Raw genomic sequence first — 144,179 nt, forward strand, 5'->3', positions numbered from 1 at the left:
TACAGTGATGCTAGTTAGAGAAAACAGGCAAAAGACGCTCAGAGCGGAAATCAAGTATTGGAATAAGCAGTGAGCGCCATCTAGTGAGAAAATTCTATTTAGCAGCAGCACTTTCACTTGTACTAAAGGTTTGTTTGCTGTGTGCAGTCAGCATGAGATTGCTGGTTTTCTACGGGAAGTTAAATTATAAAAGTTTAACATTTAGAGAGCAGTTTCATCAGATGAAAGCGCTTATCATGCTAGGTTATATTTACCCATGCTGCTGTTTCATCTCGGCAGTGTGAGCAGCTTTGAAGTCAGTGCTTCAATTTGAAAAGACATTTGTAGTGTATCCAGATGATATACAGATGTAGCAAAGTTTAACTTGACATTGACTTCTGCCTCAAATTTTTTTTTTACATTTCTACCACTCGGCATCCCATGGTGGAAAGCTGAAACAGAGCTTTACCCACTTATTAGACTCAGATGAATGAGCCTAATCCGCAGAGAGATTTGTCTCAAAGACATATGTACCGTTCTTGTGTAAGCAAGTTCACTTAGGCTCCATTCATATGGGGCAAGAGGGGGTGGATTTTGGCGCTGAATCCACGTCATAAGCCGCCCCCTCACAATAGAGGTCTATGTAGAGCGCTAGAGCTCTTTTTTCCATGAGCAGCATGTTGCCGCTCACGGAAAAAAGAGAGCTGTCCTTTCTTCAGGCGAATTCCGCGACTGATTCGGCCGCGGCGTCTGCCTCGCAAAAGCACCCCCTGGACTAGGCCCATTCATTTGGGGCTAATCTGGAGCGGAAAGCCACGATGGGATGCTGTGCACTGCACCAGCTTCCCGTCGCGGCAGAATATGCATCGCGGAATCCCCGTGTGAACTAGCCCTTAGGGTATGTTTACATGGCGTAAATAGAGGAGAAATTTGAGTCCGACTTTTGTCTCAAATTCTTCTTACATGTCCAGCCCATATCCAGCCCAGCGTAACTACTGGAGTAGCAACAGCAGCCGTTACCACACGATTTTTTCTTCTTTTTTTTTTTTTTTCAATAGGCTGTTACCTTCTGGAGTAACTCCAGTAGGTAACGGGCCCTATTTACTTACCGACCCTGGCTCCTGCTCACAGCCACCAATGCTTCCTCTTCTGCAGAGACGGCTGTAAGCAGGGATAGGTAAGTGATGCCGCGAGCCCACAAACACTGCTATCATTATACTCGGTAGTGTCAGTCGGGGGGGCAAACTCCATGTAAAATGTTCATCTTGGGTTTCTGCCATCCTAGTTATGCTACTGATCCAGCAAGTGATGTAAGTGCCGCAATAGCAGCCGTAGTGGCTGCCACAGCGCCCACAACCTGCTGCTTTTAAATAGGCTGGTACCTGCTGAAGTATTCCCAGCAGGTAATGTGCCCTATTTGCTTGCTAATCCCCATTCCTGCTCACTGCCGCCTCCACTTCCTCTTGTGCCCTACAGTGGGCCCCATGTGTCTCATATCACATTGCTGGTGCCCCCTGAATGGAAGAAGAGAAAGCAGAGGCGCCCGGGAGCAGGAGTGGGGATTGGTAATTAAGGCTGCAGGCCTGCAGAAGGAGTATTTGTTGGGCAAACTACAACAAATACTGCTATTATTATACTCTGGGGTCTCTTCAGGCCCAGGGGAGGTGAAAACAACAAGGAGTCGTACTGGAGACTTTGCTAGTTATGTCCATTTATCCACTCCTTGATAACCCATGGTAGAAAGCCAAGGCAGAGCCTCGACTTTCTGTGGCGGCTTCACCCACTGACTAGGCTCAGTGCTGACAGTGCTAGACCATGGGCCTGAAAACCTGTTTAAGTATACATTTGGTAAGTTACCACCAGCATCACCGTATCAAGTTTTAACTTTGATTGCTGTAATTATAAGTGCCGTACAGACATTTTCTAATGATAAAGTGCACTCAGTTGTCTGCAGTAAGTATTCCACAACCCTTAGGAGCAAACGTAGCAAAATGGCGTGGATACCGTGCATATTATGGCGCTTTCCCATGCGGTATCTGTGCGGGATCCGTGCCAGAGACCGCACGGTAAAAAAAAACTCCCCATAACTGCTTCCAAACTTTATTTAAGAGCTGTGTACACCTTTGGATTTATTTATTACATTGTACTATTAGTGGCCCAAAACTATTTTCCAGCTAAGGCCCCACAGCCATAGCAAAAAAGCACTTCAGGAAAAAATGTGGCGTAAGCACATTGTGGTTTTACCCACAGTGGTTTTCACAGATGCTTTTATACATATAGGATATCCACCAGCATTTCTGTAGGTATAATAGACATGCTGAGATTTCGAAAACCACACCAGTTCTGGATATTGCATCATTTCTGTTGCACATATTTTTCTGTACAGTGACTGTAAAATGTTGCATTTCTTGCCACAACGCTTCTGCCATGGCCAACCTGAGACATTTTCCACCACGTGGTACTCCGACCTCTAATAGGTTTTCATTTCAGAATTTGCTAAGATATAATGTGGATCTGCCATAAATGTCTTTAGCTGAAAACCTGTTACCACATTTGCCTTCAGATCTACTGGTGTGTATGGAAGAGTATGGGCTCATAGTATAGATCAAAATCGTCTCCCTACTTGAATGGGTGTATTCTTTGCCCACTTTTCCATTTAGGCAACACTTTAGCATATGTACTAGTAGGATGTATAAAAGTACAAAAGTAGTGCTTGAACTACTTTTCTCTGCATTACTCGTGTGGACACCATGCGGAAAACACACAGACCCCATTAAAGTCTATGGGGTCCATGTGTTTTCATTGCTCACCACTTTTTAATGCGTTCTGTACTGTAATGCAGATGTGTACCGAGCCTAAAAATAGTCACACAACACCCATGAAAAATGGCTGTGTTGATCTACGGAAGCGCGTTGAAAGGGCTTATTCATATGACATTGAATAAAAACAACGGCCATCAAACGTTTGCTTTAAAACTCATGAATGTCTATCAGTCTATTCACATGGCTCTATTTACATATGTCAATGCAGACAAAGATGAAACATGTCAGTTTTTTTACAGCAGTGAAAAAACTGTCAATCAAAAAACAGGCTTGCGAATAAACCCATAAACCCTCATGGTTTTAACAACTCGTGAAATACAATCCTTGAGTGTCAGATTTCCAAGCCTGAACACCATTTTGGGAGAGGAACACCTAGCATTATAGTTAACTATGATGCTAGGAGTCCCTGCCTTCTAGTGACATACTGTCATGTACTGTAATCTCCATGGGACCGTATGCCACTGGAAAGTAGGGACTCCTAGTATCATAGATAACTATACTACTAGGATTCCCTCCCCTGGTATTCTGTTCAGGCCAGGAAACCCAGCACTCGCGCAGATCAACTTTCACGGGTGAAACTCAGTCATGTGAATCTACCCTTAGGAAGGCAATATTGCTCTTCAGACTTTGGGCAGTTTTCTGGATCCTTAAATTCCACTACACCATTCCCCTCGATGAATAGATTTACGGCTAAAACAAATGAATGTATCCATATTATTTATGTGCCTTGTTGTAGTCTGATTTATGAAAGTCATTGGAGGTTCTCCTGTAGGAACCAGCGGTGACATGGTGGCCAAGTCTCTTCTCTGGAAAGTTTACGTATATAAATCATTCTCTATCTTCCCCAAGAGATTTTGTAATTTCACTTGCAAATTGCCTTAAAAGATCAAAGAACATTTATCAAAGGTTTAGATGAGTTGTTGAATTTGTTTTATAAGGGAAATATTTTTTCTTGGTATCTTTAAAAAATGCTTTAAAATTGCTTACACTGATCTGATAAAAAATAGAAGCCTTCAGCAATTTTGTCTACAGGAATTGTGATAGAATGTAAAGTATCTGTAGAAAATGAAGTAAACTAACAAAGTGCTGTACTGAAATGTTAAAGCAGATGCAGGTACAGTGTAAGCTCCAGGCATACCAGGGAAAACGCCAGGGCATAGGGCATATTGTGCTTGGGAACCCATGACTACCTGGGTGAAGGAGATGTAGTTCTGTTTGTCACCCAAGGGTCCACATTCAACTTTAGCCTTTAAAAGGGTTGTCAACAAAAATAGGGCAATGATAAGAAAGTGTATAAAATAATATAAGAATCAATACTTCTTATTAAAAACCCTGGGGATTCAGCACCAGCGCTCTGGTGCGCACATTGATGTATTTTACTGCTCGTGCCAAATATGGCCTGAGCAGAAGACCAGTGGTCATGTGTGTCATTGTGACATGACTGGCTATCAATGCACTGGGCAGCAGTGGTCACGTATGTCATTGTGAGTTTGGAGGGGAGCTCTGGTGTAGCACTGCTTCTTTTATTCTTTCACAATTTCCCATCATTGCTAAAAAAAAATGTTGGTCCCATGAAACATCTGTGAAGTGGTCACCAATGAGGGCTATGATTGGCTGCTGATGTCAACTGAGGGCCCTGTACACACCAGCTGCTGCTGAAAACAAAGGACTGGGATGAGGTGAGTACATATTTTTTTATTTTACGAGTCCTATCTACAGCACCTAGAAACTTTAACAAAAGGCTCCGGACAGCCCCTTTATGCTGCCAAAGACAAGTCAGTAAGACAGACACGCATGGCTACAATGTCTTCTGCACTATAAACCAGAGACATAGCAATCCCAGTATCTCATCAGAAAATGTATAATCTGGAGAATATAAAATTAAATGGTTTTCTAGATCTCTGCTTGCTGTCATTCATTATGCTTACTTCCAGTGGATAAAAATCAGTCCATGGTCATGTCATATACAGTCCATGGTCTTGTGATATACCATCCATTGTCATATTATATACAGTGCAATGTTCACTACAAAACAAATGTCTGATTACTGAGCTGTGACTATAAGGAGCTGTGCACCTGTGTGTTCATCACATGACCATGGACTGTATATCTCATGACCATGGACTGTATAGCACATGACCATGAACTGTATATGACATGACCATGGACTGTATATGACATGACCATGGACTGTATAGCACATGACCATGGACTGTATATGACATGACCATGGACTGTATAGCACATGACCATGGACTGTATAGCACATGACCATGGACTGTATAGCACATGACCATGGACTGTATAGCACATGACCATGGACTGTATATCACATGACCATGGACTGTATATCACATGACCATGGACTGTATATCTCATGACCATGGACTGTATAGCACATGACCATGGACTGTATAGCACATGACCATGGACTGTATATCACATGACCATGGACTGTATATCACATGACCATGGACTGTATATCTCATGACCATGGACTGTATAGCACATGACCATGAACTGTATATGACATGACCATGAACTGTATATGACATGACCATGGACTGTATATGACATGACCATGGACTGTATATGACATGACCATGGACTGTATAGCACATGACCATGGACTGTATAGCACATGACCATGGACTGTATAGCACATGACCATGGACTGTATAGCACATGACCATGGACTGTATAGCACATGACCATGGACTGTATATCTCATGACCATGGACTGTATAGCACATGACCATGGACTGTATAGCACATGACCATGGACTGTATATCACATGACCATGGACTGTATATCACATGACCATGGACTGTATAGCACATGACCATGAACTGTATATGACATGACCATGGACTGTATATGACATGACCATGGACTGTATAGCACATGACCATGGACTGTATAGCACATGACCATGGACTGTATAGCACATGACCATGGACTGTATAGCACATGACCATGGACTGTATAGCACATGACCATGGACTGTATAGCACATGACCATGGACTGTATAGCACATGACCATGGACTGTATATCACATGACCATGGACTGATTTTTATCCACTAGAAGTAAATGAAGAATGAATGACAGCAAGCAGAGATCTAGAAAACAGAGAAGAATTGATAGTGTATTGGCAAATTGTATAACTTTTCATTATAAAAATATGTGCAGAAACTGGAAACCCCTTTAATCGTTGTACTACAAAGTTCAATTGTCAATGTTCACTCATATCTATATATACTAAAGAACCATCTTGTTATTTCAAGTGCGAATAAAGCAAATAATAGGCAAAAAACAGTCATTTAGACAGTGTCATATATACCACAGAGGGCGGGCATGAGACTGCCATGGAGCCTTTGATGTGACAAGACAGTGTACATAACCATTTGCTACTGTAATAGCATCTACCTATAGATCCCACTATAAGAAGCTTGATGACATACAGTACAGTCTAATATAGCTTGGGTACAAGCTTTAGAAATCCGTATGCATTTAGCGCTCCCACATGGTGGTGGAATGCAAATAGAATGATGTCATATATCTTTTCAGAAACAGGGCTCAACTATACAGAGGTATTATAGAATCAAACTGTGCAAAATTTTACACCTAAAAAAGAATGATCTCAAAAGGGAGCTTTGCAATAGAGCCCTATAATTTCTATGTATGCCTCAATGAGACCCTGACCATCACAACAGCGCCTCCCTCATCAAGGCATCAATGAGAGCAGCTCCTAGAAATATCATGACCTTGCATTATTCTGTACCTTCTACCATGACTGTACCTATCAGAAAATGCAATCCTCCAAGTTACTCTGTGCATGATAGGTACAATTATAGAAGACTTACAGTAAGATATCATGTAATGCAAACATAAACTCAAGGGATATAACAACTCCAGATATAATTCCTTGTCTTTAAAAATAAAAGTGATCTGTAATATTTCTCCCGTCAATATCACATTCAGTGAGAATATAAAACAATATTGGAATCTTCGGAGATTTCAGGAGAATTACAGAAAGTCCTCTATATATTACACGTGCTCAGTAGGGAATTACCTTCTAGAAATGAGGCAATTATAGACAACATTTAACTTCTGGAGGAACATGAAGCCAGAATCAATATTTCAGAAGTTAAACAGTCAGACTTACCTGTGTTCAATTAATGTGATAAGGTATCTAGCAGAATTAAGCGCAGAGGGCATTACATTATACCGGATAGAGCTGCTTTTGATAGAAACAGTATTTTTACATTAGTGGTTTAGAGATTGAGTTGAACTTGTAGTCACAGAAGGACCTTCAAAAGCAAAAGAAAAAAAAAATCATAAAAATCCAATTTTTTTTCTCTATCTAATTTCAAAGTGGTTCTTTCAATTAATAATTTTTGCTACAATCATTTTTTTAAAAAATTTGTGATTTAACCATAAAATTAAAGGGCATATCTGGGTTAAGCTACAAATCATAAAAATCCTTAGCAACAAACAACCAACTATCAGAAGTGGAGCTAGAATACATGGGTATGTGTCAGGTTACTAGTCACATCACCAGCAATATGCTAATGTAGAGTGTATTGAGGGTATTTGGGCATACAACACAAGAGTAACTAGATGTAGCCAGGATGGTAACAGGGACCAGTCAGGACTGTTATGCCAAATTCAAGTTCATAAAGTAGCACATAAAGCACAAGGCAAAACGGAACAAATACTTATAGCTGGTACATACAGTAATTTAAAAGGGTTGTCCCATCACAAGGATCCTATCTATACTGCTTGTTAATGTGGATGTAAGACTTTTCCTAAATACATTGCTTCAGCAAAACTGCTTTGTTTGTCCATTATCTTAATTTATTCTTTTTTTTTTTACACATCCCTTGACTTATCTGGTCATAAGTCAAGTGATGTATCTGCTGCTCTGAGGGGGGAGGGAGGAGGGGCTAAGTGCATGGGAACGAGCATGGAGGGGGGTAGTTTACACTTTGGGGGGAGGGAAGGGGCCACCAATACAGACCCGGCATCCGCTGTAATAGAGAGGCGGATGCCGGGGAGTGTAGACGCCGGCACAGGTGAAGCCAGCAGCGGCAGGAGCGATGCTGCTATTCTGAAGGGGGGGGCGGAGGAGCAGAATAGCAGCATCGCTCCTGCCGCTGCTGGTTTCACCTGTGCCGACGTCTACACTCCCCGGCATCCGCCTCTCTATTACAGCGGATGTCGGGTCTGTATTACATTGTGAAGGCTGTACGTCCGATGCCTAGTGCATCGGCAGCACACACGCAGGGCCAGCGGCATAGAAGCGACGATTCTCGCTACTGGCTTTGCATATGTAACCCCGCCCACCAATGACGCAACAAAGCCGGAAGACAGAAGAATTTACTGCAGCGAAGACTAGCGAGTATGCGACGTGGGACAACCCCTTTAAAGATTCTTTACATTTCTGCATGATAGCCATATTGACCACCTGGCATCCCTAAACAATCTGGCAAGTGGAAGATAACACCAAGACATTTGAGTTCATTACACTTAGATACATAAAGGGTTCACCATGGGAAGGACATTGGTAAGGGCTTATTATAATGAAAGAGCAGTTTGTATAGGATATAAAGTTAAATATTATTCCGAATGTTCCAGTTTCTGTTTCCGCACATTCTTGTACAAGGGTCTCTGTATAGGGCAGAATGTTTGCACTTACCACTATTTCATTTACCACTCAGATTTAATTTTAAAGCTAGAGAATGCATCATTCAACGCATCATATATTTTAGCAATTCTGACTGGAAGTGAAGCCCTAAAGGCATCATTTCCATTGGGTGAAAACTCATTTTAAATTGTAAGGGCTGTTACTATAAAATAAATGGATTGCTTGGATGCCATTAAAAAGACTTCCCAAGTTTCATATAGACCCCTTTCATCCCCTTTGCTTTAGAAGGGTACATAAGAATTGGAAGCTCTTAAACAATAAAGTGCGGGATCCCTAGTTTGGGGGTCATAACCAAATTCTATCACAGCAATAGATAGAAAAGATAGAAATAGTGCATTATGCAACCCAATATATCCAACACAAGTAAAGAAAACAGACTCTTTGCTGCACATTTGATAATCCCCTATTCTCTTGCTGCTCCCATCTGGACATGAAATCCTTTCAAAAAAACTGTGTGAAATAGGGGGCAACACAGTGGCTCAGTGGTTAGCACTGAAGCCTTGCAGCGCTGGAGTCCTGGGTTTGAATCCCGCCAGGAATAACATCTGTAAGGAGTTTGTATGTTCTCCCTGTTATTGCGTGCATTTCCTCCCATTCTACAAAAGACATACTGATAGGGAAAAAAATTTACATTGTGATCCCTATATGGGGCTCACAATTTACATTAAGAAAAAACAAAAAAACTGTGTGAAATCACCCTTAGCCCAGGCACCATGTTGCAAAAATGCAGAGTTTGGGCTGCAGCAAAAACACAGTGGTAAAAAAGACTGTCTTCTACAGTACCTACAAAATGGATGGGATTCTGGCTACTCTCATCCACACTTTGCAGAAAAAATTTGGCATCAGAAATGTCACATTTTTAAAGACATGTCATTTATACCTATGGAAACCCTGGTGTTTTCCGCAGAGGTATAATAGGGACAGAAAGTCCACAGAGGAAAACTCTGTGGACTTTCTGTGAAAAATGCTGCAGAAAATATATGATGCATTTTAGCTGAGCATTTACAGGGTCACTGAACTTCACAGTGATAAATTCTAGTAACCAACCTATACAATAAGATCTTGGGGGTATCAAAAGTTCTAGTAGGTGTGCATGTGAGTGCTTTTATTTATCCTAAACACATACACATATGCCCAGGTGAAAACACACACAAAGAGCAAACATACATAGATAAAGAAATGCTCACATAGATCTAAAGAGCAGCTCCAACCTGGGCCTTTGTGCAGAGTTACATAACTTACTCATTGCAAAACTTGTCAGCTCCTTGCTATGACTGTCTGTCACGGCAAGGCAGTCAATTCACATTCAATATACCAATCATCTCTCCTGTCTCCAAGAAAGGTTCTGATTGATCAACTAATGGGTTATCTCTACCAGCATCGCTCTCCCTGACAAATAGCAAGATGATTGGTATGAATGAATGTGAATGAATGTCAACTGATGATCCTTCTGCCGCTTTAAGAGCCAAGTGGCCAGACTCCTTGACTGCCCCTTACTTCCTTAGATTGTGTGGACCTTATAAAAGCCACAATAGCCTCTTCGGTGGTACTTCTGCCTCTATTGTCAGTTCTCCTTTTAAGATGAGATGAGATACCCCTGCCCCTCATACACTGAAACTCTTGACAGCTTTGATGCTGAGCTGCAATATCGAAGAAGACCTCTTTGCGCTCTATTGCCGCCTGATTTGTGTCTCACATTTTGCGAAGGTAAAACAAAGGGAAAGCGATTTGGTTAACTAAAATGTATACCTAGGTGATGACAATTGTCAGAGGCACATTTAGTAGTTACTCTCCTGACACTTACTTCGGTAAATCCAATTTGTATTTAGAGGACACATTTACTGCTTACACCATCCTGTTGCTAAATTAGAAAATGGTTTGAAAAAGTCAGCGGCGAGAACTCGAGAGAGCCTTCTCCATGTTGTCATTGCCATGGAAACCACTTCCATCTGTTCAGCTTCCCTGTCTCAATTTGTCTTTTAAGCATCACAAAAGCGCCATAATTCCATAATAGAAGAATATTAAAATAAAATTGACATCCCACACCCAGTGATTTACAGATCCATTAACCATATTGTTTTTATCCTTTATTTGTCTGCTGTACATAATATAATGTGATAGTATTAAATATTCATGCTCTAGTTCTTCACAAAGCTTTAACCACAAAGTTACTACAGCATGTATGCGCAGAACTTCTAGTTACATAGTGGCGGTTTTGGTTTGTTTATTACTCTTTTTTTCCCCTGCTAATTATCACATTTAAAGTTTTTTTATTTGGTACTTTTACCATATGTAGAGGTAAAGGCAGAGCGTCTATGAAGGCACTTTCTCGTCTGTGAAGACAGCAATTCTTTCCTATCTCAGGGCTGTATATGGCTGCTTCAGGGCTATAGATAACTTCTTCTCCATCAGGGGCTGCAGAGGACACACTTAAAGGGGTATTCCCATGACGCTTGTTCACTAACCTGCAGGCTGTTGTGCTCTCTTCACTTCCTGCTGTGCTCGGTACATAGGTGGGCGAAGTTTCACTTGCACGGGATTGGTTGTAAATGAATTACCACAGTGTGAAGCTGATGTAGCAGTGCTGGATTTGAGTCAGTTTGCATTACATACAGAGGTAACGGACTCCCTATCTCAGCCCTTCTCAGCCAAATTCAATTAAACAGACTGATAAGAGCTCAGAAATCCTAGAGCTCTCTGAGAAGCTCCGCTACTTAAAAGCCACAAACAGCTCAGAGCTGCTCCCAGCCCCTCCCTGCCCCCTGAGAGCAGGCAGCTACATCACTTGACAAATGAGCAGATAATCCCAAGGGCCAAAGAAACAGAGTGTAAACAATGAAGTGAATAAATTAAGATAGAGGTCAAACAAAGCAGTTTTGATAAAGCAATGCATTTAGGAAAAGTCTTAAATCCACATAAACTAGCAGTATAGATAGGATCCTTGTGATGGGACAACCTCTTTAAAGGCTGTCTCGGTTGATGGCACTCTACTAACTGACCCAGAGCTAACCACCCTTGAAGATTTGTAGTCTCTATCACCAACCCAGTGTCCAGTGATTGCCCAGGGCTGTTCCAAGTCTTTTAAGAGAGACACAGGACATAGCCACTATAGATAAAAATGCAGCATTACAAGTGGACATATTAAATTAGTAGCAGTCCATGCAACACAGTATATTTTACCACAACTTCTTAGTTGCTCTCTGCTCCAGTTCATGAGGACGCCCTATATGATATCAATATGGTCTAATAGGACATTTGAAAGTGGTTAAAGAGTTTTACAAATAGTCTTGAGTAGCAGTATCCTTCTATGTATTCTAAAATGGATATATTTATCTTAGATATATATATATATATATATATATATAAGCATTTATATGAGATATGCCTCAAAATAAGTATCAAATTCAGCTCTCAATCTGCCATTGTTTTCTAAGGAAAGCAGTTATTGAAACAGCACGCCGAAAACATAAGTCTCCTACTTGATCTTTCTGTTGATTCTATGGCTTTTTCAGCCTCAGAGTCTGCATTGTGAGCTACTCCACTGATTAGCCAGAAGTGGAAAAGGAATTCAGAAGGAAATCAGCCTCAATTTCTCTTCCATTTCCTCTGTGTACATCTTGCTGTTTTCAGAAGACCCATGAAAGTGGCCAGAGAAAGCAGTGTGTCTGTGACCATTACTCTGTTCATCACGGCTGTGGCATTAGTAAGAATTTAAGGTTAGAGGAACCCATTTTTGGAAATAGGTACAGGTTCCAGATGGAACTCGCATCTATCAGATGTCACGTCGTGTAGTTAATGCATAAATGTCTGGAATGAAATGGCTCCTTTAAGTGTATTAGCTGTTGCTCTATGGTTATAGACCGCATATAAACCTGTGTATTTCTTTTTTTATGCTGAGTCATCAATATTTTCTGGCTTATTGTGCCAGCTTAATTTTACTGTACTAGTAACTCTTAAGCTGAACGCAGACATTAGAAGTATATTAACCAAACCCATCCATTTTGGTGAGACCTGCCAATTATCTTAAGTTAATGGGAGGAGCCTCCCAACTATGCCCCCAATGCCGGATGTTACGGGAAATAAAGTTGGGGTGGTTGTTAATCCCTTTCTTCTCTGTTTGGTCACATACACCACTCAGTTCAGCCAAGTATGCATGGGTATGGGAAAGTTGAGCTAGATAGCTTTTGAAGAAATGAGCATTTGTTCAACAGCTGTCCAAAGTGCATGGCTACAGTGTATATCTTGTCTAATCCAAAGAAACAAGCACATTAAGGCTTAGGCTGAGGGCCTACATTGCAATAACGAAGCTTTTTTTGTTGCAGGTTTTTGAACCAAAGTCAAGAGTGGCTTGAAAAGGAATGAGAAATATAAATGAACTACTTATACTTATCTCTTCTGTTAAATACACTCCAGGATTTGGCTCTAAAAAATGTAGTAAAATCTGCAAAAAAAAAAAAAATTCTGCAATATGAGGCCTTACCCTTTCCAGGCACATTGGAAAAACTAGGGGGAGAGGGCTACAGTTAAATGCAAAAAGAATCAATACGAACGTAACCAAATTCCATCTTGTGTGGGTGCTAGCTATGCTGGAAGTGATGCAGCTCAGGTGATCGCTGTGGCCAGGTCACATGTTAAGTACCGGTGACATATTAGCAGTGACATCACCAGTACCCAATATGTAACCACTGAGGACAGTGATTGACCAACTTCACTTCTATAGAAGATGCAAAACAAAAACAAAGACACCGAGCGCTCAAAGTGTGTTAACCCTTATGGAGGGAGAATAAAACTTGTCTTATGAAAATAAATTACCAAAATAGCCTCTCACCTGAGGGGGTTGTGGAATTATCACAACACCTGAGATCTGTATACACAGGATGGATGGACCGGGTGAGAGTGGCAGCGGTTCCGTGGGAAACACCAGAGGACCGGGAAAGGCACAAGAAGTGGATATAGTCAAGGATCCGCACTCAAAGGTCATACGAAGAAATGATAGGTTCGAAAACCATTTGGTTAAAACGGAAGGTTTTTAATGTGGATAAAACAGTAGGCACAACGCGTTTCGGATTACTAAAATCCTTTTTCAAGTGCAAGAAATCACTGTATAATAAAACAAACAGAAACAAAAATACATATAAAAAGAATAAAAAAAGAAGAGTACCCCTAATGGATAGGGCATACTCTAACATCACGCCCCTTATAGATCTTAAAATAAAACGGCCTGAAAAAGCCTAAAATTAAATTGGTATTGAGAACAAACAATAAATTAAACATATCCGTTGTGTATATAAGGATATGTTGGTGGTTCACAATAAAAAGTTCAAATTTGTGTGAAATATGCATTTACATACATGACCTGTTATAGGATGGCTATGGAGTGGGGTTAGAATAGATGGATTTGACCCAATTTGTAACATGTTAGCTCAGGGTGAGAGCCTTGATTTGTTCTATAATGTGCTGTTTCTTTCCTTTTATAATACATGTATCCATCTTTAGCACATTATAGAACCAATCAAGGCTCTCACCCTGAGCTAACATGTTACAAATTGGGTCAAATCCATCTATTCTGACCCCACTCCATAGCCATCCTATAGCAGGTCATGTATGTAAATGCATATTTCACACAAATTTGAACTTTCTATTGTGAACCACCAACATATCCTTATATACACAACGGATATGTTTAATTTATTCTTTGTTCTCAATACCAATTTAATTTTAGGCTTTTTCAGGCCGTTTTATTTTAAGATCTATAAGGGGCGTGATGTTAGAGTATGCCCTATCCATTAGGGGTACTCTTCTTTTTTGATTCTTTTTATATGTAGTTTTGTTTCTGTTTGTTTTATTATACAGTGATTTCTTGCACTTGAAAAAGGATTTTAGTAATCCGAAACGCATTGTGCCTACTGTTTTATCCACATTAAAAACCTTCCGTTTTAACCAAATGGTTTTCGAACCTATCATTTCTTCGTATGACCTTTGAGCGCGGATCCTTGACTATATCCACTTCTATAGAAGATGGACCAGGGACCCAAAGCCATTACAGATACTGCAGTTAGATGAGTATGGCTTTTTATTTTACCCCAACCCAGACCCACTTAGTCTGGAAAATCCTTTTAAAGGGGTTCTATAACTGGATTTTTGCTATTTTAGATAAACATATGCCTGAATAGCCTTCAAAAAAGCTATTCAAGGGGGCAACACGGTGGCTCAGTGGTTAGCCTTGCAGTGATGGAGTCCTGGGTTCGAATCCTGCCAGGAACAAGATCTGCAAGGAGTTTGTATGTTCTCCCCGTGTTTGTGTGGATTTCCTCCCATACTACAAAGCCATACTGATAGTGAAAGAAAAAAAAAGTATATTGTGAGCCCTATATGAGGCTCACAATCTAAAAAAAAAAAATCAATTCAAGTCCTGCTAATCGTTTGTTAAAAGACCTCCCGTTTTACTGAATTACCTTTTAAACATATATGTAAATTAGCCGTCCGTGCACTGTGGGCGTTCCCATGCACCCCTCTGTTCACGCCCTCTTCTGTGGTTCTTCTATGTAAGTCCCTCCTCCTACTTTCGATTCACCAGCTCCAACTATCTCTTCCCTGCTTCTGCAAAAGGACCTGTGATGATGTCACTACTGCTCTGTGATTGGCTTGTCCCTATGATGATGTCACTACAAGGTCCTTCGTCTTCTAAGTAGTGATCTATACAAAGCAGGGGCTGCAGCGCCCTGTGTCTATCATAGATCTCCATGTGCACAGTAGATCTATGCTAAAATAGACAAAGGGAGCTGCAGCCCTTGCAGTGTATAGATCACTACTTAGACGACAAAGAACCTTATAGTGACGTCATCACGGGAACAAGCCAATAACAGAGCAGTAGTGACATCATCACAGGTCCGTTTGCAGAAGCAGGGAAGACAGTTGGAGCTGGTGAATTGAAAGCAGGAGGAGGGATTTACATAGAAGAACCACAGAGGAGGGCGTGAACAGAGAGGTGCACAGGAACACCCACAGTGCACCCTCTGGTGGGGTCTTTTAACAAACGATTAGCAGGACCTGAATATCTCTTTTAAAGGCTATTCAGCATATGTTTATCTAAAATAGCGAAAATTCAGTGATAGAGCCGCTTTAAGAATTAGTTATGGTTCTGAATTTCTGCACCGATTTATTATTACTGTCTTTGTTCCGTGTTCACACCGTCTGTTTATCAGGCATGTCTGGATGTATTTGCAATGATAAGATGGGAATAAATGTGTTTCTTATTTACATTGGACCAGTGTTAAATAAAGTGTAAAAACTTGCAATCTAAATATTTGGAAATAAATATTTGCCTCATTATTTTGACGTGTTGACATTGAAATGTCTCCTGCCAGATTAGTTTATAGTTAGAGATGAGCGAACACTAAAATGTTCGAGGTTCGAAATTCGATTCGAACAGCCGCTCAATGTTCGTGTGTTCGAACGGGTTTCGAACCCCATTATAGTCTATGGGGAACAGATACTCGTTAAGGCGGAAACCCAAATCCGTGTCTGGAGGGTCACCAAGTCCACTATGACACCCCAGGAAATGATGCCAACACCTCTGGAATGACACTGGGACAGCAGGGGAAGCATGTCTGGGGGCATCTAACACACCAAAGACCCTCTATTACCCCAACATCACAGCCTAACAACTACACACTTTACACACTCAATACCACCTCTCTGACAGTAGGAAAACACCTTGAAACATGTGTATTTGGCACTTGCAGTGAGGAGAGCTTGTCACCAGCAGTGAATTTGGCCCTTGTAGTAAGTTGAGGTTGGCACCAACATTTGTTTTGAAAATCAGGGTGGATTGAGCCTCTAACCTGCAGAGTTTGGGCAAATTCATGGTGGAGGGAGCCTCTAAAAACCCCAGTTTGGACCAATTCATGGTGGAGGGAGCCTCTAACCAGCCCAGTTTGGGCAAATTCATGGTGGAGGGAGCCTCTAAAAAACCCAGTTTGGACCAATTCATGGTGGAGGGAGCCTCTAACCAGCCCAGTTTGGGCAAATTCATGGTGGAGGGAGCCTCTAACCAGCCCAGTTTGGACCAATTAATGGTGGAGGGAGCCTCTAACCAGCCCAGTTTGGACCAATTAATGGTGGAGGGAGCCTCTAACCACCCCAGTTTGGACCAATTCATGGTGGAGGGAGCCTCTAAACAGCCCAGTTTGGGCAAATTCATGGTGGAGGGAGCCTCTAAAAAACCCAGTTTGGACCAATTCATGGTGGAGGGAGCCTCTAACCAGCCCAGTTTGGACCAATTAATGGTGGAGGGAGCCTCTAAACAGCCAAGTTTGGACCAATTCATGGTGGAGGGAGCCTCTAAAAACCCCAGTTTGGACCAATTCATGGTGGAGGGAGCCTCTAACCAGCCCAGTTTGGGCAAATTCATGGTGGAGGGAGCCTCTAAACAGCCCAGTTTGGGCAAATTCATGGTGGAGGGAGCCTCTAACCAGCCCAGTTTGGACCAATTAATGGTGGAGGGAGCCTCTAACCAGCCCAGTTTGGACCAATTAATGGTGGAGGGAGCCTCTAACCAGCCCAGTTTGGACCAATTAATGGTGGAGGGAGCCTCTAACCAGCCCAGTTTGGACCAATTAATGGTGGAGGGAGCCTCTAACCACCCCAGTTTGGACCAATTCATGGTGGAGGGAGCCTCTAACCAGCCCAGTTTGGACCAATTCATGGTGGAGGGAGCCTCTAAAAAACCCAGTTTGGACCAATTCATGGTGGAGGGAGCCTCTAAACAGCCCAGTTTGGGCAAATTCATGGTGGAGGGAGCCTCTAAAAAACCCAGTTTGGACCAATTCATGGTGGAGGGAGCCTCTAACCAGCCCAGTTTGGACCAATTAATGGTGGAGGGAGCCTCTAAACAGCCAAGTTTGGACCAATTCATGGTGGAGGGAGCCTCTAAAAACCCCAGTTTGGACCAATTCATGGTGGAGGGAGCCTCTAACCAGCCCAGTTTGGACCAATTAATGGTGGAGGGAGCCTCTAACCAGCCCAGTTTGGACCAATTAATGGTGGAGGGAGCCTCTAACCACCCCAGTTTGGACCAATTCATGGTGGAGGGAGCCTCTAAACAGCCAAGTTTGGACCAATTCATGGTGAAGGGAGCCTCTAAAAACCCGTTTGGACCAATTCATGGTGGAGGGAGCCTCTAACCAGCCCAGTTTGGGCAAATTCATGGTGGAGGGAGCCTCTAAACAGCCCAGTTTGGGCAAATTCATGGTGGAGGGAGCCTCTAACCAGCCCAGTTTGGACCAATTAATGGTGGAAGGAGCCTCTAACCAGCCCAGTTTGGACCAATTAATGGTGGAGGGAGCCTCTAACCACCCCAGTTTGGACCAATTCATGGTGGAGGGAGCCTCTAAACAGCCAAGTTTGGACCAATTCATGGTGGAGGGAGCCTCTAAAAACCCCAGTTTGGACCAATTCATGGTGGAGGGAGCCTCTAACCAGCCCAGTTTGGACCAATTAATGGTGGAGGGAGCCTCTAAACAGCCAAGTTTTGGGAAATTCATGGTGGAGGGAGCCTCTAACCAGCCCAGTTTGGACCAATTCATGGTGGAGGGAGCCTCTAAACAGCCCAGTTTGGGAAAATTCATGGTGGAGGGAGCCTCTAAAAAACCCAGTTTGGACCAATTCATGGTGGAGGGAGCCTCTAACCAGCCCAGTTTGGACCAATTAATGGTGGAGGGAGCCTCTAACCAGCCCAGTTTGGACCAATTAATGGTGGAGGGAGCCTCTAACCACCCCAGTTTGGACCAATTCATGGTGGAGGGAGCCTCTAAACAGCCAAGTTTGGACCAATTCATGGTGGAGGGAGCCTCTAAAAACCCCAGTTTGGACCAATTCATGGTGGAGGGAGCCTCTAACCAGCCCAGTTTGGGCAAATTCATGGTGGAGGGAGCCTCTAAACAGCCCAGTTTGGGCAAATTCATGGTGGAGGGAGCCTCTAAAAAACCCAGTTTGGACCAATTCATGGTGGAGGGAGCCTCTAAACAGCCAAGTTTGGACCAATTCATGGTGAAGGGAGCCTCTAAAAACCCGTTTGGACCAATTCATGGTGGAGGGAGCCTCTAACCAGCCCAGTTTGGGCAAATTCATGGTGGAGGGAGCCTCTAAACAGCCCAGTTTGGGCAAATTCATGGTGGAGGGAGCCTCTAACCAGCCCAGTTTGGACCAATTAATGGTGGAGGGAGCCTCTAACCAGCCCAGTTTGGACCAATTAATGGTGGAGGGAGCCTCTAACCACCCCAGTTTGGACCAATTCATGGTGGAGGGAGCCTCTAAACAGCCAAGTTTGGACCAATTCATGGTGGAGGGAGCCTCTAAAAACCCCAGTTTGGACCAATTCATGGTGGAGGGAGCCTCTAACCAGCCCAGTTTGGACCAATTAATGGTGGAGGGAGCCTCTAAACAGCCAAGTTTTGGGAAATTCATGGTGGAGGGAGCCTCTAACCAGCCCAGTTTGGACCAATTCATGGTGGAGGGAGCCTCTAAACAGCCCAGTTTGGGCAAATTCATGGTGGAGGGAGCCTCTAAAAAACCCAGTTTGGACCAATTCATGGTGGAGGGAGCCTCTAACCAGCCCAGTTTGGACCAATTAATGGTGGAGGGAGCCTCTAACCAGCCCAGTTTGGACCAATTAATGGTGGAGGGAGCCTCTAACCACCCCAGTTTGGACCAATTCATGGTGGAGGGAGCCTCTAAACAGCCAAGTTTGGACCAATTCATGGTGGAGGGAGCCTCTAAAAACCCCAGTTTGGACCAATTCATGGTGGAGGGAGCCTCTAACCAGCCCAGTTTGGGCAAATTCATGGTGGAGGGAGCCTCTAAACAGCCCAGTTTGGGCAAATTCATGGTGGAGGGAGCCTCTAAAAAACCCAGTTTGGACCAATTCATGGTGGAGGGAGCCTCTAACCAGCCCAGTTTGGACCAATTAATGGTGGAGGGAGCCTCTAAACAGCCAAGTTTGGACCAATTCATGGTGGAGGGAGCCTCTAAAAACCCCAGTTTGGACCAATTCATGGTGGAGGGAGCCTCTAACCAGCCCAGTTTGGGCAAATTCATGGTGGAGGGAGCCTCTAAACAGCCCAGTTTGGGCAAATTCATGGTGGAGGGAGCCTCTAACCAGCCCAGTTTGGACCAATTAATGGTGGAGGGAGCCTCTAACCAGCCCAGTTTGGACCAATTAATGGTGGAGGGAGCCTCTAACCAGCCCAGTTTGGACCAATTAATGGTGGAGGGAGCCTCTAACCAGCCCAGTTTGGACCAATTAATGGTGGAGGGAGCCTCTAACCAGCCCAGTTTGGACCAATTAATGGTGGAGGGAGCCTCTAACCACCCCAGTTTGGACCAATTCATGGTGGAGGGAGCCTCTAACCAGCCCAGTTTGGACCAATTCATGGTGGAGGGAGCCTCTAAAAAACCCAGTTTGGACCAAATCATGGTGGAGGGAGCCTCTAAACAGCCCAGTTTGGGCAAATTCATGGTGGAGGGAGCCTCTAAAAAACCCAGTTTGGACCAATTCATGGTGGAGGGAGCCTCTAACCAGCCCAGTTTGGACCAATTAATGGTGGAGGGAGCCTCTAACCACCCCAGTTTGGACCAATTCATGGTGGAGGGAGCCTCTAAAAAACCCAGTTTGGACCAATTCATGGTGGAGGGAGCCTCTAAACAGCCCAGTTTGGGCAAATTCATGGTGGAGGGAGCCTCTAAACAGCCCAGTTTGGGCAAATTCATGGTGGAGGGAGCCTCTAACCAGCCCAGTTTGGACCAATTAATGGTGGAGGGAGCCTCTAACCAGCCCAGTTTGGACCAATTAATGGTGGAGGGAGCCTCTAACCACCCCAGTTTGGACCAATTCATGGTGGAGGGAGCCTCTAACCAGCCCAGTTTGGACCAATTCATGGTGGAGGGAGCCTCTAAAAAACCCAGTTTGGACCAATTCATGGTGGAGGGAGCCTCTAAACAGCCCAGTTTGGGCAAATTCATGGTGGAGGGAGCCTCTAAAAAACCCAGTTTGGACCAATTCATGGTGGAGGGAGCCTCTAACCAGCCCAGTTTGGACCAATTAATGGTGGAGGGAGCCTCTAAACAGCCAAGTTTGGACCAATTCATGGTGGAGGGAGCCTCTAAAAACCCCAGTTTGGACCAATTCATGGTGGAGGGAGCCTCTAACCAGCCCAGTTTGGACCAATTAATGGTGGAGGGAGCCTCTAACCAGCCCAGTTTGGACCAATTAATGGTGGAGGGAGCCTCTAACCACCCCAGTTTGGACCAATTCATGGTGGAGGGAGCCTCTAAACAGCCAAGTTTGGACCAATTCATGGTGAAGGGAGCCTCTAAAAACCCGTTTGGACCAATTCATGGTGGAGGGAGCCTCTAACCAGCCCAGTTTGGGCAAATTCATGGTGGAGGGAGCCTCTAAACAGCCCAGTTTGGGCAAATTCATGGTGGAGGGAGCCTCTAACCAGCCCAGTTTGGACCAATTAATGGTGGAAGGAGCCTCTAACCAGCCCAGTTTGGACCAATTAATGGTGGAGGGAGCCTCTAACCACCCCAGTTTGGACCAATTCATGGTGGAGGGAGCCTCTAAACAGCCAAGTTTGGACCAATTCATGGTGGAGGGAGCCTCTAAAAACCCCAGTTTGGACCAATTCATGGTGGAGGGAGCCTCTAACCAGCCCAGTTTGGACCAATTAATGGTGGAGGGAGCCTCTAAACAGCCAAGTTTTGGGAAATTCATGGTGGAGGGAGCCTCTAACCAGCCCAGTTTGGACCAATTCATGGTGGAGGGAGCCTCTAAACAGCCCAGTTTGGGAAAATTCATGGTGGAGGGAGCCTCTAAAAAACCCAGTTTGGACCAATTCATGGTGGAGGGAGCCTCTAACCAGCCCAGTTTGGACCAATTAATGGTGGAGGGAGCCTCTAACCAGCCCAGTTTGGACCAATTAATGGTGGAGGGAGCCTCTAACCACCCCAGTTTGGACCAATTCATGGTGGAGGGAGCCTCTAAACAGCCAAGTTTGGACCAATTCATGGTGGAGGGAGCCTCTAAAAACCCCAGTTTGGACCAATTCATGGTGGAGGGAGCCTCTAACCAGCCCAGTTTGGGCAAATTCATGGTGGAGGGAGCCTCTAAACAGCCCAGTTTGGGCAAATTCATGGTGGAGGGAGCCTCTAAAAAACCCAGTTTGGACCAATTCATGGTGGAGGGAGCCTCTAAACAGCCAAGTTTGGACCAATTCATGGTGAAGGGAGCCTCTAAAAACCCGTTTGGACCAATTCATGGTGGAGGGAGCCTCTAACCAGCCCAGTTTGGGCAAATTCATGGTGGAGGGAGCCTCTAAACAGCCCAGTTTGGGCAAATTCATGGTGGAGGGAGCCTCTAACCAGCCCAGTTTGGACCAATTAATGGTGGAGGGAGCCTCTAACCAGCCCAGTTTGGACCAATTAATGGTGGAGGGAGCCTCTAACCACCCCAGTTTGGACCAATTCATGGTGGAGGGAGCCTCTAAACAGCCAAGTTTGGACCAATTCATGGTGGAGGGAGCCTCTAAAAACCCCAGTTTGGACCAATTCATGGTGGAGGGAGCCTCTAACCAGCCCAGTTTGGACCAATTAATGGTGGAGGGAGCCTCTAAACAGCCAAGTTTTGGGAAATTCATGGTGGAGGGAGCCTCTAACCAGCCCAGTTTGGACCAATTCATGGTGGAGGGAGCCTCTAAACAGCCCAGTTTGGGCAAATTCATGGTGGAGGGAGCCTCTAAAAAACCCAGTTTGGACCAATTCATGGTGGAGGGAGCCTCTAACCAGCCCAGTTTGGACCAATTAATGGTGGAGGGAGCCTCTAACCAGCCCAGTTTGGACCAATTAATGGTGGAGGGAGCCTCTAACCACCCCAGTTTGGACCAATTCATGGTGGAGGGAGCCTCTAAACAGCCAAGTTTGGACCAATTCATGGTGGAGGGAGCCTCTAAAAACCCCAGTTTGGACCAATTCATGGTGGAGGGAGCCTCTAACCAGCCCAGTTTGGGCAAATTCATGGTGGAGGGAGCCTCTAAACAGCCCAGTTTGGGCAAATTCATGGTGGAGGGAGCCTCTAAAAAACCCAGTTTGGACCAATTCATGGTGGAGGGAGCCTCTAACCAGCCCAGTTTGGACCAATTAATGGTGGAGGGAGCCTCTAAACAGCCAAGTTTGGACCAATTCATGGTGGAGGGAGCCTCTAAAAACCCCAGTTTGGACCAATTCATGGTGGAGGGAGCCTCTAACCAGCCCAGTTTGGGCAAATTCATGGTGGAGGGAGCCTCTAAACAGCCCAGTTTGGGCAAATTCATGGTGGAGGGAGCCTCTAACCAGCCCAGTTTGGACCAATTAATGGTGGAGGGAGCCTCTAACCAGCCCAGTTTGGACCAATTAATGGTGGAGGGAGCCTCTAACCAGCCCAGTTTGGACCAATTAATGGTGGAGGGAGCCTCTAACCAGCCCAGTTTGGACCAATTAATGGTGGAGGGAGCCTCTAACCAGCCCAGTTTGGACCAATTAATGGTGGAGGGAGCCTCTAACCACCCCAGTTTGGACCAATTCATGGTGGAGGGAGCCTCTAACCAGCCCAGTTTGGACCAATTCATGGTGGAGGGAGCCTCTAAAAAACCCAGTTTGGACCAAATCATGGTGGAGGGAGCCTCTAAACAGCCCAGTTTGGGCAAATTCATGGTGGAGGGAGCCTCTAAAAAACCCAGTTTGGACCAATTCATGGTGGAGGGAGCCTCTAACCAGCCCAGTTTGGACCAATTAATGGTGGAGGGAGCCTCTAACCACCCCAGTTTGGACCAATTCATGGTGGAGGGAGCCTCTAAAAAACCCAGTTTGGACCAATTCATGGTGGAGGGAGCCTCTAAACAGCCCAGTTTGGGCAAATTCATGGTGGAGGGAGCCTCTAAACAGCCCAGTTTGGGCAAATTCATGGTGGAGGGAGCCTCTAACCAGCCCAGTTTGGACCAATTAATGGTGGAGGGAGCCTCTAACCAGCCCAGTTTGGACCAATTAATGGTGGAGGGGGCCTCTAACCACCACAGTTTGGACCAATTCATGGTGGAGGGAGCCTCTAACCAGCCCAGTTTGGACCAATTCATGGTGGAGGGAGCCTCTAAAAAACCCAGTTTGGACCAATTCATGGTGGAGGGAGCCTCTAAACAGCCCAGTTTGGGCAAATTCATGGTGGAGGGAGCCTCTAAAAAACCCAGTTTGGACCAATTCATGGTGGAGGGAGCCTCTAACCAGCCCAGTTTGGACCAATTAATGGTGGAGGGAGCCTCTAAACAGCCAAGTTTGGACCAATTCATGGTGGAGGGAGCCTCTAAAAACCCCAGTTTGGACCAATTCATGGTGGAGGGAGCCTCTAACCAGCCCAGTTTGGACCAATTAATGGTGGAGGGAGCCTCTAACCAGCCCAGTTTGGACCAATTAATGGTGGAGGGAGCCTCTAACCACCCCAGTTTGGACCAATTCATGGTGGAGGGAGCCTCTAAACAGCCAAGTTTGGACCAATTCATGGTGAAGGGAGCCTCTAAAAACCCGTTTGGACCAATTCATGGTGGAGGGAGCCTCTAACCAGCCCAGTTTGGGCAAATTCATGGTGGAGGGAGCCTCTAAACAGCCCAGTTTGGGCAAATTCATGGTGGAGGGAGCCTCTAACCAGCCCAGTTTGGACCAATTAATGGTGGAAGGAGCCTCTAACCAGCCCAGTTTGGACCAATTAATGGTGGAGGGAGCCTCTAACCACCCCAGTTTGGACCAATTCATGGTGGAGGGAGCCTCTAAACAGCCAAGTTTGGACCAATTCATGGTGGAGGGAGCCTCTAAAAACCCCAGTTTGGACCAATTCATGGTGGAGGGAGCCTCTAACCAGCCCAGTTTGGACCAATTAATGGTGGAGGGAGCCTCTAAACAGCCAAGTTTTGGGAAATTAATGGTGGAGGGAGCCTCTAACCAGCCCAGTTTGGACCAATTCATGGTGGAGGGAGCCTCTAAACAGCCCAGTTTGGGAAAATTCATGGTGGAGGGAGCCTCTAAAAAACCCAGTTTGGACCAATTCATGGTGGAGGGAGCCTCTAACCAGCCCAGTTTGGACCAATTAATGGTGGAGGGAGCCTCTAACCAGCCCAGTTTGGACCAATTAATGGTGGAGGGAGCCTCTAACCACCCCAGTTTGGACCAATTCATGGTGGAGGGAGCCTCTAAACAGCCAAGTTTGGACCAATTCATGGTGGAGGGAGCCTCTAAAAACCCCAGTTTGGACCAATTCATGGTGGAGGGAGCCTCTAACCAGCCCAGTTTGGGCAAATTCATGGTGGAGGGAGCCTCTAAACAGCCCAGTTTGGGCAAATTCATGGTGGAGGGAGCCTCTAAAAAACCCAGTTTGGACCAATTCATGGTGGAGGGAGCCTCTAAACAGCCAAGTTTGGACCAATTCATGGTGAAGGGAGCCTCTAAAAACCCGTTTGGACCAATTCATGGTGGAGGGAGCCTCTAACCAGCCCAGTTTGGGCAAATTCATGGTGGAGGGAGCCTCTAAACAGCCCAGTTTGGGCAAATTCATGGTGGAGGGAGCCTCTAACCAGCCCAGTTTGGACCAATTAATGGTGGAGGGAGCCTCTAACCAGCCCAGTTTGGACCAATTAATGGTGGAGGGAGCCTCTAACCACCCCAGTTTGGACCAATTCATGGTGGAGGGAGCCTCTAAACAGCCAAGTTTGGACCAATTCATGGTGGAGGGAGCCTCTAAAAACCCCAGTTTGGACCAATTCATGGTGGAGGGAGCCTCTAACCAGCCCAGTTTGGACCAATTAATGGTGGAGGGAGCCTCTAAACAGCCAAGTTTTGGGAAATTCATGGTGGAGGGAGCCTCTAACCAGCCCAGTTTGGACCAATTCATGGTGGAGGGAGCCTCTAAACAGCCCAGTTTGGGCAAATTCATGGTGGAGGGAGCCTCTAAAAAACCCAGTTTGGACCAATTCATGGTGGAGGGAGCCTCTAACCAGCCCAGTTTGGACCAATTAATGGTGGAGGGAGCCTCTAACCAGCCCAGTTTGGACCAATTAATGGTGGAGGGAGCCTCTAACCACCCCAGTTTGGACCAATTCATGGTGGAGGGAGCCTCTAAACAGCCAAGTTTGGACCAATTCATGGTGGAGGGAGCCTCTAAAAACCCCAGTTTGGACCAATTCATGGTGGAGGGAGCCTCTAACCAGCCCAGTTTGGGCAAATTCATGGTGGAGGGAGCCTCTAAACAGCCCAGTTTGGGCAAATTCATGGTGGAGGGAGCCTCTAAAAAACCCAGTTTGGACCAATTCATGGTGGAGGGAGCCTCTAACCAGCCCAGTTTGGACCAATTAATGGTGGAGGGAGCCTCTAAACAGCCAAGTTTGGACCAATTCATGGTGGAGGGAGCCTCTAAAAACCCCAGTTTGGACCAATTCATGGTGGAGGGAGCCTCTAACCAGCCCAGTTTGGGCAAATTCATGGTGGAGGGAGCCTCTAAACAGCCCAGTTTGGGCAAATTCATGGTGGAGGGAGCCTCTAACCAGCCCAGTTTGGACCAATTAATGGTGGAGGGAGCCTCTAACCAGCCCAGTTTGGACCAATTAATGGTGGAGGGAGCCTCTAACCAGCCCAGTTTGGACCAATTAATGGTGGAGGGAGCCTCTAACCAGCCCAGTTTGGACCAATTAATGGTGGAGGGAGCCTCTAACCAGCCCAGTTTGGACCAATTAATGGTGGAGGGAGCCTCTAACCAGCCCAGTTTGGACCAATTCATGGTGGAGGGAGCCTCTAACCAGCCCAGTTTGGACCAATTCATGGTGGAGGGAGCCTCTAAAAAACCCAGTTTGGACCAAATCATGGTGGAGGGAGCCTCTAAACAGCCCAGTTTGGGCAAATTCATGGTGGAGGGAGCCTCTAAAAAACCCAGTTTGGACCAATTCATGGTGGAGGGAGCCTCTAACCAGCCCAGTTTGGACCAATTAATGGTGGAGGGAGCCTCTAACCACCCCAGTTTGGACCAATTCATGGTGGAGGGAGCCTCTAAAAAACCCAGTTTGGACCAATTCATGGTGGAGGGAGCCTCTAAACAGCCCAGTTTGGGCAAATTCATGGTGGAGGGAGCCTCTAAACAGCCCAGTTTGGGCAAATTCATGGTGGAGGGAGCCTCTAACCAGCCCAGTTTGGACCAATTAATGGTGGAGGGAGCCTCTAACCAGCCCAGTTTGGACCAATTAATGGTGGAGGGAGCCTCTAACCACCCCAGTTTGGACCAATTCATGGTGGAGGGAGCCTCTAACCAGCCCAGTTTGGACCAATTCATGGTGGAGGGAGCCTCTAAAAAACCCAGTTTGGACCAATTCATGGTGGAGGGAGCCTCTAAACAGCCCAGTTTGGGCAAATTCATGGTGGAGGGAGCCTCTAAAAAACCCAGTTTGGACCAATTCATGGTGGAGGGAGCCTCTAACCAGCCCAGTTTGGACCAATTAATGGTGGAGGGAGCCTCTAAACAGCCAAGTTTGGACCAATTCATGGTGGAGGGAGCCTCTAAAAACCCCAGTTTGGACCAATTCATGGTGGAGGGAGCCTCTAACCAGCCCAGTTTGGACCAATTAATGGTGGAGGGAGCCTCTAACCAGCCCAGTTTGGACCAATTAATGGTGGAGGGAGCCTCTAACCACCCCAGTTTGGACCAATTCATGGTGAAGGGAGCCTCTAAAAACCCGTTTGGACCAATTCATGGTGGAGGGAGCCTCTAACCAGCCCAGTTTGGGCAAATTCATGGTGGAGGGAGCCTCTAAACAGCCCAGTTTGGGCAAATTCATGGTGGAGGGAGCCTCTAACCAGCCCAGTTTGGACCAATTAATGGTGGAAGGAGCCTCTAACCAGCCCAGTTTGGACCAATTAATGGTGGAGGGAGCCTCTAACCACCCCAGTTTGGACCAATTCATGGTGGAGGGAGCCTCTAAACAGCCAAGTTTGGACCAATTCATGGTGGAGGGAGCCTCTAAAAACCCCAGTTTGGACCAATTCATGGTGGAGGGAGCCTCTAACCAGCCCAGTTTGGACCAATTAATGGTGGAGGGAGCCTCTAAACAGCCAAGTTTTGGGAAATTCATGGTGGAGGGAGCCTCTAACCAGCCCAGTTTGGACCAATTCATGGTGGAGGGAGCCTCTAACCAGCCCAGTTTGGACCAATTCATGGTGGAGGGAGCCTCTAAAAAACCCAGTTTGGACCAATTCATGGTGGAGGGAGCCTCTAAACAGCCCAGTTTGGGCAAATTCATGGTGGAGGGAGCCTCTAAAAAACCCAGTTTGGACCAATTCATGGTGGAGGGAGCCTCTAACCAGCCCAGTTTGGACCAATTAATGGTGGAGGGAGCCTCTAAACAGCCAAGTTTGGACCAATTCATGGTGGAGGGAGCCTCTAAAAACCCCAGTTTGGACCAATTCATGGTGGAGGGAGCCTCTAACCAGCCCAGTTTGGGCAAATTCATGGTGGAGGGAGCCTCTAAACAGCCCAGTTTGGGCAAATTCATGGTGGAGGGAGCCTCTAAAAAACCCAGTTTGGACCAATTCATGGTGGAGGGAGCCTCTAAACAGCCAAGTTTGGACCAATTCATGGTGAAGGGAGCCTCTAAAAACCCGTTTGGACCAATTCATGGTGGAGGGAGCCTCTAACCAGCCCAGTTTGGGCAAATTCATGGTGGAGGGAGCCTCTAAACAGCCCAGTTTGGGCAAATTCATGGTGGAGGGAGCCTCTAACCAGCCCAGTTTGGACCAATTAATGGTGGAGGGAGCCTCTAACCAGCCCAGTTTGGACCAATTAATGGTGGAGGGAGCCTCTAACCACCCCAGTTTGGACCAATTCATGGTGGAGGGAGCCTCTAAACAGCCAAGTTTGGACCAATTCATGGTGGAGGGAGCCTCTAAAAACCCCAGTTTGGACCAATTCATGGTGGAGGGAGCCTCTAACCAGCCCAGTTTGGACCAATTAATGGTGGAGGGAGCCTCTAAACAGCCAAGTTTTGGGAAATTCATGGTGGAGGGAGCCTCTAACCAGCCCAGTTTGGACCAATTCATGGTGGAGGGAGCCTCTAAACAGCCCAGTTTGGGCAAATTCATGGTGGAGGGAGCCTCTAAAAAACCCAGTTTGGACCAATTCATGGTGGAGGGAGCCTCTAACCAGCCCAGTTTGGACCAATTAATGGTGGAGGGAGCCTCTAACCAGCCCAGTTTGGACCAATTAATGGTGGAGGGAGCCTCTAACCACCCCAGTTTGGACCAATTCATGGTGGAGGGAGCCTCTAAACAGCCAAGTTTGGACCAATTCATGGTGGAGGGAGCCTCTAAAAACCCCAGTTTGGACCAATTCATGGTGGAGGGAGCCTCTAACCAGCCCAGTTTGGGCAAATTCATGGTGGAGGGAGCCTCTAAACAGCCCAGTTTGGGCAAATTCATGGTGGAGGGAGCCTCTAAAAAACCCAGTTTGGACCAATTCATGGTGGAGGGAGCCTCTAACCAGCCCAGTTTGGACCAATTAATGGTGGAGGGAGCCTCTAAACAGCCAAGTTTGGACCAATTCATGGTGGAGGGAGCCTCTAAAAACCCCAGTTTGGACCAATTCATGGTGGAGGGAGCCTCTAACCAGCCCAGTTTGGGCAAATTCATGGTGGAGGGAGCCTCTAAACAGCCCAGTTTGGGCAAATTCATGGTGGAGGGAGCCTCTAACCAGCCCAGTTTGGACCAATTAATGGTGGAGGGAGCCTCTAACCAGCCCAGTTTGGACCAATTAATGGTGGAGGGAGCCTCTAACCAGCCCAGTTTGGACCAATTAATGGTGGAGGGAGCCTCTAACCAGCCCAGTTTGGACCAATTAATGGTGGAGGGAGCCTCTAACCAGCCCAGTTTGGACCAATTAATGGTGGAGGGAGCCTCTAACCACCCCAGTTTGGACCAATTCATGGTGGAGGGAGCCTCTAACCAGCCCAGTTTGGACCAATTCATGGTGGAGGGAGCCTCTAAAAAACCCAGTTTGGACCAAATCATGGTGGAGGGAGCCTCTAAACAGCCCAGTTTGGGCAAATTCATGGTGGAGGGAGCCTCTAAAAAACCCAGTTTGGACCAATTCATGGTGGAGGGAGCCTCTAACCAGCCCAGTTTGGACCAATTAATGGTGGAGGGAGCCTCTAACCACCCCAGTTTGGACCAATTCATAGTGGAGGGAGCCTCTAAAAAACCCAGTTTGGACCAATTCATGGTGGAGGGAGCCTCTAAACAGCCCAGTTTGGGCAAATTCATGGTGGAGGGAGCCTCTAAACAGCCCAGTTTGGGCAAATTCATGGTGGAGGGAGCCTCTAACCAGCCCAGTTTGGACCAATTAATGGTGGAGGGAGCCTCTAACCAGCCCAGTTTGGACCAATTCATGGTGGAGGGAGCCTCTAAACAGCCCAGTTTGGGCAAATTCATGGTGGAAGGAGCCTCTAACCAGCAGAGTTGTGGGAAAGCAGGGTGGAGGGAGCCTCTAACCAGCAGAGTTGGTGGAAATCAGGGTGGAGGGAGCCTCTAACCAGCAGAGTTGGGGGAAATCATGTTGGAGGGAGCCTAGTATTAGCAGAATTGTGCAACGCTTATGGTGGATGAGTATGAGGATGCGGAGGAATTGGAGAGGTTGAGTACAGACATGGAGTTTCATGTTGGGGTGCTTTACACAGGTGGGCACAAAAATGAAGGCTCTATCCAGTGGTGGTTCATTTTTATCAAAGTGAGCCGGTCGGCACTCTCAGCTGACAGACGGGTGCGCTTGTCAGTGATGATGCCACCGGCTGCACTGAACACCCTCTCAGATAGGACGCTGGCGGCAGGACAGGACAGCACCTCCAAGGCATATAGGGCAAGTTCAAGCCACAGGTCCAACTTCGACACCCAATACGTGTAGGGCGCAGAGGGGTCGGAGAGGACAGGGCTGTGGTCGGAAAGGTATTCCCGCAACATGCGCCTATACTTCTCACGCCTGGTGACACTAGGACCCTCCGTGGCGGCACTTTGGCGAGGGGGTGCCATCAAGGTGTCCCAGACCTTAGACAGTGTGCCCCTCGTTTGTGTGGACCGGTGAGAACTTGGTTGCCTACTGGAGGAACTGCCCTCCCTGCCGCCAACGTCACATGCTGGAAACATCTCCATCATATTCTGCACCAATTGCCTGTGGCAAGCATTGATGCGATTGGCCCTCCCCTCTACCGGAATAAAAGACGAGATGTTGTTTTTATACCGGGGGTCAAGGATAGCAAAGATCCAGTACTGGTTGTCCTCCATGATTTTGACAATACGCTTGTCGGTTGTAAAGCACCCCAACATGAACTCAGCCATGTCTGCCACAGTGTTAGTTGGCATGACTCCTCTGGCCCCACCGGAAAGTTCAATCTCCATTTCCTCCTCATCCTCCATGTCTACCCATCCGCGCTGCAACAATGGGACGATTCGAAGTTGCCCGGAAGCCTCCTGTATCACCATCACATCATCGGACAACTCTTCTTCCTCCTCCTCCTCCTCCTCCATTAAACGCAGTGAAGCGGACAGATGTGTGGACCTACTCTCCAGCTGTGACGGATCGGATGCTATCCCTAACTCCTCTGTGTGATCTGAGTTATCCCTGATGTCAATCAGGGATTCTCTCAGAACACACAAGAGCGGGATTGTAAGGCTCACCATCGCATCCTCAGAGCTCACCCTCCTTGTGGACTCCTCAAAGACCCGTAGGATGTCACAAAGGTCTCTCATCCATGGCCACTCATGGATGTGAAACTGAGGCAGCTGACTTTGTGGCACCCTAGGGTTTTGTAGCTGGTATTCCATCAAAGGTCTCTGCTGCTCAACCACTCTATTCAACATCTGAAACGTTGAGTTCCAGCGTGTGGGGACGTCGCACAAAAGCCGGTGTTGTGGCACATGCAGGCGTTGCTGGAGAGATTTTAAGCTAGCAGCGGCTACTGTCGACTTGCGAAAGTGGGCGCACATGCGCCGCACTTTCACCAGTAGCTCTGGAACATTGGGGTAGCTCTTTAGGAAACGTTGCACCACTAGGTTGAAGACGTGGGCCAGGCATGGAACATGTTGGAGTCCGGCAAGCTCCAGAGCTGCTACCAGGTTCCGGCCGTTATCACAAACGACCATGCCTGGGCCCAGGTGCAGCGGCTCAAACCATATTGCCGTCTCATCGAGGAGGGCATCCCTCACCTCGGAGGCAGTGTGCTGTCTGTCCCCCAAGCTGATCAGCTTCAGCACAGCCTGCTGACGTCTACCAACGCCAGTGCTGCAACGTTTCCAACTCGTAGCTGGGGTCAATCTAACAGCGGAGGAGGAGGCGGTGGCGGAGGAGGAGGCGGTGGCGGAGGAGGAGGCGGTAGAGGAGGAGGAGGAGGGGGGTGTTCTTCTCGTGTCCCTGCCAGGAATGTTAGGCGGGGAGACGAGGTACACCGGGCCAGTTTGGGAAGCAGTCCCAGCCTCAACTACATTCACCCAGTGTGCCGTCAGTGAAATGTAGCGTCCCTGTCCGCATGCACTTGTCCACGCGTCGGTGGTCAAGTGGACCTTTGTGCAAAGCGCGGAACTAAGGGCCCGCCTGATGTTGAGTGACACGTGCTGGTGCAAGGCGGGGACGGCACACCGGGAGAAGTAGTGACGGCTAGGGACGGCATAGCGAGGTGCCGCAGTTGCCATCAGGTCCAGGAAGGCGGGAGTTTCAACAAGCCGGAACGCCAACATCTCCTGGGCCAGCAGTTTAGCGATGTTGGCGTTCAAGGCTTGCGCGTGTGGGTGGTTAGCAGTGTATTTCTGCCGCCGCTCCAATGTCTGAGAGATGGTGGGTTGTTGTAAAGAAACGCCTGATGGTGCCTTTGATGGTGCAGGAGAAGGAGATAAGACAGGACCAGGGGAGGATGAGGTAGAAGTCAACAAAGTGGCGGAGGCAGATGAAGTGGTGTCCTGGCTCGTCCTCTGGAGTGCATCGCCAGCACAGTCAGCAGTGGCAGTGGCAGAGGCAGAGGCAGTGGCAGAGGCAGTGGCAGTGGCGTGAACGGCAGGCGGCCTTTGTCCTGCCGTTGCTGCCTGCCACTGATTCCAGTGCTTGGATTCCAAATGACGGCGCATTGAAGTGGTGGACAGGTTGCTCTTCTCAGAGCCCCTAATCAATTTCGAGAGGCAAATTGTGCAGACAACACTATATCTGTCCTCGGCGCATTCCTTGAAAAAACTCCACACCTTCGAGAAACGTGCCCTCGAGGTGGGAGTTTTTCGGGGCTGGGTACGAACTGGAACATCTTGGGAGATTCCGGGTGTGGCCTGGCTTCGCCTAAGCTGCTGACCTCTGCCTCTGCCTCTAGCTACCCTTTTTGGTGCTGCACCTGCCTCAACATCCACACTACTTTCCCCGCTTGACATCCCCCCTGTCCAGGTCGGGTCAGTGTCCTCATCATCCACCACTTCCTCTTCCAACTCCTGTCTCATCTCCTCCTCCCGCACAATGCACCGGTCAACTGGATGCCCTGACGGCAACTGCGTCACATCATCGTCGATGAGGGTGGGTTGCTGGTCATCCACCACCAAATCGAACGGAGATGGAGGAGACTCTAGTGTTTGAGCATCTGGACACAGATGCTCCTCTGTTAGGTTCGTGGAATCGTGACGTGGAGAGGCAGGTTGAGGGACAATGAAAGGAGCGGAGAACAGCTCTGGGGAGCAGGGACAGTTTGGGTTATTGTTCTGTAAAGCTTCGGAATTTTGGGAGGAAGGAAGACAAGACTGTTGGGTAATAGGAGGAGAGGAGGCAGAGTCTGACTGGCTGCTGGACAATGTGCTGTAAGCGTTCTCTGACAGCCATTGCAAGACCTGTTCCTGGTTCTCGGGCCTACTAAGGTTTGTACCCTGCAGTTTAGTTAATGTGGCAAGCAACCCTGGCACTGTGGAGTGGCGCAATGCTTGCTGCCCCACAGGAGTAGGCATGGGACGCCCTGTGGCTTCACTGCTACCTTGCTCCCCAGAACCATTCCCCCGACCTCGCCCACGGCCTCGTCCACGTCCCTTTCCGGGAGCCTTGCGCATTTTGAATTCCTAGTTAGAAATTGGCACTGTATACCAGTAGTAAAAATTGTGGGTGCACGTAACCCCAATATATTCTTTGAATTCCCAGTCAGACAATGGCACTGTATACCAGTAGTAAAAATTGTGGGTGCACGTAACCCCAATATATTCTTTGAATTACCAGTCAGAAACTGGCACTATATGGCAGTAGCAAGAAATGAGGGTATTTGTATTCCCAATATACTCTTTGAATTCCCAGTCAGACAATGGCACTGTATACCAGTAGTAAAAATTGTGGGTGCACGTAACCCCAATATATTCTTTGAATTACCAGTCAGAAACTGGCACTATATGGCAGTAGCAAGAAATGAGGGTATTTATAACCCCAATATATTCTTTGAATTCCCAGTCAGACAATGGCACTGTATACCAGTAGTAAAAATTGTGGGTGCACGTAACCCCAATATATTCTTTGAATTCCCAGTCAGAAACTGGCACTATATGGCAGTAGCAAGAAATGAGGGTATTTGTATTCCCAATATACTCTTTGAATTCCCAGTCAGACAATGGCACTGTATACCAGTAGTAAAAATTGTGGGTGCACGTAACCCCAATATATTCTTTGAATTACCAGTCAGAAACTGGCACTATATGGCAGTAGCAAGAAATGAGGGTATTTATAACCCCAATATATTCTTTGAATTCCCAGTCAGACAATGGCACTGTATACCAGTAGTAAAAATTGTGGGTGCACGTAACCCCAATATATTCTTTGAATTCCCAGTCAGAAACTGGCACTATATGGCAGTAGCAAGAAATGAGGGTATTTGTATTCCCAATATACTCTTTGAATTCCCAGTCAGACAATGGCACTGTATACCAGTAGTAAAAATTGTGGGTGCACGTAACCCCAATATATTCTTTGAATTACCAGTCAGAAACTGGCACTATATGGCAGTAGCAAGAAATGAGGGTATTTATAACCCCAATATATTCTTTGAATTCCCAGTCAGACAATGGCACTGTATACCAGTAGTAAAAATTGTGGGTGCACGTAACCCCAATATATTCTTTGAATTCCCAGTCAGAAACTGGCACTATATGGCAGTAGCAAGAAATGAGGGTATTTGTATTCCCAATATACTCTTTGAATTCCCAGTCAGACAATGGCACTGTATACCAGTAGTAAAAATTGTGGGTGCACGTAACCCCAATATATTCTTTGAATTACCAGTCAGAAACTGGCACTATATGGCAGTAGCAAGAAATGAGGGTATTTATAACCCCAATATATTCTTTGAATTCCCAGTCAGACAATGGCACTGTATACCAGTAGTAAAAATTGTGGGTGCACGTAACCCCAATATATTCTTTGAATTCCCAGTCAGAAACTGGCACTATATGGCAGTAGCAAGAAATGAGGGTATTTGTATTCCCAATATACTCTTTGAATTCCCAGTCAGACAATGGCACTGTATACCAGTAGTAAAAATTGTGGGTGCACGTAACCCCAATATATTCTTTGAATTACCAGTCAGAAACTGGCACTATATGGCAGTAGCAAGAAATGAGGGTATTTATAACCCCAATATATTCTTTGAATTCCCAGTCAGACAATGGCACTGTATACCAGTAGTAAAAATTGTGGGTGCACGTAACCCCAATATATTCTTTGAATTCCCAGTCAGAAACTGGCACTATATGGCAGTAGCAAGAAATGAGGGTATTTGTATTCCCAATATACTCTTTGAATTCCCAGTCAAACAATGGCACTGTATACCAGTAGTAAAAATTGTGGGTGCACGTAACCCCAATATATTCTTTGAATTACCAGTCAGAAACTGGCACTATATGGCAGTAGCAAGAAATGAGGGTATTTATAACCCCAATATATTCTTTGAATTCCCAGTCAGACAATGGCACTGTATACCAGTAGTAAAAATTGTGGGTGCACGTAACCCCAATATATTCTTTGAATTACCAGTCAGAAACTGGCACTATATGGCAGTAGCAAGAAATGAGGGTATTTGTATTCCCAATATACTCTTTGAATTCCCAGTCAGACAATGGCACTGTATACCAGTAGTAAAAATTGTGGGTGCACGTAACCCCAATATATTCTTTGAATTACCAGTCAGAAACTGGCACTATATGGCAGTAGCAAGAAATGAGGGTATTTATAACCCCAATATATTCTTTGAATTCCCAGTCAGACAATGGCACTGTATACCAGTAGTAAAAATTGTGGGTGCACGTAACCCCAATATATTCTTTGAATTCCCAGTCAGACACTGGCACTATATGGCAGTAGCAAGAAATGAGGGTATTTGTATTCCCAATATATTCTTTGAATTCCCAGTCAGACAATGGCACTGTATACCAGTAGTAAAAATTGTGGGTGCACGTAACCCCAATATATTCTTTGAATTACCAGTCAGACACTGGCACTATATGGCAGTAGCAAGAAATGAGGGTATTTGTATTCCCAATATATTCTTTGAATTCCCAGTCAGACAATGGCACTGTATACCAGTAGTAAAAATTGTGGGTGCACGTAACCCCAATATATTCTTTGAATTCCCAGTCAGACACTGGCACTATATGGCAGTAGCAAGAAATGAGGGTATTTGTATTCCCAATATATTCTTTGAATTCCCAGTCAGACAATGGCACTGTATACCAGTAGTAAAAATTGTGGGTGCACGTAACCCCAATATATTCTTTGAATTCCCAGTCAGACACTGGCACTATATGGCAGTAGCAAGAAATGAGGGTATTTGTATTCCCAATATATTCTTTGAATTCCCAGTCAGACAATGGCACTGTATACCAGTAGTAAAAATTGTGGGTGCACGTAACCCCAATATATTCTTTGAATTACCAGTCAGAAACTGGCACTATATGGCAGTAGCAAGAAATGAGGGTATTTGTATTCCCAATATATTCTTTGAATTCCCAGTCAGACAATGGCACTGTATACCAGTAGTAAAAATTGTGGGTGCACGTAACCCCAATATATTCTTTGAATTCCCAGTCAGACACTGGCACTATATGGCAGTAGCAAGAAATGAGGGTATTTGTATTCCCAATATATTCTTTGAATTCCCAGTCAGACAATGGCACTGTATACCAGTAGTAAAAATTGTGGGTGTATATAGCCCCAATTCTATTGCTAGGGGACTTGCAGGGTATTTCTGGGGTGAAGGTGGGGGGGCACACCGTTGGAACGGGTATCGGGGTATATATCGGGTATACGGGAATACACTGACAGTGTATTCCATTCAGGATCCTGGGAAAGCTGGGTTGCGGCGATTGAGCCCGTCAGTGCCACGTTACACTGACAAGCTTCTCCCTGGAATTTAGCTCTTACAAGAGCTGTTGGTTGTCTTCTCCTTCCTATCCTAGCCTGTCCCTGCCTACCCAGAATCTAAGCCCTAGCTAGCTGGACGGAAACCTCCGTCCTCGGTGAATTGCAAGCTCAGAATGACGCGAACCTGGGCGGCGCTGTTCTTTTAAATTAGAGGTCACATGTTTTCGGCAGCCAATGGGTTTTGCCTACTTTTTTCAACGTCACCGGTGTCGTAGTTCCTGTCCCACCTACCCTGCGCTGTTATTGGAGCAAAAAAGGCGCCAGGGAAGGTGGGAGGGGAATCGAGTAATGGCGCACTTTACCACGCGGTGTTCGATTCGATTCGAACATGCCGAACAGCCTAATATCCGATCGAACATGAGTTCGATAGAACACTGTTCGCTCATCTCTATTTATAGTGTTTGTTAATGTGCTGTTTGTGAGTTGTTGACAATGGTGAGGATATAAGGTTTGTACGATGTCAGGTGTAGTAGTATTGTTTCTGCACAGAAGTAGTAAAAAGCTACATTTGTCCTCTAAATGAGTTCTCCTTATCATCATCTCTGCAGGATAAGACATTTTTCTTTCTTATCTACTAACCTTTTATTATTACTACTGACCATCATTACATTAAAACATATTTGTCTATTAATCTGTATTCTCTTTGCTCCTATAATATCCCATTAACTTGCATTACAATTCATACCCTCGTGCCCATTACAGGCTGTTCTGTCTGTCACTATTATATCACAGTTTTCGGTATCCTGCCAAAGAATTTAAAGATGTTAAATGTTTCTTAGGAGGAACAAAGTTTGCTTCCCAGTAGAACAGCATGCTTCATACAAGTTTATTAATTGAGTTGTACGTACATGTATGAAAATTCTTTAAAGTGGTTGTTCGGGGTAAATTAACGCTTTACCCTTTAAACCCCCTCCTAGCTTCTAATATACTCCCTTTAAAAAAAAAATGCATATTTACCAAAATGCCTGGGGTGGTCATGTGGCCGCCCCAGGCACATTTTCTGATTTCCTGGTGACATTCCATTTTGATGTTTCCAGAGATGAGGCTACCAGTACTCCTTTCTTCCTCCCCTTCCTCGTTCCTCTCATACTCACCAACACTCACTTCCTGTTCTTCTGCTGGGCATCGCTTCCTTCACAAGGAGTCAGCGTCTGCGCAATAGAACACCAACAGAAGCAAAGAGAAGCAGCATTCTATTGCACATGCGTGGCTTCTGCTGATGTTCTATTGCGCAGGCACCAGTTCTGGATTCCAGGTGCAGGCAGAGGAGAGGACAGAGGCACAAAAGTCATGTCCAGGATGAGAAGACAGGTAAGTATGGTGGGGAGGGAGTTGGGGGACTGAATTAGATAGGGATAGTAGTCCACCGGCTAGCTAGGGAATCAAGGTGGGGGAGGAAGTGAATTCTGAGTGAACTGCAATGTATCATGGAAGTTGTAGGCTTAGACAGCAGTAAGCTACCCGCATGAACAAATGCGGAGGACTCATGATCTCCCAGAGAAAGCCAGAAATCACTAAAAAACTGCTAAAGGTATTTGGGTGCAATTATTAACCCACTGATAGCACTAATAGTCCTTTTTTTAAAAAAAAAAAAAAAAATTCCCAGAAAACCCTTTTAAGTGTTAGAGAAAAGGACCAGACATGGACCTGCTGGGAGATCCAAGTCTCAGGAATTGCGCTTCCACCACAGTAAGGATCAAATCGGCTTTATTTGGCAAAACACAAACACTACGCGCTTCGGGCTTAGCACAGCCCTTTATCAAGTGTGATAAGCTGTATAGCTGCGCCAGATGCTTCATGCTTTATACAGTTTATCACACTTGATAAAGGGCTGTGCTAAGCCCGAAGCACATAGTGTTTGTGTTTTGCCAAATAAAGCCGATTTGATCTTTACTGTGGTGGAAGCGCAATTCCTGAGACTTGGATCTCCCAGCAGGTCAATGTCTGGTCCTTTTCTCTATTGCTAGTTTACACCTCAGGGTGTTCTGGAATTTTTGCAGCTGTAACTCTCCCCACACAGAGAGTAACCCTCTGGTGATCGGTTCCAACACCTCCAAAGGGTTGTGTATTCACAACCTTATCGGGCGAGAACCTGTCTTTTGCAACATTGGTCACTGAAATTCAGTAATATTACACTATGGGCTGCTCGGTGTTGTTTCTTGTTTTCTTTAAGTGATATAATCACACATCTGTCTTTTTTGGATATAGAGAAACTAAGTTATTGCTGCCATAGTCTGCAAGCTATAACATTGGGAAATAGAAGTGATGTATGAGCCGGTTGAGCTGCTATCCTGTAGCTATATTACAGTTAAGTCCACAGCCCTTACACAGCTGTGAATCCTCTACCTACAGTAAACAGCCAAAGTGCTATTTTATGTGGCTTTATGGGTCTGTCCTATCACGTACAGCATGTTCATTAAGCCAGATTAGTTTTTCATTTTGTAAATGGTAAGAGTGTATGTGAGCTACTAGTATCAAACCATTAAACAGAATGCCAAAAATCTGTCCACTCCTGGCGGAAAACTTACGCTTCTCAATGTACAGCTTTTCTGGATGCAGCTGTTAACAGTCACTTCTCAATTTTGTTATTACAGTAGTGAGTTGGTTCTTTATAAACATTTTTAATGTTGCATATTAGTACAACAGTTTTTTGTTATTTTTTAAGTATTTAGAATATATAGTACCATTAACCTGTCAGTGATAGCTTTAATACAGATTACTATGCTGTTTTATACACATTTGTGTTAATCTTATAATGAATATATGAATATACCAGTTCTTACAGTACAAAAAAAATTACAACCCAGCATCACGTTACTAATTATGTCACAAATAGGGTTCCTTCACTGACTATCTGGAGAGGGCACACTGGTGCAACATGGCAGATAGATGGCACTGATTTGGATTTCATGGTCTTTAAACAAGACCATTCGCCAGATAGGTGCTGTCACCCTGAACATTTTGGGGTTTTGTTTATCCAAATCTGTTCAGCCATTCCAAAGATATCAGCCCTTTTAATGTTGATGAAAATCAAGGTGTACTATCCAATTGGCCAGTAAAAGTGCATGACATACAGCACAAAGAGACCCCCACTCCCACAAAAAGCACAGTGTTACTTCCCACTTGACTAGTATATCTTAATTTGCACTAAAAGGGTTTATAGCAAAGGCTTATATTGTGCACCAGCAAAGGTCTTTTGAACAAATGATCACTCTTTAGGCACTAAACTAGAAAAAAATGGCCTCTGGTCTGGCTTCTGGAACACACAGCAATTCAATGTTTTTTGCTGGGAAGTTATGTAGTATGTTTAGCATATTGCCTTCTGACCATTTAAAGTAATAGCTGACCATGTATTACATTAGAAAGGCTCTTTCCATCGTATTGGCAGCTGCTCTTAGAGGGAATTCCTAAGGAATTTCTAAGGAATTCCAATAGGTCCAAGAAATCCCAGCTCCATAGTGTGTTTGGCTGAAAATGTTCTCTAAGTGTTTTTTATCTTTAGTACTAGGTATAATAGGATAAGGTTATGCAGGGCTATGGCTATGGGGCTGGTGAGTCCTAAGTAGAGATGAGCGAACACTAAAATGTTCGAGGTTCGAAATTCGATTCGAACAGCCGCTCAATGTTCGTGTGTTCGAACGGGTTTCGAACCCCATTATAGTCTATGGGGAACAGATACTCGTTAAGGGGGAAACCCAAATCCGTGTCTGGAGGGTCACCAAGTCCACTATGACACCCCAGGAAATGATGCCAACACCTCTGGAATGACACTGGGACAGCAGGGGAAGCATGTCTGGGGGCATCTAACACACCAAAGACCCTCTATTACCCCAACATCACAGCCTAACAACTACACACTTTACACACTCAATACCACCTCTCTGACAGTAGGAAAACACCTTGAAACATGTGTATTTGGCACTTGCAGTGAGGAGAGCTTGTCACCAGCAGTGAATTTGGCCCTTGTAGTAAGTTGAGGTTGGCACCAACATTTGTTTTGAAAATCAGGGTGGATTGAGCCTCTAACCAGCAGAGTTTGGGCAAATTCATGGTGGAGGGAGCCTCTAAAAACCCCAGTTTGGACCAATTCATGGTGGAGGGAGACTCTAAAAACCCCAGTTTGGACCAATTCATGGTGGAGGGAGACTCTAAAAACCCCAGTTTGGACCAATTCATGGTGGAGGGAGCCTCTAAAAACCCCAGTTTGGACCAATTCATGGTGGAGGGAGCCTCTAACCAGCCCAGTTTGGACCAATTAATGGTGGAGGGAGCCTCTAAACAGCCAAGTTTTGGGAAATTCATGGTGGAGGGAGCCTCTAACCAGCCCAGTTTGGACCAATTCATGGTGGAGGGAGCCTCTAAACAGCCCAGTTTGGGCAAATTCATGGTGGAGGGAGCCTCTAACCAGCCCAGTTTGGACCAATTAATGGTGGAGGGAGCCTCTAAACAGCCCAGTTTGGACCAATTAATGGTGGAGGGAGCCTCTAACCAGCCCAGTTTGGACCAATTAATGGTGGAGGGAGCCTCTAACCAGCCCAGTTTGGACCAATTAATGGTGGAGGGAGCCTCTAACCAGCCCAGTTTGGACCAATTAATGGTGGAGGGAGCCTCTAAACAGCCAAGTTTTGGGAAATTCATGGTGGAGGGAGCCTCTAACCAGCCCAGTTTGGACCAATTCATGGTGGAGGGAGCCTCTAAACAGCCCAGTTTGGGCAAATTCATGGTGGAGGGAGCCTCTAAAAAACCCAGTTTGGACCAATTCATGGTGGAGGGAGCCTCTAATTAGCCCAGTTTGGACCAATTAATTGTGGAGGGAGCCTCTAACCAGCCCAGTTTGGACCAATTAATGGTGGAGGGAGCCTCTAACCACCCCAGTTTGGGCAAATTCATGGTGGAGGGAGCCTCTAACCAGCCCAGTTTGGACCAATTAATGGTGGAGGGAGCCTCTAACCAGCCCAGTTTGGACCAATTAATGGTGGAGGGAGCCTCTAACCACCCCAGTTTGGACCAATTCATGGTGGAGGGAGCCTCTAACCAGCCCAGTTTGGACCAATTCATGGTGGAGGGAGCCTCTAAACAGCCAAGTTTTGGGAAATTCATGGTGGAGGGAGCCTCTAACCAGCCCAGTTTGGACCAATTCATGGTGGAGGGAGCCTCTAAACAGCCCAGTTTGGGCAAATTCATGGTGGAGGGAGCCTCTAACCAGCCCAGTTTGGACCAATTAATGGTGGAGGGAGCCTCTAAACAGCCAAGTTTTGGGAAATTCATGGTGGAGGGAGCCTCTAACCAGCCCAGTTTGGACCAATTCATGGTGGAGGGAGCCTCTAAACAGCCAAGTTTTGGGAAATTCATGGTGGAGGGAGCCTCTAAAAAACCCAGTTTGGACCAATTCATGGTGGAGGGAGCCTCTAATTAGCCCAGTTTGGACCAATTAATTGTGGAGGGAGCCTCTAACCAGCCCAGTTTGGACCAATTAATGGTGGAGGGAGCCTCTAACCACCCCAGTTTGGGCAAATTCATGGTGGAGGGAGCCTCTAACCAGCCCAGTTTGGACCAATTAATGGTGGAGGGAGCCTCTAAACAGCCAAGTTTTGGGAAATTCATGGTGGAGGGAGCCTCTAACCAGCCCAGTTTGGACCAATTCATGGTGGAGGGAGCCTCTAAACAGCCCAGTTTGGGCAAATTCATGGTGGAGGGAGCCTCTAAACAGCCCAGTTTGGGCAAATTCATGGTGGAGGGAGCCTCTAACCAGCCCAGTTTGGACCAATTAATGGTGGAGGGAGCCTCTAAACAGCCAAGTTTTGGGAAATTCATGGTGGAGGGAGCCTCTAACCAGCCCAGTTTGGACCAATTCATGGTGGAGGGAGCCTCTAACCAGCCCAGTTTGGACCAATTAATGGTGGAGGGAGCCTCTAACCAGCCCAGTTTGGACCAATTAATGGTGGAGGGAGCCTCTAACCACCCCAGTTTGGACCAATTCATGGTGGAGGGAGCCTCTAACCAGCCCAGTTTGGACCAATTAATGGTGGAGGGAGCCTCTAAACAGCCAAGTTTTGGGAAATTCATGGTGGAGGGAGCCTCTAACCAGCCCAGTTTGGACCAATTCATGGTGGAGGGAGCCTCTAACCACCCCAGTTTGGGCAAATTCATGGTGGAGGGAGCCTCTAACCAGCCCAGTTTGGACCAATTAATGGTGGAGGGAGCCTCTAAACAGCCAAGTTTTGGGAAATTCATGGTGGAGGGAGCCTCTAACCAGCCCAGTTTGGACCAATTCATGGTGGAGGGAGCCTCTAAACAGCCCAGTTTGGGCAAATTCATGGTGGAGGGAGCCTCTAAAAAACCCAGTTTGGACCAATTCAAGGTGGAGGGAGCCTCTAATTAGCCCAGTTTGGACCAATTAATTGTGGAGGGAGCCTCTAACCAGCCCAGTTTGGACCAATTAATGGTGGAGGGAGCCTCTAACCACCCCAGTTTGGGCAAATTCATGGTGGAGGGAGCCTCTAACCAGCCCAGTTTGGACCAATTAATGGTGGAGGGAGCCTCTAACCAGCCCAGTTTGGACCAATTAATGGTGGAGGGAGCCTCTAACCACCCCAGTTTGGACCAATTCATGGTGGAGGGAGCCTCTAACCAGCCCAGTTTGGACCAATTCATGGTGGAGGGAGCCTCTAAACAGCCAAGTTTTGGGAAATTCATGGTGGAGGGAGCCTCTAACCAGCCCAGTTTGGACCAATTCATGGTGGAGGGAGCCTCTAAACAGCCCAGTTTGGGCAAATTCATGGTGGAGGGAGCCTCTAACCAGCCCAGTTTGGACCAATTAATGGTGGAGGGAGCCTCTAAACAGCCAAGTTTTGGGAAATTCATGGTGGAGGGAGCCTCTAACCAGCCCAGTTTGGACCAATTCATGGTGGAGGGAGCCTCTAAACAGCCAAGTTTTGGGAAATTCATGGTGGAGGGAGCCTCTAAAAAACCCAGTTTGGACCAATTCATGGTGGAGGGAGCCTCTAATTAGCCCAGTTTGGACCAATTAATTGTGGAGGGAGCCTCTAACCAGCCCAGTTTGGACCAATTAATGGTGGAGGGAGCCTCTAACCACCCCAGTTTGGGCAAATTCATGGTGGAGGGAGCCTCTAACCAGCCCAGTTTGGACCAATTAATGGTGGAGGGAGCCTCTAAACAGCCAAGTTTTGGGAAATTCATGGTGGAGGGAGCCTCTAACCAGCCCAGTTTGGACCAATTCATGGTGGAGGGAGCCTCTAAACAGCCCAGTTTGGGCAAATTCATGGTGGAGGGAGCCTCTAAACAGCCCAGTTTGGGCAAATTCATGGTGGAGGGAGCCTCTAACCAGCCCAGTTTGGACCAATTAATGGTGGAGGGAGCCTCTAAACAGCCAAGTTTTGGGAAATTCATGGTGGAGGGAGCCTCTAACCAGCCCAGTTTGGACCAATTAATGGTGGAGGGAGCCTCTAACCAGCCCAGTTTGGACCAATTAATGGTGGAGGGAGCCTCTAACCAGCCCAGTTTGGACCAATTAATGGTGGAGGGAGCCTCTAACCACCCCAGTTTGGACCAATTCATGGTGGAGGGAGCCTCTAACCAGCCCAGTTTGGACCAATTAATGGTGGAGGGAGCCTCTAAACAGCCAAGTTTTGGGAAATTTATGGTGGAGGGAGCCTCTAACCAGCCCAGTTTGGACCAATTCATGGTGGAGGGAGCCTCTAAACAGCCCAGTTTGGGCAAATTCATGGTGGAGGGAGCCTCTAACCAGCCCAGTTTGGACCAATTAATGGTGGAGGGAGCCTCTAAACAGCCAAGTTTTGGGAAATTCATGGTGGAGGGAGCCTCTAACCAGCCCAGTTTGGACCAATTCATGGTGGAGGGAGCCTCTAAACAGCCAAGTTTTGGGAAATTCATGGTGGAGGGAGCCTCTAAAAAACCCAGTTTGGACCAATTCATGGTGGAGGGAGCCTCTAATTAGCCCAGTTTGGACCAATTAATTGTGGAGGGAGCCTCTAACCAGCCCAGTTTGGACCAATTAATGGTGGAGGGAGCCTCTAACCACCCCAGTTTGGGCAAATTCATGGTGGAGGGAGCCTCTAACCAGCCCAGTTTGGACCAATTAATGGTGGAGGGAGCCTCTAAACAGCCAAGTTTTGGGAAATTCATGGTGGAGGGAGCCTCTAACCAGCCCAGTTTGGACCAATTCATGGTGGAGGGAGCCTCTAAACAGCCCAGTTTGGGCAAATTCATGGTGGAGGGAGCCTCTAAACAGCCCAGTTTGGGCAAATTCATGGTGGAGGGAGCCTCTAACCAGCCCAGTTTGGACCAATTAATGGTGGAGGGAGCCTCTAAACAGCCAAGTTTTGGGAAATTCATGGTGGAGGGAGCCTCTAACCAGCCCAGTTTGGACCAATTAATGGTGGAGGGAGCCTCTAACCAGCCCAGTTTGGACCAATTAATGGTGGAGGGAGCCTCTAACCAGCCCAGTTTGGACCAATTAATGGTGGAGGGAGCCTCTAAACAGCCAAGTTTTGGGAAATTCATGGTGGAGGGAGCCTCTAACCAGCCCAGTTTGGACCAATTCATGGTGGAGGGAGCCTCTAAACAGCCCAGTTTGGGCAAATTCATGGTGGAGGGAGCCTCTAAAAAACCCAGTTTGGACCAATTCATGGTGGAGGGAGCCTCTAATTAGCCCAGTTTGGACCAATTAATTGTGGAGGGAGCCTCTAACCAGCCCAGTTTGGACCAATTAATGGTGGAGGGAGCCTCTAAAAAACCCAGTTTGGACCAATTCATGGTGGAGGGAGCCTCTAATTAGCCCAGTTTGGACCAATTAATTGTGGAGGGAGCCTCTAACCAGCCCAGTTTGGACCAATTAATGGTGGAGGGAGCCTCTAACCACCCCAGTTTGGACCAATTCATGGTGGAGGGAGCCTCTAACCACCCCAGTTTGGACCAATTCATGGTGGAGGGAGCCTCTAAACAGCCCAGTTTGGGCAAATTCATGGTGGAGGGAGCCTCTAACCAGCCCAGTTTGGACCAATTAATGGTGGAGGGAGCCTCTAAACAGCCCAGTTTGGGCAAATTCATGGTGGAGGGAGCCTCTAACCAGCCCAGTTTGGACCAATTAATGGTGGAGGGAGCCTCTAAACAGCCAAGTTTTGGGAAATTCATGGTGGAGGGAGCCTCTAACCAGCCCAGTTTGGACCAATTAATGGTGGAGGGAGCCTCTAACCACCCCAGTTTGGGCAAATTCATGGTGGAGGGAGCCTCTAACCAGCCCAGTTTGGACCAATTAATGGTGGAGGGAGCCTCTAAACAGCCCAGTTTGGGCAAATTCATGGTGGAGGGAGCCTCTAAACAGCCAAGTTTTGGGAAATTCATGGTGGAGGGAGCCTCTAACCAGCCCAGTTTGGACCAATTCATGGTGGAGGGAGCCTCTAAACAGCCCAGTTTGGGCAAATTCATGGTGGAGGGAGCCTCTAAAAAACCCAGTTTGGACCAATTCATGGTGGAGGGAGCCTCTAATTAGCCCAGTTTGGACCAATTAATTGTGGAGGGAGCCTCTAACCAGCCCAGTTTGGACCAATTAATGGTGGAGGGAGCCTCTAAAAAACCCAGTTTGGACCAATTCATGGTGGAGGGAGCCTCTAATTAGCCCAGTTTGGACCAATTAATTGTGGAGGGAGCCTCTAACCAGCCCAGTTTGGACCAATTAATGGTGGAGGGAGCCTCTAACCAGCCCAGTTTGGACCAATTAATGGTGGAGGGAGCCTCTAACCACCCCAGTTTGGACCAATTCATGGTGGAGGGAGCCTCTAACCAGCCCAGTTTGGACCAATTCATGGTGGAGGGAGCCTCTAAACAGCCAAGTTTTGGGAAATTCATGGTGGAGGGAGCCTCTAACCAGCCCAGTTTGGACCAATTCATGGTGGAGGGAGCCTCTAAACAGCCCAGTTTGGGCAAATTCATGGTGGAGGGAGCCTCTAACCAGCCCAGTTTGGACCAATTAATGGTGGAGGGAGCCTCTAAACAGCCAAGTTTTGGGAAATTCATGGTGGAGGGAGCCTCTAACCAGCCCAGTTTGGACCAATTCATGGTGGAGGGAGCCTCTAAACAGCCAAGTTTTGGGAAATTCATGGTGGAGGGAGCCTCTAAAAAACCCAGTTTGGACCAATTCATGGTGGAGGGAGCCTCTAATTAGCCCAGTTTGGACCAATTAATTGTGGAGGGAGCCTCTAACCAGCCCAGTTTGGACCAATTAATGGTGGAGGGAGCCTCTAACCACCCCAGTTTGGGCAAATTCATGGTGGAGGGAGCCTCTAACCAGCCCAGTTTGGACCAATTAATGGTGGAGGGAGCCTCTAAACAGCCAAGTTTTGGGAAATTCATGGTGGAGGGAGCCTCTAACCAGCCCAGTTTGGACCAATTCATGGTGGAGGGAGCCTCTAAACAGCCCAGTTTGGGCAAATTCATGGTGGAGGGAGCCTCTAAACAGCCCAGTTTGGGCAAATTCATGGTGGAGGGAGCCTCTAACCAGCCCAGTTTGGACCAATTAATGGTGGAGGGAGCCTCTAAACAGCCAAGTTTTGGGAAATTCATGGTGGAGGGAGCCTCTAACCAGCCCAGTTTGGACCAATTAATGGTGGAGGGAGCCTCTAACCAGCCCAGTTTGGACCAATTAATGGTGGAGGGAGCCTCTAACCAGCCCAGTTTGGACCAATTAATGGTGGAGGGAGCCTCTAACCACCCCAGTTTGGACCAATTCATGGTGGAGGGAGCCTCTAACCAGCCCAGTTTGGACCAATTAATGGTGGAGGGAGCCTCTAAACAGCCAAGTTTTGGGAAATTCATGGTGGAGGGAGCCTCTAACCAGCCCAGTTTGGACCAATTCATGGTGGAGGGAGCCTCTAAACAGCCCAGTTTGGGCAAATTCATGGTGGAGGGAGCCTCTAACCAGCCCAGTTTGGACCAATTAATGGTGGAGGGAGCCTCTAAACAGCCAAGTTTTGGGAAATTCATGGTGGAGGGAGCCTCTAACCAGCCCAGTTTGGACCAATTCATGGTGGAGGGAGCCTCTAAACAGCCAAGTTTTGGGAAATTCATGGTGGAGGGAGCCTCTAAAAAACCCAGTTTGGACCAATTCATGGTGGAGGGAGCCTCTAATTAGCCCAGTTTGGACCAATTAATTGTGGAGGGAGCCTCTAACCAGCCCAGTTTGGACCAATTAATGGTGGAGGGAGCCTCTAAAAAACCCAGTTTGGACCAATTCATGGTGGAGGGAGCCTCTAATTAGCCCAGTTTGGACCAATTAATTGTGGAGGGAGCCTCTAACCAGCCCAGTTTGGACCAATTAATGGTGGAGGGAGCCTCTAACCACCCCAGTTTGGACCAATTCATGGTGGAGGGAGCCTCTAACCACCCCAGTTTGGACCAATTCATGGTGGAGGGAGCCTCTAAACAGCCCAGTTTGGGCAAATTCATGGTGGAGGGAGCCTCTAAAAAACCCAGTTTGGACCAATTCATGGTGGAGGGAGCCTCTAATTAGCCCAGTTTGGACCAATTAATTGTGGAGGGAGCCTCTAACCAGCCCAGTTTGGACCAATTAATGGTGGAGGGAGCCTCTAAAAAACCCAGTTTGGACCAATTCATGGTGGAGGGAGCCTCTAATTAGCCCAGTTTGGACCAATTAATTGTGGAGGGAGCCTCTAACCAGCCCAGTTTGGACCAATTAATGGTGGAGGGAGCCTCTAACCACCCCAGTTTGGACCAATTCATGGTGGAGGGAGCCTCTAACCACCCCAGTTTGGACCAATTCATGGTGGAGGGAGCCTCTAAACAGCCCAGTTTGGGCAAATTCATGGTGGAGGGAGCCTCTAACCAGCAGAGTTGGGGGAAATCAGGGTGGAGGGAGCCTAGTATTAGCAGAATTGTGCAACGCTTATGGTGGATGAGTATGAGGATGCGGAGGAATTGGAGAGGTTGAGTACAGACATGGAGTTTCATGTTGGGGTGCTTTACACAGGTGGGCACAAAAATGACGGCTCTACCCAGTGGTGGTTCATTTTTATCAAAGTGAGCCGGTCGGCACTCTCAGCTGACAGACGGGTGCGCTTGTCAGTGATGATGCCACCGGCTGCACTGAACACCCTCTCAGATAGGACGCTGGCGGCAGGACAGGACAGCACCTCCAAGGCATATAGGGCAAGTTCAAGCCACAGGTCCAACTTCGACACCCAATACGTGTAGGGCGCAGAGGGGTCGGAGAGGACAGGGCTGTGGTCGGAAAGGTATTCCCGCAACATGCGCCTATACTTCTCACGCCTGGTGACACTAGGACCCTCCGTGGCGGCACTTTGGCGAGGGGGTGCCATCAAGGTGTCCCAGACCTTAGACAGTGTGCCCCTCGTTTGTGTGGACCGGTGAGAACTTGGTTGCCTACTGGAGGAACTGCCCTCCCTGCCGCCAACGTCACATGCTGGAAACATCTCCATCATATTCTGCACCAATTGCCTGTGGCAAGCATTGATGCGATTGGCCCTCCCCTCTACCGGAATAAAAGACGAGATGTTGTTTTTATACCGGGGGTCAAGGATAGCAAAGATCCAGTACTGGTTGTCCTCCATGATTTTGACAATACGCTTGTCGGTTGTAAAGCACCCCAACATGAACTCAGCCATGTCTGCCACAGTGTTAGTTGGCATGACTCCTCTGGCCCCACCGGAAAGTTCAATCTCCATTTCCTCCTCATCCTCCATGTCTACCCATCCGCGCTGCAACAATGGGACGATTCGAAGTTGCCCGGAAGCCTCCTGTATCACCATCACATCATCGGACAACTCTTCTTCCTCCTCCTCCTCCTCCTCCTCCTCCATTAAACGCAGTGAAGCGGACAGATGTGTGGACCTACTCTCCAGCTGTGACGGATCGGATGCTATCCCTAACTCCTCTGTGTGATCTGAGTTATCCCTGATGTCAATCAGGGATTCTCTCAGAACACACAAGAGCGGGATTGTAAGGCTCACCATCGCATCCTCAGAGCTCACCCTCCTTGTGGACTCCTCAAAGACCCGTAGGATGTCACAAAGGTCTCTCATCCATGGCCACTCATGGATGTGAAACTGAGGCAGCTGACTTTGTGGCACCCTAGGGTTTTGTAGCTGGTATTCCATCAAAGGTCTCTGCTGCTCAACCACTCTATTCAACATCTGAAACGTTGAGTTCCAGCGTGTGGGGACGTCGCACAAAAGCCGGTGTTGTGGCACATGCAGGCGTTGCTGGAGAGATTTTAAGCTAGCAGCGGCTACTGTCGACTTGCGAAAGTGGGCGCACATGCGCCGCACTTTCACCAGTAGCTCTGGAACATTGGGGTAGCTCTTTAGGAAACGTTGCACCACTAGGTTGAAGACGTGGGCCAGGCATGGAACATGTTGGAGTCCGGCAAGCTCCAGAGCTGCTACCAGGTTCCGGCCGTTATCACAAACGACCATGCCTGGGCCCAGGTGCAGCGGCTCAAACCATATTGCCGTCTCATCGAGGAGGGCATCCCTCACCTCGGAGGCAGTGTGCTGTCTGTCCCCCAAGCTGATCAGCTTCAGCACAGCCTGCTGACGTCTACCAACGCCAGTGCTGCAACGTTTCCAACTCGTAGCTGGGGTCAATCTAACAGCGGAGGAGGAGGCGGTGGCGGAGGAGGAGGCGGTGGCGGAGGAGGAGGCGGTAGAAGAGGAGGAGGAGGGGGGTGTTCTTCTCGTGTCCCTGCCAGGAATGTTAGGCGGGGAGACGAGGTACACCGGGCCAGTTTGGGAAGCAGTCCCAGCCTCAACTACATTCACCCAGTGTGCCGTCAGTGAAATGTAGCGTCCCTGTCCGCATGCACTTGTCCACGCGTCGGTGGTCAAGTGGACCTTTGTGCAAAGCGCGGAACTAAGGGCCCGCCTGATGTTGAGTGACACGTGCTGGTGCAAGGCGGGGACGGCACACCGGGAGAAGTAGTGACGGCTAGGGACGGCATAGCGAGGTGCCGCAGTTGCCATCAGGTCCAGGAAGGCGGGAGTTTCAACAAGCCGGAACGCCAACATCTCCTGGGCCAGCAGTTTAGCGATGTTGGCGTTCAAGGCTTGCGCGTGTGGGTGGTTAGCAGTGTATTTCTGCCGCCGCTCCAATGTCTGAGAGATGGTGGGTTGTTGTAAAGAAACGCCTGATGGTGCCTTTGATGGTGCAGGAGAAGGAGATAAGACAGGACCAGGGGAGGATGAGGTAGAAGTCAACAAAGTGGCGGAGGCAGATGAAGTGGTGTCCTGGCTCGTCCTCTGGAGTGCATCGCCAGCACAGTCAGCAGTGGCAGTGGCAGAGGCAGAGGCAGAGGCAGTGGCAGTGGCGTGAACGGCAGTCGGCCTTTGTCCTGCCGTTGCTGCCTGCCACTGATTCCAGTGCTTGGATTCCAAATGACGGCGCATTGAAGTGGTGGACAGGTTGCTCTTCTCAGAGCCCCTAATCAATTTCGAGAGGCAAATTGTGCAGACAACACTATATCTGTCCTCGGCGCATTCCTTGAAAAAACTCCACACCTTCGAGAAACGTGCCCTCGAGGTGGGAGTTTTTCGGGGCTGGGTACGAACTGGAACATCTTGGGAGATTCCGGGTGTGGCCTGGCTTCGCCTAAGCTGCTGACCTCTGCCTCTGCCTCTAGCTACCCTTTTTGGTGCTGCACCTGCCTCAACATCCACACTACTTTCCCCGCTTGACATCCCCCCTGTCCAGGTCGGGTCAGTGTCCTCATCATCCACCACTTCCTCTTCCAACTCCTGTCTCATCTCCTCCTCCCGCACAATGCGCCGGTCAACTGGATGCCCTGACGGCAACTGCGTCACATCATCGTCGATGAGGGTGGGTTGCTGGTCATCCACCACCAAATCGAACGGAGATGGAGGAGACTCTAGTGTTTGAGCATCTGGATACAGATGCTCCTCTGTTAGGTTCGTGGAATCGTGACGTGGAGAGGCAGGTTGAGGGACAATGAAAGGAGCGGAGAACAGCTCTGGGGAGCAGGGACAGTTTGGGTTATTGTTCTGTAAAGCTTCGGAATTTTGGGAGGAAGGAAGACAAGACTGTTGGGTAATAGGAGGAGAGGAGGCAGAGTCTGACTGGCTGCTGGACAATGTGCTGTAAGCGTTCTCTGACAGCCATTGCAAGACCTGTTCCTGGTTCTCGGGCCTACTAAGGTTTGTACCCTGCAGTTTAGTTAATGTGGCAAGCAACCCTGGCACTGTGGAGTGGCGCAATGCTTGCTGCCCCACAGGAGTAGGCACGGGACGCCCTGTGGCTTCACTGCTACCTTGCTCCCCAGAACCATTCCCCCGACCTCGCCCACGGCCTCGTCCACGTCCCTTTCCGGGAGCCTTGCGCATTTTGAATTCCTAGTTAGAAATTGGCACTGTATACCAGTAGTAAAAATTGTGGGTGCACGTAACCCCAATATATTCTTTGAATTCCCAGTCAGAAACTGGCACTATATGGCAGTAGCAAGAAATGAGGGTATTTGTATTCCCAATATACTCTTTGAATTCCCAGTCAGACAATGGCACTGTATACCAGTAGTAAAAATTGTGGGTGCACGTAACCCCAATATATTCTTTGAATTACCAGTCAGAAACTGGCACTATATGGCAGTAGCAAGAAATGAGGGTATTTATAACCCCAATATATTCTTTGAATTCCCAGTCAGACAATGGCACTGTATACCAGTAGTAAAAATTGTGGGTGCACGTAACCCCAATATATTCTTTGAATTCCCAGTCAGAAACTGGCACTATATGGCAGTAGCAAGAAATGAGGGTATTTGTATTCCCAATATACTCTTTGAATTCCCAGTCAGACAATGGCACTGTATACCAGTAGTAAAAATTGTGGGTGCACGTAACCCCAATATATTCTTTGAATTCCCAGTCAGACACTGGCACTATATGGCAGTAGCAAGAAATGAGGGTATTTGTATTCCCAATATATTCTTTGAATTCCCAGTCAGACAATGGCACTGTATACCAGTAGTAAAAATTGTGGGTGCACGTAACCCCAATATATTCTTTGAATTACCAGTCAGAAACTGGCACTATATGGCAGTAGCAAGAAATGAGGGTATTTATAACCCCAATATATTCTTTGAATTCCCAGTCAGACAATGGCACTGTATACCAGTAGTAAAAATTGTGGGTGCACGTAACCCCAATATATTCTTTGAATTCCCAGTCAGAAACTGGCACTATATGGCAGTAGCAAGAAATGAGGGTATTTATAACCCCAATATATTCTTTGAATTCCCAGTCAGACAATGGCACTGTATACCAGTAGTAAAAATTGTGGGTGCACGTAACCCCAATATATTCTTTGAATTCCCAGTCAGAAACTGGCACTATATGGCAGTAGCAAGAAATGAGGGTATTTGTATTCCCAATATACTCTTTGAATTCCCAGTCAGACAATGGCACTGTATACCAGTAGTAAAAATTGTGGGTGCACGTAACCCCAATATATTCTTTGAATTCCCAGTCAGAAACTGGCACTATATGGCAGTAGCAAGAAATGAGGGTATTTGTATTCCCAATATACTCTTTGAATTCCCAGTCAGACAATGGCACTGTATACCAGTAGTAAAAATTGTGGGTGCACGTAACCCCAATATATTCTTTGAATTCCCAGTCAGACACTGGCACTATATGGCAGTAGCAAGAAATGAGGGTATTTGTATTCCCAATATACTCTTTGAATTCCCAGTCAGACAATGGCACTGTATACCAGTAGTAAAAATTGTGGGTGCACGTAACCCCAATATATTCTTTGAATTACCAGTCAGAAACTGGCACTATATGGCAGTAGCAAGAAATGAGGGTATTTATAACCCCAATATATTCTTTGAATTCCCAGTCAGACAATGGCACTGTATACCAGTAGTAAAAATTGTGGGTGCACGTAACCCCAATATATTCTTTGAATTCCCAGTCAGAAACTGGCACTATATGGCAGTAGCAAGAAATGAGGGTATTTGTATTCCCAATATACTCTTTGAATTCCCAGTCAGACAATGGCACTGTATACCAGTAGTAAAAATTGTGGGTGCACGTAACCCCAATATATTCTTTGAATTCCCAGTCAGACACTGGCACTATATGGCAGTAGCAAGAAATGAGGGTATTTGTATTCCCAATATATTCTTTGAATTCCCAGTCAGACAATGGCACTGTATACCAGTAGTAAAAATTGTGGGTGCACGTAACCCCAATATATTCTTTGAATTACCAGTCAGAAACTGGCACTATATGGCAGTAGCAAGAAATGAGGGTATTTATAACCCCAATATATTCTTTGAATTCCCAGTCAGACAATGGCACTGTATACCAGTAGTAAAAATTGTGGGTGCACGTAACCCCAATATATTCTTTGAATTCCCAGTCAGAAACTGGCACTATATGGCAGTAGCAAGAAATGAGGGTATTTATAACCCCAATATATTCTTTGAATTCCCAGTCAGACAATGGCACTGTATACCAGTAGTAAAAATTGTGGGTGCACGTAACCCCAATATATTCTTTGAATTCCCAGTCAGAAACTGGCACTATATGGCAGTAGCAAGAAATGAGGGTATTTGTATTCCCAATATACTCTTTGAATTCCCAGTCAGACAATGGCACTGTATACCAGTAGTAAAAATTGTGGGTGCACGTAACCCCAATATATTCTTTGAATTCCCAGTCAGAAACTGGCACTATATGGCAGTAGCAAGAAATGAGGGTATTTGTATTCCCAATATACTCTTTGAATTCCCAGTCAGACAATGGCACTGTATACCAGTAGTAAAAATTGTGGGTGCACGTAACCCCAATATATTCTTTGAATTCCCAGTCAGACACTGGCACTATATGGCAGTAGCAAGAAATGAGGGTATTTGTATTCCCAATATACTCTTTGAATTCCCAGTCAGACAATGGCACTGTATACCAGTAGTAAAAATTGTGGGTGCACGTAACCCCAATATATTCTTTGAATTACCAGTCAGAAACTGGCACTATATGGCAGTAGCAAGAAATGAGGGTATTTATAACCCCAATATATTCTTTGAATTCCCAGTCAGACACTGGCACTATATGGCAGTAGCAAGAAATGAGGGTATTTGTATTCCCAATATATTCTTTGAATTCCCAGTCAGACAATGGCACTGTATACCAGTAGTAAAAATTGTGGGTGCACGTAACCCCAATATATTCTTTGAATTACCAGTCAGAAACTGGCACTATATGGCAGTAGCAAGAAATGAGGGTATTTGTATTCCCAATATATTCTTTGAATTCCCAGTCAGACAATGGCACTGTATACCAGTAGTAAAAATTGTGGGTGCACGTAACCCCAATATATTCTTTGAATTACCAGTCAGAAACTGGCACTATATGGCAGTAGCAAGAAATGAGGGTATTTATAACCCCAATATATTCTTTGAATTCCCAGTCAGACAATGGCACTGTATACCAGTAGTAAAAATTGTGGGTGCACGTAACCCCAATATATTCTTTGAATTCCCAGTCAGAAACTGGCACTATATGGCAGTAGCAAGAAATGAGGGTATTTATAACCCCAATATATTCTTTGAATTCCCAGTCAGACAATGGCACTGTATACCAGTAGTAAAAATTGTGGGTGCACGTAACCCCAATATATTCTTTGAATTCCCAGTCAGAAACTGGCACTATATGGCAGTAGCAAGAAATGAGGGTATTTGTATTCCCAATATACTCTTTGAATTCCCAGTCAGACAATGGCACTGTATACCAGTAGTAAAAATTGTGGGTGCACGTAACCCCAATATATTCTTTGAATTCCCAGTCAGAAACTGGCACTATATGGCAGTAGCAAGAAATGAGGGTATTTGTATTCCCAATATACTCTTTGAATTCCCAGTCAGACAATGGCACTGTATACCAGTAGTAAAAATTGTGGGTGCACGTAACCCCAATATATTCTTTGAATTCCCAGTCAGACACTGGCACTATATGGCAGTAGCAAGAAATGAGGGTATTTGTATTCCCAATATACTCTTTGAATTCCCAGTCAGACAATGGCACTGTATACCAGTAGTAAAAATTGTGGGTGCACATAACCCCAATATATTCTTTGAATTACCAGTCAGAAACTGGCACTATATGGCAGTAGCAAGAAATGAGGGTATTTATAACCCCAATATATTCTTTGAATTCCCAGTCAGACAATGGCACTGTATACCAGTAGTAAAAATTGTGGGTGCACGTAACCCCAATATATTCTTTGAATTCCCAGTCAGAAACTGGCACTATATGGCAGTAGCAAGAAATGAGGGTATTTGTATTCCCAATATACTCTTTGAATTCCCAGTCAGACAATGGCACTGTATACCAGTAGTAAAAATTGTGGGTGCACGTAACCCCAATATATTCTTTGAATTCCCAGTCAGACACTGGCACTATATGGCAGTAGCAAGAAATGAGGGTATTTGTATTCCCAATATATTCTTTGAATTCCCAGTCAGACAATGGCACTGTATACCAGTAGTAAAAATTGTGGGTGCACGTAACCCCAATATATTCTTTGAATTACCAGTCAGAAACTGGCACTATATGGCAGTAGCAAGAAATGAGGGTATTTGTATTCCCAATATATTCTTTGAATTCCCAGTCAGACAATGGCACTGTATACCAGTAGTAAAAATTGTGGGTGTATATAGCCCCAATTCTATTGCTAGGGGACTTGCAGGGTATTTCTGGGGTGAAGGTGGGGGGGCACACCGTTGGAACGGGTATCGGGGTATATATCGGGTATACGGGAATACACTGACAGTGTATTCCATTCAGGATCCTGGGAAAGCTGGGTTGCGGCGATTGAGCCCGTCAGTGCCACGTTACACTGACAAGCTTCTCCCTGGAATTTAGCTCTTACAAGAGCTGTTGGTTGTCTTCTCCTTCCTATCCTAGCCTGTCCCTGCCTACCCAGAATCTAAGCCCTAGCTAGCTGGACGGAAACCTCCGTCCTCGGTGAATTGCAAGCTCAGAATGACGCGAAGCTGGGCGTCGCTGTTCTTTTAAATTAGAGGTCACATGTTTTCGGCAGCCAATGGGTTTTGCCTACTTTTTTCAACGTCACCGGTGTCGTAGTTCCTGTCCCACCTACCCAGCGCTGTTATTGGAGCAAAAAAGGCGCCAGGGAAGGTGGGAGGGGAATCGAGTAATGGCGCACTTTACCACGCGGTGTTCGATTCGATTCGAACATGCCGAACAGCCTAATATCCGATCGAACATGAGTTCGATAGAACACTGTTCGCTCATCTCTAGTCCTAAGCCCTAGGTGCTAGTTGGCATGGGGGTTTGCCAAAAAAGCCACACTGTCTTAGCCAGGATTTTCAGATACATATCTATAATAGCAAACCTTTGCCCCAACTGAAAGAAAACCTAACTATGACACTGAGCAATGCTCAGACAATTAATAAATGTGTGGTCCGTGAATGCTGACATCTCCCTGGTTCTGGCAGTCACAGCTTCCAGGATACTCATGTTCCATCCACATTCAATGTCCAACCTATCACAGTGGCCCCTAGGGTATCTAAGGTGCCTTTCCCTATAAGAGAGTGCCTAAGCAAACATATTCCTATCTTGTTACTTACTGTGAATGTGTATCAGCTAACTGTATACTTTTAACTCCCGTGTTTGACCTTCTGTCTGAATATCTAATCCTATACCTGTGCCGCCTGCCTTGACCTCTCCTTAGCATTCTGAGCCTGCGTCTCCCACTGTGATCTATTTCTTGCTATAACATATGGCTCAAACTCTACCTGCCCTGTCCTCAAATAGTCCTTTGGCCAAGTCTCAACCTGTCTCCTTGGTGCTGTTCACCACAGTATTTTGACCTGTCTGGGTCGGCTGACACTAACCCCAGGGCTTCTACAGTACTGTCAATGGTCTTTTGCAGGGGAGCCAGACACCAATTCTGAGTTAAAGGCAGCACCAGAGGCTGCTGAATTTCATGTGCATAAAGATTCCCCTGCACAATATCTGCATTGTAAATCCATATGCATTTTGCATGTAGGTTTCCATAATCAACCAAATTTTTCTACAGTATAGGAATATTAATATGAAAATTTGGTATAATGTGTGCAAATATTTTGAGACTCATCTGCAGACTTGCACCAAACATGCAATTTTGAGAACAACATCCATCACACATATTCACATCATATTCATATTCATTTATGAGCTATCTACTGTACAATGTGTAATAACGATCAATGCATAACAATATCAGTGGATGATTATCCTCAGGAATTGTGTTAAACATGCTGTGCCCTGGAGTCATACTAAGAACATTTACAACACCTAACAAGTATAATTATCCTGAAGGAATCATTAACTTATTGATCCACAAGTATGCTAAATTTAGCAAAAAGTTGATAATAAATTACCGTATTTTTCGGACTATAAGACGCACTTTTTTTCCCCAAAATTTTTTGGGAAAAGAAGGGTGCGTCTTATAGTCTGAAGGTGGCGCCTGGCATCCGCTGTAATAGAGAGGCGGAAGCCGGTAAGTCATAGACGCCATTACAGGTGCCGGGGCCTGCGACATCGCTGCGCTCCTCTGCCCCGCATGAAGCCAGCAGCGGCAGGGGCTCCTCCGTGCCCCCGCCGCTGGCTTCATGCAGGGGAGAGGATCGTAGCGATGTCTCAGGCCCCAGCGTCTATCCCTCCCCGGCATCCGCCTCTCTAGTACAGCGGATGCCGGGTCAGTATCAGCAGCCCCTTCTCCCCCGGGGCCGGTCCCCACCGGCCCCGTACCTGTAAAGTTGCAGGCCGGCTCCTGCGCGGCGATATCGCAGGAGCCGACCTGTTCGGGTGACAGCCGGGAGCCTAATGAAGCTCCCGGGCCTGTCACTGCTATATATTAGTATTGCGGCTGGGTCTATGACCAGCCGTAATACTAATATACAGAATGTCCCATAGACGGCAATACAGTTGTATTGCCGTCTATGGGACTTGCGATCAAGTGACCGCAGGTTCAAGCCCCCGGGGGGGAATAAAATAGTAAAAAAAAAAAAAAAAAAGCTTTAAAAATATGAAATAAATAAAAGTTCTAAATCACCTCCTCTTTTTTTTCAATACAAGGTGATCTAAGTAATAGATATCCCCCAAAATGGTATAACTAAAAAGTACAGCTGGCCCCGCAAAAAAAACGCTCTATGCATCCCCGTACAGCTGCAGGGTCACCTGTCAATGTGGCCTTGCAGCTGTTGCAAAACTACAACTCCCATATATTAAATATTTTACCAGTTTTTGCTTCAAAATTTTTTTTCCCTATTTTCCTCCTCTAAAACCTAGGTGCGTCTTATAGTCCGAAAAATACGGTATTTATTTTACTGTGAAATAAAAAAATGTTGTAAGTGTGATCACATAAGGTAGCACTCCAGCAAAAACACTATTTTCATCCCTGCACCCATCACCTGGTTGTCTGTCACTCTGCTAGCTTTTTTCATGTATATTGCAATCATATTCCTGCAATACAGCCTATGATCATAGACCATCTTAGCTTGTATATTTCTGTTTCTTTTTGTTCTGCTGTCAACCCAATAATGTACCTGTCCAGTATAGAAAGAGCAGCTAGAGACTGCACTATACCTACCTGCTGTAGGGCAATGTAAGTATATTTATCTAATTCTATTCTAAACAATCTAAGAGACAAAAAAAAGAATAACTAAATAAGGTAATACTGGATGAAATACTGTATATATTACATTTATTATACATATATTACAGATTCTATTACAAATCTCATACACAATGCACAGATAAGAGTACCATTTGCAATTGGAGGGACTCAGGAAGTCTGTTAATGTGATAGGTGGGGGTCCCAATAGTAGAAGCCCACTGATCACACATTTATTCCCTAGCCAGAGGGAGCCTGATGTCACTTGATCCAGGGCTTACGTCGCAACACATAAGGATTAGAGATGAGCGAACACTATTCGGAACAGCCGTTCCGAATAGCACGCTCCTATAGAAATAAATGGAAGCGGCTGGCATGCTGACTTTGCCGGCGGCTGGTCACTTAACCCCCTACGTCCATTCATTTCTATGGGAGCGTGCTATTCGGAATGGCTGTTCCGAATAGTGTTCACTCATCTTAATAAGGATGCAAATTCTGGCTCACGTGACATCTGTGACATCACCAAGTAGTCCTGAAGCCTTCCGGAGCCAGGAAAGTTAAGTAACAGCTTTTTTTATGTTCTCTCACCTCTCCCGGCCTTCCAATCATTAATCAAGTATAATGATAGTGTTTGTGGAGTTCCCGGACCTGCGGCCTTACTAACTGATCCCAGCTGTTCATAGCTGCCTCCGCAGAAGGGGAAGCGCAGGCGGCCATGAGCAGGAACCAGGATCTGTAAGTAAATAGGGCCCGTTAGCAGGTAATGGCCTATTAAACAAAAAATAATAATCTGCAGCGTTAGTGGCTTCTGCCAGTCCCCCTACTGTCCCAGTCCCAGTGACAGCTGCTACCCCAATAGTTAGGTCCCTGTCCAGAGGATTATTTTATTAATGTATTTAGCTCAGTACTGTGCAGATATTATTATCAGTCAACTGTGTTGCCATTCTGGCTCAAAATTCAAATTCAAATTAACCTTCAAATCTTTTGGGTGTTCCATGAAACCTTATATATCATAGTACCTAAATATTACATGACTGATTGATGGGTGGAGGGGATACAACTCAGCTTTTGTTTGATTGCTCTTTATGTCAACAGCTTTTCCTGACCTCTTCATACACATGTATACACAGCTGTGTCCAGTATATACCATGAAAACATCCAATTATGTGGATAAGCTAGCAGGTCACAAGGACTAATAACTGTGTATCTCACTAGGATACCAACAAATGGAATTCAAATTCTTTGATCATCAGAAAGTTGGCATAGCATTTAAAACTAGATTTTTATTCTTTAAATAAATTCTTATTATACTTATTGCGTTTGCATATAAGATGAAGCAACAGCATCACTAACACCAACAAATATAACAATGACCAATATGTCCACCAAAACATTTGAAAAGCACAAATAATACAGTGAAAATAGATATGCTTATCAACCAGGAAAGAGAAGATGCCTTCCAATCACATTCACTGTTTGGTTGGCCCATGTCGGCACCAGCACTGAAGCATTGAGGTGTCATAATATCAAACAGGATTGGGTAACCCCAGGCCCACTATTGACCATAGCAGAGAGAGGATGGAGCCAGTATGACAAGTTTACTTGTCCACACAAAATTGTCCATACAAATCCTCAAACCGCAATTTGAAGTACGTAGATGAAACTCATATGGGGAGAGTTTGCAGGTTATAGAGAAGGTGATATAAAACATTAATTTTATAAATAGCGCAACACCCTTAACAAGTGTAGAGGCCCTTCAACCAACTACACAAATTGATTACACCATTTACACCATCCTGGTGTGGGAGGTTGGAGTACAAGGATTCTACATCCATGGTGGCCAGGATGGTTCCATCTGGAAGGGGACCTATAGTGGATAGTTTATTTAATAGGTCTGTGGGGTCCTGAAGGTAGCTGGCTGTATCCTTCACCAAGGGTTTAAGAGTACCCTCCACCCATCCAGAAATCTGTTCAGTGAGAGTCCCAACACATGAAATGATTGGTCTCCCTGGGTTCCCAGGTTTGTGCAGTTTTGGAAGCATATAAAAGGTCCCCGTCCTTGGACTTGCTGGTATGAGGTCGCTTAGGCTTGCTGCTCCATTAGATAAGCCGGAGATTACCTTTTTCAGTTTTTTGGAATACTCCTCTGTGGGGTCTGAATCCAACTTGGAGTAATAGTGTGTGTCAGTCAGTTGTCTGTCTGGTTCCTGTATGTAGTCTGATGTGTTCATCATGACTATTGCACCACTTTTGTCGGCTGGCTTAATGATGATGTCTTTGTTATTTCTCAGGGATTGTATGGCCCTTCTTTCCTGGGCACTGATGTTAGACGGCAGTCTTTTGTTTGTATCCAGTATAGTTGATTTTACCATGTGTCTGAAACAGTCTATGTAATTATCCATGACCCTATTTCACACTCTGGAGAATGGAATGAATGCATCACATGGGTTCATGTCATTCTATACAAATCACTGAACTAAGACAGCCATAAAGATAAAGAACCTGGGAACTGTGAATTGTTTATATTTATATGTATATAGTAATAAGCCTCTTCCCCCTCCCTCCTGAAATCCTATCCCTATGTGTCCAGTTGTACATAAATATGCAGCCTTTAGAAAGTGTTTTTAGATATATCTGAAGAATAAGCCAAGAGCTTCGAAACGTCATATTCTGTCATCATTATGAGTTAGCCATTAAAAAAGGTATCACCTACTGAAGACTCGCAAGTTTTTTGTTTTTTATATTAACTAGGACAGTCATGGTAATCAGGGGAAGCATTAAGAGCCTTGGCGTGGCCGTGGCGATTTTAATGTTCAGTGTGCCCATCCTGAGGCCCTGGATACCTGGATTTGTTCAGATTGATCACAACAAGAGCTCTAAGGTCAGGATGAGAATTCAAGGAGGAAAGGGACAGCCCTGACAGTCCAATTACTGAAGGGTAAGAGCGTAAATAAGATCCAGTTAACCCTTGATGATGTTAAGAGATTGCAAGTATTTCCAGTACCGAGTGTATTGTATTGTGCATAGTTGTAGTCTTTGCAGAGACAGAATATGGCTGCATAGACACCCCGACTTACCCCTGTACTCAGGGTAAGCGTTCTATGATGTAGATATCATGACTGTGCCCAGGGAGTTGTTTAGCCTGGAAGAAGTGGATACTATAATTATCTTGAAGGTATTGTCCCATGCTTCACCGGCTGGCATAAATTCAACTTGGTCATGGAGCAATAGATAGATGACAGGTTATACTGAAGCTTTTCAAAGAAAATTACATATCAATCTTATCAGCTCCTTCTGCACCATGTCATTTGTTATATTGCTGCAATATATTTTTTATATGCCATATGACATAATCTTTTAGTACATAACACCAACATATTCCCAAAATAGATTTAATATAGGAATGTTACTAAACACAACCCTCTAGATCTAGTAGGTATAAAAATAATGGTGAGTATTTACCCCCTTGGAAGTCATTCAAGGCCATTGCTCCCATTATGTGAAACACACATGTAAAATAGCTTTCTGAATTAGTACATTGAAATCCAAAGTTTTTAGACTTTCATTAGAAGCGGAGCAATACCTATTAGTATTTCTTTCATCCTTTTATACTGTACATCTTTTCATACAAATATCCTCTGTGCTATATTCCATACATGTGAAATGGAATCAGCACATCCTGCCCTAGTTAAGTCTAGACATAGCGCTTTATGGGTTGATACAATGGTAACATTAATCTTTTATCAACATTATGTTCCCTTTATATAGGATAACAATGTGTTCAAGGGTAAAAACAGACCTTTGCTATAACAAGTCGCTGTTATCCAACTGTATGGTCTTTTAGAGAGGAAAATATTCCACCTCCACTGTAATGATGTGATAATTAGGATGGCAAGAGCCCACAAATCTATAAAGTGGTTTGTTTCCTTGACCGGATTGACATTTCATGTAATCGACATGGGGTAAATTGGAGTAGACAAATAACTAATGAATGTCCTTGGGAGTACTTCTTCTTAATGAGCGAATCATATAGCAAGTTAGGCAGTTCTAAGGCAATAAAAAGAGCACTTGTAAATTACTTTTCGGAGAGATGGTTTTACAGAATAATGGTTCCAGAGTTGCTAAATCTAAGGTATTGACATCTTATGGGAGATTAACAGGAAAAACACCAGACATTACATATGTACAGTATGTCAACACCATAAGGCAAATGTGCTATTTCATGACATTAGTTCTCTGTTTGTTAGTCCTGACAAACAAACTAAGCTCAATAGTTAAATAGTACAAAACACTTATCCAAGAAAGTTCCAAAAATGAACAAAAATAGTAAAAGTCCTTTATTGACATCTGGAAATATGTGGCTAAAGAAGTGCCATTATTGTCTCGGGAACAATAAAATCATTACTGTGAGTAACTAAACATAATGGAGATGTCTGAGATGATGTCAAAATGGTCCAAAAGTTGGGAATGGTTTAAATGGTCACTGTTGGTGTAACAAACCTCACGTAAATCAATAATACAGGAAAATCTAAGAAACTCTGTAAAATTTCGTAGAATACAATGTTCCTTTTTCCTCTTATCCGGCTCTTTTTTCCTACCATATTCCTGGTAAACAGCCTTCCATCATGAAATATCTGACATATATTTCTCTAGACAGACTGCATTCACATGTATCAGATTAGTAGTGAGTAGAAATGGGCGAACCTCTCAAAATTCAGTTCGGGTTCAGCAGCTCGGGTCCCCGATTCAGTAAGAACCAGAGCGCGTTTAACGTGCAATGTAATGTTATAGTGTTTACTTTGGCTACTCTTGGGCGTGTGTATAATTCCGTAGCTGTAATTCCTCTGTTAGGTGACTTTCTATATTATTATTTTCAATAGAATTCCTGTAATAGAATTCTATATTTTCCCATTAGGGGGAGATAAGCTCATTTACAACTTTATATATGGGATTCCATGGGGTCTCATGCTTTGTATGATTGACCCAAATATTCAGCTCATACACGTTTCCCCCACTATTTTAGTTTGGGATATAATTACTGCCACGTTGTATTGCTATTACTATAGGTGGATATATTTTTTGTTGTCTCGTGTTATATGTGCTAATGCTTTATATTTATGTTTTTCAATCGATTATATATTTTGTAATTTTATATGTGTGGAATTTTTCTCCTTTTAATATTCATTTTTTATTCCACCATTCTTTGTAGGAATTTGATTATATTAGCCCTATTTTTTTTTTTTGTTAAACTGCATATAAGTGGTTTAGCAGAGATATTAATGGTGGCAGAGACTGTTTCATACTCTGGTGTATGTCGTACTAGCTATAACCCGCGACTTCATCGGCGGCCCCCTAATGCCTGCGCAAACCACCTGCAGCGTGGCCTGTGGGCCCCAACGCCCCTCTACTTGTGGCCAGAGCGGGCCTGCCACCAGTATCTTGTCCCCCCCATCTCTGCCCACAGTATCTTGTCCCCCCATCTCAGCCCCAAGATGTTGTCCCCCCCATCTCTGCCCCCAAGATGTTGTCCCCCCATCTCTGCCCCCAAGATGTTGTCCCCCCATCTCTGCCCCCAAGATGTTGTCCCCCCATCTCTGCCCCCAAGATGTTGTCCCCCCATCTCTGCCCCCAAGATGTTGTCCCCCCCATCTCTGCCCCCAAGATGTTGTCCCCCCATCTCTGCCCCCAAGATGTTGTCCCCCCCATCTCTGCCCCCAAGATGTTGTCCCCCCATCTCTGCCCCCCAGTATGTTGTCCCCCCATCTCTTCCCCCAGTATGTTGTCCCCCCCATCTCTTCCCCCAGCTTCATGTCCCCCCATCTCTGCCCCCAGTATCTTGTCCCCCCATCTCTGCCCCCAGTATCTTGTCCCCCCATCTCTGCCCCCAGTATCTTGTCCCCCCCATCTCTGCCCCCAGTGTCTTGGCCCCCATTTCTGCCCCCAGTATCTTGGCCCCCCCATCTCTGCCCCCAGTATCTTGTCCCCCCATCTCTGCACCCAGTATCTTGTTCCCCACATCTCTGCACCCAGTATCTTGTCCCCCACATCTCTGCCCACAGGGTCTTGTCCCCCCATCTCTGCCCCCAGGGTCTTGTCCCCCCATCTTTGCCCCAAGTGTCTTGCCCCCCCATCTCTGCCCCAGCTTCATGCCCCCTTCTCTGCCCCCAGTTCCCTTCATGTGCCCCCAGTGTCTTGCCCCCCATCTCTGCCCCCCAGTCTCATGTTCCCCCATCCCTGCCCCCACCCCCTACATTGTCCCCCGTGTAGTATCTCTCACCTTTGTCTCTCTCCTCTGCTCCCTCTGCTGGCTGCCTGCACACACTGCTCCTGCTGGTCCCTGTGGCGTTTATGTAGCAGAGCAGGCCCGGCGTCATAGCAACCAGACGCCGGACCTCACTGTGCTTCATACAGGACACAGACAAGCAGCAGGAGAAGTGTGTGGAGCGGAGGAGACACAGGAGCGGAGGTGAGCGCTACTACACAGGGGAAGATGTAAGGGGGGGACTGAAGCTGGGGACACCTCCAAACATCCAAACATCCAAAGACACAAACCCACAAACTCACAAACATTCACCTTTATAATATTAATAGGATACTGTATGTGGAGTTATCACACAGGTATATACAATTACCATCACTGGGGCACCACATTGGAGGATGTATATCAGGCTGTTTTAATTCATTAGGGAGCCCTGTTCAAACTTTTTGTTAGTGGGCCACCAAACATTCATTATTAAATTTTCCCCTTAGTAGTCCTCATAAGGCCCCTGTCCTCTCAGTCACCAATATTACATACAAGCAAAAAACAAAAAAACAAAAAACAAAAGAAAAACAAAAAAAAAAAAAAACAAAGAATCTAACCCCATTCCCATGGGCTGTAACGATGTCGGTGGTTCAGCAGCCATCATGCCTCCTTGCCACAGGCATCATCAACTCGAAGGCTGAATAATGGAGCAAAGACAAACAGGCATAAATTGCTACCTGCCACCCATTTTAGTGGTACGCCATCCAAAATGCAAAACTGTGCTAGCAGAGGGGACCTCCAATGCCATAGGGCCCGGGGAAGATGCATCATTTACTCTATGGTTAAAGCGGACCTCATGTACATGACAGTGTGCCAGTGATTTTATAGTTCTGTTGCTACATGTTAAGTATTTGGATTGAGATGACAAGGTGTGAGTACATGTCTTGCATTTCTACAGTTTTTCCAGTCTGTGATGAAGATGGTAGGGCACTTCTCACCATGAGACTCATTAAAGCATGCCTGTTATTTCATTTGACTTTTCAGGATAATCAGCAATGTGTATACATGCAGAGTAATGCTATTTCTGGTCACATTATGACTTATATTCTGATATTTTAGTTTCTTCTACTGCCATATTTGTCTGTAGGTTTCATTTCTCCCTGAGCTGGTGGGTGGAGACTATCTGCTATACACTGCACATATTGAGTACAAGTGAGTCTGCTCTATAACTATCATTTAGAAACAGCCCCAGGACCAAGTGGGACATACATAGTATAGTACTGACATGCATCAATGTGAATAAAGTGCTTTGGTTAGTTAAACATTTCACTAGAATATCTACAGAAGCCTAAGGCTTTGCATTCTCCGGTTATCAGGGATTGTAAGGGGTTGTAAGGAAATTGCTAGTTGTTGGTGGCCATATATCAGTGCCGACGGGGGAGCTGGAGGGAATGCTACAATTTTGAAATTATGTATTGAAACCAAAATAATTGCGTTAGACCTCCATAATAGTTCCAGGACAGTAGTCCTCTGATGATATGCCGGTATTAGGAACGTATAACCAGCATTGAAATGCGTTAGGTGTGTTTTAATACTCTACTAAGTTAGGTGAATAACTGATAGCCTAGTGGTGTTATTGGGGGAGAAACAAGACATATATATCCCTCCATTGCTACCTTGTCAGGTTACTGCCTAGGGTCAGGAGAGGTTTACATGTTACAGATACCTCTCACACTACATATCGTTACTGTGTGACTTAGGCTATTTTGGGAGTTTGTTCCTTCAGTACCCACTCCCTTTACCTATAATATGGTCTTTGTTTATTATAGGATTTTGTAGGTTTAGAAGTTTTTAACTAAGTCTTAATAAAGATTATATTTTAATAAGTCCAATTTAGGGTACTCTACCTACTACCTTTTCTATTGATTTTTTTTGGCATGTAATACCCCTTATCTGTTAGTTTTTTGTTATTTCAGGAATTGCTAGTTATGCAATTCCCTAGTGCTGCTGCTAGAACAATGGAAGAAGGGAAAGACAGAGACAGTGAGCCCTAAACTCGACCCAGCCCCTTTCCCTGCCTACTGGCCTGAATTGCCCTAACAGACAACTGGGTGGCAAAACCCTTCATAAAAATACGTGTCACACCAGAAGCAACATGGTGGCTCAGTGGTTAACGCTGCAGCCTTGTAGCTGAGGAGTCCTGGGTTCTCCCTGTGATTGCATGGTTTTCCTCCCATTCTACAAAGACATATTGATAGAGGAAAAAAAGCATAAAGATGTACATTGTGATCCCTATATGGAACTCACAATCTTCATTTTATAAAAGAAATAAATATATGTCACACCGAATAAGACAGGACGAAAAAACACAGAAACAAAGTCAGCAAGCCAAGGGTCAAAGCCAGAGAGACGAGCAGTATAATCCATAATCCAAAAGAGTAGTCACAAGGGAAGTCAAAGGTCAGAGGTCAGTAATACAATAGAAAGAGCAAGTAGGAAGCTAGCAAGGACAAAGTTACAGGACAGAGTCAAAATAGCCAGCAAACCTGTGTGAGCTGATGGCCTGCATATAGGAAGCCTAGGACCTGCTCCAGACTTGATTTGTAGACAGGCTGTCAATCACAAAGCTAAGGCTAAGATTAACTATTTGATGAACAGAGGAAAACAAGGTGCAGGAGATGGGTATGGTGGAAATTCAATTACAGAAGAGAGGTAATAGACCAGTGCTCAGACAGAGCAACAAAAATCTCTATGCAAGGAATCAAACTGAACACGCTTCCTGTGCAGCAGTGTGCAAGCGGAGGGTGGCGCAGAGGCCAGAACAGGCAAAGTTGTTACAATCATCTTCTCTTCCTGCTCACACCTCTCCCTGCCTTCTCCATAGACTTCTACTGTATATAGTTGAAAAGTCTGAGTATAGTGGCATACTGTATGTCTCGAAACAGAAAGAGAATTTTCGAAGTAAAAGTTGTTTTAGTTGCGGAAAAAGGAGAAAGTTCGTCATAAGGGCGGAAAGAGACATTACAAAGTATCTAATAATCACCTGTTATATTCATTTATGCAAAATTTGGAGACGGCTCCTTTAAATTCTTGCTCCTCTGTATAGACTTCCATGAAGAAGAGGCGTCTGTGCTCTAAAAGCTTGTGAATATTATTTGCATAATTCTAGTTAACCAATGAAGGTATCATTACTTTAATAGATTAGTCTTTTTTGACACATAAGTATTCAACCCCACATAACATTTTCACATTGAGAATAAAGGTGCAACATTGTAAAGAAAGCCCTTTGATCATTTTGTGTTACTTGAAATAGCTGATTTATGACTCCAATTGGATTTAGTAATTAGTTTTTACAGCTAGTGTTAACATTTTCATTGCTGAAAATTGCTCCGGCACCATGCATTTACCCATTTTAATGACGACCATTACTTTTAACTGCTTGTAATTTTAGTTTCTCTATAACCATTACATTTATCTGCCTTTTCAAAGAGATGTTTTTAGCTCACATTTAAGCTTGAAACTCCTAGTAACAATTTACTCCTCAGCCTACGAATGACAGCTTTCTCTGCATCTGACATATATTAAACAAAGCCGATGGTTAAGCCACAGATGAGATGCAGATTACTGTAATCAAAGACGGAAGAGGGAAAAGGGGGATCGCAACGATAGTAATTGTGTCACAGTGATTAAATCAATGACTAATTTATTAGGCTACAGATTGTACCGCTCTGTAGATAAACATTTGGATGGACTACTGGAAAGCATTACAATCAATGAAAGCAAAATGACCTTGAAAAACTTTTCATATTAGGAAATTGGATGGTGGTCTAATGAGATATCTTGGTTTATTAAGAACATATGTTATAGAGTGTATGAAGAGAACAACCGCATGCCTTTATGATAGAAGTATGAGATATTGGAGATACACTGAGTTCTATAGGATACATATAGTGAATACCGGGCATACAAACATGAATGAATCAATATGTGGGTATTAGTCATACAGTAACGATGATTGTCTCTTATACAATGAGTAGTCTTCCCTAAAACAAAACTGTACTCTGGAGTGCCCTGGTAATAAACAAGTACAGAATATTTTAAGGATAGGCAGAGCATAATGGAGCACAGGGACGTAACTTGAAGGGGTGCAGAGGGTGCAGTTGCACCAGGCCTCAGGAGGCTTAGGGGGCCCATAAGCACTGTCATCAGTATTGAGATTGCAACTTCCATCTCATCCTTATGCCAAGGAGTCTCACAGATTATCCTAACCACACTAAGGTTGATTAAACTCCTCAGCACCAATAACCATCACTATCAATAATTTGCAGTAGGGATGAGGTAGGGGGCCCCGAACCAAAGATTGCACCGGGACCCGCAAGACTTTAGTTACACCACTGGTGCATCATATCAGCGGCCATGCCATTATGTACACAGTTATACATAAAGCTGTATGATCCACTATGAGTAGGGGAAACTGAGCGATGTTTGAGTCCAACTAACAAGTGCTGGAGTGTGGGAGGAAAGCTGAAGTCTTCCTCCGGCTTACATAAAGGAAGGCTGTTCTGGTACTAAAAACACTGCAGTTGTGCTGCAGCCCTGAGATAGGGAATAGTAAGAAGCCTAAAAGCGAGAGAGGCTTTTAGAACCAGCAAAGTGCCCTATTGTGGAGTCTGAAAACAAGTGTATACAGGGTCTCAGTGTATTGATCCAGCTGTGCCACAGAACTGACAGGACACCTTGATATTGAGTGACTAAAAAGACTGGCACTAAGATCTTATAAGAACTATATGTCCATTACCTGGGAGCTCTAAGTTGCTTTACTGCATCTTTAACCCAGAAAAATTGAGTGTGACCTGTTTTCCTACAACCATGAGTCTCTTGAGTTCCCTCTAATGTGTTGTTGCAACAGCAGCTACTACTCGGGACCCAAATACTCTAGCAGACTATTTCCAATTATATTAAGTGCAGTTAGAGGTGACAATAGATGATGGTAGGGGGGTGGTAAACTGAATGTGGTCTCTTCTGATGTTTTATTATGGAGCCCCATGATTGCTTCTGTTATGTGCAACATTACTACTCTGCAAAAATACTATTCAAGTTATTCCTGTATATAAGATAAGATAATCCTTTAATGGTCCCACAGTGGGGAAATTTCAGTATGTTACAGCAGCATAGTAATACAGGTACAGGATAATACACAGTAATATATTACGGAAGCAAACACACATAAGCTGAGAAGAGAAGATACACTAGGAGTCCATAGCAGCTAAGGAACAGAAGAAGAAAGAAGGAAGACTTCATAGTCATAATCATTAGTTCCCTGTGCAGAGTGATCTTCGCTTGGTCTGATGAAGATTATACAGCCTGGTCACGGTCGGAAGGAACGACCTGCGATAGCTCTCCTTCTCACACTAATCTCAATATTAGAATACCGGCATGTGTCATCCTTATGGTTTTCAGTATGCTGAGTTGTCATTATGCTATAGCTATGCTATAGCTTTACCATGTGCATTATCCCTCATACTATGTTACAATGTACAATAATTTACTACATGTCATGTCATGGTGGCCATTTTAGTTCAACCAAGACAAATTCCTAATTGTTTGGATTTGGTAAAAAAAAAAACAACAACAAAAAAAAAACAATAAATTTGGAATATTCAGGTCGAACCCGGTTTCTTAGCGAAACGATTCACCCCAAAACTACTTTTCAAGTGACATTCATTGCAAAATATGGGTGGTGGGTTCTGGTCATCACTTGGCTAGGAGTAGCTTTCTGTAAAGCCTGACAGAAAATTACAGATCATTTGCAAGTGTTGAGATTCTATAATCTAACTAGACATACAATTGTCTCTTTTTGTGGTGCCTAATGTAATGTTTCTCTCTACTGTCTCTGATCTTTTCCGGTGTTTGAGAATAGTACAGTATCTACTATATATAATTGTCATATTGTCTCGAGCCAGCAGAATTGAGCTCTCCACACAAAGTTGATATTTTGCCAGATTCTGACTATATCAACAAGATACTCTGACAATATACCATTCCAGTGCCCCCTTACATCTCTTATTGGGAAAACCAGGATATGAGAGATTAGTTTTTAACCCCAGAAATAAGTCCCAGTAGTGCTAGAAATATCTGGTGGTAGTTTATCTCCATCTACCAGTTGAAATGACTTAGACAATGGTGACATCAGTGTCATAGCGTCTATTCAAAACAAAAGACATGGCACTAGGGGTTCTGTTGACGATGTAAAAAAAAGTGCTGCATGCTGTGTTAATTTTGGTGGAAACAAAAAACAGCAGTGTGAACATGCATTAGTTTAGGCAAAATGTTGACTTGCGTGTTGGCTGTCAGCCATGTGTCTAACAACTGTCTCATGTTTAGCATCACAATTACATACACTGGTGTCCATCAACCACTGATTCAGTGAAAATAAAACTTCTATTTGACTATACTATCCTCTATGTATTATTTACATACCTTTTTTTGGATATACTCATGATCCATGTGCAAATGACAAATGATTCAATTTAATGCAAAGTGTTTTCCAATTAATATAATAAGTTACAGGATATTGTGCTGCAGTAAGTGATGACCAAGCAATACATAAAAGAAATCTACAATGTTCAGAAATAATTCTAAGAAATACATAACGTCATATAAATTAGCGCTTGACATTTCACCTCATTGAAGGGGCTGCAGCCAATAGCTGCATATATGGAAAGTAATAAATCATGTTTGCCAGAAAAAGGCAGGTGTAATTCACATTAACTACTGTATATGCCCCTGAATTGTTCATCCCTTTGTTGATTTCTTATTGTAAAGGAAACTACATCCTAACAGCACTGACACTGTGCTAAAATGAGATATACTATACACAGTGATACCTCTCCAAAAAAATCTCCTCTTTAGGTGCAACTCCTACCATCTGACCAAAGATTGTTGTGTCACCCCGTGATTTCTCCCTCATTGTAAGAATGGAGTCTCAAGTGAGCCCTATGGTGCTCCAGCAGTGCTCTATAATATTGGCTTCACCCTGAACGACCGTAAGGTGAAGTTCCTGCTATACGCTGATGACCTCCTACTCCTGCCCCCCACAGAGAGAGGTCTCCAAGACAGCCTGGCAGTACTGGAAAAAATTAGAACCACATGGGAACTACCCACAAGAAAACCAAAGTCATGGTATTCCAGAAGAAGAGCCACAATAAAGCCTCAATCCCCCACCTCACTCTGAACTATTCCACACTAAAAAAACAGCAGCTACACCTACCTGGGGCTGGAGCTCAACCAATCAGGGAGCTTCAAAGCAGCAATGGAAACCCTGAAAAGAAAAGCCTGCAGAACCTTCTATACCATTAGAAGGCAACTGTACCACCGCAAACCACCAGTGTCTGGCTGAAGATATTTGACGAAGTCGTCGCCCCCGATTCTCCTCTACGGAAGCGAGATCTGGGGCCCAGCTACCTACCTAGACCAGCCAAAATAGGACTCTAGCCCAACAGAGACCTCCCACCTGGGGTTCTGCAAATACCTGCTCCATGTCCACCGCACACAACACAGCATGCCGGGCACAACTAGACAGGCTCCCCCTTTGGCTCACCATGCAGAAGAAGGCACTAGCATTCCAGGCACACATTCAGGGCAGCAGACACAACTCCTACCACCACCAAGCATGGCTAAGCCACAGAGCACTGGACAAACCCAGCATCAGCGCCGCACCTCCCATGAGGCGACCTGAAGCGACCGCTTCAGGAGGCGCTATGCCAGGGCCCCGGGGAGGGCGGCATTTTTACTTACCTAAGCCAGTCCAGGACAAGCTGTCCTGGACTGGTTTAGCGTCACCGTCAACGAGCGGTGGATTGCTCCAGCGGCCTCCCCTCACACTCAGGCAGAGAGCAGGTCCTCTCTCTGCCTGCTCTCTGCCTGCTAACGCCGCTCCGCCATGCCCCCTTCGCTCCGCCCCCTCCACTCCGTCCCCTACTCCCGGGGAGGAGGGGGCTTTCTGTCGTTCGCCTCGGGCGGCGACAAAGGTAGGTTCACCCCTGCCCAGCACCCTCATACCAAACGACAGCCAACCACAAAGCCAAAACCACCAACAGGCTACGATCAAGGCCAAATAAAGGGGGCCATAAAGAGAGGCAAAGAGCAGTACACCGAAGAGTGGAGAAATGAAATAAAAAACTCACCGTGTACCAGTCACTGCAAAGAGTCTACACCATGGCCACCTACCTGGAGAAAATCCTCCACCCCAAACACAGGCAGACCCTGGCCACCAGCCTAGAGATAGAAATGGGGCAGCACAAGTAGATGTACAAGCTACGGGAGAACAGACTGTGCCAACACTTTGTCCAGGGGGCCCTAGAAGACGAAGCCCATTTCCTGCTACACTGCAACAAATACTCAAACCAACCCCCCCCCCCCCCCCCGCCCATCAATCCACTCTATACTAATGCTTGTAGTACCATTGTAAGAATGTCTCAAACTTCCTGATGTTGTAAGTGAGATAGGGATAAGTGAGAGGGAGCAGCACATGTGTCTAAAAAAGGGAAAACTGTGTGAACTTGTTCTCTGCTGAGGGGGCCTATGGATGACATGGTTTAGCTGCTATTCAGCAGGACACCTTGAAAGTCCAGATATGCCCAGCAGACAATTCAGACAACTTGTAGGTTATGTTATCAATCTAGGAAGCAGAAAGGTAATACTCCCAAGGACGGAGGTTTTGTGTGCACTATTTTGAGGACTGGCTGGACTCCTCCAAAATCAATTGTAACATAGAAGGATGGACGTCTCCAAACTGGTTTTCCAGAGCTTATTTCACTATTATTATAGTGTCCTCAAGTCCCAGCGCACACAGATATGATGCTAGGGTGCCTCAGATATAAATATCTGACATAATCCAGCAACCACAGTCACAGCGGCCATTCCAACATCATAAGAAAGTTATTTGGGTAAGCAGACCCCTTTGTGAACCTTTGTGCTATTAACTATGCAGCTTCCTGGACCTTTCTACTCCTAATTTGATTGGCCTTCGGCAATACTGTGTAAGCGACCATTTTCTTGTGGCCAACGGGCATGCGCAGTCGGATTTGCCCTAGGCCCAAGGCCTAGAAGTTTGGATCCAACCCCGGGAGGAAGACGCGTGAATGCCCTGTTCCTGAAGAAGATGGAGGCGGTGGTGGAGAGTTCTCTAGCAGCATTGGGGATACCCCAGTGCTGTTTGAGCGCTGGGGTCTGCCCCCAGTGCTGCAAGAGAACTCATTTGCATACTGGCGAAAAACGGGATTTTAACCGAACGGCGGTACGGAGAAGACATCTAAGACAGAGTGAAATAAGGCATTAGATTTGCATAGAGTATTTTTTAGGGTACCAGTACACAAGAGATTGTAGTAGATCATGTGCAGGTTCAAAAGCAGCTGACTATCAAAATGAAGGTTATTAAGTCTAGAAATAAGATGGCTGAGAAGCTACGTAATAACTAAATGTAAGTAAATTGAAGGTCAGAACAGAGATCTCTGTCAGGATTACTTAGGATCTAGGATTGTAAGTATAACAGGGGGCAAAGGGGAATGGTCTATCTCCAGGAAGTGACTGAGTATTTTAGGATTAGTGGCCACAGTTAAAATTGCAAGATTTTTAGGATGGTTTTTAATATAGATAAAAATATGGAAACATTTAAAATAACATCACCAATAATTCCTAAAGAACATGTCTCCCTATCTTATAAAAATGAATTCTTGTCTGTCTGTCTGTCTGTCTGTCTGTCTGTCTGTCTGTCCGTCCGTCCGTCCGTCCGTCCGTCCGTCCGTCCGTCCGTCCGTCTGTCTGTCTGTCCGTCTGTCTGTACTCTAATGTGAACCAAACGACTGGACCGATCTTCACCAAATTTGGTACAGAGATACTTCAGATATCCGGGAAGGTTTAAGATGAGACTCCAACTTGCTCGGACATACCGTTGCTGAGATACAGCATTCCAAACACAATGCCCCCCCCCCTTAGCCAATACAAACATGCAAGTCTTTCACTCATATTCCAACTGCAATACATACGGTCACTCCACATGCACAACCCAACACTGATATCCAAACTGAGATACACGCATCAGAGGATTAGATACACAGATCAGCACACAGTATCACACGCCAGAGGATTAGATACACGGGTCTGCACACAGTCCCACACACCAGAGGATTAAATACGCATTTCTGCACACAGTTCCACACACTGAAGGATTTGATATGTACATCTGCACACGGTTTCACATGCCGAAGGATTAGATACAGGCGTCTACACACAGTTCCACACTCCAGAGGATTAGATACGTGCGTCTGCACACATTTGTACATGCCATAGGATTAGATACACGCGTCTGCACACAGTTCCACATTCCAGAGGATTAGATATGCGCGTCTGCACACAGTTCCACATTTCAGAGAATTAGATACGCACGTCTGCACACAGTTGTACATGCCATAGGATTAGATACACGCGTCTGCACACAGTACCACATGCAGTAGGATTAGATACGCGCGTCTACACATAGTTCCACACGCCAAAGGATTAGATACGCGCCTCTTCACACAATACCACACAGGGGAGGATTAGATACGTGTGTGTGCACACAGTACCACATTTTGGAGGATTAGATACATGCCTCTGCACACAGTACCACAAGCCAGAGAATTAGATACGCGTCTCAGCACACAGTATCACACGGGGGAGGATTAGATATGCACGTCTGCACACAGTACCACACGGGAGGATTAGATACGCGCGTCTACACACAGTACCACATGCCATAGGATTAGATATGCGCATCTGCACACAGTACCACATGCCGGGGGATTGGATACACGCGTCTACACACAGTTCCACACGCCGTAGGATTAGATACGCGCCTCTTCACACAATACCACACAGGGGAGGATTAGATACACGTGTCTTCACACAGTTGTACACGCCATAGGATTAGATACACGCGTCTGCACACAGTACCACATGCAGTAGGATTAGATATGCGCCTCTTCACACAATACCATACAGGTGAGGATTAGATACACGTGTCTTCACACAGTTGTACATGCCATAGGATTAGATACACGCGTCTGCACACAGTACCACATGCCATAGGATTAGATACGCGCGTCTACACACAGTACCACATGCCGAAGGATTAGATACAGGCGTCTACACACAGTTCCACACTCCAGAGGATTAGATACACAGATCAGCACACAGTATCACACGCCAGAGGATTAGATACACGGGTCTCCACACAGTCTCACACACCAGAGGATTAAATACGCATTTCTGCACACAGTTCCACACACTGAAGGATTTGATATGTGCGTCTGCATACGGTTCCACATGCCGAAGGATTAGATACAGGCGTCTACACACAGTTCCACACTCCAGAGGATTAGATACGTGCGTCTGCACACATTTGTACACGCCATAGGATTAGATACACGCGTCTGCACACAGTACCACATGCAGTAGGATTAGATACGTGCTTCTACACATAGTTCCACACGCCAAAGGATTAGATACACGCCTCTTCACACAATACCACACAGAGGAGGATTAGATACGTGTGTGTACACACAGTACCACACTTTGGAGGATTAGATACATGCCTCTGCACACAGTACCACAAGCCAGAGAATTAGATACGCGTCTCAGCACACAGTATCACACGGGGGAGGATTAGATGCGCGCGTCTACACACAGTAACACATGCCATAGGATTAGATACGCGCATCTGCACACAGTACCACATGCCGGGGGATTGGATACACGCGTCTGCACACAGTTCCACACGCCGTAGGTTTAGATACGCGCCTCTTCACACAATACCACACAGGGGAGGATTAGATACACGTGTCTTCACACAGTTGTACACGCCATAGGATTAGATACACGCGTCTGCACACAGTACCACATGCCGTAGGATTAGATACGCGTGTCTACACACAGTACCACATGCCGTAGGATTAGATACACGCGTCTGCACACATTACCACATGCCGTAGGATTAGATACGTGCGTCTACACACAGTACCACATGCCGTAGGATTAGATACACGTGTTTGCACACCGTACCACATGCTGTAGGATTAGATACGTGCCTCTTCACACAATACCACACAGGGGAGGATTAAATACGTGCGTCTGCACACAGTACCACACGCCAGAGGATTAGATAAGCGCGTCTGCACACAGTACCAAATTCCGTAGGATTAGATACGCACGTCTGCACATAGTACCACATGCCGTAGGATTAGATACCCACGTCTACACACAGTCCCACATGCCGTAGGATTAGATACGCACCTCTTCACACAATACCGCACAGGGGAGGATTAGATACGCGCATCTGCACACAGTACCGCAAGCCAGAGTCATTAGATATGCGCGTCTGCACACAGTTTCACTTACTAGAGGATTAGATACACGCCTCTTCACACAATACCACACAGGGAGGATTAGATATGTGCATCTGCACAAAGTACCACACCAACAAGGATTGGATACTTGCATCTAAACACAGTACTACACGGGGAAGGATTAGATACAGCTTTACTCCAGGTATCCATAACAACTGATCACAGGTTTTTCACTGACATCCAAAATGAGATCCACATAATCACATGACGCTTATGGACATACACACAAACAGCATACAAAATACATCAGTGCAAAACTGGACAATTCTTATGGGGCCACTACACAAACATAAAATGTAATATACCCGTGCGAAGCCGGGTCCTCCCTCTAGTTTAACATAAAAAGGTGATTTAAGCAATAGGTCATTTTCTGGCAACACATTGCTTATTCAGGACTCTTACCTATTAGTCAGAGAAGAGAGGAGCTACTGAGAACAGTAACAACAACTACAAACAGCATCACATGGACTCTACATTAATTTTAATGAAAACTATATGTCTTCTTTGTGGGTGTAAAAAAAATGGCCTGTGAAATCCTCTATTGTGATTGGTAGATTCTGTGTCTTATCTACATACAAATGATAGCTGTGATCATCCTATAGAATCTCCTACAGAAAAATAGGAAGTGGCAGTATATTAATTGGCAGAGTCAGAACTGCAGGATTTTTCAAATATAGGTAATAAAATAAAAAATTAAAAAATAATCACCAAAAATGCTTAAACACATATGTTTACAAACATTGAACTTGATTTTAAAAAAGGGAGATTTCTGGTCATGCATTCACTATAACTAAGAATTACTTTAAAAAGGGTTTTTTTTTGTATAAATTCTTTTCTAAACTAGAAACCTTCAACAAACAGTGGCTATTGTTCTTGGTTTACAAATTTTTTAACCATTTTTATATTTTAAGTGTATGTCCTTGTTAAAGGGACATCACACCTACAAAGTATACTTACTACACTGTATGAAAAGTAAGGCCAGAGCAAGGGGCAACACCTCCCCATAAGCAGAGGCAGCCATGACAGGACCTGATGATGGGGTCATGGTTGTTACGGGAGAGTCCAGGCTGTGGAGAGAGTTGGCCAGGGCAGGTGATTTAAGTGCCTTCAAGCAGGGTCGGACTGGCCTGCCGGGGAACCAGGGAATCCCCCGGTGGGCCCCAGAGCCTGACTATTAATTTTAGCTAAATGCACTTGTCAGGGGCCCGATCGGGATCTCCAGGGGCCCGATCGGGATCCTGACCGTGCCAAAATGGGCCCCTGTACCAATCACTGTGAGTGTGTGTCTGCTCCCTGCACTGTACCCTGCCGTCATGTAGCAGGAGCTGTGCTGCCCCTCCCCCACACACAGTGGCGGATCCAGGGTTTGCGGGGCCCTGGGCAATTGACTTTGGCGGGGCCCTACTTACTGGAGGTCTTGCACTTCTAACCTGTACTTCCCAACTGTTGAAGACCAGAAAGAGGGAACAAAACGTGCGGCGCGCTGCAAGCGAATTAGGCCCCACCCACTTTTATGTTGACTCCACCCATTCTCATTCAGTTTTCATGTGATTCCACACAGTATAATCCTCCTACAGTCACCCGTAAATTATATCTCCCCCCCATTTTCATATACACCCTTCATCTACCTCTAGTTTCATGTCCCCCCTTCTATCTCTGTCCCCAGTTTCATGCCATTCTCCCCCTTTATCTGCCCACAGTTTCATTTCCCCCCGTCTCTGCCCCAGTGTCATGCCGTTCTCCCCCCTTCATCTGCTCCAGTGTCATGCCATTCTCCCCCCTTCATCTGCCCATATGTCATGCCATTCCCCCCCTTCATCTGCCCCAGTGTCATGCCATCCCCCCTTCATCTGCCCCAGTGTCATGCCGTTCTCCCCCCCTTCATTTGCCCCAGTGTCATGCCGTTCTCCCCCCTTCATCTGCCCCAGTGTCATGCTGTTCTCTCCCCCTTCATTTGCCCCAACGTCATGCCGTTCTCCCCCCTTCATCTGCCCCAGTGTCATGCCATTCTCCCCCCTTCATCTGCCCCAGTGTCATGCTGTTCTCTCCCCCTTCATTTGCCCCAGTGTCATGCTGTTCTCTCCCCCTCTATCTGTCCCAGTGACATGCCGTTCTCCCCCTCCATCTGCCCCAGTGTCATGCCGTTCCCCCCCCCTTCATCTGCCCCAGTGTCATGCCATTCTCCCCCCTTCATCTGCCCCAGTGTCATGCTGTTCTCCCCCCTCCATCTGCCCCAGTGTCATGCTGTTCTCCCCCCCTCCATCTGCCCCAGTGTCATGCCGTTCTCCCCCCTCAATCTGCCCCAGTGTCATGCTGTTCTCTCCCCCTCTATCTGCCCCAGTGTCATGCCATTCTCCCCCCCCCCCTCCATCTGCCCCAATGTCATGCCATCCCCCCTTCATCTGCCCCAGTGTCATGCCATTCTCCCCCCCTTCATCTGCCCCAGTGTCATGCCATTCTCCCCCCTTCATCTGCCCCAGTGTCATGCCATTCTCCCCCCTTCATCTGCCCCAGTGTCATGCTGTTCTCCCCCCTCCATCTGCCCCAGTGTCATGCTGTTCTCCCCCCTCCATCTGCCCCAGTGTCATGCCGTTCTCCCTCCTCAATCTGCCCCAGTGTCATGCTGTTCTCTCCCCCTCTATCTGCCCCAGTGTCATGCCATTCCCCCCCTTCATCTGCCCCAATGTCATGCCATCCCCCCTTCATCTGCCCCAGTGTCATGCCGTTCTCCCCCCCTTCATTCGCCCCAGTGTCATGCCGTTCTCCCCCCTTCATCTGCCCCAGTGTCATGCCATTCTCCCCCCTTCATCTGCCCCAGTGTCATGCTGTTCTCTCCCCCTTCATTTGCCCCAGTGTCATGCCGTTCTCCCCTTCATCTGCCCCAGTGTCATGCCATTCTCCCCCCTTCATCTGCCCCAGTGTCATGCTGTTCTCTCCCCCTTCATTTGCCCCAGTGTCATGCTGTTCTCCCCCTCTTCAACTGCCCCAGTGTCATGCTGTTCTCTCCCCCTCTATCTGTCCCAGTGCCATGCCGTTCTCCCCCTCCATCTGCCCCAGTGTCATGCCGTTCTCCCCCCCTTCATCTGCCCCAGTGTCATGCCATTCTCCCCCCTTCATCTGCCCCAGTGTCATGCCGTTCTCCCCCCTCAATCTGCCCCAGTGTCATGCTGTTCTCTCCCCCTCTATCTGCCCCAGTGTCATGCCATTCTCCCCCCCTCCATCTGCCCCAGTGTCATGCCGTTCTCCCCCTCCATCTGCCCCAGTGTCATGCTGTTCTCTCCCCCTCTTCATCTGCCCCAGTGTCATGCCGTTCTCCCCCTCCATCTGCCCCAGTGTTATGCTGTTCTCCCCCCTCCATCTGCCCCAGTGCCATGCCGTTCTCCCCCCTCCATCTGCCCCAGTGTCATGCCGTTCTCTCACACACACACACACACACACACACACACTCACACTCACACTCACCTTTCCTCGTTCCCCCGCAGCTCTCTCCCTCATACACATATTGTAGCCGCGATGTGATGACGTCATCACATCGCGGCTACAAATGCCGGAGCTCAGCGTTAAAGCAGGAGCTGAGCTGTGACAGCTCCTGCTTTAAACGCCTATGTATTCAGCTCATCGGCGTCCTACCGCCGATGAGCCGAATACATAGGCGTGTAAAGCAGGAGCTGTCAGCTCCTGCCTTAACGCTGAGCTCAGTTGGAATCACGACATGCCGACCGGGACCATTTTGTTAGGTCCCGGCCGTGCCGCGGGGCACCGCCCAGCCCTGGATCCGCCCCTGCCCACACAGATCGGAGTGTGCAGGGGGAAGTCTGCCGACTGCTGTAAATGAAGAGCTCTCACCATTGCCAGACAGGACAGACAGGACACAGCCAAATGTAAGTACATTTTTTGGGTAAAATATGTATATTTAATGTGTGTATATTTGTGTAAAGTGTCTGATATACTGTGTGAGTCCTGTATATATGTAGATTGGTGTGTGTATGAATGTATGTTATGCCAGGGGCCACTCTGGGGGATAATACTGTGTGCAGGGGCCACTATGGGGGATAATACAGTGTGCAGGGGCCACTATGGGGTATAATACTGTGCGCAGGGGCCACTCTGGGGCATAATACTGTGCGCAGGGGCCACTGAGGAACATAATACTGTGTGCAGGGGCCACTGAGGGACATAATACTCTGTGCAGGGGCCACTATGGGGTATAATACTCTGCAGGGGCCACTATGGGGCATAATACTGTGTGCAGGGGCCACTCTGGGGCATAATACTGTGTGCAGGGGCCACTCTGGGGCATAATACTGTGTGCAGGGGCCACTCTGGGGCATAATACTGTGTGCAGGGGCCACTCTGGGGCATAATACTGTGTGCAGGGGCCACTCTGGGGGATAATACTGTGTGCAGGGGCCACTATGGGGCATAATACTGTGTGCAGGGACCACTCTGGGGCATAATACTGTGTGCAGGGGCCACTATGGGGCATAATACTGTGTGCAGGGGCCACTCTGGGGCATAATACTGTATGCAGGGGCCACTATGGGGGATAATACTGTGTGCAGGGGCCACTATGGGACATAATACTGTGTGCAGGGGCCACTCTGGGGCATAATACTGTGTGCAGGGGCCACTAAGGATTAGGCCCTACTGAGCAAAACTCAGCTAACGCTGGGTTCACACCAGCGTCTGGTCTCCATTCTGACGTTTCCATCTTCTGCATGCAGAAGACGGAAACCTGTCGGTTCGAGTCCGGCTGTGAGCGCCAGTGAGCGTTTTTTGTTGTTTTTTTAAACCAGACACAAAGTCCTGCATGTCCGACTCTGTGTCTGGTTAAAAAAAAAAAAAACGTTTCACCGCGGTGAGCACAAAACACTCACAGGTGCTCACGGACGCACACTTCATTTGAATGGGTTTGAAAAATGCCTGCAGGTTTCCGTCTCCTGTCCAGTTTCGGAAACCTGAAAGCGGAGACCCCGGGTGCAGATGTGAACGAGCCCTTAAAAACACTTTCTATTTTTTTAAGCACACTGCCGATCGGAGTGTGCAGGGGGAAGTCTGCCTGTCCCAGTGTCTCCCAGTGAGGTCCAGTCCGGCATGTAACTACCAGCAGAATTGCAGGACCGGAGCACTGGGAACAGATGAGTGTGGGGTTTTTTTATGTGTGCTTTGTTTTTTTATCTCCCCGGACTAATTATAAACAAAAAAAAAAAAAATTATGCTGGACGACCTCTTTAAAGTGTGGGGCATTTGGGGGGAAATTTAAAGGGGTTGTCCAGGCATAATTTTCTATGGTTTCTCGTCAGGATAGGCTATAAATGCCTGATCTATAGGGGACCGACACCCAGCCCTCAGACTGATCAGTTGTATGGAGCCACTTCTGGTACCAGTCCTGTACACAATACGGGGCCAGAAGCAGAAAGCTCTGTCCACTCTATATCAGTCACCACCTTCTCTGCATCTCAGCACTTATTGAAGTCAGTGGGAGCTGAGCTACAGTGAATCTGCCAGGCAACTATACAGTGGATGAAGCTTTCTGCTCCCAGTCCTGTATTGTGTACAAAACGAGTACGGAAACGGAAACCTCTGTGGAGTTCTGCAAAAAGCGCTGCAGGAAAAACTGATGTGTCGGCGCCGGGGTTTTCCCGCATCGCTTTTTTGCTGTGGGACGCTGTGTTAGGCCTTATCCTTATAGTGTGATGTACAGTATATTGAGATGGTAAAGAGGACCTTTCACCTCCTGGGACACATGCGGTTTAATACACTGCTAGAGAGCTGACGATGATTTCAGCGCACTTTCGGCTTTCCCATTCTGTGCCCCCGGTGAAGAGCTATCGGTGCCGGTACCGTAGGTCTTCACTGTCAGAAAGGCGTTTCTGACAGTCAGTCCGGAACGCCCTTCCTCACAGCAGCGCCTATAACGCTGTACTGTGAGAGCTCTATAGGCGCACAGCGTAATTGCTGGCTGGTAAGCAACGACCCCTCTCACAGTATAGCGCTATAGACGCTACCGTGAGGAAGGCCATTCTGACGATGAAGATCTACGGTACCGGCACAGAACGTGAAAGCCAATAGTGCGCTGAATTCAGCGCACTGTTGGCTTTCTAGCGGTGTATTAAACCTCATGTGCCCCAGATGGTGAAAGGTCTTCTTTAAGGATTAGGCGCAACTGCGAGATGCAGCTAAAAAAACATTGTGGGAAAAAATTGCAGTGAATCTCAATATATTTTTTCCACAGTGTTTTTCATTGAGCTTTTGGCCCCAGCACTCCGTTGTCCCCGCCTGTGTCTGTTAGATACAGGATTTCCAGAAATGAGATTTAATAAAATGGCTGCTGTGGCCAATTAATTCAAAATTCCTTGTGTGTCTGTTTTATTGGGGTAGGAAGGGGTAAAAGGTACTGTTAGGGGAGGTCCCTATCTCACTTCCAGAGTCCACAGCTTTCTTGTTAATAGGTACTAAGGTATGTGCAGACCTGTAATGATTCCTTTGCCCACAAAGGGAAAACACACTACCTACAGCAGGGGTGCCCAATACGTTGATCGCGATCTACCGGTCGATCGCGAAGGACGTATGGGTCGATTGCGGGATGCAGCCAGGGATCTCCGGTGTCTGCTTGTTCACAGCGCAGGCTGAGAATCATCTCTGGACACTGGCAGGTCGGGGCCTTGCACTCGTTTGCAATCAGGGCTGCGGTGGCCCCGGCTGCAAGTGTCCAGAGATGATTCTCAGCCTGTGCTGTGAACAAGCAGACACCGAAGAGCTGTCTCCTGCTCTCACGCTCGGCCCCGCCCACAATAAGTGGGTAGTAGATCTTATCCCTTGGTCAGTTTATAAAGTAGCTCACATGCTGAAAAAGTGTGAGCACCCCTGGCCTACAGTAAGCGTTTGTACTTTGCTGGAGTGAATGAACGGAACAGGGTTTGGCATGGCTACAATTCTGCAGGACACTTGGAATCTTTGGATATGCCCATCACAAACTTTGGGCCTAATAAGAATGCAGTCAAGAAGTTTTTCAAACTTTTTTCTTAGGCTTATAGCACTACTGAGGAGCATATAGCTTAGAAAGGTCTTTTCATGTCATGCACTATGGAGGGAATGGTTTATAGGTGTAAAACCTGTTGTCAAGTTCCTTTCAAATACAGAGGTAGAAATCAGCATTCTGCGGTAAGAGCAGACATTGCCTCTAGACAGCACTGTCATCAACTTCACAATAAGGCTTTACTCAGTTGTTCCTCTGAAAGTATAATAATTTGCGCTCCCTAAAGAGGAGGCTAAAAGGAGACAAAAGGTATGTCAGTGTCACTTACACAATGGAAAATTAGAAAAACTACTATAAAATTCATCTTGTAAAAGGTACGCTCACCCGCCAGCTTCTTTCCCTATAGCGCAAACAAAAGGTTAATTGTGTAGAATTAAAGATAACGTTTCCATTTTCAAGAATAGTCTCTATAAAGATAACTGCAGGAGAGACTTTGTATTGTTACAATTACAGCCCCACTTTTTATTCTCCCGCGAATGATTAATAACATGTCAGAAAGCGAAAATTGCGGAAACAATTAGAGTTGAATAAAAAATAAAATACATCAAAAGTATTAGCGCTGTGGACATAAAAAGTATTTCTCATTTTGCCGCATGTAATTAGTAATCCTTTTTTATAAATTATCTCACAATTAAATCTTTGCGTTCTTTGTTAAGGTGTCTGAATGATTCCACATCAAGATAATGAAAGTGCCCAGACAAGACTTCAACACACTAAAAATGTACAGTATTCAATAGTCTTGTAACCCATACTGCAATTTCCAAAAGGCGTACAAAATGATTTAATCACACAATTGTAGCTGATCCTTACACAAAAGAGAAAATACTAGAGAAAAGATAACACCCAATAAGAGTCAAGGATTAATGAAGATTAATAGAAATCCAGACTTTGCTTAATTCATTGTATGAACCTAAAGCAAAAAAAGCAAATAGTACAATAAAGTACAGTAAAATGGAAATAGTACAATAAAGTAAAGCATGGATGGTACCATTTTTATGTGTATATATCTATATGGAGTTTGTTTCTTGGGTCTGGATTCTACCCATACTCCAGAAATATACAGTAATGTGAAACAGCTTTACACAGTTCTGGAAAAAAAATTGTAAAGTAAATTAAAAAAAATAAAAAATAAATAGTGTTAGGTTAAAGCCCCACGTTGCAGAAACGCAGCATTTTTGTTGTAGATTTTTGAGCCAAAGCCAGGAGTGGACTGAGCACGCCAGAGAAGTATTGATAAGGTTAGAAAATACATATACTCCTTTTGTTTGCTGTCATATTGCAAAAACATAATCTTTGATAAGATGTATACATGCTGCTTAAGAAACATGCAGTGAGGCTATATGATAAGATGGCACCTGCATCCAGGATGGGTGCATGAAAAACAAATGCCAGAAGACAGCTCTCCAAGGTTACCACACAGGACCGGGAGTAGTTGGCTATATATGGAACTGCTTAAACTTTTTCTGTTTGTTTGAGATGTACCATACCAGTCAGAAATCAATATGAAAACTTACGATGCTGTTATTTCTCTGCTAATACTCCCCTCTTAGCAGTGAAGAGAGTGCACTGATGCGCTTTATTAAAGCAACACGGGGTTACCATGTTGCTTTAATTAAGCACGTCAGTGCACTCTCTTCACTGTTAAGAGAGGAGTTAGTACCAATGTAACACTCAGGAGGGCCAGGGCTGGTATCACGGGTAATATATCAGGTGGGTCCCTGGGTCCCAAATGTGCACAAAATCTCCTTTTTGATGTCCCCGACTACCCACCCCCACTCTGATATCTGACAATGACAACAGACAACCAGGCTTCGGGGGTAGCCGTTGCTCTTTTTACTAGCAGGACAAAGTAATACAAATGTACATATGGAGGAATTCTTCATATACAATACAACGATCTTTGTAGGTAGTGTCCAGTTAGCAGATGATGGAGGCAGAATGCTTTGGATAGATTAATTAGTAGTTGCTTAGGTAGTTAACTTGTATATACTTGTAAAGATGGCCTGTATCCAGGGGGTTAGTCCTTAACAACTGGGTACACGTATGTAGGAGAGGAAATACGATTTTTCAGCAGCGGGAGACCCTCAATTTCTGCCAGACTAGCTATGGGCTTCTTAAATATAGATTTGTCCCAAAGACTTACTTGGATAGAGAGATACATGTAGACCTCCCAGATGTATGGATAGGCAGGTCTATAAGCTCTTAGTGCTTTTTAGGCTTGGGGTTTCAGAGGAAAACCCTCGCTGAGGAGAAACTCGAGTACAGAGGAAAAGCCATCTCTGCTTGCAGTGCCCTGAGAGTTGGCTGCCATTTTCAGCTCTCCATGTGCTGTGTCTGCAGCTGTCTCTACACAAAGGACCAAAGCACAAGGTCCCCAACCCCCCTAGAGGGGGCTGTAACCCCTCCTCCTCCAGGCCAGTCCTGAAGGTCACCTGATTGTACTGGACACACCTTCACACTGACAACTCAAATTACAATGGCAAAGTATAGGCAGGTGTAGTTCACAAAAACATCCACAAGATGGCGCATTAATAGACCCCCTGTGTGCTGGCTCTGGAAAAATAGAAGGAATGAAGAGGAAGGAAACGCTTTACCTTATATGCAAATGTCCATACCATCTCGGTCTGCAAGGACTATTAAAGGGAATTGGACAAGCAGCACCGGGACATTACACCAACATTTTGTGTCTGGTATCAATGCCTCGTCGCTAGCCCTTAGCTCGTATCAATTAAGACAACAACAGTTACCCAGGGTTATTGGTCAATTAGTCATAAACATGGCTTTGACCTTTACAGTATAAGAATGTACTATATATTTCCTATATATTTCCTATTCCTCTTGTAGCCACTCTTGGCTTTGGCTCGAAAAACCACAGAAAAATCTGCAACAAAAAAAGCTGCGGTTCTGCAACATGGGGCATTAGCCTTAAAGTGTTAAAGGGGTTAACCAGGGAGTATTTATTCACTTACCTAGTCCATAGGAATGCTTTGATTGACCTGAGGGTTTTGGCGATGTCATGACCCCCCGATCATGTGTTCGGAGGAAACTTTTGACTCCCTAGGTTGCTCTGCCTCCAGTTAGCTCCTCCCCCTTCATTCCCCAATCTCACAGGTACTTATTTACCTGTGCTATGGGGTCTGGATGACTATAGTAAAGAGAGGCTGTTCAGACATCTTGTAAAACTAAGCACAGATATTCTGTGGATACAGGCTTGCTCAAATCCTTCTGTCCCTTCATGTCATCTCAGACAGACTGGATGATGTTTTGATACAAATGCTGTATATGTATATGTGCTGTATATAGTGAGATTCCTCTACTAGTGACTGCAGGTTATCAGAATTTTATCACTTAAACAGTTACCCCACCTTTCGCAGGGATGACATATTGCTATGATATGTTATCACTTTATGATTCTGCGGTGTGACCACTGGGACCCCTCCAATCTTGAGAGTATAGAGGACTGTATTGCTGATTTATTACTGCTGTAAGCCAATGGCTGTCAGGTAATGGAGGGGGTGTACATCTCACCCAGACTACTCAGGTGGGAGAGATGAGAAAACTCCAGGAATGTTTGTTCTCAGCAGACAACTTTCGTCTGCTGAGCATTTTGGTAAATGCTCAGTATTGGGCTGGATTTTTAGGAATGGCAGGTAGGTTGGTAGTGGGACCTGTCATTCCACCACCCTCCAGTCCACACTATGGGGAGGTTCCGGCAGCGACTCAGCTGCAGAGAGTCTACTCGTCAAGGAGGCTTAAGACGCCCTCTCCAGCAGCAACACTTTGGCAGAGCTTGGCTGGAGAGCAAACAGAGAGGTCATTTTTTGGAGCTGTGTCCTGAATTATTCAACTGGCTTTTGGATTTCTATTATTCTAGGTGAGGTAACCTATTCTATGATCAGTTAGAGCCTAGACAGGCAGGAATTTATTTTTGTATTGTTTCCTTTCGTTGCTGCACTACATTTTTGAGTGAAAATAAACTCTATCTTTGTTTTGGACTAAAAGAAACTGGACTTGTGTGTCTATGCCACCCCACCTAGCAACCCCAGACACTGACACTGCATACACTTCTAAGTTAGAGAATTGTCTCCAGCGCCACCTCCTTCTTCGTCCGCAGCGTCATCTTCAATGTCTTCTTCCGGCGCAGGCTCGTAACTTCTAGCAGAGCAGACTGTGCAGGCGCACAGGCCACGGGAAAATGACCGCTAACAATACTGTGCAAGCGGCCATTTTCCCGTGACCTGTGCACCTGGGCAGTCTGCTCTGCGCAAGGCCCGAGTCCTAGATGTTACGAGCCTGCGCCGGAAGAAGACATTGAAGATGACACTGCGGACAAAGAAGGAGGTGGTGCTTGGAGACACTTCTCTGTGGGGACGCCCCCATCGTGGTTTGAGCGCTGGGGCCCGCCCCCATCGCTGCAAGAGAACTCATTTGCATACTGGTAAAACCGGTATTTCTAAGGAACGGCGCAGCTGAGACCACGTCTAAAGGTAAGAGACGAATAGCCTTTCTAAAGGCTATTCCGACGTCTTATTCCCAAAAAAAAAAAGGTTTTAATGGTAGAATCCCTTTAAGTGTTAACCTGTTAATTCAGCCTTGACCTCCAGGGATATATTTTGTGACCAATTCAATTGGATGATCCCACTGTAAAAAATTTTTAGGAAATTAGGTTGTAAACCGTACTGAAAAACATGGTCTGAAAGAAATGAGAAGAATCGATACAACAGCATCTTCATAGTGTTCAGATGATCGCAGTTTGCTCATAACCCTCAATGATCAGATGCTATTGCCAGGAGAAGACATGGCTCCAGGTACTATATAGGAGAAACTGGTTAATGGGGGAAGAGAGTTGTGAAACACAAAAAGTGAACAGAGGCTGATACATAGCCGAGTCTATGTGCTTTGTTTACTGGAGGGCATCTGGAGCAGAGACAAGGGTGGCATAAAACTCTCAGGATCTGCAGACAATTTAGCTGAATGGCAAGAAGCCAAAGGAAAGAAGTGTTTGAATGCCATTAGATAAACCCAGATTCAGTGGGTTCAAAGTTTGGGTTTAAGAGGCACAGGTTGGAGGCACAAGAGTCAACGTGGGGTCAAGCAGTTAGCCAGTGACAATCGTCTGCAAAGAAGGCACGCCACTCTTCAAAAAACCTGGTGTAATAATAATACATTTTATTTATATAGCGCCCGCCAACATATTCTGCAGCGCTGTACAATTTGTAGGGTTCAAATACAGACAGATACATAACAAAGAACGTCATTTCACACAATGGGACTGAGGGCCCTGCTCTCAAGAGCTTACAATCTATGAGGTAGAAGGGGGTGACACAAGAGGTAGCAGGGGCGGTATTGCTTATACAGTATTCAGACAATTTTGTAATAGAGGTTACTGTCATTACACAAATAAAACTTTATGAGTCATCACTAGTGGTGTCCTGTAACATGTGGATGGAGCTTGGACAGATAAAGTTAGCCTGAAAAGACATCATATCATGTGGGGTAATGTGGGAGTGGGGACAGAGGAAGGTTAAATTTTGGGGATTCTAATTATAGTACGGAAGGGTTTATGTTAGACATTGTGATAGGCTTGTCTGAAAAGATGTGTCTTTAGTTTGCGTTGAAGCTGTAGAAATTGGGAGTTAATCTGATTGTTCGGGGTAGAGCATTCCAGAGAAGTGGTGCAGCTCGGGAGAAGTCTTGTATACGAGCGTGGGAGGTTCTGATAATAGAGGATGTAAGTGTTAGGTCATTGAGCGAACGGAGGGCACGGGTTGGGCGGTAGAGAGAGATGAGGGAAGAAATGTAGGGAGCTGCGGCATTATGGAGAGCCTTGTGGATGAGAGTGATAACTTTATATTTTATTCTATGATGAATAGGCAGCCAATGTAGCGACTGGCACAGACCCGAGGCATCGCTGTAGCGTCTAGACTGATAGATGAGCCTGGCCGCTGCATTCAGAATAGATTGTAGAGGGGAGAACAGTATGAGAAAAGGAAACCTTTAAGGTTTATTTTCCACATTTTTTATTAATCAGCGGTTTAGTGTCTCAAACAACCTATTCATAACGCTGTTGAGGTCCATAATTAAAAAAAACTATATACTTACCCATCTTCAGATACTCACAGCACATGCGTTGTTGTTTACAGGACCGCAGGAGCATCTTCTGGCAAACCAAGGTGTACCTCTTTGGCTATAGGAAACAACTGTGCAGGTGCTGAGGGTACACAAGGCTAAATGTACCTCTTTGATCTCCTTTAATGTCTCGCAGATTGATAATGGTAAATATTTCTTCCCTACTGTCTGATGCATTGCATTTCTGCAGCTGAGGATACAGGGGACACAGATTTATAATGCAAGTTCCTGTACAATGTCCTGCTGTCAAAAAAAAAATATTGACATGGATCTCTTGTCTCCAAATCCAGATAGTATTTATTTTATTGCTGAGGAAACTTAAAAATGTTGTAAAGTTTAGTTTAAAGAGTTATCTCAACTCTTAATGGCTTTTCAATAGAAAGTGAAGATAAATTTTGCTACATATGTAGTGTGGGGAAGTTAGCACAGTAGATGCAGTGGTGTGGACCCAAGCAGTCAAGAGAGGGACACAAAATATGCAGCAAACTGGTTTATTTAAAAAACAGCAAAAGAAATTACTGTATATACTCGAGTATAAGCCGAGTTTTTCTGCACAGTTTTGTGCTGAAAAAGTCCGCCTCGGCTTATACTCGAGTCATTACAGTAATTCAGCAATATTTATAGTTACAGACCCGGCATCTGGACCCGGCATACAGACATCGGGGCAGGTGCCAGGCCACAGCATCGTCACGCTCATAGTAGGAGCGTGGCGATGCTGCTCATTTCAAACTGCAGAAGTACTTACGGTACTTCTACTAGCAGGCCCGGAACGCAGACCGTGTATCTGCGTTCCGGGCCTGCTAGCAGAAGTACCGTAAGTGCATCTGCAGTTTGAGCGTGGTGATGATGCGGCCCGGCACCCACCCCGGTGTCTGTATGCAGGGTCCGGATGCTGGGTCTGTAACTATAATGGCGCCGCTCTACTCCAGAGCGGTCACCATACCAACCGGCACCTCCGCTGTAACTTTTACAGCGATAATGTCGGAGCTCCCTGCAATCAGAGATTGCAGGTATGAGTTCTGACATCTCTGCTGTAAGTGTTAAAGCGGAGATGCTCTCCGATGATGTTCCGGTCCAAGCGGAACCTGCACCACCGCCATGCTGCTGGAGGGAGCAGGCACGACCGCTCTCTCAAGGCCGATAGTAACTGCGGTCGGCTACCAGCAGAAGCGCTTCTGCCGGGGATTCCCCTCAATGCTCCTGCCGGGAATTCCCCTCAGCGCTCCTGCCGGCGGCCGGCTGCAGTTCCCCTTCAGGTCCGGCCGGCTGATGTTCTCATTCAGGTCCGCCCCTCAGCACTCTTGCTGGGGATTCCCCCCTGCGCTCCTACCGGGGATTCCCCTCAGCACTTCTGTAAAGGCTCCCTGGCCGGCAGTGCTTTTCTTTTGCAGGCTGCTCTATGCAGCCTGCAAAAGAAATGACAATTTTTTCAGTGCATTGCAATGCATTAGTGATCAGACCCCCTGGGGTTCAAGACCCCCTAGGGGGTCTAATAAATGCAAATAAATAAATAAATAAATAAATAAATATAAGTATTAAAAATTTAAATCACCCCCCTTTCCCTAAAACACATATAAAACTAATATTGTTAATACTGTGACACACATACACAATAGTTATCCCTGTATCCGAAAACGCCCGCTCTATAAATATATTTTTCCTGTACAGTAAATGCCGTAGTGGGAAAAAAATGTTGTCTAACTGTCCCTTCCCCGAGACTGTTCCCCCCCCCCAACTTGGAATTCAGCCTGACTACAGCTAGGCTAAATATAGGGTATCTGCAGTGCTCCTATTCTGTTGGGAAGGGGTTAATAGGAGCACCGCAGATACCCTATATTCAGCCAGGCTTAATTCCAAGTGGGAGAAAAAAAAACACAGGCCTCAAGTTCAAGGAAGGGGCAGACAGACAGACAACCAAAACATCCCCTCCCATTCCCCATCGTCTACTGCACCCAAAAACTTTGGCCATTTTAATTTTTGAAATTTTCCAGTAGCTGCTGCATTTCCCCCATAGGCTTATACTCGAATCAATAAGTTTTCCCAGTTTTTTGTGTTAAAATTAGGGGTCTCAGCTTATATTCGGGTCGGCTTATACTCGAGTATATACGGTAACCTTGACATCAGGCACAGGATAAGAAAAATAAAATACAGCCTTAACTTCAGGCAAAAAGGCAAAACAAAACCTACTCATCTGAGCAACTAACAGAGATTGCTATCTGTAATCTAACAAAATAGCACAGGGACTCTCACCAGGCTCTGTGTGTCAGGACAGATCAAGACACTTCCTCTGCTCCCAGGATCTGCCATGAACTGCAGGTTCTGCAACCTTTTTATAGGTCAGCAACGGCCTGCAACCTACACCTGTACTGAAGCTTACTCCAGATCTGCCCTGGACCACTCATATGTCAGAAACCTGGGGCTGATCTATCTGGACTCCAGCACTCTGCCCGTCACCTTCTCACAGTAGGTGCAGTGGTCACTGAGCAGTAAATGCAGCAAGATTCAGCATTCACTTAAATGAACCAACAACCATGAAATACATGGAAAATTTATGTCTGCTAAATGAGAGCTTCTCTTTGTAGGAGCTGTGGTTCTGAGAAAAGACCTACCAAGGTATATGAGGGTTGTCACTCGTTGAAAAATCACTTTAAGAACAAACATAACACTTTAAAGGGGGTGTCAGAGAATAGGTACTTATCTATCAGCCATAGAAAAGGTCATCAGTAACTGATTTGTGACAGCCTGACTCTTGGACACCATGGCAGCCAGAATTTATATAGATAACATATGGCATGAGTGGGAACTCCATTTCCCTGGTACCACCACCACAAAGCCCTACAGCCTATTAGTGCCATGGTAAAAATACAGATCTGCTTCCATTCACTTGAAACAGGAGGTCTGCTTCTGGTCATATACTTTTTTATAAAACTTCTGGCATCTGGATCTTCTGAACTGTGCAGGATTCAGATGTGTAATCCCCACCTTGTGGCTAGGTAAATTATAGTATACTAGACTCTGCCTGTGACTTTGTCTGTTTTTGGTGTTGATGATCCGCCTATATTCAGCAAATTGATGCCGTTGATGGTTCGCCTGCTCCAGCGCTTCGGCAGCTCTCAAGTTGTCCTGTTGCTGAACTTGTTCCTCACGCTCTGCCTGTGATTGTTCCGGCATCTCAGTAGCTCGCTGGGACGCCATATAATAAGTATGTTGTTGGCATTGATGATCTGCCTGCTCCAGCGTTTCGGTAGCTGTCAAGCTGGCCTGCCACTGAACTCGTTCCTCGCGCTGTGCCTGTGATTGTTCCATCATCTCAGCAGCTCACTGGGACGCCATATAATGAGCGTGTTGTTGACGTCGATGATTTCCCTGAGCTCTGCTTCAGGAGAACTCTGTTGACTTCTGGCTACCTTCATGGCTCTCATTGTTTTAGAATTTTGCGACAAATTAGATTTTCTTTTTCCAGCATCTTTAAAATTGGCACACTGCCAATTTCGATTAAAGGTGTTTTCTCATCCAGTGTGTCAGCACTGCCTGGAGCAGATCAGATAATATGCAGATGCATGTACAGAATGGACTCAGGGTTAGCTGTGTGTTTACATAGAGCGATAACGGACCTGGCTTCCTCAGAACCTGAGATAAGCTTCTGCCAAGAGCAGTGTAACATAAATTCATAACAGTCGTGAAGTCATGTCATTCACCGGGATAAAAAGTTGCCTATGTGTTAATCGAGGTTACAAACTATGTGCCAAATTTCATCCAAATCCGTTCAGCCAATTTTGCGTGATCCAGTAACAAACAACCAAACTTTCACATTTATAATAGTAGGATTCCTTAATATAAGATAATAAGAGAGATAATCCTTTAATAGTCCCACAATGGGGAAATTTCAGTGATACAGTTTCATGGATGGTACAGTAGTAGATAACAAGAGAGAAACACATACAAGCTCATGGCAGATAAAGAGATACTAGGAATCATAGCAACTAAAAAGAAAGAAAGAAAGACACACTGCAGGATCATTTAGTTCTCTGTGTGAAGTGATGTTACAGCCCGACTGTGGTTGGAGGACATGAAGAGGGGGGGTCACAGCATGTAGATATAACAGGCAGAAACTTTATTTTGCAGAGGTGGGGGACATATGCAGCTATCTTGATAACATGTGGCAGTTCTTTGGTAGGTAGTGAGATCTCCTGCTCACAGCTGATAGTTTGGTATCTTGCAACAGCACTATTTTCCTTAATCACAAAAAATGTCCCAAATGTCCTTCATCATAAGCCCTCCTCCTTTCTTCTTACCACTGTGTTCTACTGCCCAAAGAAGTCTGAAGCCATCCAGGTAGACAGGGTGCTGCTCTCTTGCCAAGCTTCCATAAACTCATGGGGTAGGTGGGTGATGGTAGGTTCCCAGGCTGTAACAGAGTCCCACGTGTCCACAGTAATAGAAAGAAATACCAGTCAGCTGTAGGCATCTTCACACATCAGCAAGAGACTCCAGAAATCATCTCCTTGAAAGAAGAAGTCCACACTTCCATACAGGTTTCTCCTCCAGTTTTGTCTGCCTCATGGTAACCATGCTGTCCTTAGCTCATGGGGGGATGGTAACAGGCACATGTCCACACAGGAAATTCCAGCTCATCAGGTCTTGAGTCTTGTCCATGCTTTAACAATGGAAACAAAAGGAAAAAAATACTCCACAGGGTCTTCCACTCGATTTATAGCTGCTAATTCATAGTGCTAGTTTGCTTGAGTAGAGGATTTTTGAAGATACAGACAAAAAGAGTGAAAAGGAAAGCTAAAGTTTTCTCTCAGTTTGGAGCTCTGTATCAAGGCTGCCACTCATGCAGCGCCATCTTGAAAATAAGACATATAGAATATGTCAATATTTTTGCCCATAATGAGATTTTAGCAATAAAAAAATCTTTCTGCTACATTTTACATTTTCTGTTCTTGCAGTAATAAACAGTTATTGTGGTTGCATTCAAGTCATTATTGAACCAAGATTTTAATTTTGAGTGTTTGCTGTTACTGCACAGCAATACTTTATATATTACCAAAGACTGCCCTCTACTGGCAAACATATATTATAGCCAGATTCCAGTCCTGACGATGTTATATTGATAGCTACCTGATTTACCCTCTATAGTATGAATCATGGTATCACAATCACAGTTATCATGAAGAAACCGGAAACACTCTACAAATGTGCATACAGCATGTCATTTCTGATCTTGTGTATGTCTTTTGGAGCAGTAATTTCATTGTAAAGTGAAAGCTAAACTATGAGCCAAAACAGAGACATGCTAGCAAGCAGAGGATCCTCCTTATTTTACATTTCTCTTGTGGAAACAGATAGGGATTTTAACCGTAAAACCAGCTTTTTGGCAAGAGACTCAAGAAGTAGACACAGGTGGTAAAAGGTTGTCTCTGAAGAGACTCTTACCCTTCATTCACATCTGTGTTCGGTATTCCATTCGGGGAGTCCGCATGAGGACCCCCCAAACGGAATACTAAGCGCAACTGCAAGCGGTGTACAGTAAAAGCACATGGACCCCAAAAACTATAATGGGTGTAATCCGTGTGTTGGCCGCGCATACTTTCCTGTATGCAATGTGGAGTCTCTGTTATGTTTTGGGGCTGCTTTGCTGAATCTGGCACAGGGTGTCTTGTATCTGTGCAGGGTACAATGAAATCCAATGACTATCAAGGGAATCTAGAGAGAAATGTGCAGCCCAGTGTCAGAAAGCTTTGTCTCAGTCACAGGTCATGGGTCTTGAAACAAGAAAATGACCCAAAACACAGATAAAAACACCCAAAAATGGCTAAAAGGAAAACATTGGACTTTTCTGAAGTGGCCTTCTATGAGCCCTGACCTAAATCCTATTGAGCATCTGTGGAAGGAGCTGAAACATGTTGTCTGGAAAAGGCACCCTTCAAACCCGAAACAACTGGAGCAGTTTACTCATGAGGAGTGTCCCCAAATACCCGCTGAGAGGTGCAGAAGTCTCATTGACAGTTACAGGAATCATTTATTGCACTGATTGCCTCAAAAGGTTGTGCAACAAAATATTAAGATAAGGAAACCATCATTTCTGTCCAGGCCTGTTTCATGAGTTTTATTTTTTTAAAAACTCTATTGAAGCATGGTTGAAAGGCAATGTCTGACTTTCATTTGTTCATTTGCATAGAATACTTACAGTCCTATGAAAAAGTTTGGGCACCCCTATTAATCTTAATCATTTTTAGTTCTAAATATTTTGGTGTTTATAACAGCCATTTCAGTTTGATATATCTAATAACTGATGGACACAGTAATATTTCAGGATTGAAATGAGGTTTATTGTACTAACAGAAAATGTGCAATATGCATTAAACCAAAATTTGACCGGTGCAAAAGTATGGGCACCTCAACAGAAAAGTGACATTAATATTTAGTACATCCTCCTTTTGCAAAGATAACAGCCTCTAGTCGCTTCCTGTAGCTTTTAATCAGTTCCTGGATCCTGGATAAAGGTATTTTGGACAAACAATTCAAGTTCAGTTAAGTTAGATGGTCGCCGAGCATGGACAGCCCGCTTCAAATCATCCCACAGATGTTCAATGATATTCAGGTCTGGGGACTGGGATGGCCATTCCAGAACATTGTAATTGTTCCTCTGCATGAATGCCTGAGGATTTGGAGCGGTGTTTTGGATCATTGTCTTGCTGAAATATCCATCCCCGGCGTAACTTCAACTTCGTCACTGATTCTTGAACATTATTCTCAAGAATCTGCTGATACTGAGTGGAATCCATGCGACTCTCAACTTTAACAAGATTCCCGATGCCAGCATTGGCCACACAGCCCCAAAGCATGATGGAACCTCCACCAAATTTTACAGTGGGTAGCATGTGTTTTTCTTGGAATGCTGTTTCTTTTTGGACGCCATGCATAACGCCTTTTTTTATAACCAAACAACTCAATTTTTGTTTCCAAAATGAAGCTGCCTTGTCCAAATGTGCTTTTTCATACCTCAGGCAACTCTATTTGTGGCGTACGTGCAGAAACGGCTTCTTTCTCATCACTCTCCCATACAGCTTCTATTTGTGCAAAGTGCGCTGTATAGTTGACCAATGCACAGTGACACCATCTGCAGCAAGATGATGCTGCAGCTCTTTGGAGGTGGTCTGTGGATTGTCCTTGACTGTTCTCACCATTCTTCTTCTCTGCCTTTCTGATATTTTTCTTGGCCTGCCACTTCTGGGCTTAACAAGAACTGTCCCTGTGGTCTTCCATTTCCTTACTATGTTCCTCACAGTGGAAACTGACAGGTTAAATCTCTGAGACAACTTTTTGTATCCTTCCCCTGAACAACTATGTTGAACAATCTTTGTTTTCAGATCATTTGAGAGTTGTTTTGAGTAGCCCATGATGCCACTCTTCAGAGGAGATTCAAATAGGAGATCAACTTGCAATTGGCCACCTTAAATACCTTTTCTTATGATTGGATACATCTGGCTATGAAGTTCAAAGCTCACTGAGGTTACAAAACCAATTTTGTGCTTCAGTAAGTCAGTAAAAAGTAGTTAGGGGAATTCAAATCAATAAAATGATAAGGGTGCCCATAATTTTGCACCGGTCAAATTTTGGTTTAATGCATATTGCACATTTTCTGTTAGTACAATAAACCTCATTTCAATCCTGAAATATTACTGTGTCCATCAGTTATTAGATATATCAAACTGAAATGCCTGTTGCAAACACCAAAATATTTAGAACAAAAAATGATTAAGATTAATAGGGGTGCCCAAACTTTTTCATAGGACTGTATTTATTACCTTTGTCAGATTCAAGTTATTTCTGTGATCATTGTGGGGTTTTCTTCCATGAAACGAGGGTGCCAACAATTTTATCCATGTGTGTAAATATATATAGGGACATAACTAGAAACGACTTGCTCCAAATATAACACACTATTATGTCTCACAGTGGCCCCTTCAAACAGTATAATGTCCCGTAACGGCCCCTGCACGCGGCATAAAGTCCAGTATCAGCCCCTGCACGCAGCATAAAGTCTCGTAGCGGCCCCTGCACGCGGCATAAAGTCCCGTAGCGGCCCTTGCACGCGGCATAAAATCCCGTAGCAGCCTGAACCAAACCACCTGGCCAGAGATGCAGCTAGGGGTTCAGCACAGGGGGTTGAACATGTCTAAGTCGGCCTCCAACTTAGGTATACCGATATTATCACTATATGGTGTCCGTGTAGTGGTACGTATCAGCTCTACACAGATGCTCTGCAGACGATTTAGGTGAATACAATACAGTGCAGTACATTTAGTGACTTACAGGTGACATCTCTGACTAATCGTTCACATTCCCCGTCACTTTCATCTGGACTGCCATGACCACGTCTTCCAGTCTCTGTATAGTTTGAAGCTCACACATTTTAGGCTCCTCACCTTTCCAGGTACCTGACCCACATTGTCCTCACCTGCACACCCATCGTAATGCTACCCCCAATTATAAAATATATAACATAACTCCCCACCCCATAATGAATAATACCCCTAAGTGCATCTTTAAATGAATAACTTCCCTGTGTACCCCCTGTTAATAGTGCCCCTTATAAATAATGCTCCAGGTGTTTCCTAATTAAAAAGTAAACAAAAGGTAAAAACCATTTGTGGGGTTCCAATACCTGGGACCCCACTGATCAGCTGTTTGAATGAACTGTGGTACCTGTGTAAGCTCCATGGCCACTTCTCTGTTTACATCGTGTAATTCATCTCATAGTGGCCATGTAATGTAACTACAGCTTAGTCCTATACACGTCTATGTGACAAGACTGTAGTTACATCACACGGTCACTATAAACAGACAGCGTGTGATATAAACAGTCACTTATCTCTTATTGATAATTTATTCTGAGGATAGATCATCAATAAAGCCTAAGACCTCATGTGGCGTCTGATAGCAAAAAAGCGCTGCAGGAAAAACTGCTGCGGTGGTGCATCGCAATTCTTCCTGCAACCCTTTGCACAGAAAGTTTGCAGAGGTTTACTCTGCGTACTTTCTGCTTAAATTAAATCTAAACCACTGGTGTTTCCATAGGTATGCTGCGATTTCCAAAACCACAACTGTTTTGGAAATCACAGCATGTTAATTATACCTACGAAAGCACCGGTGTTTCCCTATAGGTATAATGGAAGAAGAAAGTCCGCATAGGAGACTTCTGTAGACCTTCCATGAAAAAAAACAACAATGCGTTATTGCCGTGCCATGCCAATGCGTTATTTTTCCTGCAGCGCTATTTTGTTGCAGCCCGCTACATGGGGCCTTAGTCTTAATAAAGCGCAAGTGTCACCTTAATTAAATCGCCATATATTATGCCCCTGATTCCCCCTGACATAAATACTGTACACCTACTGACCCCTTATATAAATGACCACCCCCTTATGTTCATAATGCCTCCTAATATAAATAACTTCCCCCTTCATAATACCCCCTAATAACCCTTATATAAATGACCCCCCTTATATTCATAATTCCCCTCTTATAAAACCTCTTATGCTATTAACATACCCATAACTAGGCTAAAAAAGAAGTTATCCTCACCTACTTGTGATCTTGATGAATGGAGTGGTGCCTCATGTTTTTCCACACGCAGGACATCTGTGTCTCAGCACAGGCGTCGTGTTGCTATGATGTTATCACAGTGCCTGTGCTGAAAAGCAGTTGTCTGTCTGCGTTCTCCCTGACTTTTAAATCGCAGGCCTCATGCTGTTTGCAGTTAACAAGTTGCTGGAAGTATTTTAAGTAGATCAGTGTTTGCAGACACTGATCTAATTAAAAATAGATGATGTATTAATGGCGGCGCCGGGGTGGGCCTAGGGCAGCGAACCTTGACTATTAAAAAAAAAAAAAAAAAAAACGCATTCAGCACCAGGCAGCACCGTGAGCCCCCAGGTTTGCCAGGTGCTGACGCCGGCCCTGTGTACATTGTAAGCCGATGACTGGTCAGGTAATGGAGGGGGTGTACATCTCACCCAGACTACTCAGGTGGGTGAGATGAGAAAATTCCAGGAATGTTTGTTCTCAGCAGACAACATTTGTCTGCTGAGCATTTTGGTAAATGCTCAGTACTGGGCTGGATTTTTAGGAATGACAGGTAGGTTGGTAGTGGGACCTGTCATTCTACCCCCCTCCAGTCCAAACTTTAGGGAGGTTCCAGTAGCGACTCAGCTGCAGAGAATCTTCTCGTCAAGGATGCAAGTCAGCTCCAACAACAACACTTTGGCAGAGTTTGGCTGGAGAGCTGACAGAGAGGGCATATTTTTGGAGCTGTGTCCTGAGTGATTCTACTGGCTTTTGATTTCTGTTACTCTAGGTGAGGTAACCTATTCTATGTTTAGTTAGAGCCTAGCCGGGAAGGGATTTATTTTTGTATTGTTTCCTTTTGTTGCTGCACTGTATTTTTGAGTGAAAATAAACTCTACATTTGTTTTGGACTAAAGAAACTGGACTGGTGTGTCTATGCCACCCCACCTAGCAACCCCAGTCCCTGACAACATGTACACCATATAGAAAATGTCCATATAGGTGACTATCAACTTTACACATGTACAGCGTATAAAACGGTTATACAATATCCATATAGGTGATAAAATCCACTATATACATGTATGCCATATGAAAGCAATACAATATCCATACAGGTGATATATCCACTATATACATGTATGCTATATAAAACTCAATGTCCATATAGGTGCTAAAATCCACTATATATGTATGTACATCATATAAAAAATCATGCCATGTCCATATAAATAACTTCATATAGTCAGTACTATGCGTCATACAGAACAGCACCAGAAATAATGTCATACAGCAGCCATATACATAATATTATACAGGGCCATAGGAATAGTGTCATATACTAGTGACATATAAATGGGTCCATACAATGTCTTATGACTCGTTCCATACAATGCCTATATATATATATATATACTACTTGTACTTATGGTGTCAGATATGTCACATAGAGTCCTGATGTCACATCTTACACTACCCATATACACAGTTTATATATATACAGTGCCATACTAATCCTGCCATACAGTGCCTATCACTGACTGATGAGCAGACAGCACATAACACATGGCAGTATGAGCACAGTACATAGACCAGGGCTCTAGGCTCCGCCCCTTTTCATGCAGTCACAGGGAGAATGTGATGTCACAGCTCCAGCTGGTTACCAACGGAAAGTGCAGGTGGCGACAGTCTAGAGTAGACACTGAAGAAGTGAGAACTGCCAAAAGGAGAGAGAGCACCCAGCAGGAGGAGGAGCCTCATTCAGGAGGAGATCACCCACAGGAGAAGGAGCTGCACCCTGGAGGAGAGCACGGCTGATAGGAGAATCCACAGTCAGAAGGAGGAGCTGCTAGTCCAGGTATGGAGAGATTAAAATTAGGCAGCGGCTCCATCTAGTGGCCGCTTTGTAGTATGACAGCTTTGCGAACCAGTTACTGAAGTAATGTTGAAGTTGAAGTAAGAGAGTGTTGTAAACTGTCAGCACATATGTCCTATAGGGGGCGATGTTACCATGTTATTACCAACAGTTTTGCTACAATGTGACAATATCCCCCTCCCCCACCAGTGGAAGACAGCCCTGGGAAAACTATTCTAAAATTATTATTTGCAGTTTGTTCATAAATTTCTTTATCATTACCTGATATGTTTTATAAATCCTGCATGCTGACTGTCTTCTATTAGTACAGAGAGATCCACAGTAACCAGTAGACAACACGCACTAGATACATGGTTATATGTCATTTATCATTTAGGCTGAGTTCACACCTCTGTTATAGGAATAGGAAAATGGAAAGTAAGCGGGAGATGGATCTATTATTTGGCGAATCCCTATAGACCCCATAATACATGTATAGAAGATTCTATTATATATTTAATATGTGAACTACCAGAACATATTATATTATTCATTTTATATCTAGTCTATATTCTTCTATGGGCCCATTTCCCCTCGTACAGATATAGGAAGGTGTGTGCTATTAGATGTGGCCATATTGTACATTTTCCTGTGTACATTATAACTTCTGTAGCACATTACTTTCCGTATTATTCCTGTCCTGGATATCATGTCCGCTTTATACCTGAAGATCACATCATGGACTGTGGGATTTTTCTTTTGTGTTGCGCTGTGGGTGCAGGTGATTCCTGAGTGTTGGACACAGTTTACACTCATATACCACAGGCTACTTTATAGTCAGAGGCGTAGCTAGTGGGGGGGCAGAGGGGCGGCTGCCCTGAGCCCTCTGACTCTGTGGGCCTCACCCCGGGGCCACCATTAATACATCCTTTATTTCTATCCTGCAACTTAACATTTTTGTAAACAGAAAGCCAATACAGGTCTGCGGTTTACAAGACCCCGAGACCACAGACGGATATCTGCTTCTCAGCACAGGCGGCGCAATGACATCACAACATCACGCCCTACCGTGCTGAGACACAAACGTTCTTTGCGTGGACAGGGAAGAGACAGCGGCTTCATTCATCAGGATCGCAGGGAGGTGAGTTATAACTTTTTGTTTTTGTTTTTTAGTGCAGTTGTAGGTATATTAATATTATAAGGGGTGATTATAACTATAAGGGATGATTCATTAGGGGGCATTATGACAATGGTGGGGGTCATTTATATAAGGGCATTAGGAGCATAAGGGGGGGTCATTTATATCAGGGTTATTGCGGGGTATTATGAACACAAGGGGGGAGGTTATTTATATAAGGGGCTATTAGGGGGCATCATTTATATTAGGAGGCATTATGAACATAATACCCCACACACTTTAATATCTTTTCAACATGATATTAGCCCCATCACTGCCATCACACAAAATAATGGCTCCATGATTAATCCCCATACAGTATGTGGGGCCAGTCAAGTGGCCACTTCTATGGGGGGAATAGTGAAGAGGACACTGTATGGGCCATATATTGGTCCCTTCACTAGTCCTCCCATAGTGGTATTAGATCATTACTTACCTGTCTGCTTCCTGTTCCCCCTCTGGGCATACTGTTGTGGTCATGTGCACCTGAAGCAAAAAGGAACCAGTTGGGTGAGAGGGGGGAGTCGGAGAGCAGATTGATACCACTTATCCAACGCAGCGTGTAGGCCACAGGCTTCATGTGTCCTATGGCCTAGAGTTGGGGAGTGGTAGAGCAGGAAGCCTATGGTTATGATATTGTATTGAATTAAATTTCTGGGACTTCACAACCTTTCCTTAGGATAGGTGAATAATTGAAGATCCATAGGTACCCAACAACTGGGACCCCCGCAGATTAGATGAAGCCTCAAATACACTACCTGAACACTGCTCCTGTTACACATTAACATAATGTCACATTCATTAGTCACATGGCCTGATTGTAGAAGAACGCATCTCCAAGGAATGGCATTTTTGTTACAGAGAGAAGAGAAATAGTGTAGCTATACGCTACAGAAGAACGTATCTCCAGGAAACTGAACTTTTTTGTTACAGGGAGAAGAGAAATAGTGTAGCTATACGCTACAGAAGAACGCATCTCCAGGAAATGGAACTTTTTTGTTACAGGGAGAAGAGAAATAGTGAAGCTATACGCTACAGAAGAACGCATCACCAGGAAATTGAACTTTTTTGTTACAGGGAGAAGAGAAATAGTGTAGCTATATGCTACAGAAGAACGCATCTCCAGGAAATGGAACTTTTTTGTTACAGGGAGAAGAGAAATAGTGTAGCTATACGCTACAGAAGAACGCATCTCCAGGAAATGGAACTTTTTTGTTACAGGGAGAAGAGAAATAATGTAGCTATACACTACAGAAGAACGCATCTCCAAGAAATGGATTTTTTGTTACAGAGAGAAGAGAAATAGTGTAGCTATACGCTACAGAAGAACGCATCTCCAAGAAATGGATTTTTTGTTACAGAGAGAAGAGAAATAGTGTACCTATACGCTACAGAAGAACGCATCTCCAGGAAATGGAACTTTTTTGTTACAGGGAGAAGAGAAATAGTGTAGCTATACGCTACAGAAGAACGCATCTCCAGGAAACTGAACTTTTTTGTTACAGGGAGAAGAGAAATAGTGTAGCTATACGCTACAGAAGAACGCATCTCCAGGAAATGGAACTTTTTTGTTACAAGGAGAAGAGAAATAATGTAGCTATACACTACAGAAGAACGCATCTCCAAGAAATGGATTTTTTGTTACAGAGAGGAGAAATAGTGTACCTATACGCTACAGAAGAACGCATCTCCAGGAAACGGAACTTTTTTGTTACAGGGAGAAGAGAAATAGTGTAGCTATACGCTACAGAAGAACGCATCTCCAGGAAACTGAACTTTTTTGTTACAGGGAGAAGAGAAATAGTGTAGCTATACGCTACAGAAGAACGCATCTCCAGGAAATGGAACTTTTTTGTTACAGGGAGAAGAGAAATAGTGTAGCTATACGCTACAGAAGAACGCATCTCCAGAAAACTGAACTTTTTTGTTACAGGGAGAAGAGAAATAGTGTAGCTATACGCTACAGAAGAACGCATCTCCAGGAAATGGAACTTTTTTGTTACAGGGAGAAGAGAAATAGTGTAGCTATACGCTACAGAAGAACGCATCTCCAGGAAATTGAACTTTTTTGTTACAGGGAGAAGAGAAATAGTGTAGCTATACGCTACAGAAGAACGCATCACCAGGAAATTGAACTTTTTTGTTACAGGGAGAAGAGAAATAGTGTAGCTATATGCTAACAGAAGAACGCATCTCCAAGAAATGGATTTTTTGTTACAGAGAGAAGAGAAATACTGTAGCTATACGCTACAGAAGAACACATCTCCAGGAAATTGAACTTTTTTGTTACAGGGAGAAGAGAAATAGTGTAGCTATACGCTACAGAAGATCGCATCTCCAGGAAATTGAACTTTTTTTGTTACAGGGAGAAGAAAAATAGTGTAGCTATACGCTACGGAAGAACGCATCTCCAGGAAATGGAACTTTTTTGTTACAGGGAGAAGAGAAATAGTGTAGCTATACGCTACAGAAGAACGCATCTCCAGGAAATTGAACTTTTTTTGTTACAGGGAGAAGAAAAATAGTGTAGCTATACGCTACGGAAGAACGCATCTCCAGGAAATGGAACTTTTTTGTTACAGGGAGAAGAGAAATAGTTTAGCTATACGCTAAAGAAGAACGCATCTCCAGGAAATGGAACTTTTTTGTTACAGGGAGAAGAGAAATAGTGTAGCTATACGCTACAGAAGAACGCATCTCCAGGAAATTGAACTTTTTTGTTACAGGGAGAAGAGAAATAGTGTAGCTATACGCTACAGAAGAACGCATCTCCAGGAAATGGAACTTTTTTGTTACAGGGAGAAGAGAAATAATGTAGCTATACGCTACAGAAGAACGCATCTCCAAGAAATGGATTTTTTGTTACAGAGAGAAGAGAAATAGTGTAGCTATACGCTACAGAAGAACGCATCTCCAGGAGATGGAACTTTTTTTGTTACAGGGAGAAGAGAAATAGTGTAGCTATACGCTACAGAAGAACGCATCTCCAGGAAACGGAACTTTTTTGTTACAGGGAGAAGAGAAATAGTGTAGCTATACGCTACAGAAGAACACATCACTAGGAAATGGAACTTTTTTGTTACAGGGAGAAGAGAAATAGTGTAGCTATATACTACAGAAGAACGCATCTCCAGGAAATGGAACTTTTTTGTTACAGGGAGAAGAGAAATAGTGTAGCTATATGCTACAGAAGAATGCATCTCCAAGAAATGGATTTTTTTTTACAGAGAGAAGAGAAATAGTGTAGCTATACGCTACAGAAGAACGCATCTCCAGGAAACTGAACTTTTTTGTTACAGGGAGAAGAGAAATAGTGTAGCTATACGCTACAGAAGAATGCATCTCCAGGAAATGGAACTTTTTTGTTACAGGGAGAAGAGAAATAGTGTAGCTATACGCTACAGAAGAATGCATCTCCAGGAAATGGAACTTTTTTGTTACAGGGAGAAGAGAAATAGTGTAGCTATACGCTACAGAAGAACGCATCTCCAGGAAATGGAACTTTTTTGTTACAGGGAGAAGAGAAATAGTGTAGCTATATGCTAACAGAAGAACGCATCTCCAAGAAATGGATTTTTTGTTACAGAGAGAAGAGAAATACTGTAGCTATACGCTACAGAAGAACACATCTCCAGGAAATTGAACTTTTTTGTTACAGGGAGAAGAGAAATAGTGTAGCTATACGCTACAGAAGAACGCATCTCCAGGAAATTGAACTTTTTTTGTTACAGGGAGAAGAAAAATAGTGTAGCTATACGCTACAGAAGAACGCATCTCCAGGAAATGGAACTTTTTTGTTACAGGGAGAAGAGAAATAGTGTAGCTATACGCTACAGAAGAACGCATCTCCAGGAAATTGAACTTTTTTTGTTACAGGGAGAAGAAAAATAGTGTAGCTATACGCTACGGAAGAACGCATCTCCAGGAAATGGAACTTTTTTGTTACAGGGAGAAGAGAAATAGTGTAGCTATACGCTACAGAAGAACGCATCTCCAGGAAATTGAACTTTTTTGTTACAGGGAGAAGAGAAATAGTGTAGCTATACGCTACAGAAGAACGCATCTCCAGGAAATGGAACTTTTTTGTTACAGGGAGAAGAGAAATAATGTAGCTATACGCTACAGAAGAACGCATCTCCAAGAAATGGATTTTTTGTTACAGAGAGAAGAGAAATAGTGTAGCTATACGCTACAGAAGAACGCATCTCCAGGAAATGGAACTTTTTTTGTTACAGGGAGAAGAGAAATAGTGTAGCTATACGCTACAGAAGAACGCATCTCCAGGAAACGGAACTTTTTTGTTACAGGGAGAAGAGAAATAGTGTAGCTATACGCTACAGAAGAACGCATCACTAGGAAATGGAACTTTTTTGTTACAGGGAGAAGAGAAATAGTGTAGCTATATACTACAGAAGAACGCATCTCCAGGAAATGGAACTTTTTTGTTACAGGGAGAAGAGAAATAGTGTAGCTATATGCTACAGAAGAATGCATCTCCAAGAAATGGATTTTTTTTTACAGAGAGAAGAGAAATAGTGTAGCTATACGCTACAGAAGAACGCATCTCCAGGAAACTGAACTTTTTTGTTACAGGGAGAAGAGAAATAGTGTAGCTATACGCTACAGAAGAATGCATCTCCAGGAAATGGAACTTTTTTGTTACAGGGAGAAGAGAAATAGTGTAGCTATACGCTACAGAAGAACGCATCTCCAGGAAATGGAACTTTTTTGTTACAGGGAGAAGAGAAATAGTGTAGCTATACGCTACAGAAGAACGCATCTCCAGGAAATGGAACTTTTTTGTTACAGGGAGAAGAGAAATAGTGTAGCTATATGCTAACAGAAGAATGCATCTCCAAGAAATGGATTTTTTGTTACAGAGAGAAGAGAAATAGTGTAGCTATACACTACAGAAGAACACACCACCAAGGAAGAATATTTTTTGTTACAGAGAGAAGAGAAATAGTGTAACTATACGCTACAGAAGAACGCATCTCCAGGAAACTGAACTTTTTTGTTACAGGGAGAAGAAAAATAGTGTAGCTATATGCTACAGAAGAACACATCTCCAGGTAAATTAACTTTTTTTTTACATGGAGAAGAGAAATGATGTAGCTATACATTACCAGAAAAATGCACCTTTATTGAATGGACATTTTTGTTACAGAGAGAAGAGAATTAGTGTAGCTATACGCTAAATGAAGGCCGCAACTCCGACGGATAAACAGGATTGTGGTGCATTGCACATCTGTTGTATTCTGCAGTGACATACATAGGCTTCGGTATACCGCACATCTTTCCTGTTGAGATGCTTTATGAGTTGACCAGTCCATGCAAGATCAACTCTTACAAAGGTAGGTTACTTTTACGTCACCTGTTCCCCGAAGCGTGTAATTGTTTCACTTTGTTGTCCATCATAGGGTAATACTTTTTGTTCACTGATGCAATACTTACCCTTGAATATCCGCATTTAATGACTGATACTTTTTCACTGGCATCTTCTCCTCATCCCAGAAAATGAAGAAACATGATGCTTCTTCTTTTCTTGGTCCAAGAGGACGACCTGACGCCATTGGAAAACAGCATCGCTTTTTGCGTTTTAGTTTGTCAAACTTTCTGGACCATCAGGTACTATCATTTATGTTTTAGTAGATGATAGGAAATATTGTGTGTAAATGCAACAATTCTGGAGATGGTTAGGGCATCTTATTGGAGTTGGAGGAGGCTGTGTATTTAACATCATGGGTGCAGGCCTTCAGGCCTGCAAACATGTTAAATTCATTTGACTGTGCCTGACGGTTCAGAATTTTGACCCTTTTGTTGTGCGTCGAAGCGGCAGAATTCTTTCTTGCGATCCATTACAGCGATTAGTTCCAGCTTCTTGTCCTCACTGTGGGCAAGGAATGGACTTCTTTGTTACAGGAAGAAGAGAAATAGTGTAGCTATATGCTACAGAAGAACACACCTTCAAGGAAGGTAATTTTTTGTTAGAGGGAGAAGAAAAATAGTGTAGCTATACGCTATCAGACAAAATGAACCTCCAGGTAAAGGAACTTTTTGCTTACAGGGAGAAGAGAAATAGTGTAGCTATACGCTACAGAAGAACACACCTCCAAGGAAGGAAATTTTTTGTTACAGGGAGAAGAGAAATAGTGTAGCTATATGCTACCAGAAGAACTCATCGCCAGGTAAAGGAACTTTTTTGTTACAGGGAGAAGAGAAAAAGTGTAGCTATATGCTACTAGTAGAACACATCTTCAAGGAAGGTAATTTTTTGTTATAAGGAGAAGAAAAATAGTGTAGCTATACGCTATCAGAAAAACTAACCTCCAGGTAAAGGAACTTTTTGCTTACAGGGAGAAGAGAAATAGTGTAGCTATACGCTACAGAAGAACACACCTCCAAGGAAGGAAATTTTATGTTACAGGGAGAAGAGAAAAGTGTATCTATACGCTATAAGAAGAATGCATCTCCAAGGAATAGATTTTTTGTTAAAAGGGTGAAGAGAAATAGTGTAGCTATACGCTACGAGTAAAACGAACCTCCAGGTAAAGGAACTTTTTTCTTACAGGAAGAAGAGAAATAGTGTAGCTATACGCTACAAGAAGAACACACCTCCAAGGAAGGACATTTTTTGTTACAGAGAGAAGAGAAATAGTGTAGCTATATGCTAACAGAAGAACACATTTCCAAGGAAGGAAATTTTTTTTACAGGGAGAAGAGAAAAAGTGTAGCTATACGCTACAAAAAGGAAACACCTTCAAGAAGAACATTTTTTGTTATAGGGATAAGAAAAATAGTGTAGCTATATGCTACAGAAGAACGAACCTCCAAGTAAAGGAACTTTTTTCTTACAGGGTGAAGAGAAATAGTGTAGCTATACGCTACAAGACAAACACACCTCCAAGGAAGGAAATTTTTTGTTACAGGAAGAGGAGAAAGAGTGTAGCTATACGCTGCAGAAGAACTCATCGCCAGGTGAAGGAACTTTTTTGTTACAGGGAGAAGAGAAAGAGTGTAGCTATACGCTGCAGAAGAACTCATCGCCAGGTAAAGGAACTTTTTCGTTACAGGGAGAAGAGAAAAAGTGTAGCTATATGCTACGAGAAGAATGCATCTCCAAGAAATGGATTTATTGTTACAGGGAGAAGAGAAATAGTGTATCTATACGCTATAAGAAGAAGAACACACCTCCAAGGAAGGAAATTTTTTGTTATAGGGAGAAGAGAAAAAGTGTATCTATATGCTACAAGAGGAACGCACCTCTAGGTAAAGGAACTTTTTTGTTACATTGAGAAGAGAAATAGTATAGCTAAACACTACAGAAGAATGAATCGCCAGGTAAAGGAACTCTTTTGTTACAGGGAGAAGAAAATAGTGTAGCTATATGCTACAAGAAGAACACACCTCCAAGGAAGGAAATTTTTATGTTACATGGAGAAGAGAAAAAGTGTAGCTGTACGCTACTTGAAAAAGCATCGCCAGGTAAAGGAACTTTTTTCTTACAGGGAGAAGAGAAATAGTGTAGCTATATGCTAACAGAAGAACACACCTTCAAGGAAGGAAATTTTTTGTTGTAGGCAGAAGAAACATAGTGTGGCTATACGCTACAAGAAGATTGCATCCCCATGTAATGGAACTTTTTTGTTACAGAGAGAAGAGAACTAGTGTAGCTATACGCTACAAGAAGAAGAACACATCTCCAAGGAAGGAAATTTTTTGTAACATGGAGAAGAAAAAGTGTAGCTATACGCTACGGGAAGAACGCACCTCCAGGTAAAGTAACTTTTTTGTTACAGGGAGAAGAAAAATAATGTAGCTATACGCTACAAGAAGAGCGCATCACCAGGTAAAGGAACTTTTTTTTTTTGTTACAAGGAGAAAAGAAAAAGTGTAGCACACACATGTGACTTGGTCAAGCTGTGTCACATGTCCCTCTATGTCGTGAGCTCAGTGGTCAGAGGAGGAGAGTTAGGGAGCAGGCAGAGTCAGGTCAGTGGGGGATGTGGCTTCAAAAATAAAGAGACAGAAGTAGAAGTAAAAATGAATTTCTATGAGTAAATTTCTTATTTATCTTTGTGCTACAGATTACAAACTGTTAGCTAAGTGACCATCCCTTTTAAATACATGCATAATTTATTGCAGGTTTAATATGATAGGAATTCAATCGTATTGACTTTTTTTTTAATTAGAGGACCTTTGCAGTCTTTGGTTATTTCTTTAAGCTACTTTTGAAGAAAACAGAACAGGAGCTGAAAGATGGTGTCTTGATTTACAGACTCCACAGCCATGGTGATAAAACCTTTTAGGCTAAGGCCCCACATTGCAGAAACACAGATTTTTTTTGCTGCAAATTTTGTTGCGTTTTTTTTAGCCAAAACCAAGCATGGCTATAAAAGAAACGGGGAACATACAGGAACTTCTTATATCTCTACATTTTACTGAATCCACTCCTAGCTTTGGCTCAAAAAACTGCAGCAAAACCTTTAACAACAAAAAAGCTGCATTTTGTAGGGCTTTAACTTGGATATGGTGGAATAAATATGACAGACAGTGTTAGGACTACAGTTAATACCTGAATTTCATATATCAGACATGATGTCTATGTGATTTTTGTGTTTAAGGTAGAGGGGTAAGAATCTTCTTTTATATCCGCTGCTATGGTCCTTCCTATATTACAAATAAGGTCCAAAAAACACCTCTGAAGTCATGATATGTGATGTGACTATTGACCAAGATAAATGCACTGAACATAATACAGTTTTCAGACCATAGACATTTATTATATTAGAAAAACGTTGCCAAAGCAAAAAAAACAAATGTATAAAAAATATGAAAACGTTTTAATTGAAAATACATAAAAAACGTATAATCATATCCAAAAGACATAATTTAGAAAAGACAAAGAAGGGAGCCAATGCTGCCAAATTGCATGATACATGAAAAGAAGTCATGTATAAAAGGGGTCACAAACAATGTGCATCACATAAGGTAATGTGTCAGTATGTGTAGATGCAATATAAACACAGAGTAATTGTATTAACAAGACCACATAGTCATATAATAGTAAAGGGTTAAAGTGAAAACTGACATCACTATACTAAAAGACATGAGGAAAGAGGGGTGCACAAGATAAGCCCAAGAGAATCAAAGACATCTCCTTACTAGAGATGAGCGAGTAGTACTCGATCGAGTAGGTATTCGATCGAATACTACGATATTCGAACTACTCATACTCGAATCCTATACAGGCCAATCAAAGCTGGTTCTTCTCCTACCTTTAGAAGTCTTCTCCGTGCAGCTTCCCCGCGGCGTCTTCCCGCTCTGAATTCACTCTGCCAGGCATCGGGCCTGGGCAGAGCCGACTGCGCATGTCCGCTTGTAGTGCGGGCATGCGCAGTTGGCTCTGCCCAGGCCCGATGCCTGGCAGAGTGAATGAAGAGCCGGAAGATGCATCGGGGACGCTGCAAGGAGAAGACTTCTCGGAGGATCCAGCCCGACCCTCACTCGTGGACTTGGTAAGTATAATTTGATCGAACGTTGCCTACCCCTGAAACGAGCATTTTCCCCCCATAGAGTATAATAGGATTCGATATTCGATTCGAGTAGTCGAATATTGAGGGGCTACTCTAAACGTATATCGAACCTTGAACATTTTACTGTTCGCTCATCTCTACTCCTTACCATGAACAAATACATCCCGACACGCGTTTCGCCATTACGGCTTCATCAGGGGCTCATTTATTATATTAGACATGGCACAAAAGGCAGAATGGTTGGGCAGCAACTTGGACTTCTCCATATGTTGAGGCAGTTTCTTGTGTTGTCACAGGCTCCACGTTGAAGAAACTTTGCTTTTTTGTTGCAGATTTTGCTGCAGTTTTTTTTAGTCAATGACAGGAATGGCTACTAAAGAAATAGGACATATAGGAGGTACTTATACTTTTTCCTTCTGCTCAATCCTCTCCTGGCTTTGGCTCAAAAAAAAAAAAAAAAAATGCTGCAAAATCTGCAACAAAAAAGGTTTTTCTGCAAAGTGGGGCCTCAGCCTTAAAGATGATGTTTCACCACTTCTACCAACTCCAGTTCTTAGGTTAATAGGCACTGCTTGACTGATTACAGAACATTTGGAATTTTTTTCTGCAGTCCCCACTCCACACTAGCAATAGGTCCTGTTAGTTTTGATGCCTGATGTGTTGCATAGACCTTCTATCAGATGGGTGTCTTCAGGCAGGAGCAAGAATGGGACATTCACATTTTCAGCAGGGAGAAAAGTACTACAAGGAGGATTTTTTTCTCTGTCACTTTCAGTTTTAAAATGGTGGACCCCATGATAGTCCATGGGGTCTACCGGTGTCCATGTATAACTGTTTTAGCGGTCTGTCTCTCTGTCATTCAGGTTCTCTGGCAGACCCGAATGATGAAGAGCATGGTGCTAGTTTGAACCTAGCATAAGATATTTTTAAAGAGTTTGTCCGGGATAAATTAAAACTTTAGCTAGCACCAAGCTAAACCCCCTCCTGCCACCTAACTTCTAATTTACTCCCTTTAAAAAAAAAAAGTATATTTACCCATATACAGTACCAGGGGCAGTCCTGGTGATGTCCCGTTTCAATGTTTTCTGAGACAGGAGGCCACCTGTATTCCTCCTTCCTCCTCTCTAACCCATCCCTCTCATGGGGCATTCACACAGAGTTTTGTGGCATTGTTTTTGCCACAAAACTCGTGTAAAGAAGAAGCGCTGTAAAACAGAATTCCATTGAGTACAATGGGTTCCATCTTACGCGAGCTACACATTGAACTCAATGTGAGGCTTTTTTAGCCATTGATTTCAACGTGTTATGCGTAACACATTGTCAGTCAGATGGGGCCCCAACTTTCCCTTGCATGACACAGTACATTCATTGTGCTTAAGTCAGATACTCATGCAAATCTCGACTAGGCTATGTGTCTGTATAATATACTGGGGAGAGTAAGAAATTACTCAGCTTATTTTTAGACACTGTAAACACACTAGGCGGCTGAGATGACATCTTGGTTCAGAGTCAGGCCAACCACTATCCTTCTTCTCCATAGCCCCCATCTTCTCAATCATCATGCAAAAAATTGATATGAAATGGAACTGAACATCACACAATTGTTAAAGACATCTAAGACAGCCTATATGTGGAAAATTTACAAGGGGCACACTATGGTGATAAATAACAAATGTTTTTTTCTTTCAGTTTTTAGATGGATTAGAAAAAATTATATAAATTTGGTATCACCATGATTGTTCTTTTTTTTTTTTTCCAATTCCATTTATTAGAAATTTTTCTCTTAGTACAGAGCACACCATACAGAATATTACATAAACTATAAATTATCCCAACCAAAAATAAAAAGCCCTTGCACAAAATAAAAAAGTTAAAAAGTTAGGGCTTTTGGAAGGAAAGGGAATAAAAATGGAAATTCAAAAATAAAAGATGGCTGCGGCAAGGAAGTGGGTCTCATTGCCTACAAATTTGCCCTTTAGGGCAAAGTATATGACATAATAGTCATCCTTGAGTAATACCGTATATACTCGAGCATAAGCCAAATTTTTCAGCCCAGTTTTTGTGCTGAAAAAGCCCCCCTCGGCTTATACTCGAGTCAGAAAAAAAAAACAAAAAAAAACAGCCGCATGCTCAGTAAGGTCCGTACAGCCATCCGACGCCTGGATGGTTCACTCGAGCATCGGAGGGCTGTACGGACCTTACTGAGCATGCGCAGTACACTCTGTTCGGCGAAGATGTGAGGAGCGTACTGCACATGCGCGCAATTGAAGCTGACTGCGCAGGCGTCAGACATGACAAAGAAAGAAGATGACAGAAAAGGGGAGGAGGCAGATGAAGAAGAAGGACGCCCCCATTGCTGCCGAGACCTCATTAGCATACCGGTAAGTACCGGTATTTCTAAGGAACGGCACGACGGAGACAACATCTAAAGGTAGGAGACGAATAGCCTTTCTTAAGGCTATTCCGATGTGGTAATTAGAAAAAAAAGTTGCTTTAATGGAAGAATCCCTTTAATCTCATCCATACATTGTGAGAAAAAAAGAGCTGCAGAAATGCTTTTTCAGAAATGCAACATGCTAATTTAAACTGTGGAATTGTAAACGTTTTCTCTATAGATTTAATAGAGGAAAGAAAAAAAATCAGGGAAAAATTAAGCAAAAATTCAATGAAAATCGCTGCGGAAAAAAAATGCAATGCGTTTTCACAGTGTTTTTATCCGCAGTGTGTTTCTTTTAGTGGGGACTTAGCCTTAACAATTTTTTTTAAACTTCTCTAATGATGACCTATTATACTGACCAAGATAAATGTAGAAGGTTTCTTTGAAAGACCAAACCTAAAGGGGTTTCTGGCATTTTGTTAATCAGAAATGTGAATGAACGTCAGAACGGACCGGCAGCAACTTGGACTTTACCATAACTCACTTTGATTTCAATAGATGATGAAACCGACAGACCCCCGAGAATCCTGGATGAGCTGACATATCGGTATTACGGGATCAGCCACAGTACCCCCAGAAATATGTTAGTAGTAGAATACACATTACAACGCTAGTCACTGTGCTTTATGATTCATGCCATCCACAATCCTCAGAACAGTGCCAGCTATAGTGTCACCATTAGAATGCCAGCCAAAATTTAACCTGTTCTAATCTCATAGTGACCCCAGAACAGTTCTAGCCATAATAGCTGCAGCAGATCACCTCAATGACAGTGCCATTGGGATAAAAAGAGGCACAATCTTGGAATAAGCATCCTGCTCAGTCTTTGGGCTGGTTCTAGCCAAAGCTCCCATTGAAATAAATGGAAGTAGTAAAGTCTTTCTACTGTTGGTCCTACCATAAAATCTAGTCTTCTGGGAAGGTTTTACTGTATCTTGTTTTTTTGGCTTAATATTACTTGGAGTGTTTACCAAAGACAAACCATTGGTTAACCTTCATAGAGATCTCAACCCACTCCAGACAATGGATACTTTGTGGTACGTAATGGAACCAGAACAATCACGCTTATAGTAAGAGGCTCAGGAAGAACAAATGTATGTAATGCAGTGTGATAATGAACAACTTTCCCATCAGACACATTGAAGATGGAAGACCCTTATGTAGAGAAGTTGACCTGATTGTAGATCTTGAAAAGGGACAAACAGATTATCTATGCATACAGATGTGAGGGAACTCTCTTGAATAAGATCTTCAAACCATCAAATCAACCATCCTCTATATCATCCATACAAGTTTATTAAGTATTATAGAATAATGTAATAAAAATATAAAGCACAATAAAATGGTGATATATTTCCATAGGGTTTATACTTGAATAAAGAAATTAATTTTGATTTTTCAGAAATATTTGGAAAGAGTTGGATGGTCTTTCTTGTGTTTCCGAGGTCTCTGTCCATGCTGATATATGAAGAAGGAGATGTGATTGCAAAAGAATGTGGATACATAGAGGCTTTGTGACCATTATTCAGGATTCTGGACATCAGAATGGGGGTTTACAGGTGTGTGGAGCAGGACAAAAATGAAGAGCCATCTGAACATGGACAGAAAAAAGGTTAGGGCTTCAATGACCTATTAAAAAAAACTTTACTTTTACTTTTTAGTCTTTTTAATTCGTTCAATAATTCCAAATAAATATTTATGTGTTGTTGGTTTTACATAAACCTCTCCAACTAACAAAGTAGTCACTGACTATGATCAGTGTGGCCTTCTGGGTAAGGCATTACTTGAACTCAATATTGCTTTTGGAAGTCTGGGCTTAAAGGGGCCACAAAGTTACAAAAACAATGTTGCTTTCTTGCAAAGACCTGCCTGTAGCATACCTGGCAGTAGAGTACAGTTCTCGAAATGGCAAAATTACCTCCCATGAAAATACTATTCCACTAATGGGTTGTGTCCCATTGAGTTGTAATACCATACACAACTTGTGGTGCTGAAGAAAGAAGTAATATTTTGGATAATCTTAGATAAACCCTTAGTGTGTAAAAAAAAAAATTGAGGGGCAACATCTGGTTACATAAATCTAGACCTGGATAATTTTGGTGTGAAATGCATTCCACATGCAGACAAAACCCTTATGTACCTGAAGAAGGTTAATCATGCAGAACAATAAGAGTCCCTGATGGATTAGCAGCAAAGCAGGAATACTGGTCACGATCCTCAAAAGTAACATTAGTCAGGTAGAGAATCTTCATCTTTTTGTCATCAGTGTTCACTCCTGCAGCCTATAGAGAACAGCATCATAGAAGGGGAGAAAAAGACATGAGAATTAGAGATGAGCAAAGTTTTGTAACATTTGATTCGACCGCTTCTCTGGATTTCCCAAAAAGATTGGAATCTATCCAAATTAATTTGTGCTGAATAATATATATAAAAAAAACAAAACAGCTATTTCCTGCAGAGAGCCTGTATAGTGGTGTAGAACACTGTGCCTTGCAGTAACACACATGGGGAGTCTGCTGTGGTAGCCAAACAATACAGTGAGTTAGTATGACACGTATATCACAGCTTTCGCTCTCAGAACCATTGCACACCTCACTTATTTGGCCAGTTATGGGGCCAAAACTAACCAAATAACTCAAGTGTGGACTGAGCCATACACGCTGATGTTAGTGCCAGTTGTAAACAACCATGCAGAGGCGCAAGATCCTACTGTAGCATCAAAGAGCGCACTCCTTTGACACCCTCATGTTTTGATTACACACAGATGTCTACAGAACCTGGTCTGATAAATGCTTAAACAAGTAGAGCTCCCCCTGACAGAGTGGAGAGGGCGTCATAGTGACATGGCGACATAGTTTTAAGGAGCATAAGGAAGCCACAGAGTGGCAAGGTGATATAATGTGGCGTTTTCTTCAGCCTTAGGAGGCCATACAGTGACCCAGTGGCAGAGTGTGAGGGTGGCAGCAGCGTGAGGAAGCCATATAGTGACTCAGTGGCAGAACGTGAGGGTTGAAGCAGCCTAATGAGGCCATAGAGTGACCCAGTAGCAGAGAGTGGAGGTTGCATCATGCTTATGAGGCCTTACATTGACTAAGTGGAAGACTGTGGAGGTTTCAGCAGCCTTATGAGACTATACAGTGACCCAGTGGTAGATTGTGGAGGTGGCAGCAGCCTTGTGAGGTCCTACAGTGACCTAGTGTCAGAGTGGGGAGATTGCAGCAGCCTTATGAGGCCATATAGTGATCTAGTAGCAGAGTGTGGAGGTGTCAGAAGCCTTATGAAGTCATACAGTGACCGAGTAGCAGAGTGTGGAGGTTGCAGCAGCCTTATGAGGCCATACAGTGACCCAGTGGCAGAGTGGGGAGGTGGCAGTAGCGTGAGAAGGCGGCATTAGCGTGAGGAGGGGGCAGGAGAAGACCATACAGTGACCCAGTGGCAGAGTGTGGGGCTGCAGCAACCTTATGAGGCCTTATAGTGACCCAGTGGCAGAGTGTGGAGGTTGTAGAAGCGTGAGTAGGCCACCTAGTGGCAATTTGATATAATGTGGAGATAGCAACAGCCTTTGGAGGCCATACAGTGAACTAGTGGCAGAGTGAGGAGGCAGCAGTAGCATGAGGAGGCAACAGTAGCGTGAGAAGGCCATACAGTGACCCAGTAGCATAGTGTGGAGGTGGCATCAGCGTGAATAGGCCACCTAGTGGCAAGTTAATATAATATGGAGGTAGCAACAGCCTTAGGAGGCCATACAGTGACCCAGTGGCGGAGTGAGAACGAGGCAACAGTGTGAGGAACCCATACAGTCACCTAGTGGCAGATTTCAGAGGTAGTAGCAGTGTGAGTAGGCCACAGAGTGGCAAGTTAATATAATGTGGTGGTAGCAACAGCCTTAAGAGGCCATACAGTGACCCATTGACAGAGAGTGGTGAGGGTGCATGGATCATTTGTGGGTGGAAATCCTAGCTGATCCATGCCTGATTTATCTTCACAAAGGTGAATCTCTCCAAATTTTGGGTGGACAAGCGAGTTCTCCTTGGGGTAACTATGATCCCTGCTGCACTAAACACCTGCTTGGATGTCACACTAATGGCTGTTACAGGATAGCTTTTCCAGGGCAAACTCAGCCAGTTGCGGCCACAAATCCAGTTTGGCTGCCCAAAAATCCAGATCTTCCACAACGGGTAGCAGGGTGTACCACCACCTGCTGGTTCAAGTTTTGCGTCTAGCTGATGATGATTAGCTTCTTCACTATGCAGGTGAAGAAAGCCGCTTCAAAACAGATCCCATTCACTTCAATGTGTGCTGGCTTACGCGCACTACACATTGAAATCAATGGGTTAAAAAGACTCCCTTTGTGTAGTGCACGTAAGCCGGCACACATTGAAGTGAATAGGATCTGTTTTGAAGCGCTCATGTATACGTGTCAGAATGCATGGCGCGTTACTCCGTGGGAAAGGAGCCTTAGGGGGCTGGTCAGGGCTGACATGGGTTAATGTCTGTATGTCTGGATTCTCTGGTTTTGGTTGGGTTTTTTTCCTGAGATTCTGCCCCACCATCTGGTGTGCTATTTAAGAAGGGTTATGGCACCACTCCCGTGCTGGCTATTCAGTTGATCTAGTGTCCTAGTAGTAAGTGTTCTCCTGTTATCTTATTCCCTGTGTACCTGACCCTTTGCATTAACCTTTGACCTTGCTTTTGCCTCCTGACTTTGTACTGTGCCTGTTCCTATTTACGACCCGGGCTGCCTTTAAATCTCTGCTTCTAAACATCGTTTTGTACTTCACTACCACTCCTGTTACCGACTCGGCCTGCCTGACGTTCCCTGTGGATTCCCCACTGTACCGCATTGCCCCTTTGTTGATGAACCAGACCATACAACTACGATTTACTCTCTGCCACCACCTGCTGAATTCCCGCCTCAGCCTTCTGGATCCTTGAACCTACACAGCAACCTGTAACGTCTGCTAGTAAGAGATCTCAGTATCTTGTTTACCGTGATTTGAGGTGCGCTGTGTGTTTGGCGTATCCCGACCTGTGTCGCTCTGCCCAGCAGTGCAGCCAAGTCCATCCCCACCATCTTGGGCTCTGGTGAACACCATTGTGGGGTTGGAGTTGGTGCAGCCCAGGGAGTGTTATACACACGGTGCCATGTTGACCATTTAAATCAGTATATCTGGTGCTGGTTCTCACTTTGGCTGAACTGCATCTGCTATCCTAACAACGGAGAGCCAGTAATCATTCATCTGCCTAATGGAGACAATTCGGTTGTCACTATGCAAGCAAGTGAGCATGCATCGGGCAATTTGTGTAAATGACTCTCAGGGACTCCCTGCATCCATCTCCACTGCATACTGCCCTGTGTGTCTGGGTCATCTGCCTCATCCTCCTTATGTCTCTTGTTGTTCCGGTTGCTCCTGCTCCTCCTCTCCGCTCATTTGGCTAGACATTGTTTGTGCTCCAATGTCCTCCTCACCCTCCTCCTCCAATTCAGCCCTCCAGGGCCCTGACCGGCCAGGTTGAAAAGCATCTTTTCCAGGATGTGAATCAGTGGAATGACATTGTTCATCCTGTAGTCTTGGCAACTAACTAACAAAGTAACCTCCTCAAAGAGGACATGTTCACCTCCCCTAGCGGCTTAACAAAAACTGCCACGTCACCGAGTAGGTGATTTTACTCCCAACACTATAAATATAAAATAACTAACTGCTACCACCAATGCCTCCGTGAACCCCTGCACCAGTGCTATCCAGGCAGATAGGCTGCTGCAAAGTGGGTGGTCTACCCCAGGCATGTTTGGCTCCCCAGATATGTGTGGAGGTCACTTACTACAAGAATCTATTGGAATTGGAAGAATTGCAGAACTGAAATTTATAAAGGATAAAGCGGGAAGGTAAAATCTTTGATTCATTGGGTGTCAAGAACATGGGATTATGTAGATAATCTGTTTTCCCTTAGCCCAAACAGCGGCACAATATGGGGTATTCCTGCCCCTGTGTACTGTTTAGGACAGGTGGAAAGAATTTAATAAACTAATGGAGTCCCCTCCCCCTCCCCTATAAGAGGCCAGAAAGACCTCCCCCCCCCCCTCGTGTTAGCAAAAGAGTATAATAATTTCTATAGGCAATCCAACACATTACCATACATTCAGGGAGGGTAGCTTGTGCCGCTGTTTGGGCTAAGGGAAAACAGATTATCTACATAATCCCATGTTCCCCCTACGCCAAACAGCGGCACAATATGGGGATTTAGCAAGTAAATTATCCACTAGGGAGGGTGATCCTGGCAGGCTGAAGACAGGACGGAACGCCCAAATGCCACCGCTTCAGAGGTGCGCCAGTCTAGTCTGTAATGTTTTGCAAACGTGGAATGCGAGCTCCAGGAGGCCGCACTGCATATTTGGTCCACTGAAAGTGACTGCCTCTCCGCCCAGGAGGCTGCCACTGCCCTCGTTGCATGGGCACGCAAGAACTCAGGGACCGGCAACCCCTGAGCCTGTAGAGAGAGAGAGATGGCCTCTCTTATCCATCTGGATAGTGTGACTTTGGAAGCTTTAATACCCTTGGTGTGTCCAAAGATGTTTATAAGCAGATTCTCTGATCTGCGAAAAGAGCTTGTCCGATCCAGATATGTGCGTAAGGCTCTCACCATATCCAATCTGTGCATCCTCTCTTCATAATCGGAGGATGGGGCCGGAAAAAAAGCTGGTAGGGATATTACCTGATTAATGTTTCCCGGCGTGGGTACCTTGGGTAGGAACCCACGGACAAATCTGAGTTGTACCCTGTCCGGAAAAAATAAAATATAAGGTTCCGAGGCTGCCAGAGCCTGTAATTCCCCGACCCTCTTGGCAGATGTGATAGCCAATAAAAAGGTCACCTTGAGTGAGAGGTATCTCAAGTCCACCTCAGCCAAAGGCTCAAAGGGGGGATCACATAGCCCCTGTAGGACCGAGGCTAAGTCCCACTGTGGAACTGGGGCCTGAATTGGAGGGCGGAGCCGAGAGGCCACTTTCAGAAATTGCTTAACCAGAGGATTCTGAGATAGACGTGTTCCCAGGTGAGCGGATAATGCCGAGACATGCACCCTTAGGGTGGCAGTTGTCAATCCCTTCTCCAGACCACCTTGTAGGAATTCCAGGACCGCCTCAACGGAGGGACTCTCAATCTGTTTTTCCCCGCACCAGTCCTGAAACACCCGAAAGATTCTCTGATAACTTCGGTTAGTCGAGTCCGCTCTGGAGTTGGCCAAAGTCCTTAAGACGGCCTGTGATAATCCTCTGTCTCCACATACGGTGCGGTCAACCTCCAGGCAGTGAGGTTGAACCGGTTCAGGTCCTGGCAGAGCTGACCATTTAGAGTTACCAGGTTGTGAACTTGTGGAAGCCTCCAGTAGGTCCCTCGACTCATTGACATGAGGTGGGTAAACCATGTCCTTTTCGGCCAGAACGGCATGATCACAATTGCCGAAGTCTGGTCCTGCCTGAATTTCGCCAATACCCTCGGGATCATCGGGATTGGAGGAAATACGTAAGCCAGCTTGAATTTCCATGGTATTGACAGGGCATCGATCGCCAAGGGATTGTCCTCCCGGTAAAGGGAGCAGAATACCTTCACCTTGGCGTTGTATTGGGTGGCCAACAGGTCCACCTCGGGGAGACCCCATCTCTTGGTAAGTTGAAGAAATATCTCTGGGTTCAAAGACCATTCTCCTGTCGTCACTAAGCCTCTGCTTAGCTGGTCCGCTAGAATGTTCAGATGACCTCTGATATGTACAGCCGACAGTTGAGGTATGTTGTCTTCTGCCCAGCTGAAGATCAGATCTGTTACTTCCATGAGCGAGGGGGATCTGGTTCCTCCCTGCTTGTTTATATAGTGTACTGCAGTCAGATTGTCTGACCTTACTCTCACAGCCTTTCCCTTCAGGTTGGGGGCGAGGGCTAAGAGTGCTCGATGTATTGCCGTCAGCTCGCGCCAGTTGGAAGAGTGGGCTCTTTCTAGCGGGTTCCAAGTTCCTTGGACTAGGGTCTCCCCCAGATGCGCTCCCCAGCCTGAGAGGGAGGCATCTGTGGTCAACAGGGTCCAGGAAGTCTGGGCCGTGGACCTCCCGTCCTTGAGGAAAGACCACCAATTCAGTGATCGACGGGTCCTGATGGATAACTGGATTGGCTTCTGTAGTCCCGAGGGACTGTGGTTCCATTCTCTCAGGATCTCGGCCTGTAGGGGGCGCATATGCCATAATGCCCACGGTACTGCCTCGATGGTCGCGGCCATGAGCCCTAGGACCTTCATCGCCGTCCTTATGGTGACCTTCCGGGTTTGGGTAAGGTGATCTACCGCTCGACCAATCTTCTCCTTGCGAGGAGGGGGCAGGGAGATCATCATGCTGAGAGAATCTAAATTGAACCCCAGAAATTGAATCTGAGTGGAAGGAACCACCACTGACTTTTGCCAGTTTACTAGCCAGCCCAGCTTGGTTAGGAAAGCCACGGTGATGTCCAGCTGTGTGGCAAGAGTCTCCCTTGACTGGGCTTTTAAAAGCCAGTCGTCTAGATAAGGAACAATGAATATCCCTTGGAGACGCAGGGCGGCTACGACCGGGGACACTACCTTGGTGAAGGTGTGGGGGGCCGAGGATATACCGAATGGGAGAGCCATGAATTGGAAATGAAACAACTTTCCGCTTAGGTATACAGCAATTCTGAGGTACCTTCTGTGAGGGCCATAGATAGGTACATGGAGATAGGCGTCCCTTAGGTCTAGGGTGACGAACAACTCTTCTGGCTGCAGAAAGGGGAGTACCGACCTGATGGTCTCCATACGGAACTGGACTCTGCAGATATACTGGTTTAGATACCTGAGGTCTATGATCATCCTCCAACCTCCGGACGATTTTGGGACCAAGAACACAGGGGAATACACACCCTGACCCTGTTCGTTTGTAGGTACCGGTTCCAATGCAGCCTTGTCCACGTACTCCTGTACGGATTCTTCCAGATGAAGTTGCTTTGTGCCCTGAAGAGGGCAGGTCCTCACGTACTTGTCTGGCGGGTGGCTGGAAAAACTTATTCTGTACCCAGTACGTATTATCTGAAGGACCCAAGGGTCTCTGATGTGCTGAGACCAAGCTGGAAAAAATAGTGAAAGGCGACCTCCTACCGCCGCGGGCCCGTGGGGCGGAGTGCCTGGATAGTCAGAAACCCTTCTTGGCTTCCTGGGAGGAGCCCCGACCGCTGCTCCTTGCCTGGTCACCGGAGCGTCTGCGGAACTGACCTCTTGTAGCTCCTCTGGATGGACGATAGCCTCGAAAGGGCCGTTGTCCCCTTCCTGCGGGTTGAGGGAGATTTTTCCCTTTGGAATCGGCGAGCCCTTCCATGATGCGGTCCAATTCTGAACCGAATAGCCTGCCCGGCTCAAAGGGAAGAGCGCAGAGGTTAAATTTTGAGGTGTTGTCTACACGCCAAGGTTTTAACCACAATGGACGCCTAGCGGCTGTTGCTAATGCCATTGATCTGGCGGCCAGCTTGCCTTGGTAGAATGCTGCCTCCGCAAAAAAATCTACCATCAACCCGATGTCAGAGATGGAGCCCAGTAAATCATCTCGGTGGACTCCAGCATCAGTATCTCTGTGTAAGGCTGCTACACTGGAATGGAGCTTGGTAACCACTTCCGTAGCTGCTATGCCCACCGAAGCCTGGGCCGAGGAGGCAGAGTAGATCCGTCTCAAGGAACCCTCGGTTCTACGATCCAATGGATCTTGTAGATTGGAGCCATCCTCGGCAGGTACAGCTATGCGTTTGGACAGCTTGGCCACTGCCATATCTACTCTGGGCGGGAGACCCCAGGTGCTGTGCTGTGCCTCGGAAATTGGAAACAACGCCCTGAATCTTCTAGAGGCATTAAATGCTCTTTCTGGGCGTTTCCACTCTGCTTCCATTCTCTTGGTCATTTCCGGATTTGCCCTGAAGGATTTTAGGGATCCTGTGGGGCCTTCCGCTGTGGGCTCAGAACTTGGATCTCTGGCCCGTATGATCTTCAGGAGCTTGGGAATTTTCTCCACCGGGAATAACGCCTTTACAGGCTCCTCAGGTTCCTCATCCGAGGAAACCTCATCAATAATTTGCAACTCCTCCAAAGGGGGGAGGGAGGGCTGGGAGAGCTGGGGAGACTCCAGCCGCGGTCTTTTAACCAATTGTGAGATGGAAGTTCTCATCTCCTTCATGGAATCCTCCACGAACTCCTTGACCCAGCCCACCACGTCCCGAACAGAAGTTTCTTCTGACGGGGGGCCTCTGCACCCGCGGCAGCACTGGTACTCATAGCCGTCGGGTAGAGGGATTTCGCATTTTCTGCATGCCAGGTGTTGGCGTTTGGACGTGGCTTTCTTCCTGGGGGACTCCCGGGTGGAGGAGGAAGATGACATCTAGGAGGGGAAAGGAGGACATAATTAATCCTTCCCCCCCAACAACAGTGCCCCCCCCCCCCCGCATCAGTCATGCCCCTCAAACCTTAGCAGGTGAACAGGGAGCTTAGACAGAACCCAAGTACACTGTGAGAAGTCAGAGCTTGCATGCAGGTTGCAGACAAGCACTGACTAAAAGGTCCTGCCTGTTTAAATAAGAGAGGGGGCGGAGAGGAGGAGGAGGAAGGGGAAGGGCTTCCCCTCCGGATTCCACCCGCCCCCAATACAGGTCCCCCCCCCCCCCGAGAGAGGAGAAAAACCAGGGGGGTGGTGTCATGGCAGCCAGGGGGGAGCAGATCCATGCCCCCTCCCCCCCCCCCGAGCAGATACCAAGCTCGTCTGCCCGAGTTTTCGGGCCGGCCGCGCACGCCTGAAGATAGGACGGCGCATGCGCATCAGCCCGAGCCGGAGTGAGTCCGGCGGAAGCCTCCGCCGGAAATGAAGGTGTGGAACGAAGGTTCCACTTCACCCCGGGAGCCGGACGAAGGGCTCCTAGGGAATGCCGAGGACGCCGCGCCCGCAGCAGGGGGAGAAAGGGACGCCTATTCCCCCCAACACCTACCACCCAGGTAGGTAAAAACACGCAATCTAGGAGGGGAGAGACAGAAAGCTCTCCCCCCCCCCCACCTGTCACTGTCCACAGGACAGAAAAAAACACGAGGGGGGGGAGGTCTTTCTGGCCTCTTATAGGGGAGGGGGAGGGGACTCCGTTAGTTTATTAAATTCTTTCCACCTGTCCTAAACAGTACACAGGGGCAGGAATACCCCATATTGTGCCGCTGTTTGGCGTAGGGGGAAAAATCTGAAGGGTAGAATACCATAAAATTTATTTCTGAATAGCTTGTAGAAAATTTTTGGAATATAATATATGTGGGCTATTCTAGCTTATGACAGGTAAATGACAACTTCTAGGCCATGCTACATGGATATGACACATCAGCATCATCATCTCCAGTGGTTATACCAACAATAGTACATTTTATACATTATTTGCTTGTACAAACCTTTAGGATTTCCATAAAGGGTAAGCCATTAGATTCTAGTTTACTCTCATCAATTTTTAGGTGCCTGAGCCACTGGGTTTGAGTATGAGGATCACTGTCACCTTTGCATTGAACCTCTGTGTTTCTCTGTTGGATTGACTGATCTGAGGAAAAATAATAAAGTTCATAACTTCCATCAAATCTTCCCTTATGAATTTCTACATGTGAGTTGTTTTTGTTTTTTTGTTTTTTGTTTTTTTTAAAGCTAACTATATAATTGCCAAATATCAGGTTTATTGTGGAGGAAAAATAAATGCACCAAAATGTAATATAGTGTGATGTATTATAATAATATACATTGTACTGTCCGTGATGGGGGCTTCAGGTCTGGGCTGGCTATTTGACATGGATCATGATCTAAGGCAGCTCTGAAAAGACCCCCGAGTATAATGATAGCAGCGGTAGCGGCTGTCACCGGGCCCCTAATATCCCGGGCCCTGTGGCAGCTGCCTCTGCTGCTATGGCGGTAGTTACGCTACTGCTCCTGATCTAATAGAATTGGCCTTACTAATAAACTGTAAGACAGCATTGTACACCTCAGCATGGCACTTTATATAGTCTTATTTGTGTGCTAGGCATCTGCTCCACCTCATGGATTGTCATTGTGTGAGTAGATGTTTTATCAGTATTATACATCTCTGCAGCCTCCACCATACACCACTGAGGCCTGTCTGCATCCAGCAGTGAACCATTGCTTCACCTTACATCAGGTAAATATGGTCTTCTCAGTATTATAGTTTATAATGATGTCTTTCTTAGTGTGTCATGTCCCAAAAATTCTTGAAAGTACCCAGTTTACCATGAATGTAGGCAACACAATGTGCATGTCACCTATTTCAGGACATCACCAGACTCTGCTTGTTTCCAGTAAAAATTATTAAACCATATCTAGAGCTATCATTTTTTTTTTTTTTTTTTTTGGGGGGGGGGGGGTGTAAGATGAAAGAAGAGAACCTTATATACCTTCAAGAACAGTCAACCATGCAGATTGGTGAGTAAACCCAACAGAATTTGCAGCCAAACAGGTATACTGGCCAGCATCCTCCATAGTAACATTTGTCAGGTGGAGAACCTCCATGTCGTTGTCGGTGGTGTTGACTCCTGAGGTCTACAACAAAGCAACAAAGAAGGGTGAGGAAATGAGCAAGCCAAATAGAATGAGAACTAGAAGATATGTGGACAGGTGCTGTTCTGGAACCACACAAGGCACCATAGACAGAAAGAGAAACAGATGGAAGAAATCTGGCTAGAAGTTTTGAGAAATACTGAAGGCTTCATTCGTACAAGCATTGAAAAAAACCGCAGTAAAAGTATGGAGTGTGGAGTATTATAACAGATTTTTAAAAATGGACAAAAACAAGGCATGTCTTATCTTCTGATTGTTCTTTAAAACAGACCGTGAAAAAAAAGTGGATATCCCCAATGAACTCCACATGTTCTAAAAACAGCATTGTGACATGGTCACACGCATGAGGCCTATGACCTTATTTACAAGACTGTTGTGTTTTCATAGGCCAAACATCTGTGAAAATGAACGTATAAGGCTGGGTTCACACCAGTGCTTTTCACTCTGCATTTTTTGCCCTTTCAGGCAGAAACCCAGCGGACCCTATTATAATCTATGGGGTCCGCGGTTTTCCGTGGGTAACCACTTTTTTTTAAAGCGGATTAGGTTTCCAAATTAGGTCAGTTTGGGGACCCCCAAATGGAACCCCGAATGCAGGTGTAAACCTAGCGTCAGTCTGTTTTTTGGCCTTATTCAAATAACAGTGAAAAACAGCCATGTGACGTTTGTTTTTCGAACGACTTGCCATTTAAAGTCAATGAAAGTCTATGGGGAAGATTTATTAAAACCGACCAAACGCAAAACTGTCTTATGCCCTGTTCACATCTGCTTTTGTATTCCATCCAAGGAGAGTCCGCATAGAGACCCCCCGAACGGAATACAAGCGCAATGCAAGCGCTGTGCTGTAAAAGCACATGGACCCCATAGACTATAATGGGGTCCATGTGCTTGCCGCGCACTGCCCACATGAATCATTTGTGCAGGCAATGACTTCCCCTGAAAAATGAAAGCTATAACCACGGACATGTGAATATACACTTTGTGATGGACATCATATGGATGGATGTCATTTTTCCATTTTACATTGTCATGTGAATAAAGTCTAAGGCTAGGGAAACACACTGCAAAAGTGTTGCTGAATGTCTGCAGAGAAATTCAGCAGTCGTTTTTAAAATCTAAAGGGGCAAAAATCACTCAAAATCAGAAGATTTTTGCTCTCGATTGCCCTCAATGTCTTTCAACCTTTGCAGTAAAATCTGCAGGTAAAACCTGCAGCAATAATTGAGATGCTGTAGGTTTCTGACTTTGCTGCAGATGTAAATTGCCACTGAGTTAGTTGGCAATTTGCATCTGCTAACCTGCATCGATTTCATGTGCAGTGTCCCAGGCTTAAATGGATATTCTGGCCCCAAATTAAATTTTCATACTGTTCTAAAAGCCTTCCTGTGCCTGAATCTGCTACTGGTTGGGTGGCACATTATGCACCGTTTCTATTCAAGTAAATAGGAACAAGGCAGCAGCCCCATCCACTACACCAGGGGTTGGCAACCCCTGGCACATGTCACAAGTGGCAAGCATGGCAAATTTTGCTGACAAACAGCCAGTACGGGACCTGCAGGTATTAAGAGAAGAGAGAGCGTCCTTTAGTGCTCTGCTACTGCAATGATATAGGACGTTCCCTCTTCTCATGCTAGAGAGTAGAAATCTAATAGGTATTCTATCGAATATCAGGTATTGAGGTATTCGATTCCAATTGAATGCCCAATTGTATCCCCTCCCACCTTCCCTGGCGCAGTTTTTGCACCAATAACGGTGCAGGGGAGGTGGGACAGGAACTACGACAACGGAGGCATTGAAAAAAAATTTAAAAACCCATTGGCTGCCGAAAACATGTGACCTCTGATTTATAAGAATAGCCAGCGCCATCTTCGTGACATTTGGGGTGAGAGATAGGGAGAGAGAGAGATCTGCTGAGGGCTAGATAGGAATTAGCTTCTAGTAGGCAGGGAAAAACCGAAGAAAAACAACAGCTCCTTTCAGAGCTATACTGCAAGGAGAGGAATCGAACTTTCCATGGAGTGTCCCCCCGAAAACTAACAGGGATACAGAGCAATTAGGTCCGGCTAGATACACTCAACCCAGCTTTGCAGGCGGTGTCCCCACAAACACCTAACAGGGATACAGAGCAATTCAGTCCAGAAATATACGCTCAACCTAGCTTTGCAGGCGGTGTCCCCACAAACACCTAACTGATACAGAGCAATTCAGTCCAGAAATATACGCTCAACCCAGCTTTGCAGGTGGTGTCCCCAAAAACACCTAACAGGGATACAGAGCAATTCAGTCCAGAAATATACGCTCAACCCAGCTTTGCAGGCGTCGTCCCCACAAACACCTAACAGGGATATAGAGCAATTCAGTCCAGATATATACACTCAGCCCAGCTTTCCTCGGTGTATAGACCATTAAAATGCATAAAGCTAGTGCAACGGGACGAGGACAGGGACAAGGACTGGGGCGTGGAAATGCAGATGGGGAGCAAGGTTGCGGTCAACCAACAGCGTCTACCGTGCCTACTGCTCTGTGGCAGCAAGCATTGCGCTTCCCGACAGTCCACAGCTTGATGGCCACATTAAGTAGGGTGCAAGGTACAAGAATAACCAGGCTCGAGCACCAGGAACAGGTGTTACAATGGCTAGCAGATAATGCTTCCAGCACATTCTCCACCAGCCAGTCAGCCTCTACCTCTACTCCTTCTCCTACCCAACAGTCTGGTCCTCCTTCCTCATAACATGCCCAATCTTCCCAGTAAAGTAATCCCACCTTTCCCACCTCCCAGGAGCTGTTTTCGGGTCCATTCACTGTCCCTCTCTCTGTCCCACCACGTCCCAAATCACCGGAGGTACCAGATGAGTTTCTGTGTCCTGATGCCCAAACATTGGAGCATCCGCCATCTCCTGTTGTTGTTGGCCAGAAATCGGCCCTGAGTGAGGACGATGACGAGACCCAGGTGCCATCAGGGCAGTCTGTTGCCATGGTCGGTGTGCAGGAGGAGGAGGAGCAGAGAGAGGAATTGGAAGAGGAGGTGGTGGGTTACGAGGACACTGACCCGACCTGGACAGGGGGGATGTCAAGCGGGGAAAGCAGTGTAGATATGGAGGGAAGTGCAGTACCAAAGAGAGTGGCTAGAGGCAGAGGCAGAGGACAGCTGCTTCACTGAAGCCAGGCCACAGCCAGCAGGGCCCAAAATGTTCCCTATTCTAGCCAGCCTAGAAAAACTCCCACATCGAGGCCACGGTCTTCGGTGGTGTGGAAATTTTTTAATGTATGTGCGGAGGACAAATATAGTGCGGTTTGCACACTTTGCAACTCGAAACTGAGTAGGGGCTCTGAAAAGAGCAACCTTCTGACCACTGCCATGCACCGTCATTTGGAAGGCAAGCACTGGGCTCAGTGGCAGAGAGCAAACCCAGGACAATCATCGTCTGGCGTTGCCGCCATTGCCTCTCCCACTGTTGCCAGTGCTGGCACTGCAGTCAAGACCAGCAGCCAGGACACCTCCACATCTGCCTCTGCCACTTTGGAGACGTCTCCCTCATCCTCCCCTTTTCCTGCCTCAGCTCCTTCTGCTGCCTCAGCTCCTTCTCCTGCACCATCATGCGCCTCTTCCCACCAACCCACCATCTCCCAGACGTATGAGCGCAGGCAAAAATACAGCACTACCCACCCACATGCACAAGTCTTAAACGCGCACATCTCCAAACTCCTGGCCCAGGAGATGTTGCCATTCTGGCTTGTGGAAACTCAGGCCTTCTGTGACCTGATGGCAAGTGTGGCACCTCGCTATGCCGTCCCTAGCCATCACTACTTCTCCTGCTGTGACGTCCCCGCCTTGCACCAGCATGTGTCATGCAACATCAGGCGGGCCCTTAGTTCCGCGCTTTGCACAAAGGTCCACTTGACCACCGACGCGTGGACAAGTGCATGCGGACAGGGACGCTACATTTCACTGACGGCACACTGGGTAAATGTAGTTGAAGCAGGGACTGCGTCACAAGCTGGGGTGGTGTACCTCATTTCCCCGCCCAACATTCCTGGCAGGGTCTCTGAACCACCACCCTCCTCCTCCGCCATCACATCGACCCCAGCTACCTGCTGGAAATGCTGCAGCACTGGTGTGGGGAGACGTCAGCAGGCCGTGCTGAAGCTCATCAACTTGGGGGACAGACAGCACACTGCCTCTGAGGTGAGGGATGCCCTCCTTGATGACACGTCAACATGGTTTTCGCCGCTGCACCTGGGTCCAGGCATGGTCGTGTGTGATAACGGTCAGAAACTGGTAGCGGCTCTGGAGCTTGCCAACCTCCAACACGTTCCATACCTGGCCCACGTTTTCAATTTAGTGATGCAACAGTTTTTAAAAATGTACCCCAATTTACCAGAGCTACTGGTGAAAGTGCCACACTTGTACGCCCACTTTCGCAAGTCTACAGTAGCCGCTGCTAGCCTCTGAAGCCTCCAGCAATGCCTCCATCTGCCAGAACACTGGCTGTTGTGCGACGTCCCCACACGCTGGAACTCGACATACCACATGTTGAGCAGAGTGTGTGAGCAGCAGAGACCCTTGATGGAGTACCATCTCCAAAACCCAAGGGTTCCTCAGAGTCAGTTCCTGCACTTTCTGCACCATGAGTGGCCATGGATGGCAGACTTATGCGAGATCTTGCGTGTCTTTGAGGAGTCCACCAAGAAGGTCTGCTGTGACGACGCACTTGTGAGTATAACAATCCCGCTCCTGTGTGTGATGCGAGAATCCCTCATCGCCATCAGGGATAACGCATTGGACGCTGAGGAATCGGGCATAGGAGCAGAACCATCCCAGCAGGATAGTCAGGGCACTCTCCTGTCCACTTCACAGCGTATATTGAGGATGGAAGAGGAGGGGGATGATGAAGTGGCAGATCTCATTGTCACACAGGAGGCTAGCGGGGAAGTTCAGTGCGTCCCATCGCTGCAGCGCGGTTGGGGCGAAATGGAGGAGGAGGAAGAGGAGGAAATTGAGAGTGACCATTCCAGTGGTGGCAGCCAAGTTATGCCAAGTAATGAACAAAATATAAATATGAGAGGTAAGCTCACCATTCAGATGAATGTTTCTTTAGTCTCAGAAGCATTACCCAGGTGCACGACCCGTTCTCCCGATTCCACGGAGCTGTGTTGATGCAACAATACGAACTTAGTATGGATCCGCAACACTGAGGTAAGTATAAAATCTTGTTTATTCCATCAAATTAAAACAGGTCGAAGGGACCTCCAGACAAAACATAAATCCATTAAAAAGTGCAACAAAAGGAAGAAAAAGTGAGAAAAAACATAATGCCGCGAGTCTGACGCGTTTCGGGGTTTTTAATGCCCCTTAGTCATAGCTCTCTAGAGCTATGACTAAGGGGCATTAAAAACCCCGAAACGCGTCAGACTCGCGGCATTATGTTTTTTCTCACTTTTTCTTCCTTTTGTTGCACTTTTTAATGGATTTATGTTTTGTCTGGAAGTCCCTTCGACCTGTTTTAATTTGATGGAATAAACAAGATTTTATACTTACCTCAGTGTTGCGGATCCATACTAAGTTCGTATTTATGCCAAGTAACTCTCTGGCACACATAGCTGAATACATGTTGGGGTGCTTTTCAACTGACAAATGCATTGTCAAAATCCTGGAGAGCAACGACTACTGGATTTTTGCAATCCTCGACCCCCGGTATAAAAATAATACTTCTAATTTTATTCCGGTAGAGGGGAGGGACAGTCGCATCAGTGATTGCCACAAGCAACTGGTGCAGAATATGATGGAGATGTTTCCAGCAACTCTTGTTGGCGGCAGAGAGGAGTGTTCCTCCAACAGGCTAACAACTGCCCTCCGGTCCACACCCGGCAGGGGCACACTCTCCAAGGTCTGGGACACGTTAATGGCACCCCCTCACCAAGCTACCGCCACTGAGGGGCCTAGAGTCACCAGGAGGGACAAGTAAAGGCGCATGTTGTGGGAGTACCTGGCCGACCCCAGCCCTGTTCTCTCCGATCCCTCTGCGCCCTATAATTATTGGGTCTTCAAGTTGGATTTGTGGCTGGAACTTGAGCTGTACGCATTGGAGGTCCTTTCCTGCCCTGCCGCCAGCGTGCTTTCAGAAAGGGTCTTCAGCGCAGCCGGTGGCATAATTACGGATAAGCGCAGCCGGCTGTCATCTAACAGTGCTGACCGGCTGACGCTGATCAGCCACTGGATAAACCCATCATTTTCATGTCCATCAGTGTCAAGCACCCCGACATGAAGTTTCATGTGTGTGCTCAACCTCTACAACTCCTCCTCCTCCTCATACTCCTCCACCATCAGCGTTTGTGGCCACAAAATCACGGCCGCAAAATAACGCGGCGTATTCGATCCTAACTCCCATTGAAATGAATGGGAGCTTTTACGGCGCGCAAACTCTCACACGCCGTATACGTGCACATCACGCGGCACGTTACATCGTGTGAATGCGCCCTAAAAGTGAATTTTGGAAGGTTTTACCACATCACACACACACATCCACAATGACAGTTAAGGGTGGGTACTGTTGGATTTCCCATTGCCTATTCCATCTGTGGTTGTCATGGGCAATGTGATTTAAAGGGGTGCTTGTTAATGTTTCTTTAGCTTAAATTTGGGTTTCTGTCCATCCAAATGGGGGAAGAAAGAAGGTTTCCAGGTATTTTCCCACTTTGATAGAGGTTTTTTTGAGTGTGGAAAGCGTGTAGTTAATAGGCTGTGATGTTGGGGTAAAACTGTGACTTGGGCTTGTTAGATGCCCCCAGGCATGCTTCCCCTGCTGTCCCAGTTGTATTGCAGAGGTGATGGCATCATTTGCTGAGGTGTCATAGTGGACTTGGTGACCCTCCTGAGTTAAATTGTGGGTTCCCCTGAAACAAAGCATTTTTCCCCATAGACTATAATGGGGTTCGATATTCGTTCGAATAGTCGAATATTGAGCGGCTGCTCGAAACGAATATCGAATATTTTACTGTTCGCTCAGCTCTACTAGAGAGTGATGAGGAAAGCCCAGGAGGTAGAACTCAACTCTGTTACACAACAAAGGACCCTGCCTGCTACAATGATGAGTTCCTGCTGTCTTCATCCTGCAAAGGAGAGGAGAGCTCCGTACAGCACAATGAAAGTAAAAATAACAGGTATACACTGGGGTTATTATTCCTATAAATGCAGGCATTTGGGGTTATTAATTTAGTTTTAGTAACTCCATGTGCCTCATAACAATTAATCCCACCATGTCCTTCACATTAACCCCTATGTGCTTCACATAACAGTTACTAATATGTGAGATATATGGGGGTATTAATAAAGGACCTCAATGATGAAAATACTTAAATATTACCTCCAAGTCTCTCACATATCAGTAACTCCTATGTGAAGCACACAGGGGTAAATGGAAGGAACATGATGGGGTTAATTGATATTAATAGGAGGTACATGGAGTTGCAAATGACCATACATTTTATCTGCAATTGTGGATAAAATTATGGACTATTATATTTCAATGGGCCCATACATACAGACATAACGTTGCAGCCGTGTGTTTGGGCCAAATTGAAGAGCTGCAAATTATAGAGCAGGTCCTATATGTGTCTACATGTGCAGCTCTGTCAATTCATTTTTAATGTATAGGTCAGTGAAAACCACATCCATGTCATTTGTGTGCAAGAAACCTAAGGCTGAGTCCCCATGTTGTAGAAAAGCAGTGGGTTTTTTTGTTGCAGATTTTGCTGTGGTTTTTTGAGCCAAGAATGGTTAGAATAGCCTAAGCCTTACTAAAAGAAGTTAAAGAATTTCCTCCACATACGTTCACAGGTTGTGAATTGCTTTCAGCCCAGCTACAATACCAGTCATAACCCATAGTGTCTGTGGGGTTCCTGATCAGGTTCTTTGTCTAGATAAATCTTCAAGTTAATCGCAACATTCAGTTGATACCCAGAGTCCATGCGTTGTTAGGTTATGCTCATGGATGGATCTATATTTAGCAAGCCCTTAGTTAATAAATAATACATATCCAGGCTATCTGTATTCGGAATCCTCCACACATAACTACACAACATACACATGATAACCCATCGCCTTTTACATCTCCAGTGATCACACCACCATAATACATTTTATGTACATACCTTTAGGACGTTTATATATGGCAAACCATCTGGTCCTATATTACTCCCATTGATTTCAATGTGTCTGAGCCATTGGATGTGAGGGTGATAGTCACGGTAGACTTTACAATGGAACACTGCGTTGCTTCCTACAGTGACTGTTATATTCACTGGCAGGCCAGCCTGGAGGAGTGGCCGATATGGGGAAGGATCTAATGGAATTGAAAAAAAAAAATTATAAATTTTATCAAGTCCTGTTTGCAATGAGGACATTTTTTTTAAAAAAAAAACTGCCTGCAAAATGTTTTTTTTCCCAACCAATAGGGTATATATAATAATTGTAAATATTTGTGCAGTTGCCTGTGACTGGGCATAACAGTCTAGTGCCTAGCTTTTGTTTCCAACCAGAAAATATCTGAAATTTAATAGGAGTTGTGAGGTGGAAAAAGGGGTAAATTAAAAAAAAAAAAAAAAAACTAAAATTATTTTGGATAATTAAACGCGGATGTTGAATGAAGGAAATATTTGTGAGGAGAATTGGCTAGTTATTTGTTGTACTTATTGGAGGAAATGGAGGATAATTTCCTGATTTGTCAGATATAAGAAAACAACCCCCTTCTCACTGAAACAGCCTGAGCGCTATCATAACAAGAACAAATTCCTGATTTTTTTTCCATCCACGTCTCAAATAACACAGCTGTTGTGAACTTTTTTAATGTTTTTTTATTTTTTTTATTTATATCTGGAGCGTATAATAGAAGACATCTGTGTGGAGGGGAACTAGAAAAAAAATAGAGTTATTACTCTTTGTTCAGTCATGATCTACCACGGTCGGAATTACCATATTAACTGAGCTTGGCAGCACATGCTGTCAGTATTGTATAATGTAAAGATAGGCATTATCTTATGGATGTAGGCCCGAGAGTATATCATATGGTCACACATGGTTACTTCACCTCACCAATCCTTACTATTCCAAGGCATCTATCATCATTGATGTCAAGTCAACGTTGGTTACGAATAAAGTGTTATTCTGTGTAGCCATACGGGGATCTTTGGATTACAACCTTAGGCTAAGGTGCCATGAAGTCGGCCACAGCAAAAAAGCATTGCAGGAAAATCCACGGCTGCAATACATCGTGGTTTTTTCTGCAGCGTTTTTCACTTAAAGCCAGGAATGAATTGAGCAGAAGGGAGAAGTATAAGAACTTTCTATATATTTTTCCCATTCCTTTTGTAGCCATTCTTGGCATTTGCTCAAAAAACTGCAGCAAAATATGCAACGAAAAAAAGTTGCTTTTCCACAACATGGAGCCTCAGCCTAAGGGTGAATTCACACTGAGTAAACGCTAGCTTATTCTGAACGTAAAACACGTTCAGAATAAGCAGCGTCTAAAGCAGCTCCATTCATTTCTATGGGAGCGGGGATACGAGCGCTCCCCATAGAAATGAATGGGCTGCTTCTTTCACTCCGTGCAGTCCCATTGAAGTGAATGGGGAGTGCCGGCGTATACGGCAAGCTCTGCTCATGCCGGAGCGTACACGCCGGCACTCCCCATTCACTTCAATGGGACTGCACGGAGTGAAAGAAGCAGCCCATTCATTTCTATGGGGAGCGCTCGTATCCCCGCTCCCATAGAAATGAATGGAGCTGCTTTAGACGCCGCTTATTCTGAACGTGTTTTACGTTCAGAATAAGCTAGCGTTTACTCAGTGTGAATTCACCCTAAGGCAAAAAACGGTGTAGAGAAAAAACACCTTAGGTATCGCTTTTCATTGGGTTTTTGTAGAGATTTCCACTGTGCGCATTCTGCTATAATATTACCTATAGGAAAACCGCAGGAGTTTCCATAGGTATAATCGATATGTTGGTATTTTTAAATCCTCGGCGGTTTTGGAAATCACAGCGTGTGTGTTGTGTGTGTTTTTGCAAAATTGTGGATGCGATTCACTAGAATTCCATCCACCTTGCAGTGACTTTAAAATACTCCAGCCTCACGTGGATCTCTACTCTCCTAAAAAGTGTCACGTAATGCAGCCATTCCAAAGATCACAACAATGCTCTGCTGATTTGCAGCATTAATAATAATAATAATAATAATATTAATAATAATATTTGATAATTTGCCCGCTAAATGCATGAGCACCTGGCTATCGACACTGCCAACCAATAGTTTATTATCGCAGTGTTTGGAGTTCATGTGGCCATGGTCAAAACCTACCTTAACTTTGGTCTAGCAGTGAAACTTCAGAACTTCAGGAGCTTTTCAATAAATGGTCCCTCTGGTGCCTCAAAATGTGTCCATGGCTAAAGCCCCACTTTGTGAAAATGCGCTTTTGCCTCTGCGGAAACACCGCAGAAAAAAAAATGCTGCGTTTTACAGTACCTGAAAAGTTAATTAGATTTTGGCTAACCCCATCACACGTTGCAGAAAAAAAATCTGCTGCGGAAAACCTGCATGTCAATCATACCTGGGGAAACATTGGCATTTAACAAGGGAAGAAAATCTGCAGAGAAAACTCAGCAAAGACAAAACTAAAGATGATGCAGAAAAAATTGCGTTACTGCCATGTTCTTTTAGCATTTTTAGCTGTGTTTTGCTACGTGGGTCCTTAGCATACCCTGTTTAACTTTAATAGATGCACCTGCTTAAAAGGCATTTTATCACAATTTTGTTGGTATCAACCAAAAATTTACTGCCAATGAGGTTAGCACAACAGTTTCCATTATCAATCTAGGGTGCATTCACACTACGGATACAGTGACTGATTCTGAATGTTAAAACACGTTCAGAATCAGCGCGTATAAAGCACATCCCATTCATTTCAATGGGAGCCAGCATACAGGCGCTCCCCATTGAAATGAATGGGCTGCTTTTTTCTCTACGAGCGCTCCCATTGAAGTGAATGGGAAGCGCTCGCGTGTACGGCTCGGACTGAACCAAGTGCCGGGCCCCTTCACACGGCGAGCCATACACGCGAGCGCTTCCCATTCACTTCAATGGGAGCGCTCGTAGAGAAAAAAGCAGCCCATTCATTTCAATGGGGTGCGCTCGTATGCCGGCTCCCATTGAAATGAATGGGATCTGCTTTATACGCGCTGATTCTGAACGTGTTTTAACATTCAGAATCAGTCACCGTATCTGTAGTGTGAATGCACCCTTAGGAGGAAACAGGTATAAAATGAATTCAACCCATCTAGTACTTCAAGTCTAAGGCTACATTCACACAACCGGGCGCAAACAGTCATGAAACCTTGCACCCAAGGGGCACCTGTTTTCATGGATTCCCCATTACATTACAGTGTATGGAGGGATCCATGAAAACACAGAAAAATAGAATATGATATATATTCTGATGGTCCGCTATCATGTGAATAGGATCAATGTCATGTGAATAGTTCTACTCATTGACACTAAATACTGCCGTGTGGTGTCCTTTAAAAAAAAAAACCAGACATCACATGGCCATTATTCACTGTTGTGTGAATATAGCTTTACAGCCACTTATCTTTTCAGTCTTAGAATAATGTGTTTGGCCAGTCTTATTAGGCATTTTTATGAGGCAGCCAATAAGAGGAATCTATGGGAATTGGGCACCTTAGCTACTTATGGACCTCATATATATATATATGTGTGTGATTGTGGCTGTCTTATTCTGCATCCTTCTCCATTCAGGAGTTCCAACTGTCAGATTAATAACTCCTAGAGGGCCCAGAGCAGCTCTGTAGTTATCGGTGGGAAGCTGCATTCCTCCTGCAACTGGAGATAACGGTATCAGCCCGTTACAGGGGAAATCAGCCTCCCCACCAAAAAAAAAAAGAAAAAAGAGATTATGACCTTTGGGGACAAAATGTAAAAAAAATAAAATAAATAAATAAATAAATAAAGTAAAATGATTTAAAAAAAAAAAAAGAAGTTCCAATACCACTACAACATCACAGTTTCAAGCTCCACCAATGACGACATAATACAAAATTAAAATTACTGTATTATAGAGGAAAAACTATTTTAGGCCAGGCCCCCACATGGTTTAAACACTGCTATTTTCCCGCGGTGGAAACGCGTGGCGTTTTACAGTCATGGCAAAGTGGATGGGATTCTAGAGAATTCCATGCCCACTTTGCGGTAAAAACCATGGTGCAGACATGCCACTATTTCCAAAACTGGTACGGTTTTGAAAATTGTAGCATGTCAATTATGTATAATCGGGTTTTATTAAAGGATTTAAAACAGGGGAAGGGGCAAAGAGAAAAACAGGACATAAGGCATGTAGGTCTTGCAAGGTAACAGGGAACCCAAACTAATAGATCAAAATACATCAATAGTAATTCAAAGGCTATCAATAATAAAAGAAAAAGGAAAATCGTGGGCATACAACAAAGAGAGAAAAGAAAAAGGGACCAGAAACAAACGCTGGAAGAAACCAAAAGAGACAACAAACAGGGTAACAAAGACCAGGAAAACAGGAGGGGGAAAAAGGGAGGGAAAGACAGTAGGGAGAGGGAGGGATGACCAGCGACTAAGAAGAAAAAAAAAAAGGGAGTGCAGGATCCACCTATCAGGAGAAAGAGGAAGAAAACTCTGATGACTCCTGAAACACCACCCAGGGCCGCCAGATAACGTCAAACTTGGAGGGATTCGAGGAATCCTCTGCAACCAGGGAGAAGCTGCTGTAAAAATTCAAGCAAGGAAGGCAGAGTAGAACTACAATGGCTGGGGATGACAGCTCTGGAGGCAGTGAGAAAGTGCCGCAGAAGGTCCTTAATCTCAGAAATCCTACCAGGAATAACCAAAAGGAGGGCTAGGTGAGGTGACGTGGTGACAGCGCGGCCACACACTTTAGATTATAATGAGAACACAGTGTCCCAGAAAGGTCTAAGGATATCACACTCCCATCAAATATGGAGCAAGGTGCCTCTCTCCGTACCACAGCCTCAACACCGGTCAGATACAGCAGGGAAGATCCTATGAAGGAGGTCAGGACAACGGTACCATTGGGACAAGATTTTAATGTTCCTCTTCAGCGCACTACAGGGCAACGGAAGCTTATGTGTACACATAAAGGACTTGTCCCAATCCACAGGCAACAGACTCACTCGGAGGTCAGAATTCCAAGGACCAGTATAGGAGGGGAGCCCAGACGTGGCATCATTGAGAAGGATGCCATAAGGAGTGGAAAGTGCATGTGGGAAGGGGTCAGTGTGTGAAAGGGCGGTCTCCAGATCGGTCAGGGGTGAGGAAAGAAGAGGTGGCAGGGTAAATTTTCACATAAAGGATGAGAGTTGGCTGTACTCCAGCCAAGACAGGCGGAGATCCAGGTGAGAGGCGTGCAAATGGGTAAGCGGAAGGAGGGGAGAATCCCCAGCTACCTGCTGGAGGGGAACATCATCATCTCTGCGTCAACAGAGAAACTATCTACCAAGCAACCCGGAGGGAACATGCGGTTACCAAAGAGGAAACTTAAAGGGCCAGGGACTCAGGCCAACCTCCCATTGGAGCACAGCAGGTCCCAAGTTTTAAGGAAGTGTAGAGAAAGAAGGGAGTGGCTGGTGGATTTCGGGTGAAAGTGTGTCGGGATCCATGGCAACGAAGAGAGCGAGGTCGAAAGCAAGTCAGCCTCAATAGAGACCCACTTCTTATCATCCCTGTGGTAGTGCCATTCGAAGAGACAGAGCAATACCACAGAATGATAGTAAAGTCTATTATCCAGCAGGCTCGCGCCCCCCTACCCCTGCAGTGGGTTAATGCCCGATAATTTAATCTGCTTCACAACGAACCCACACGAATTTCCCCGAACAGGGACTGGATTCGAGTAAAGAAGGCGCACGGGAGTGGGATGGGGAGAGCCTGGAACAAGTACAGGAACCAAGGAACCATGTCCATCTTAAGGGCGTGGATATGGCCAAACCAAGAAAGGGCGAGAGCGCCATATTTCTGCAGATTGGAGGCGACTGTCTCGAGGAGGGGAAGATAATTAAGCTGACACAAGTGGGAAGGATCAGGAGGATATGAATCCCAAGGTACTTAAGGGAAGCGATTTGCCATTGGAATGGGAAGTCAGTCGCGAGCTGGGCTGCCTCTGCGGAGGGGAACGTGACATTAAGAGTTTCACTCTTAGAGAGATTGACTTTAAAATTACTAAGTAGGCCAAAACTGGTCACTGGTCTCTCAATCGAGGACGGCCGTTTCGATGTACTTGCATCTCATCAGCTCGATGTAGAGAGGACTATAACCTGGTAGAGGTGAGAGGCTTAGACAGAGTTAAGGGGATATTGTCACTCCTCTACCAGGTTATAGTCCTCTCTACATCGAGCTGATGAGATGCAAGTACATCGAAACGGCCGTCCTCAATTGAGAGACTATACCTGGTAATAATCCCAGCGTCATTGCAAAACAAAGGCCTCTTGGAAGGTCGAGCATGATGCAAACGGGAGCAACCTTTATTGGGTTATTTCACTGGAATCCTGTCTTCCTAACTACATCAGGGAAGACAGGCTTGCACATTCCAGTGAGCGCCCTCTATTGGTTTGCAATACTGAGGCAGCTGACTTCCTGATTACATCATGGAAGACAGATTTGCATATTTTTCCCAAAGACTTTTAGTAGCACTTTATGCTATTAAAAAATAAATAAATAAATAAAATAAATAGTGAAAACAGACACGTTTTCACTCCTGTTTTGTTTATATTTTCCCGCATATAAAAAAAAATTAATTTGCAAGAATACAGACATAAAAAAATAAAGCCCTATATGTCACTGAAAAAAGAAGCAGAAATGAGTTGAGTAACGCAAATTATAAAAATGTTATAGTCCTCAAAACCACATATACGAATAAAAACAAAAAATGTGTTCGGTTCTGAACCAGAAACTGGCCTGTACTGAAGTGGTTAAGCCATTCAGAATATCATAAGAGTAACAGACAGATTCTTATCAAGTGTAAGACCTTCGAAAGATTGTCATGCCGTACTATAAGTCCATAAAGCAAAATGTTCACATCAAAACGGATATTGCTCTGTTGAGAACTAAGAGAAGTTGATTCAGGATTTTAAACTGATTGCTGGATTTGGAGTTGGGAGGGAATTCTCTTTCTTGAATTGGGACAATTGGCATCATAGGTTTTTTGCCTGTGTGTGGATCAACACTTTAGGATTACAGGTAGTCCTCGACTTACGACGTTGATCCGTTCTTGCGCGGCGTCGTAAACCGAATTTCGACGTAAGTCGGAAACGTGATCAACGTGATTTAG

Source organism: Leptodactylus fuscus, chromosome 8 (assembly GCF_031893055.1).
Source record: "Leptodactylus fuscus isolate aLepFus1 chromosome 8, aLepFus1.hap2, whole genome shotgun sequence".
In the NCBI taxonomy this organism is placed as follows: Eukaryota; Metazoa; Chordata; class Amphibia; order Anura; family Leptodactylidae; genus Leptodactylus; species Leptodactylus fuscus.